General features: G+C 38.6%; 1 protein-coding gene across 2 annotated transcripts; it reads right to left on the bottom strand.

Moving 5' to 3' along the window:
- Positions 1 to 50,440: 50,440 nt before the first annotated feature.
- On the bottom strand, positions 50,441 to 119,729 carry LOC136882181 (phosphatidylglycerophosphatase and protein-tyrosine phosphatase 1). 2 transcript variants are annotated; one of them, XM_067154737.2, is made up of 4 exons: positions 119,554 to 119,729; positions 84,043 to 84,120; positions 72,738 to 72,929; positions 50,441 to 51,741 (listed from the first exon to the last, which is right to left on the bottom strand). In XM_067154737.2, the coding sequence occupies exons 1-4, from the start codon at positions 119,722 to 119,724 to the stop codon at positions 51,610 to 51,612; spliced, it is 573 nt and encodes a 190-aa protein (XP_067010838.1). In that variant the 5' UTR covers positions 119,725 to 119,729; the 3' UTR covers positions 50,441 to 51,609. The 2 variants fall into 2 exon arrangements, with proteins under 2 accessions (XP_067010838.1, XP_067010848.1); XM_067154747.2 differs by lacking the exon at positions 84,043 to 84,120.
- Positions 119,730 to 121,085: the final 1,356 nt, after the last annotated feature.

The raw sequence follows: 121,085 nt of genomic DNA, 5'->3' as shown, positions 1-121,085 counted from the left end.
TAATTATGTTATTAGTGCTCGTAACGATAAATACTACATAAGTAAAGTTATATAGTACTATATTTCCGAGCATTTATGTCTTATACATTGATACCTTACCGGCTATGATCAGAGATATTCATGAATTTGGATTTTTGTCACTAAGTCCCCATTAGTGCCGAGTCACAAGAAAATGGGTAGACAGGTTTTAATGAAAATCTGTATGAAAAGTCGGAGAATAAGGAATTATAGTCTACGCTATAAATAATTTTATAAGACACCCTAAGATCACAGAGTCGAAATAAAACTAGATGTGAAGGACTTCAATATAGAAAGCTCATAATATTGATCAACAATAACATTACATTGACCATTGTTTGTTGTGAAGTGCTTTGTCTTCTGTTGCCACTCACCTCCGATAGATAGGATTACTGCTGCGTACCGAGAATTTGTTTTTAATTTACCTTACGTCGCACCAACACAGTTAGGTCTTATTGCGATGATGGGATAGGAAAGGGCTATGAGTGTGAAGGAAGCGGCCTTGGCCTTAATTAAGGTATAGCCCCAGCATTTACCTGGTGTGAAAATGGGAATCCGCGGAATAACATCTTCAAGGCTGCCAACAATGGGGTTCAAATCCACTATCTCCCGGATGCAAGCTCATAGCTGTGCACCCCTAACGACGCGGCCAACTCGCCCTAGTCGTACGAGTGTAACAGTCTGCCTAAATATTGGCGGGAAGTAGCTGGGGAGTTAGCTAACTTTCTTCTTTAGCATGCCATTCTTCTCTTTCATAAATTTTCCGATACAACTGGTACGTAACACACTGGTTCATCATAGCATTCGAGCTATTCAATCCCTACTCTGAGGCACTGATTGGAATGAGAAGTGTGCATATTTAACGGAATAATGGCAGAGAAGTGTTCACGGCTGTCTGCGGCCTGGTCATTCCAGCTCTGGAACTTTGGACTGTTAGATCGGCACCATAGTACTGTCAAGGGTTATGAATTTCATGTTGTTGGTCCGTACTGAACTGAGAATAACATATGAATAGTAACACAGTAAAGGTTTCCACCTATTCAGTACTAATATGTATTTACAATGTTATAAATTACATGGAACTAGTTTCGACCCACCTAGGGGTCATCATCAGCCATATTAAAGCATACATAAGTTTTTGTCGAATCCTAAAACATGTTATTTTTAACTGTAATAATCGTATGGATTTTATAATTTATAAAGTGAAGTTTGGTAATGAGATGAGAAATGTTAGTATGGTACAGATGAGTAGTAAATAATAATATATATACAAACAAGTTTGGAACAAAGTACTAGTGAGGTGCTTAGAGTTGTAAAAATATAACCTCGTGGATGTCAGTAGTCCTCGTACTAAAGAAACAATGTAAAATAACACATATAAACATATATACAAGTATGTACAAAGTCTGGAGAGTAAAGAGTGATACTCTTTTAATGTCGAGTCGGCTTGACACTGATCACTTAAGCGGAGAAATTAGGTATTTGGTGTATTAAAGCTGTGTTGGTCGGTTGCGTTGTTGATTGTTGGACGTGAAGTTATTTTTGAATTTCTGGTTGAGAAGAAGGTGGAAACTGCGCGTGGATATATTGATTCTCAGTTCTTAGTGGAAACCAAATTGGACCTGTTTAAATGGAGAAAGTCGGTAAAAACAAAAAATGGAGATAGGAAAAGGTTAACATAAAGTGAAAGGACGCTTACCTCGCGCTGCGGTGTGTGTAGTTTTGTTTCTGATTTTCTCCTTGCTTTCTATGGTTTCTTTCATTGGACTTGTGCCTTTCTGTAGTTTCTGCTAAGAACTGAGAATCAATATATCCACGCGCAGTTTCCACCTTCTTCTCAACCAGAAATTCAAAAATAACTTCACGTCCAACAATCAACAACGCAACCGACCAACACAGCTTTAATACACCAAATACCTAATTTCTCCGCTTAAGTGATCAGTGTCAAGCCGACTCGACATTAAAAGAGCATCACTCTTTACTCTCCAGACTTTGTACATACTTGTATATATGTTTATATGTGTTATTTTACATTGTTTCTTTAGTACGAGGACTACTGACATCCACGAGGTTATATTTTTACAACTCTAAGCACCTCACTAGTACTTTGTTCCAAACTTGTTTGTATATATATTATTATTTACTACTCACCTGTACCATACTAACATTTCTCATCTCATTACCAAACTTCACTTTATAAATTATAAAATCCATACGATTATTACAGTTAAAAATAACATGTTTTAGGATTCGACAAAAACTTATGTATGCTTTAATATGGTTGATGATGACCCCTAGGTGGGTCGAAACTAGTTCCATGTAATTTATAACATTGTAAATACATATTAGTACTGAATAGGTGGAAACCTTTACTGTGTTACTATTCATATACCATAGTACTGTTCGTTAAAAGTGAGAAAATGTGCAGTTTTTCATTTGATCAAGTATTTTATAAATGATAAGATTGCTTTTAATTGCTACATTCTTATGGATGTTTTTTAATGACCTAAATTGACTTCAGTTAGGAAAACCACAAAGTCAGTCTTTCTGAGAATCCCGTTGCGAAGAACGGGTACATCAGCTAGTATCAAATATACCGAAGATTGTGGTGGTAATTTTGTTTCTGATTTTTTCCTTGCTTTCTATGGTTTCTTTCATTGGACTTGTGCCTTTCTGTCATCATGGACTGATCACATACTGCACGTTCCATGTCAATCTAACGATTCTTCATATTACATTTCAGAAGGTCCTATATGTTAGTTTTTCACTAAGAGCTCTCATACTACACAATCTTGCTCCCATTGCAACTCGCCAATTATCATAGGACTTCGTTGTGCTTAGAACCTGTTGTTACTGTCCTGCACGAGATCTTTAAATGTGGAAAGTTTGGTGCACTACAACAATCACTCTCTCCTTGGCAGACTTGAAGCCCAATCTATGATGACTGAAGACTCCGAGGAACATTACAGTAAGTTGGTTGCACCTGGGATGGATGAGCTTTCTCGGAGAACACTTTTAACTTTGCCAGTTTGTTTCATTTACTTTAATGTATAAGGACATAAAATACATTTGGCCGGTAACATTTAATAGTGTTCTAATTCCATACCAAAAATGAGGGTTATGAAATTTAAATAATTCCTGAAATTATGAGATATACAATTTTGGCAGTACACAACTACAGCTAGTACTGGACAAAACTAACAGGAAGTTGTAGAACAGATAAAAATTTGCAGTTGTCACTCTGTGACAAGTAATACTGTTTTTGAAATTTCTGCACATTGTCTGCCAGTCCTGATAAAATTCTGGAAAAGCAACAATTAAACTAAGTAGACAATTTTCCTTGAAATTCACAAGAATATTTGAGAGAAAGCATCCATTTGTACTGTATTATGTATGGTATCTGAAAAACATGACAATAATAAGATATTCCTGTGAAACTAAAGCCAAACAAACCCAATGGCACAACAACTACGATGAACCATGGACTGCCAAGCAACTACTGCTCAGCCCGAAGACCTGCGGATTAGGAGGCAACGTGTGGTGAGGGTGACAGTTCCTCTCTGCTGTTATTCTTGGTTTCCTAGACTGGACTCACTGACAGATAGCTCTTCAATTTTTCTTATGTAGGATGAATGAACCTTGAATCAGCCCTTAGATCCAGGTAAAAATCCCTGATCTGGCTGGAAATTGAACCTGGGGCCTCCATTTAAGGGGCAGGCTCGCTAGCCCTACACCCCAATTACTTTTAGAAAATGAAAGATATGTATGACGTACACAAAAACAGATCTTTACGTAACATAACATTCTTTAACATATAAAGAAAATACTAACCATAATACCATGCCAGCATGGCTAAGATATTCCTAAGGGCAGCTAAGTCTTCATATACATTTTTATAACTTCTTCATTACAGATATTTTTAAAAGTGGATAGTTATTTATTACTAGCAAATGTACCCGTGCTTCGCTACGGTATTCTACAATGTATACGGATATTGAAGTAAATTGCTGTACATGAGGTGAATAAAAAAGTTTTAATTGCATGTCTCTTGGCGTTATCCGAGAAAAAGCATAGGGAGGTCCGCAGACGTTGTTTCCAATGTGAAGTGCGAGTTGCAGAGTTGTAATTAAAATAAAAATCTTTAAGGTTCTACCTTGTTCAATACAAATACACTGTTGTTAGATGACTTTTTACAACATATATTTTATTGCAGTACTAGTTTCGGCACTCTATTAAGGCACCATCATCAGCTGCGCAATAAGTAGAGAAAACTGGAAGATACAACAATACAAAACAACATACTGATATACTTAACTCCTTAATTTCTATCTAATGGTAAGTTTAAAACTCTAAGTTACAAGCAAGATAACCCTTGTGAGTCGAAATTGTAAAATCTCATGAGTTGTCCTTAAAATTCTGTGATGGCTATAATTTTTTACATTCGTAAAATTCAAGTTCAACAACATTCCTAAAATCGTTAAATTAAAGCTGAATCAAGTCCTAAAATGCTAAAATGTTCATTTCACAGATGCATTAGTTGCCATGTGTTGGATAAAAACTCGTCGTATTCATTAAATTGCCAGACTGTGCCATCTTCCGATGTTTGTTGATATGTGGAAGCTTAGTTCTTATGTTGTGTTTCTGGTGGTTGGAACTGATTATTTTCCCTGATGTTATTAAGCGGGCAGCATGATGAGTGTGTTCAATATGGGCAAATAAAATGAAGTTCCTCACGTTTAATTGCAGAGTTGTGATGATAATGACAGGTCCCCTTGTCTGCCGCATTTCACTATGCGTAACGTCAGTCACATTTTGATGGGTAAATTTGTTTATGATCGGGGACACCTATACCTAATGATAAAGAGAATCAGGTAAAAGAGTTTTTTTAAAATGCACGCTCCCTTGCCTTCTGCTAGTTAAATCAAGAAGGGAAATTATGCATTACAATGGTACACAGGCATTGGAGAACTATCCCATTCCTATTACTAGTTAAAGTCGATGTGGGGAGTACTGGTTACAACAGCAGACGCCCTCCTGCTGACAGTCACTATTGATTTGTAAAGTATTAATTACAATGTGAGACACACCCCTTTCTAGATCACTACAAATTGACTTAAATTAATAAATGTAGATCGACATACGGAAGTATATGCATGTTCACCTTTTAGCAGTTATTCTGTAAAACTGATGCTAAACGGTGCATTCATATTGAAAAACGGATTGTATAAAAAGACGACTCTGGCCTCATTTAGCTATCTAAATGGCTGGCCCTATGACATTTCCTCGTATCTCATCTATTTAAAGGCAAGATTATTTTAGAAACGTTGAATAGGGTGAAATTTGTGTAAGGTTTTCACACAGTGAATTACTTTTCAGATACTTATGCGACAGCTTCCAACATAAAATTTGGCTGGGTGGGCCAATATTCGTGTAGAATTTGATGATCCCATCTTTCCTATAAGTGACTCAAACCATCATTATACGTGTACAAAGTGCAAAATTTAGGTAAATCCAGAAATAGAGCCAAATTTAACATAAGGGATAGAGATACGACAAAAAGTCATAGGACCAAAGTTGTAGATCACTCCAAATTGAACAGAAATTGTGCCATCTGTTTTGTGATACGACTTACCCGTTTAGCCACCAAGTACCTCGAAAGGAAGGTCTGCACCGTCATTAAAATTGCCTCCATATTTCGATATTTTTTGGGGGTAAAAAAATTTTTAAACAACTCGTAAATTTTCCATCGGTTACAGGCAAAAAGCTATAATTTTGCAAAATTTCTATTTTCTAACTCGTCTGGGAGATCGTGCTGCCATTTGATATGGGGGAGGGGGTTAAAAATTAGGACTTTCAGGAAACTTTTAAGCCCATGAAACCTATAGGTTATCTTTCAGGATAAATATCACAGACTGTGTTCTTATGCAGATTTGAAGCTCCCAACGTGTCCCTCTCAGAGAATTTTGAGAATTTTAGTGTTTTCTTGGGATCCTGAAGTCATCAGGTTGTCTGGTACCAAGTTTTAAGTTTCTAGGATGCCTAGAAAGGTCTCATTAATTCACGTCTGTTTTCATTTCTATGCCTTAATTTATATATGTATAGTACAGTATATATAGATCGCGCCAAACTGACTTCTATTTATTAATATGGATTATATATTTCACGTGCTTCCGAAGTGGTTCTAAGGGCGTCTTACTCCCACAGTATGTTTTCCAGGTAGTAAGTCATACTTGAAAGTCATACTGGAACATACACACGTCTATTACCTTCGGTATTCTTGACAATTTATTTTTTCACCCTTTCTCACCCTCTATGCCAAAGGGGGGCACTTTGGACAATTTATTTTTTCACCCTTTCTCACCCTCTATGCCAAAGGGGGGCACTTTTGACAATTTATTTTTTCACCCTTTCTCAACCTCTATGCTGAAGCTGGATTTTAAAAATCCGGAATGTTACTATTCATCTCAGCGACCCGGAAAACTATGAATTAGGCAGTATATTCGATTATTATTATATCTCACTCCCCCCCCCCCCCACTAAGGGGGTTAAACTTTGAGTTTTAAAAAATCAGGAGTGTTACTATTCATCTCAGCGACCCTGAAAACTATGACTTCAACACTATTTTCGATTATTTTTAAATCTGAATCCCCTCACACCCCACCAGAAAGGGGGATGAACTTGGACTTATAAAATATCCAAGGTCTCACCATTCATCTCAGCGACCCCGACAACTATGGATTCAACATTATTTTCGTTTATTTTTATATACCACTCTCCAATTGCCACCCACCACGAAGGGGGCTGAACTTTAAAAAATTCTGGAGTGCCATTATTCATCTCAGTGACCGCTAAAAGTATGGATTCGACACTACATTCGATGATTTTTATATCTCAGCAGCCTCGCACACCCCCGCCCCTAAGGGTTCCTGGGGTGTCCTACCCCCACGTGTTTTGTCTCCTGATACTAAAATTTCGAAGTGTACAATTCACTTCGGCGAAATCAAAAACTATGTATTCGACACTATTTTTGATTAATTTTATATATCATTCCCCCCTCGCCCCTGATCCCAAAGGGGGATGAACTTCGACTTATAAAATAACCGGAGTCTCACTATTCATCTCAGCGACCCCGACAACTATGGATTCGACACTATTTTTGACTGTTTTTAAATATCATTCTCCCATCTCCCCACTACGATGGGGGCTGAAATCGGACTTTAAAAAATTCGTGAGTGTCACTATTCATCTCAGCGATCCCAAAAAAATATGGATTCGACACTACATTCAATGATTTGTATATCTCAGCACCTCGCCCCTGCCCCTAATGTTTCCTGGGGTGTATTACCCCAACGTGGTTTGTCTCCTGATACTAAAATTCCAGAGTGTCACAATTCATCTCAGCGATCCCGAAAACTACGTATTCGAGAGTATTTTCTATTATTTCTATATATCACTCCCCGTCCCCCGCCCCAACAAAGAGGGCTGAACTTGGGCATTAAAAAATTCCGAAGTTTTGCTATTCATCTCAGTGACCACGAAAAGTATGGATTCAACACTACTTTTGATGATTTTTGTATCTGAGCCCCCTTGCCTCCCTGTCCCTAAGGTTTCTTGGAGTGTATTACCCCTACGTGGTTTGTCTCCTGATACTAAAAAGTGTCACTATTCATCACAGCGACCCCGAAAAGTATGGATTCGACACTATTTTTGTTAATTTGTATATCTGAACCCCTCACCCCCACCCCTAAGGTTTCCTGTGCTGTCTTACCCACACGTAGTTTATCTCCTGATACTAAAAATCCGAAGTGTACAATTCACCTCGGCGACCCCAAAAACTATGGATTCAACACTATTTTTTATTATTTCTTACCAGCCCCCAACCCCCCACTCCTAAGGGGGCTAGAGGTGGCTTACCCCCACAGTGCTCATCTCCGGATAGCAAATAATATGTGTTCAAAATTTGATTGAAATTGCTCCAGTGGTTTAGGAGGAAATGTGTCATTCACATATTTTTATATATCACTCACCCCTCCCAAAGGGAGCTGAACCTGGACTTAGAAAAACCCGGAGTGTCACTATTCATCTTAGCGACCCCAAAAAGTATGGATTTGACACTATTTTCATTAATTTGTATATCTGACCCCCAAAAACTATGGATTCGACACTATTTTCGATTATTTCTTACCAGCCCCCAACCCCCCACTCCTAAGGGGCTAGAGGTGGCCCCTCCCTAAGGTTTCCTGGGCTGTCTTACCCCCATGTGGTTTGTCTCCTGATACTAAAAATCCGGAGTGTACAATTCACCTCGACGACCCCGAAAACTATGTATTCGACACTATTTTCATTCAATTTTATATATATCAGTCCCCCCTTGCCCCCACCCAAATGGGAGCAGAAATTAGACTTTTAAAAAATCGGAAATGTCACTATTCACCTCAGCGACCCCAAAAACTATGCATTCAACACTATTTTCGATTACTTTTTTTTTTACCTGACCCCCCTAATCTCCCACTCCTAAGGGGGCTAGAGGTGGCTTACCCCCACAGTACTCATCTCCAGATAGCAAAGAATAAGTTTCAAAATTTGATTGAAATTGCTCCAGTGGTTTAGGAGAAGATGTGTCATTTACACACATACATCCATCATCAGTCCCCCCCTCGCCCCCCACCCAAATGAGAGCAGAAATTTAACTTTTTTAAAATCGGGAGTGTCACTATTCACCTCAGTGACCCCAAAAACTATGGATTCGACACTATTTTCGATTATTTTTTTACCTGACCCCCCCTAACCCCCTACTCCTAAGGGGGCTATAGGTGGCTTACCCCCACAGTACTCGTCCCCGGATAGCAAATAATAAGTGTTCAAAATTTGACTGAAATTGCTCCAGTGGTTTAGGAGGAGATGTGTCATTTACAAGATTTACATTTTTATAAAATAATAACTATTCAATTTAAAAAGATTCTTTTCGTTCTCTTTACCTCTAACAAACAATATGATTGACATCTCTGTTTCCTGACTTGCTGCACAGAGAAAAACATTATTTCTTCAGAAGAATGTTTTTTTTTTTTTTTTTTTTTTTTTTTTTTTTTTTTTTTTTTTTTCTAACAGGCTACTAAATATTACACTTGGAGTATACCAGTTTTCTGACAGCTGAATGAACCTCAAATTGCATGGTCTAATAGAGAATCGAGGCATTCTTTCTGAGGTTATGGTATGCAATAGTTATAAATACCTTTTATTTATTTTTGTTATTATATCATATTTATTGTTCAATTAGGACAGATGTGTCATTAACCTTAAAATAGTTTTTGTAAGGAAGGTTACCCACTTAATTGCCTAATGTGTAGTATATAAAAAACGGGACATAATAAAATATAAAAATCATTGTTCATTAATTTATAGTATTTTGGTGTTTGGTTCCTTGATCAGTAGAATGGTTCAATGCACCTTCCATGTCACACCATCACAGTCAACATCTACACACCTATCTGTTAGTCATATTCACGAATTGGCTTCTCCGTTCCTCCCCGTCTATCAAAAACTGACTGAATTAGCCCTGAATGTTTTTTTCAAAATGGCGCCCGGTAACGACGACGTAGTGTTTTATCCTCCGAGTAAATTAACCGTAAAATGTGATGAAAAGTGCGGAAAATGTCGAAGATTAGTGAAAAATGGAAGCTTGTGTGATTCATGTGATCGATGGTGGCATTATAAGTGCGGAAATTGACCTAGAGACATAAAAACTAATGAAAATGTTGACTGGATTTGTGAGCAGTGTGTTCGGAATGTAGTTGGCGACGGCGTTGACGATGAAGCACCAAAAACAATCCCTGAGGAATATAAAAGTGCATTAGAAATTATAAACATTCTACAAAAGGACAATGAGACTCTTAAAGTTGAAAATCAAGAATTAAAAGAAAGACTGCGATCGCTAGAATTTGGGACTGACCATTCTTCGAGTGATATACCGGTACCAGTAACAAACTCGAGCACGTCGTGTCAAGTAGTTCATGGATGGCCGGCTAAGAAGAAATCTACAACTGAATTTCCGGAAATAAACATCAGAAATAGGTTTTCTGCCCTAAATAATTTAATTCTGGAAGAAAGTGATCGCGCGCGATACCAAATCATCGCGATCCGCTGCCGTGCCGACGTTAAAATTTAGGCCTAGATTTCAGATTCAAGACCCAGTCAGGCCTAAATCAGCAAAGGTAGCTGTGTTTGGTGATAGCCAAGGAAGGGGAATTGCGGGAGTGATAAACGACGAGAATATAGCAGCAACCGGTGAAATATATCCAGGAACTTCTATCAGCAGTGTCCTGGAAAACGTAGAAGAAGCAACAAGGAACTTCGGGAGCGGCAATGCAGTGCTTATAATCGGTGGGACGAACGACGTAGCTCACGACGACGCCAAGAATGTAAGATCATAACTTAAACGTACACTAGGGAAGCTGACCCACACTAACGTCTTTGTAGTGAACGTGCCCCACAGGCATGATTTGATTAGAGACTCGTGTGTGGACATTGAAGTGGACAAGCTCAATACAGATATTGTTAAAATTTGTAAACATTTTCGGAAGGGAGTAATGTCGATACACTTTGGGCTAAATTTAAAGGAATCATCTGGGAAGGAGAGAAGAGATTTGTACCTGTTAAGAAGCAGAAAATGACCTCAGACCCTGTTTATTACACAAGGGAAATAAGAAAATTCAAAAGAAAGTGTAGAATAGTAAACAGGAAAATCAAAGAGGGTAGGGAGAGTAGAGAAACTAGAAAACAGCTAATGAGGGAACTGAATAGAGTGAAAAAGGAAGCAAAAGAGAATTATATGAATGGCATACTTCAAGAGGGTAATGATCACAAAGGGAAATGGAAAAAGCTGTATTCATATATCAGGAATCAAAAAGGAAAAGGAATCCAAATTCCTACAATGGTGGGAGAAAGGGGTGAACACTATTTAACAGATACTGAAAAAGCAAACCTATTTAGTAAGGAATTCAGAGATTCAGTACATGATTGTCAGGAGTTGGAAACCGAAACAGAAGATAGAGAGGGAGAGACACAGAGGGAAACAAGAAGCTTCTCATTCACAAATGAAGATATTTTCAGAGAAATCGAACTGCTTCAGCAAGGAAAAGCAGCAGGAAGTGATCAAATTACTGGGGAGGTGTTAAAGACAATGGGGTGGTACATAGTGCCTTATTTAAAATTTCTCTTTGACTATGTCATAAATAATAGTGTAATACCAAAGGAATGGAAGGAATCTATAATAATACCAATTTATAAAGGAAAGGGTGATAAAAGGAAACCAGAGAACTACAGATCAATCAGCCTGACCAGTATAGTTTGTAAAATACTGGAGAGTTTAATATCAAAGTATATCAGAGGGATATGTGATGATAAAAATTGGTTCATGAGGAGCCAGTATGGATTTAGAAAGAAATTTTCTTGTGAGGCACAACTGGTGGGATTTCAGCAGGACATATCAGATCAATTGGATTCAGGAGGCTAGTTAGATTGCATAGCCATAGATCTTTCCAAAGCCTTTGATAGAGTGGAACATGGAATATTATTAAAGAAATTGGCGGGAATAGGATTGGACATAAGGGTTACACGTTGGATAAAAACATTTCTAAATTCAAGGGTTCAGAAAGTCAAAGTAGGAAATAATGTATCGCAGGAAGAGAAAGTTTGGAAGGGAATTGCACAGGGTAGTATAATCGGTCCGTTACTTTTCTTAATATGCGCAAATGATTTAGGGAACAATATAACATCAAAAATAAGATTGTATGCAGGTGACATAATTGTTTATAGGGAAATAAATAACATTGAGGATTGTTCAGAATTACAAAGGACCTTGAAAGTATCCAACAATGGGTTGAAGAAAATAATATGAAGGTTAATGGAGGCAAATCAACTGTTACAACTTTTACAAACAGGAGCTTTAAAACTGAATTTGAATATACTTTGGATGAGGTAGTTATCCCAAAAGATGGCAAGTGCAAATACTTAGGTGTGAGATTTGAAAGTAATTTGCACCGGAAGGGTCATGTTGATGACATTGTTGGGAAAGCATACAGATCGTTACATGTCATAATGAGGCTAGTTAAAGGATGCAACAAAGAATTAAAAGAAAAAGTTACTTAAGTATGGTTCGTCCATTATTGGAATATGCAAACAGTGTTTGGGATCCTCACCAAGAATACCTAATAAAAGAAATAGATAGTGTGCAGAGGAAAGCAGCAAGATATGTAACAGGGGATTTCAGGAGAAAGAGTAGTGTATCAGAAATGTTAAAGGAAGTTGGGTGGGAAACTTTAAGTAAGAGAAGGGAGAAAACTAGACTTATAGAATTATATAGAGCCTATACAATATAAGAAGCATGGGGAGATATCCGTGAGAGGCTTCAGTTGGAAAATAATTATATTGGCAGGACAGACCACAAATATAAAATTAGAAGGAATTTTAGCAGAAGCGATTGGGGTAAATTTTCATTCATTGGGAAGGGTGTGAAGGAGTGGAACAGTTTACCAGGGGTAGTGTTTGATCCTTTTCCAAAATCTGTACAGATATTCAAAAAGAGAATAAACAGCAACAGAAAAAATAAATGAAGTGTTAGAGGGCATTCAACCAGTGCAGGTTATTGTAAATAAAAAAATGTGTGTGATTAAATTAATTCCATCCCCTGGTCTAAGGAGTTGGACAGCCAAAGTAGGGGACTGCCTGTAGGGGTGAAGTACAACGGGGACTTCGAGGGCCCTGGGACCGCTACGGTAGCTGTAAAGGCCCTTCAGGAACTCTGGAAATTGGTGGCAAAAGGGGCTCTGGTTAAGACGCAGCAGGTCGTTATTCTACTTAGGTTTCAGAATGGGTTACAAAAAAAAAGAAAAAAAATAAATAAATGCAATGTAAAGTTTAATCTTATACCAGTTGTATAGTATCATTTGAAGTAATTCCACATACTGTATATCAGTTGACTATATTTGTAAGTAGTACAGGAGATATTATAAGTAGAATTTTGTAAACAATATAAATTTATTAAGGATGAGCTGTGTGTTTAATAGAAAAAATTGTTAGCATAAATTTTATTGTATTATAGGAAAATTTTCTTCTCTTGTTAATTTAATATTTAGTGCTTGACAATAATGTATTTTAGTGTACCATTTGCCACCGAGGTAGACACCTCATTTGCAAATAAAGAGATTTTGATTTGATTTGATTTTGATGTCTCATCTAAATCTTTCTCCTGTAACTTGATTCAAATCTCTTCATCTGTGATTCAATCTTCTCTCTCTCTCTCTCTCTCTACCGTGACACCCACTCTCTTCCTTATAGCCTGCATCCAGGTTGAAACATTACAAGAAGTAGCTGAAGCTGTAGGTCTCCAGATATCTTTTGAAAATACTGAAATAATGATGTCTGAAAGCCACTGTGTTTCTCAATGTTTCCTGGCCGTACCCAACCACAGTGAGTACTGCATAAGAGTCATTTCTATTTCTGTCATGAACTTAAAACATGACTGCTAAACCTAATTTTTGTCTTGAATGGCACTGAAGAACATTGCTCACGCTGTAGGTGTATATAATCTGCCACTTCTGCCTATTCTTCATTTCATCCAGAATCTGCAGGCACTCCTCTTCATAAATTTCAGTTTGCTTTCTCATCATACAACGCCATTTGGAACAATCACAATCCAAATTCTCAAGGTCAACACCACATTGTTTGCAGTGACCTATATGCCATTTCAGGGCACCTTTGAAATAAAGTTTCTGTCCTCCGACCTTTCTTCTCCCATACTATATCTCACCATACAAGATCTTTTTAAACAGCATCTGGATCACATGTCCCGTACACCATAGTTGCTTTTGAGTGAGCAGTGTCCTAATACCTGATGAGTTTGCTTTTCTGATGTAATCATCCCACTTGATGCGTAGGACTGATCTGACATTTCAAGTAGTAAAAACCTAAGATCTTGATATGCCATCGATAGGGACACTAAGCCTGAGAAGTATACAGAAGAGATGGAAGTATAACAGCTTTGATGGGACAAGAAGACATGCTGGTTAAGCTTCCCAAAAGAAGCTGCTGCTGCTGCACTGCCTTGATAACTAATTTCCACATCCAACTGGTTTTTAGATGTTATACTGCTACCTAGGCGATTACAATATTTCCATCCGAGGCCTCGTTTAGTTTTGAAAGCAATTCCAAATTATTCAGAAGCCGGCTTGCTGGGCCTATCACTTCCGAAGATTTTTCTGTCGGGGTTATCTCCCTTAGCCTTTAATGGTCCCCTATCAACCTGCAAGGCAGAAGGCCCTGAGTCAGATCTCAGGGATCAGATATTGCCTCTTCCGCCAGATCCGCCGTACCAGAGATTTTCAATTCCTCCTTCACTGCCGTTGAGGTCTTCACCCGTATCCCTAGGCATGGGTTCTGTGTTATACCCCACAGGACTGGATCCCCGACTGAACTCAGCCATCCTATCACTCCGGCCTACTGAAGTGTAGGGTGCCCACCCCCGTGACGTGGACGCGCCAGACAGGAATTACTCAAGTGGAGGAATAGGGAAAGTGACCCTATCTCCCTTGAGCCGAGCTAATGGTTGTGTATGGTGCCACAACCAAAGGCCAACAGGCATAATAATTCCAATAATTCCAATCTTCAAGAAAGGAGACAGAAAGAAATGTTCCAACTATAGAGGCATCACTTTAACATCTCAAGTTGATAAACTTTATGAAAGAATTATAGAGCGTAAAATCAGACCCCTTATTGAAGAGAACCTCTTCGAAGAACAGTGTGGATTCAGGAAGGGGAGATCAACAACTGATTTAATCTTTACAGTCCGTCAGTTAATGGAAAAATACTATGAACACAACCGAGATTTGTGGTTAGCCTTTCTGGATATCAAGAAAGCATTTGATGCAGTGAATAGAGAGACGGTGTGGGAAGCACTGAAGAAAATTGGAATACAGGATGACATGATACACCGGATCAAGAATTTGTATGAAGATACCCGAAGTAAAGTCAAAACACCTGTAGGAATGACTGAAACCTTTGATATAAAATCTGGGTTAAGACAGGATGGTGTTCTGTCTCCTCTTCTTTTCATTACTGTGATGAACGAGATTCAGAGAAAAGTTCACCAAATCACTGGAGGTAAGAAAATGAAAGTTATATTGTTCGCGGATGATATATGCTTGTGGGGAGACTCTAAAGAAGATCTTCAAGGACAAATAAACTCCTGGGCAGAATCTGCTAAAGAATATGGACTCATCTTCAGCCAAGAGAAAAGTGAGGTTATGGTCATGAAGAGATACGGGCAACCAATGGGACACATTGAAATGGAGGGGAAGCAGCTACAGATGAACCATCAATTCAAATATCTTGGATGTGTTATCTCTGATACTGGTTCTATAGATAAGGAAATTTCCCACAGAATTCAGGCAGGTAGCAACTTTTACAAAATAGTTAAAGACATAATATGGAACAAGAAAATACCAACCAAATGTAAGAGAGTCATATATGAAACTTATTACGTACCAATCTCGACCTATGGTTGCGAAACATGGACCATGAGAAACAAAGATGTTAATAGAATCCAGGCAGCAGAAATGAAATTTGTCCGTAGCATGATTGGCAAAACACGGAGAGACAGAGTCCGTAATGAGGAAATCCGCAAGCAGGCTCAAGTTGTAAGACTGCAGGACAAAATAAAAGTGCAGCGACTGAGATGGTATGGACATATGCGACGCATGGATGACAACAGATTACCAAAAAAAATGTACGATCTAAAACTTGAAGACAAAAGACCAAGAGGGCGACCAATCAAATCAAAAAATCAAAATCTCTTTATTTGCAAATGAGGTGTCTACCTCGGTGGCAAATGGTACACTAAAATACATTATTGTCAAGCACTAAATATTAAATTAACAAGAGAAGAAAATTTTTCCTATAATACAATATTATACAATTTACGCTAACAATGTTTTCTATTAAACACACAGCTCATCCTTAATAAATTTATATTGTTTACAAAATTCTACTTATAATATCTCCTGTACTACTTACAAATATAGTCAACTGATATACAGTATGTGGAATTACTTCAAATGATACTATACAACTGGTATATGATTAAACTTTACATTGCATTTATTTACTTTCTTTTTTGTTTTAAACCCATTCTGGAACCTAAGTAGCATAACGACCTGCTGCGTCTTAACCAGAGCCCCTTTTGCCACCAATTTCCAGAGTTCCTGAAGGGCTTTCACAGCTACCGTAGCGGTCCCAGGGCCCTCGAAGTCCCCACTGTACTTCACCCCTACAGGCAGTCCCCTACTTTGGCTGTCCAAACTCCTTAGACCAGGGGATGGAATTAATTTATTCACACACATTTTTTTATTTACAATAACCTGCACTGGTCGAATGCCCTCTAACACTTCATTTATTTTCTCTGTTGCTGTTTATTCTCTTCTTGAATATCTGTACAGATTTTGGAAAAGGATCAAACACTACCCCTGGTAAACTGTTCCACTCCTTCACACCCTTCCCAATGAATGAAAATTTACCCCAATCGCTTCTGCTAAAATTCCTTCTAATTTTATATTTGCGGTCAGTCCTGCCGATATAATTATTTTCCAACTGAAGCCTCTCACGAATATCTCCCCATGCTTCTTCTCCTGTATAGGCTCTATATAATCCTATAAGTCTAGTTTTCTCCCTTCTCTTACTTAAAATTTCCCACCCAACTTCCTTTAACATTTCTGATACACTACTCTTTCTCCTGAAATCCCCTGTTACAAATCTTGCTGCTTTCCTCTGCACACTATCTATTTCTTTTATTAGGTATTCTTGGTGAGGATCCCAAACACTGTTTGCATATTCCAATAATGGACGAACCATACTTAAGTAACTTTTTTCTTTTAATTCTTTGTTGCATCCTTTAAGTAGCCTCATTATGACATGTAATGATCTGTATGCTTTCCCAACAATGTCATCAATATGACCCTTCCAGTGCAAATTACTTTCAAATCTCACACCTAAGTATTTGCACTTGCCATCTTTTGGGATAACTACCTCATCCAAAGTATATTCAAATTCAGTTTTAAAGCTCCTGTTTGTAAAAGTTGTAACAGTTGATTTGCCTCCAATTAACCTTCATATTATTTTCTTCAACCCATTGTTGGATACTTTCAAGGTCCCTTTGTAATTCTGAACAATCCTCAATGTTGTTTATTTCTCTATAAACAATTATGTCATCTGCATACAATCTTATTTTTGATGTTATATTGTTCCCTAAATCATTTGCGTATATTAAGAAAAGTAACGGACCGATTATACTACCCTGTGCAATTCCCTTCCAAACTTTCTCTTCCTGAGATACATTATTTCCTACTTTTACTTTCTGAACCCTTGAATTTAGAAATGCTTTTATCCAACGTGTAACCCTTACATCCAATCCTATTCCCTCCAATTTCTTTAATAATATTCCATGTTCCACTCTATCAAAGGCTTTGGAAAGATCTATGGCTATGCAATCTAACTGACCTCCTGAATCCAACTGATCTGATATGTCCTGCTGAAATCCCACCAGTTGTGCCTCACAAGAAAATTTCTTTCTAAATCCATACTGGCTCCTCATGAACCAATTTTTATCATCACATATCCCTCTGATGTACTTCGATATTAAACTCTCCAGAATTTTACAAACTATACTGGTCAGGCTGATTGGTCTGTAGTTCTCTGGTTTCCTCAGGTACAAGGACATGGTGAAGATTGACATTCAACAGAGAGGACATACTTTGGAAAGCACTGAAGAAGGAGAGAAGTTCAGGAACCGCAACTGGTGGAGAAGCCTCGTTTGCCGACCCATCGCTTAAGATGGAATGACGTGGGATATGTATGTATGTATGTATGTATGTATGTATGTATGTATGTATGTATGTATGTATGTATGTACTGCTACCTAGGAACCTGAATTTCTCCATAGATTTGAGAGTTATGCCATCTGCATTGATATCTAGTGGCATATGCACTGCAGGATCAATCTCGCATGCTATTACTTCAGTTTTTTCACACTGATTTGGAGTCCAAATATGGTAAACGATTCATGAAACTGTCCCTCTTATCTACAACAATGGCCACATCAGCAAATATCAACCCAGTTAAAGTTCTAAGCTGCACTTTCCTACTGGCTCAGAGTCTCTGCAGATTGAAAAGCTCTTCATCACATAGATACCGCAAGTGGACACTGTCAGCATTTTTCAGTGGATCACTTATCACAGCTGTGAAGTAAATGAAAAACAGTGTTGGAGCAAGAACACACCCTTCTTTCTATCCACAACTGACTTCGAACCCTTCTGAAAGCACACTACTGACATAGATCTTACGTTGCATCTTTTCATGGAGGCTCTTGACCAACGACAGTAATGTTGGGTGACAGCCGATCTTGTGAAGCACCATCCAAAGAGCAACACAAGGTTCACAATCTAAAGCTTTTTCAAGGTCCAATCTTTTCTCTTATAACTGACGCAGGAAAAACACTGCAACAATAGTACCATGGTTCTTAAGAAAGCCATACTGAGTATCAGGCAGCAGTGTTTCATCAGCAAGTACTTCCAGCTGGTCGAACAGTATTCTCACTAAAATTTTTCCAAGTATGCTGAGCAAAGATATTACACAGTAGAACCTTTCCCAGATTCACAGTTTCTTCCTGTAGCTTAACATCTATTCTGGTGAACCTTTGTAGCATTGGTCCCCATAATATGTCTTTTAAAGTGACTTCAAGTGACTGTAGTTTCTCCCTTAGTACGGAAGCTTCATTTCTAGTAACTTTTGCAACAACAAATTCAAGGTCTGAATTATACCAAGCCAGTCATCTAGCAGTGTTCAACATGCATCATAGCAAGCTGACCATCGTGTTTTGGACAGATCGTGCACTGCAAGACAACAGTTTTCGAGAAGATGGCCCCAGCAGTGTAGCGAAGAGGTGATAAAATTGTAAATCGCTCGAAGAGGCACAGAAAAAAATACTGCAGTTAAGCATCATTCTGCAGCACAGGAACCTACAAGGTTGAGGGAGTGGGCTGCACATACTGGTAACAATCAGTTTGTGGACATAGTTCCTTGATTTGTGTTTCCCAGACATATTAGAGGCACTGTCATGTGACTGGCCTTCCATTTCCTTTTCCAGGTTCTCTTTGGTTAGGATAGTGCACCAAAGCTCTCCACCTTGCTCGATCTTTCCACCACTCCTATTCTAGCACTACATTGCTATCAACCCTCTAGTTTCAACACAGTCCACTACAGAGCTCCTCTTCCTATAAATGAATATTTGCCCAAATTGTTCTCTTGAATTCCAAAAAGGGTTCATTAAAAAAGGGGATTTTGCCATCATGTTGGGCGCTTTTGTAGCAGATATGCATCATTTCATTTTTATTTTCTGGCCAACGGCTTCAGGCGGATGAGTTCTCTTAGGCATAGGAAATGATGCTCGAACCCATCAAGCAGCAGCTGAAGAAGGCTTCTTACTTCATTTTAGGAATGGCCTCATCACCTTCTGGCAGCAGCTATAAAATGCTGGGAGTGGCAAACCCAACGTCATAAAAGCTAAAATGAGTGCAAATATGGTGTGGTCTCGGAAAACACTGCAGGCAATGCACAGCTCTTCAGGTAATGTGAGAACTCTGAGAAGTGGGCCACCAGTATCATAATATATCCAAATCGGCACATTTTCTGAGCATGACTATGGCTGAAGATGCTCAGAAAATGAGCGAAACATGTACCACGTTTTTAATAATTTGGCAATAAAAAAAGAATGAAAGCCTAATTTTGTATGTCAGTTAAGTATTGAATAGGTGTAAAACAAAGTTTTATTATTCTACTTTCACATACCACTTAATCGAGCAGCTCATCTTCTTTCACCCAAGTCTTCCCAGCTCAAACTTTGCAACATTTTTGTAACGCTACTCTTTTGTCAGAAATCACCCAGAACAAATTGAGCTGGTTTTCTTTGGATTTTTTCCAGTTCTTGAATCAGCTGATGTAACTCAGCTAAGCGACAGTGATAACTACTGCAGTTCCACTGAAATAGTGCCATTGTTGGATAGGTAACGCTTCGAATTTAGAGCAATTTCTTGCCCTTCGTTCGGTCCATTACCTGCCATGTTCCGCCGTGTTTGCATCTATCTTTCTTGTCATCATCACCATCCATGGCAATGAGTGGTTCAGTCTCCATTGTCTCCTCAGAAGAAGGAGACACGGTGACTGGGCATTCCGCGGAGGGTGATCTCATTGATGGGGAACAGTGGGCCTTCTTCCTTATAGAACTAGGTTCTCCAAAACATGATCAAGCAAGAGGGTATCGGGGCCTCTCTCTCTTGCCCACCATTTCTGTATTTTTTGGAGAAGAAACAGCAGATGGTATTTTAACTACGTGCGGTAAGTGTGATTCCTCTATAGTTACCACAAATTTTCTTGTCCTCTTTCTTAAACGTTGGTATTATTATCCCTTTTTTTCCAGTCTTCTGGTACACATTAGTGTTTCCACATACACACTAGTAATCGGTACAACAATTCCATACCAACAGGTCGAGCAGCCTTTATCACTTCTACACTGATTTCATACATGCCTGTTGCTTTTCCCATCTTCATCTTTTGTACCGCCAACTCTAACTCCTGCATTGTTATATCATTCTCTGTTGTTGAGTCCCCACACTGTATTGCTCCTATCTCCCCTGTACAGTTGTTCACATTCAATAGCTTATCAAAATACTCCTTCCATCTTCTCTTTATCTCTTCTGGGTGTGTGAACAATTCTCCACCTTCCTTTTTCACTAGCTTTGTGGTAACTCTTTCTGTCCTCTTACTTCTTATAAGTCCATACAGCATCCTTTTACTGCCACTTACATCCGCTTCCATTTTTGTGTAAATTCTTCCCAACTCTTCTTCTTTTCTTCTCCTACCACCTTCTTAGACTATTTTAAGAGTGCATTTATAAGGTGTGCAGAGAAAACAAGTGGCAGAACATTGGGAAAGGTAAGAGAGAAAGAGACAACATGGTGGAATGATAGTTAAAGATAAAGTAAGGGCAAACAAGAAAACTTTGAAAGAATAGTAAACACAAAAGACTGAAGAGAGTAGAGTGAAATACATAGAAGTAAAAAGAGTTTACAAAAAAAAGCAGTAGCTGAAGAAAACTTGGGAAACATTTATTCAGGGAGTAAAGGAAGATTTAAACTATAGTAAAAATTTATTATTTGGAATTATCAGAAAATGTAGGAATGAAACAGTGAAGACAAGTAACACAGAAGGAATCAGACATTGCAATGACAGAGGTGAAATGGGCAGTTAAAAAGATGATGATGGGAAAAGCTGTGGGACTGGATGAATTAGCCAATGAAATGATCAAGGCTTCAGGACCAGCGAGACTCCAGTGGACTTATAGAATATTCAAGTGTGTATGGAGAGAGAAAAACATGCCTGAGGATTAGGAAAAGAGGGTTATAATACCAATATTCAAGAAAGGAGATAAGATGATGTGCAGTAACTACCGAGGAATCACCATCATCTCCCACGTTGCCAAGATATTGGAAAGGATATTGGAAAGAAGAATTAGAGAAAAGGTGGAAAGCCAGTTACAAGAGGAACAATTTGGATACAAAAGTGGAAGGTCAACAGTGGAATAGATTTTCATTCTGAGACAGATCATGGGAAAGACCTGCAAATATGGGAAGGATATAGTAATGACTTTTATACTTAGAAAAGGCACATAACAGCATCCTCAGAACAAAAGTTTGAGAAAGCTTGACACACAGGAATGTTGGAAAGGAACTAATAACAATAATAAAAGCAATATATGATAACTGCTATAGCTGTGTGCAGATAACAGTGCGCAGAACAGAATGGTCCGGAATTGACAATAGACTAAAACAAGGGAGTGTGTTGTCACCTTTACAGTTCATAATGTTGATAGATGATTATCATAAAGGCAGCAAAAGAAGATTATAGAGGGGAAAGAATGAATGTAATGATGTTTGCAGATAATGTGATGTGGGGAGAAGATGAGGAGGAGGTTCAACAGCTGAATGTACTGAATAGGAGGATTGAGCAATGGGGATAGAGGATTAATGTGGAGAAGAGCAAGACAATAGTGAGGAGTAGAGGAAATAAAAAAGGAACTGTCAAATATGGAGACAAGGAACTAGAAAGAATAGAACACTTCAGATATTTGGGAAGTGAAGTGACAGAAAATGGAAGAATGGATATGGAAATTAGAAGGATACAACTGGGGAGTGCCTTTTTACCTCCCGGTACAGAGATTAATATGGAATAAAGATGTACCAATGAAGGCTAAAGAAGTAATGTACAAGGGTATTACTTACCTATGTCCGGCTCTATGGCTAAATGGTTAGCGTACTGGCCTTTGGTCACAGGGGTCCCAGGTTCAAATCCTGGCAGGGTCGGGAATTTTAACCATCACTGGTTAATTTTGCTGGCTCAGGGGCTAGGTGTATGTGTCGTCTTCACCATCATTTCATTCTCATCATGACACGCAGGTCGCCTAGAGGCATCAAATCAAAAGACCTGCACCTGGTGAGCCGAACTTGTTCTCGGACACTCCTGGCACTAAAAGCCATATGCCATTTCATTTTTTTACTTACCTATAATAACATAATATATGCAGTAGAAACCTGGACAATGACTCAGAGAGATGAGATTAGAGTACAGACAGTCCTGAGGAATATGGCACAGAAGACAAGGAGGAATAGAATGAGAAATGAAGACATATGAAAAGAGCTAAATGTGATAAAACTAAATGACAAACTGGAACAGAACAGATTGAGATGATTGGAACATGTCAAGTGGATGAAAGAAGAAAGACAGCCAAGGCAAGCATCGGAAAGGCAAATGACAGGGAAGAGAGGATGAGGAAGACCAAGTTTACGATAGATGGTTTCTGTGAAGAACAGCATAGGACAATGGAACATGGATTGGAACACAGTGTTAGATGTGGAATGGTGGAGAGACAGGACAAAGTGGAGAGGAACTATATTTGGCCCCACCCAGTATCAGCTGGAAAAGGGGAATGATGATGCTTCATTCGATTAGATTAGAGAATTAAAAAAACTACTTGTGATTAATTGTTGCTTGGCTTGGTGTTATTTAGTAGAATATTTTTCTATGAGCTTAGCTGATCAAAGTTACTAAACAACTGGGCAACCATCCTTTATTAACACTACTCAAATGGAAATAATGAAAGAGATCTGACACTACAAAAAATGAAGGCATCAGCAAAAGAAAGGGAAGGGTCACAATGGGTGTGAAAATGAAAGACTACCTAGGCCTCGAGAACTTAATACCGTCGGGTTTCGGATATTCTAAAGATTTCTTTTCCAAAACATGTTAAAGTTATGTACTGATTACGAGTTTGAACTTTCTTATTTTCATTTTTATCCTTTCTGCATATAATTTTATAAATTATTTCTGGACCATATCCAGTCGCTTGTTACTTGTTTTGTAATTTCTGTTTCTTTTATTCTTTGTTCATTCAAATATTTAATATTCTACTAACAAAATTTTATGCTGCTTGTTTAGGAGTTATTGGATGATTGAAAAAATTACTGATTGTGGTAATGGATTGCGTAGGTTTTTTGAATACCTACGTCAGATGTTATCTGGTTCAAATCAATCAATACTGATCTGCATTTAGAGCAGATTCCCTATCTGTTGTTTTCCTAGCCTTTTCTTAAATGATTTCAAAGAAATTGGAAATTTATTGAACATCTCCTTTGGTAAGTTATTCCAACTGTTTGATTATTTATTTGACAATAATACCAATACAATCAATAAAATCAATAATATGACATTTAAGATGGAAAAAGAAAACAAAAATAAAATTAATACTTTAGACCTCACCTTGTCATTCTACGCACAGAAGAACTCTTTCACAATTAAGGAAGGGATCAATACTTTTACAAAATTGACTAGATGAGGAAACGAAAGAGTATGCAATACTAAATACACTCTTAGAACTGCTTCAGTTTCAATGTTTACCCTTTGGTGTAGCCTCATTCTCAGCCACCTTTCAGAGATATTTAGAGCAGATCACTGCACAAATCAGGTTGTGCAAACATCATTGTTACAGGAAAGGACAACAAGGAACACTTGAACAATTTTGAGCTCTTACTCACTAAGTTATGTGAAAAAAGTTTGAGAGCTAAACTATCCAAGTGTCAATTCTTTCAAACCAAGATACAGTACCTAGGACACATAGTTGACAAAAGTGGAATCAAGCCTACAGCTCAAAACATCACTGCAATAATAAACATACCAGTTCCCCAGGATCTTAAGTAGCTCCAATCATTTACAGGAAAAGCAAACTACTATAGCAAGTTTATTCCTGAGTTTGCTTCTGTAGCCACTCCACTTAACGCAATGCGTAGAAAAGGTATAAAGCTTACACAGTCTCAACAATGCCAAGAGACTTGGGAAAAAATAGTAAATAGGCATTAACCAAAACTACTAAGTTACCATACTTTCAAATTGAAAAGCTCATTATTCTAGCTAAGGATGCCTCCAACTATGGGCTCGGAGCCGTATTATCGCAGAACAATGATTTTGGAGTAAAAAGACCTATAGCTTTTGCTTCCAAAACATTGGGTACTTCCTGGAAGGGGTGAGTGAGCCAGGCTAGGGAACTACTGGCTGGCCTGTGGGTACGTGATGACCTCAGCTTCTATTGTCTGATGTCTCCGTGAATTGTCTGAAAGAGAAAACTAGAATACATGTATTCTGGCCGCACCCCAACGACACAAGAACTCCATCACCAGGTTCACCTCGGCCAGCAGTTGTTTGTATTAATTTGTTGCCTTCTTGTCTTGTGTGGAGTGTTGAGTAGTCAACTAATGAGTCATGAGTTGAGAACTCAATGTGTGGAACAATCATGAGTTATTGATCTTATCTGGAGTCGAGCCAAGTGTACAGTTGACCTGCATTGTGTGTTCAAACCTGACTACATGTAACTGCTGTGTAAAGTGACTGTGGTGCATGCAAGGCAAAGTGAAATCTATCAGTAAAGATTACAGAAGAACTGCCTGTTCCATGTAAAGACTGCCAACTAAAGACCTGCTGTGAGGTCAACAGCCAGTAATTAGTGAAGTGTGCATGTTTGTGCACGTGTGCTAACTGGGTAATTCTTAATTAGTTCAATAAAACAGTCAGCACTTTATTCGTAACAATATTTTAAATTCAGGAGGTCGAACATACTGTACTGCTGTTGACCTATCCAATGCTTTTGATAGGACAGATCAAGGGTGACTACTGACAAAAACGAGGACTATTGGACAAGGCAAAAGAGTGGTTCAATGGGTGACTATATTTCTAGAAAATACAACTCAGAGGATCAGACTAGGTGGAGCGTTATCTGATCCTGTAATGAATAAGAGTGGGGTCCGTCAGAGAGAGTATTACTCGACGTTTTATTAGATAAATATGTTATATGAGTAAAGAACTGTAACCAGATGAGGTTGTGCTGTAAAGAATAATAAATAAGTTACAGGATTGTATTGTAAAATAACCTCGATAAAGTTCTGATATGGACAGTAGACAATGGTAAAATGGTAAACAGGGTGAAAAGTCAGGTTGCATGTTTCACCAAGAGGAAAAGTCCTTTCAGTTCTGCTGATGGTGTGAAAGTGTCTCATAGGGATCACTGTAAGGAAAGATCTTCATTGGGGCAATAACATTAACAAGGTTGTAAATACAGTAAGTTACAGATCTCTTCATATGGTTATGAGGCTATTTAGGGGTTGTAATAACATGTTCCTGCGGCAGAAAATTTTGGTTACTTAATTTTATGTCTTAACGACCCACCGGTGACCCGTGGGTCACCGGCGACCTGACGAATTTGACTTTTGGTTAGTCCCTGCTATGAAATCCAAAATAATGCTGGAGCACTTGTGTGCATTACTGTTGAGGAGACATTCCAATGTATTTACCTCTGTGACAGTTTTCTGATTCAAGAAGTGCGTGACCCAGAAATGACCCCGGAAACAAATGTTACTTTTTCGTTCACTGATCTGTTTTTATGGGATTATGATAGGTGTATGTTAATTATTTTCATATTATACTTAGTAACAAAATAATATCACAAAAGACGAGGCTGTACATAGCGTCATCATCGGACCTGGAGAGAAATCACCGTCACTATCAACACTTTGTTTCAAATCATGAGCAATTCGTCCGGGATCAGTGATGCCCTAAACCTCTTTCTTTTTTCCATGACACCAGTGTGTCAAAATGTGACCTTGCTTGTAAATATTATCTATGGAAGATAATAAATATATCAATAACTACCCCAATAAATAAAAATCTGAAAACTTATATCCGCTCACTTGGGAGCAATGTAGAAAGGAATAGGTTACACGAGATGTCAGAAGGGTGGTACTCCTCGTAATAAACAACAATTGGTCATCTAGAAGGCAGCAACATTGTAGGCTTCGCTCACTGTATCCACGCAAGTGATTCCCGCATAAAAATATAGATCAGACAACAATCCAAACTCAGGGTGACCTGAAGTGATATGAATGGAAAATGCAAAAAAAAAAATTCCTTCGGGTCACCGATGGGCTGATTGAAACTAGCAGTATGCCTCGATCAGTTACTTCAATAGGAACACTATGTTGCCATTAGTTATCGGAAATTTGTAACTAGGACGTAGGTACTTACTCTACATTTTTGGGAAGTTTGCACCAACGGATAAGAGTAACATGCTTCGGGACACGTGGTGACCCAAACCGCAAGGAACATGATAAGGATGTAAAGGAGATGATGTGCAAGTCACTGCTAAGACCCCGATTAAAGTATGGATCCAATGCATGGTACACACACCAGGTTTACTTGATTCGAGAAGTGGAAAAGATCCAAAAGAAAGCAGCAAAATTTGTTCTGCACTATTTCCAACAAAAGAGTAGTGTTACAAAAAATTTGCTAACGTTGGGCTGGGAAGACTTGGGAGTAAGGAGATGAGAAGCTCAACTACGTGGTATGTTCCAAATTATCAGTGGAGATATGGCATGGAATAACAGCAGTAGACGAATAAGCTTGAATGGAGTATTCCAAAGTAGGACAGATCATAATATGAAGATATATTTGAAATTCAAAAGGATAAATTGAGGCAAATATGCATTTAAAGGAAGAGGAGTTAGGGATTGGTATAATATACCAAGGGAGATGTTCGGTAAATTTCCAACTTTGAAATCTAATAAGAAAAATATATGTAAATAATTGATAGGGAATCTGCCACATGGGCGACAGCCCTAAATGCAGATCAATAAGGATTGATGATTGATGAGGGACAAACCTTTTCCAGAACTGAAATATTATTGACACTCATCTAGGCAAGTACAAAGCACCATATTCGAATCACCAATGCCTATCACAAATTTGTTGCAGTGATGGATAATTGCTGGTTTTTATTATAACTATGAAAGGTCTATTCATACTTGGCTTAATGATATCTTACTTTCTGCAATGGCATGAGTAGAGAGGAACAAAACTGTATTTTTTAAATTATTTCTTTCCCTCCCTATATTCAAATTAGGAGGCCCTCATCTTGTAAAGTCCCCAGCCCCCACCAACAGTAAATTCTCACTTCAGTTCTACTGAGTTATCCTTCTTGATTTGCAAGAGTGTACCTGTGAAGTACATGCCCACAGAATATAAGCACTGGGCCAAACTGACCGCAGTAAAGAAACTGTTCCTCATGATATGAAGTTTCCTATCACCTGAAATTTAGTCAAACAATATTCTCCCAGTCCATGCTTCTACATATTTTTCTTATAAATATTGATCATTATCACTATCAGTGCTCCATTCATGCAAGCTGGGTGTGGGTGTTTATGAACCTCTTCAGTTCATCCTGCCCATTCACAGCTGATGTTCGACTTTTTGCTGCAATTTTACATCACGTTTTGCATGGTCTTTGAAAATTTGCTTTTTCCCAACCATTACATGGCCTCTCTGAGACTCTCACCTTTTCTTGGAGTCCTATTTGGAGCCATCCTTCTCATATGTCCATACCATCAAAATCTGCATAATTCTAAAGTTTCCAACAAACTGATGTACAATAAAAATTGTTGCTGGATAATCTCCTCATTCCTTATTTTGTCTCTTCTTGTCTTTTGAGGACAAGAATGGAGGAAGTTGATTTCAGTAGCCTGTAAGCTACTTTTCACAGGTCCTGCTGCTTTCAGTCTGCGGGTTAGAATTGATATAAGTTGTGTCTCAGAAGCTCAGGGAAATGTGTGCTTCCATAGTAGATGATGAACGGAGTGGTAGAAATTTTGATACAACTTGTAGCAGAAAAAACCCAAACACACAGAGTATCCAAAATTTTAGCCTCCATTTGCAATGCTTTAAGTTTGGAAGATACTGTAACAAAGAAAAATGACAAGTGGCTAGGGTGCTGGCATGATCCACAAAAGGACTGATGTGAGCACATGACTCCATAACACCAGACATAATCACAAGAAGTGATTTCCCTCCATTAAAAAACAGTTATCAGCAGAATGCACTCACATCACAGTTATGAGAGCTATTCAAATACCATACTTCTAAACGTGCATTATTATCAGATTATTATTATCTTCTAATAAATTGGTATACTGATATCTTGATTAAATATGCTGGTTATGATTAGGTGAATAATGAATTTACTCATGTAGACAAAATGAATAACAATGAATGAACTCACAAATATCGCAAGAGTTAAATAATATGATTGGTAAAATAATGTTAATTTGCATACCTTTGTATTTTTATTGAAGTTTTTTCACTCTTCTTGTAGAATTGATGCCTTTTTTTTTGTAGGATAAGTCATTTTTTCATCTCTTCTTGTAGTAGTTGAAAAGCAAAATATTACACAAAACACTAACAATTTTATGATTTTAGCAATGTCACTTCCACAAATACAGGTTCCCTCAAAAGTTTCAATGAGTTCAGAGCTTTATATTTTATGCACTATTATGCCTTAACTAGGGGCTGCCTGGCCGAGGCGGTAAAGGCGTGCTCGGTTCGCCCGGAAGGACGTGGGTTCGAATCCCTGTCAGGAAGTTGTAAATTTTACGAAATGAGATTTCCACTTCCGGAGGTGCATATGGCCCCGAGATTCACTCAGCCTACACCAAAAATGAGTACAAGGTTAATTCCTGGGGGGAAAGGCAGCCGAGCGTAGAGCTAACCACTCCACCCCATCACATGCCGAGGTTACGAATGGTGGAAACCTTTACCTTCCACCCCTCCAAGGACCTTCATGGCCTGTATGAAGATGACTTTGCTTGCCGGCCCCGTGGTGTAGGCAGAGCATGCCTGCCTCTCGCCTGGAGACCCAGGTTCGATTCCCGGCCAGGTCAGGGATTTTTCTCTCGACCTGAGGGCTGGTTCGAGGTCCACTAAGCCTACATGATTAGAATTGAGGAGCTATCTGGCAATGAGATGGTGGCTCCGGTCTTGATAGCCCAGAATAACGGCCGAGAGGATGCGTCGTGCTGACCACATGGCCCCTCGTGATCTGCAGGCCTTCGGGCTGAGCAGCGGTCGCTGGGCAGGCCAAAGCCCTTTCAAGGGCTTAAGTGCCATGGGGGGGAAGCCTTAACTGGTGAGACCTAGTGTTTACAGTTCACTATGTCTTTTAGTGTGGGCTAGAACAAATTTCTTACTTTCATTGACTAGCTTCAGTCTCATCTGTAACTTTGACAATATGAAAATGACTTTAAAGTTCTTCTCAAGGGTGGAACGTGATAATTTTGTAAAATATGTAAATAAACTGTAGAAAAAAATGTGAAGTTATCTGTTTCTATATGTATATTTGTACATATATTATTTAATTTTTTATTTTATTTAAATTTTTTTTTCTATTACATCATCTGTAATTTGGACATCCTGTAGGTGATAAATAAATATATTCTATATGCTAGAAATGCCATTCCTTATGCAGCCAGTCCTTGCTATGAATGGTATGAAAATGTTGCTCATAGGACCAGTTGGTGTGTGCATTTCAGTGGGCTTGGCAGAATGATATGTAATAGCAACTTACGACTCAGTGACAAAAGCAATGGGGAAACTACCTCACTCTTCATTTTCCTAGAATGCCTCATCACTAATGCCTGGCCATCTGTAACAGCTGATGGCAGAGCTGTTGAGGATCAAACCAGCCTTCAGACTGAACATCTGTCCGTCCACACTTTATTTAACACTTCATTCGGATTCAGACATGATTCATACAATCCATTAGAAACTATTTCCCACAGGACTCGGAAGCAGTTGTGTTCATGATACTGAATGCAATGTTGGCAATACTAATTACCAAGTCACTTGGAACCATTAACCTTCCTCTGTGTAAGAATCACTCATATTTTCCCCAGTCACTAGTTGTTCATGGTCCTCACATCCCAACTTAGTAGAAATTTTCAAAGCTGCATAGACGGAAATATAGAGAAGTACCGAGATCGATTGTTAAGAATGTCTTCAAAGCGTTCATCCATATTGCTGGTTGTATAGTGTAGACTTTCTTCCTTAGAATTCTCAGAATTGAAATGCAGGGATTCAAAATGTAATGTTATCATTCCATATCTTACATATTTTATTATAAGAATATCTTTTCCCCCTAATTTTATTTTCTGCATTAATTATCTGGGCAATATTAATGTTGTAATTTTTACCTCTAAATTGTATGTACATGCTAAATTGCGTTTCTGATTTGTCAGTCTGAAATTTCCCAGACGGTAGGTACATATTTTAAATTTTTGTACTCTTGATTAGGACGTTTCCTGGGTCAGAGGTTAAAGAGCCACATTTCAAAGTCATCCAATTTTGTACCCAGGAGATGGAATTTTCAAGGAACTGCAACCTGAAGTCAGAAATGGAACAAAAGTGATCACCAAATGTGTTCATTCTCCGAATTCCATTTTTGGTACATTTTGCATTGACAGTAGACCACTATTTCTATTTGATGTCAACGAATTGTGCAGCTGTCTTACATGTATTTACAGTCAAAAATGCCTTAGTGCTTTCATGAAAAATATTTAGGGCTAGTGACACTTGTTGACTCTCTATGCTGCTAGGATATAGAATATGATAATTTAATTTGTACCCATTTTTTTTTTTTTTTTTTTAATGTCACCCGCTGCATGAAAAGCGACCTAAAGTTGGATATTTTATTTTTTAGATTTGAGTGGTTCTAAAATTGGCATAAGATACTGAGCATTTAGAAAAAAAGTTCATGCTTCTGGGTGCAATACTTCAGAAGATATTAATTACTGAATGCTACTATTAAGAAAACTGTATTTTGAGAAACACGCAGTTACAGTTTTCACTAATTTTCTTACTAAAAGTAACATTGAGTGGCAAAGGCTCAAACTGCAGCTTAACTTAATGCAATTTTTACAACAGAGACGCTTTTGTTCAGCTCATCATCATCATCATCATCATCATCATCATCATCATCATCATCATCATTTCCCATTATCCAGCTGTAGCCGGGTAGGGGCAAATATGGTTCCACTTCATTTTCTTCGGTCTTTCCACCACTCCTCCTCCAACACTGTGTCCCAGTCTCTAATACTGCATTGGATTGTGTCTTTCCATCTCAATCGTGGTCGTCCATGGCCTCTACTTCCTTGCATTTTAATTTCCATCACCTTTTTTGGAATTCTTTCATCGCTCATTCGCTTTATGTGCCAAACCATCTTGATCGGCTCTTCTCTATTCTATCGTTCATTTTTTCCACTTCAATTTCTTCCTGGATTTTCTCATTCCTAATTTTGTCTCTTCTACTCTTCTGAATCATACTCCTCAAGAACTTCAGTTCGGCTGCCTGTATTCGACTCTCATCCTTCTTTGTCACTGTCCAAGTTTCTGCTCTGTAAGTTGTTATGGGTACATAATACATCTTGTACATAGTTTCCTTTGCTTCCATTGGCACATCTTTGTCCCATAACATGTTTCTTACACGATGATAGAAACAACTTCCAGCTTGAATCCTCTTACTAATTTCAGCATCCAGTCGAGCATTCTCCATTAATTCACTCCCCAGGTATTTGAACGTCTCCACTACTTCCAGGGGCTTGTTTGCAAGTCTAACCTGACCTTTCCATTCTTCTCCTCTCTAGTCACAACAAGAGTTTTACTCTTTTCTACACTTATTTTCAATCCACATTCTTCAATCTTTCCATTCAGCACATCCAATTGTTCTTGAACATTCATGTCATCTTCTCTCCAAATCACAATATCATCTGCAAATAACAACATGTTCATTTCTCTTCCTCCATATGCTGCTTTTGCTGTTTTCATGTCATCATCCATTACTATTGTAAACAGAATTGGTGATAGAACACTTCCCTGTCTCAGCCCACTAGTGATTTCGAACCAACTTGTCCTGCTAACTTGTGTTTGCACCCAACTACAACATTCCTTGTACATTGCCATGATCATTTTTATTAATCCCTGTCCAATTCCTTTTTACACCAGACTGTCCCAAACTTTAGTTCTGGGGACACTGCCATATGCCTTTTCAATGTCAATGAATGTCATCACCATATCATTCCCATACTCCCATTGCTTTTCCATTAGTTGTCTCATAATGAAAATGGGCTCTACTGTTGATCTTCCACTCCTGTAACCAAACTGATCTTCCTGTATCTGATTTTCAACCCTCAACCTTATCTTACTTTCCCGTATCCTCTCCATTATGTTAGAAACATGGAATATTAGAGTAATTCCCCTGTAGTTCTTCAATACTTTCTTACTGCCTTTCTTGAAAATTGGGATGATTATTCTTTTTTTGCCAATCCTCAGGGACCTCCTTATTCTCCCAGGCAATCCTGAGAACTCGATATGTTCACTGCAGGCCTACAGCTCCAGCTACCTTTATCATCTCCACTGAAATTTCATCTATTCCAGCAGTTTTTCCATTCTTCATCTTTCTTACTGCCATTTCAATTTCATTCATTGTAATTTCTTTATCCATTTCTTCACGAACTAATTGCCTTTCCTGGTCGTCCATTGAAAGACTCATTAGTTTTAATGTTCAGCAACTTCTGAAAATACTCTCTCCATCTACTTATTTCTTCTGGCTTTGTCAATATTATGCCACCTTCATCCTTCACATATCTGGTGTTTACTTGATCTCTCTTTTTGTTTCTTAAGATACCATACAATCATTTCTTGCTGTCCTGTATATCATCTCTCAATTTCTGTGTGAATAAGGCCCAGCTTTTCCTCTTTTCTTCCTGCACTACTTTCTTGGTCAAATTCTTTGCCTCCACATATCTTCTTCTACTTTTTTCAGTCTTAGATGTTTTCCATGCTTTCCATGCCATTTTCTTTTCCTTCACTTTACTCTTTACCCTATCATTCCAACAGTGTGTCTCTTTTTCTTTCACATTTCCTGATGTTCTACCACATAAGATTTCAGCACATCCAACCAGTACTTCCTTAAATCTTTCCTATTTGTCTTCAACATTCCCCATCTCCATCCTGGCTACCAAGGGTCTTCTGGTATGCTTTTCTCCTTCAACTTCCATACTTTAATTCTTTTCTCTCTTCTTAATGGGGGTTTTTCAATCTTTCCCACTTTCAGTTTTCCTATCACAACTCTATGATCTCCACCAAAGGTTTCTTCAGGGATTGCTGTAACATCTAAAAGATTCTTCCAGTGTTCTTTCTCGATGATTATATAATCAATCATGGTCTTTGTTCGTCTGTCTCCCCAACCATACCTTGTAATCTTCTGACTATTCTTCTTCCCAAACCAGGTGTTTCCAACAATCATTTGGTTCCTCATGCAAAAATCCACCAACAACTCGCCTTCTGGATTTACGTTTCCATATCCAAAGGGCCCTACATCATTTTCCTTTCCTTGTCTTTCCATTCCAACTTGTGCATTTAGATCTCCCATCAATAGCACTTCCTTATCTATCTGTCTCTCCATTTCCTCTAAAAAGTCCTCTAGATGTTCATCTATGCAACCCGTTTGTGGGGCATACAACTGGAATAGATCTTTCATGCCATTTTCTAACTGGAGTCTCATCACCATCATCCTATCACTGACGCATTTTGTGGATCCACATATTCTTGGATTTCTTTTCTAAGTATCTTTTGCCAGGTCCTCTGCTGTAATACAGCCTGTATCCATCTTTCAGAGGAATCTCAGAGGAATCTCTCCTGTACCCCTCTTCTTGATCTCACACAGTCCAAGTATGGCTATATCTTTTTCTTTCATGAAGTCAACCAGTTCACCTGTCTTTCCTGTCAGTGTCAGGACATTTACTGTCGCAATCTTGATGTAGTTTAGTGATGGTTGCCCACTTCTCACAGTTCTCCCAGCACCCAAAGAGCTGCGCGTCGCTTTTAGCAGGGGATGCCCTAACTTTTTTGAGGCGCCATATCTGCTTTATCCATATAGGCTATTGTTATGATGGGCTCGCCACACCCAAAACCATTTTATACCTACTGCCAGGTTCAGGCTTAGGCCGTCCCTAACATGGAAAGAGATACCTTTTGTAGCCGCGCCTCTGAAGTACAAACGCTATGGGTTTGCCCCTTCCACTATCTCAACCATACCAAAGTTCATCTTCTCCGCCGTAGATGCTGTTGAGGACTTCACCCATAACCCAAGGCAGGGGCCCTCCATATTTATGACCCCAGTATTTTAAAGCCCCCAGGAATTGGGCTACCTGTTGGTCCATGGTTGTATTGTGTATTTCAACCAGCCCTGCATACTGTAGAGGCCCACTATCTGCCCCTGGGGACACGCTCTGTAGGGGTCAGGTTCCCCTGGTTACTTTTGGAAGTAATCTCACCCTCAAAGGCTGAGGTTATTTGCAGAGCTCTGCTGTAAAATTTCCACTGCCAACGTTTGGACCCTTTCCATGCATCGGGTCAAAAATATTGTTACTCTTTTTCTAATATATTTCTCTAAGATGACTGAACTTAGCTTTCAGTAATGATTCCTCAGTGACGACTGCAGTTTCAGATTCCAATTCAGGAAACATAGAAGATTTAGATGGATCCTTTAGGTTAATCAAATTATTTCTTACATTTCTTTTGGATGACAACAGTATAGGCAAAAGTAGTACACAGTCATTGTCTGATAGTTCATTCAACAAATGGAACATATTTTGATATACTTTATTATTGTCAGAAAAACCTTGAAATTACAAGTCCTATAGAAGTTTTACAACTTTCTTGGTTATTTGTGACATTCATGATCATGAGTGCCTTTATGGCATGCAAAGAATGTTATAATGAAAAAAAATTATGACGATATTAGATAAGCAAGAACAGCTTGTGCCACAACAACTTGATTGCAACTTTCTGCAAAACCTGTAATTTTTCCACATTAGTAGTCTACTCCTTCGTTTAAATATGTTTCATCCAATTGCAAAATGACCTACTTTTCTATACCACTCCTTTTTCACCAACAACTTTCCAAAAATGGACATTTTCATTCTCCTGACTTGATGAAATATGTAAAGAATTAGTGAGTTTTTAAATATATTTGGGGTGGTGATAGAATGAGAAGTTTTGTTGGCCCAAATTGCCTCATAATACTTTTTAGACTAGGTAAATTTGGAATGGTGTCAAAACCAACCTTGGGGAATAACATTTTTTAGAAGTGAAAATTAAGGAAAATTGTTCTGATAAGAGTGGTGATGGTGATTATTGTTTTACGAGGAAGTACCATCCTCTAAATCAAAAGTGGGCATAATTCAGCTCAATGAGCAGCACTTCACTTCAGGCAGTATCTATAAGCCACCAATGGTCCGTATTGACTTAAATTACTATTATTAATTATTTCAACGTCTGCCTTGTCAATACCATTCAATCTAGTATATTTCCTAATACATCAAATACATACATATATAAGTACATCGAGAATTAATATTCCCTTCTTCAGCTTACAGATTAAAATCACATGCATGTAAAAGTCCCTATTTAAAATTTTTATGTATTAGTAAATATACTAGCAGCAGCTTGCACGGCCCACATTTACAACTAGGGAAGGAATGAGGATCAAAACAGATGTACACTTTTAACAGTTTAATTGTGCTAATGTCACATTCTACTCAATACATTAGATTATGGTGAGGGAACAAAATAACTTATTTTGTCTATACAAATACCATGTGGTAAGTAAAAGTTAAATTATATTAATGTCATTAGGTTCTTCCTCCTCTTCTTCTTCTTCTTCCTAGCATTTTCCCGCTGGTGCAGGGTCCACTATTTTTATCCTGGCTCACCATTTTGCACGATCTTAGGCATCTTCATACCAGCATTTACTGTCCCATGCCAGTGCTGCTTTGGATATCCATGTGGACGTTGCCCTTTAATTTCAAAGGAGTGGGTGAAATTGGCAGTTGTTCTAGGTGCAGCACACAGGAGTGACCATACCATTGGAGACTTTTTCTCGTGCCTTTTCAATGATGGTTGCAATGCCCATTTGTTGGCGAGCGGTGTCGTTTTTGACATGATGTAGGAGTGTGATCTATTGACCAATAGAGCATGTGCACTTCCATGGTGTGTAATTGGTGCTCCGTAGCTTTGTCAGCTGATTGATATTCAACACCATATACGAGGGAGTACCCAAAAATAACCGGAATAACATTGCTGTGGGCAAAGCTTGTGTAGTACTAATTTCTGCTGCTAGGCGTGTATAGCGCAACACATTGCCAGTTCAGTGTCGCTTGTGTTGTCGACCTGGCTTGTTCTATTCATCTGCAGTGGCTGTTTTTGCTAGAGCTGTTTTGCTCTTATTTCATTTTTTATGACGGCAAGTTTAAGTAAACAATGTGCAAACCTTTTATTGGGAAGTTTTAAGAAGATTGCGCAACAGTATTCGTTACAAGAGACCCAATTTGTGGCAGACAGAAGACCGGTTCGTCCACCATGACAACACACCTGCACACGCACAGCCATCTCTGTTAAGACAGTTTTTGGCTAAAAATGGAATGGTTCCGCTGCCCCACGCCTAACCTGGCTCTGTGTGACTTTTTCTTATTTCCATGCATGAAAAGGGGCATTAAAGGACACCGATTTTACAACATTGAAGAGGTTAAGAGAAAAACAAGGGAGGAGGTGTCAGCCATTTCTAAAGATAACTACAACAAATGTTTCGAACAGTGGAAGCACCAGTGAGACAAATGTATTAGTTGTAATGGAGAGTATTTTGAAGGGGATAAGGTTGTTTTGTCAAAAATATGTAAATATATAGCTTTTAAAAAATAATTCCATTTTTTTTGTACCCCCTCGTAAATCAACAGGTTGTACCATCATGTGGTATGGACTTCAGATGTAGTGGCATCCTTATGTTGCAGACTTTTGTCCATCTCATCCCTGCTGCCTTTATCCTACTTCGCACTTCATCACCTATCCCACCATCAGTCTGTAGACAAGATCCTAGATACCTGAAGCTTATGGTCTTCGTTAAGGTCTCTCCATCAACTTGGATGGAGCCATTGCTTGGGATGGTTTCCAGATATTTGGTCATCTTTTTGTTCAGTCTAAGACCATACTGTGAGAGATGGCTGTTCCAATCTTCAACTTGATGCTGCAATCCTCTTTTGATGATATCAGCAAGGGCAACATCATCTGCACATAAGAGTCCATGAGACACTCCTTGGCAGTCCTGTGTGCTTGTATTCATGAGGAGGACAAGGAGTAAAGTGGACAGTGTGCAGCCTTGGTGTACATCGACTTTCACTGTGAAGCTCTCCAAGGTGCCGATAGTGCAACGTACACAACTTGTTACATACAGAGACTAAATGGAATGTACCCACCAGATTTTGTACTCTTTGGTTTTGAGAACAGTTTGTTTTGAACAAAAAGGAACGATTAACAAAGTTTTAAGTTTGTGGAAAATAATAAAAGTCATCACCTGTGAAACTATCAGATGAATTCCATTTTATCGGGTAGATTTTCGGGTTTGACATAACATTAGTGGTGACAGTGACAGGAAGTGAACAAAGCAGTAATTTGAAATGGATAAGTTGACTAAATCGCGAAAACCAACACATGCGATGTTTACGAAAGCATACGATGCGGTGATGGCAGAAACAGACCCCAACAAGGTAAGATTGCATTTTACTAAACTAAAACGACTAGAAAATGAACTGAAGGATGCCAATGAGAAAATATTAGAAGTGCTTCTCGATGACAGTGACGAAGAACGATACACAAATGAATACGATAAAGTGAATGAATATCGTGATAAAGTAGATGAAGCTCGTCAGAGAATGGAGTGTGTTGTATTAACACAATGTACAAATGAAGTAAATCAAATATCAAGTGATGGTTTCATAGGTTTCTCACAGGAAAAACTTCAACTGCTGAAAATCAAACTTCGAAAATTTTCCGGAGAGGTTAGGGACTGGTTAGGGTTTTGGAGTCAGTTCCGTCAAATTCATGACAACTCAGACATAGAAAAAGAAGATAAATTTCAATATTCGATCCAATGTACAGTTGAAGAAAGTAGAGCTAGGAAGGTGGTAACTAGTTTCCCTAAAAATTATGATAGTGCAGTTCAGTGTTTTAAAAGTAGATTCGGAAAAGAAGAATTACTCGTAAAAGTTTATGTTAACAAACTACTTGGACTTGTGATTCAAAATGTTTCTTCAACACAAAGACTGACTCTCCTACAGCTCTACAATTGCTTAAAATCCTACCTTCAATCCCTTGAATCTCTGGGTATGACAGCTGACAAGTATGTAGCATTCATGTTTCCGTTAGTTGAGTCATCTCTACCAGAAGACTTGCTGAGAATATGGCTTAGAAATTCTGCCCATCACCCTGTTAGTGACTCTACCGAGGATTTATACTGTGACAATCTCTTGCGACTGACTTTATTCCTCAAGAATGAAGTGGAAGGTGAACAGACAGTAGCATTTGCCCAAGGAGGATTTAATAGAGCAAATCAGAAGCCTACAAAGCAGAAACGTAGGTTAAACGAAGTGGAAAACATGGCCACTGCTAGTAGTCTGTTCACAGGAGACATTAAAGATCTTGGAAATGTATGTGTATTCTGCAGAAAATCTCATGAGAGCAAAGAGTGCTTCAAGGTGCAGAAGATGACTAGTGGAAAGAAAGAATATTTTGATGAAAGCAGGGTATTGTTTTCAGTGCTTGAGACCTGGTCATGTTGCCAAGATCTGTAAGGGTAATGTACTGTGTCACTTCTGTGGAAAGAAACATGTTATTCCAATATGCCCAAAATTACCTTCAAATATTTCCAAGGAAAATGTGCAAGAAACACAAGACGAAAAGGAAGGTGCCAGTGCTACCTTGGGTAACCAAAACTGTAGTCAGGATGTTCTTCTGTAGACCTTGTTTGTGAAGATCACAGGAAGGAAAGGGGATTGGGTAGTAAGAGCACTCATAGATAGTGGATCACAACGATCATATACAGTATATTAAAGAATCTGGTAGATACCATCAGGCTGGAACTGTCAGGATCTGAAAACATGATTCATGCTCTGTTTGGAGGAACTGAATCAAAAGGGCATCTACATTTTAATTATCAAATACAGTTGAGCAGTTTAGATGGCAGGTACACATTTAAGATCCCTGTACTGGATCGACCGATTATTTATGGTACTGTCCCTAGAATCCAAAGTGGTCCTTGGATGAAAGAACTCGAAAAAAATAGAATCTTTCTCTTTGATTCTGGAGAAGGGACGCCTGAAATTGAACTTCTTTTAGGAGCGGACACCTACAGAACACTTCTCACTGGAAGAATAAAAAACATGGGATGTGGACCAGTGGCTGTTGAGACTCAACTTGGGTGGGTTGTTATGGGGAGGCTATCTCTGAACAGTCCCTCAGACTCGCCCAGTATGGTGGTATCGTCGATGTTGACTTTAAACACTGCAATCACTGATTTATGGAAGTTGGACACCCTGGGAATTAGGGATCCTGCTGAGAAGACATCGAAGAAAGAAGTAGAAATGGCTACCGTGGATCATTTTAAGAAGACCGTCTCAATCGACGAGATGGCCGTTACGAAGTCCGTCTACCATGGAATGAAGCATCTGAGGAGCTTCACGACAATTTGGAAATTGCTGAGAAGAGGTGCAGGACGACAACTAACAAACTGTTGAGTGGCAACAAGTATCAGGAATACAATGTTGTGTTTCAGGATTGGCTTCAAGAAGGGGTGATTGAAGAGGCACCCTTTCAAGACCTTGAAAATAAATGTCACTATTTACCTCACAGAGGTGTATTCAAAGAAAATTCAACCACACCATTAAGACCCATATTTGATGCTTCTTGCAGGGGGAAGGAAAGTCCATCTCTGAATGAGTGCCTGAAGAAAGGACCAAATCTGCTGGAACAAATTCCACCTATTCTGATCAGGTTTCGCCGTTGTGAAATTGGAGTAATTTCGGACATAAAAATGGCCTTTCTGCAAATTTCTATTGCTCCTTCAGAGACAGATTTCTTGAGATTCCTATAGTGGGAGGATTCCTCCATGAAGAAATTCAAGATATTCCGACATCGACGAGTTGTATTTGGGTTCAAGTGTAGTCCATTTTTGTTGGGTGCTGTTCTTGATCTCCATTTAGAAAACAGCCCTCCTGAACTGCAAGGAACACCACAAATATTAAAGAGCTCATTCTATGTCGACAACTGCATAACATCCCATGAGTCAGAGGAGGAAACGACCCAATTTGTTGAGAAATCTATGAAACTACTTTCAGGAGCCAGATTTGAACTACGTGGGTGGGAATGCACCTCAAGGGGAAAAGAGAATTCGTCTGAGAAGATTTCTCCTATTCTTGGATTATTATGGGGCAAGTAAGAAGATGTAATGTACTGTGATGTGACGCTTCAAAATGAGACTGGATGTGTTACATGAAGAAAAATCTTTGTCATCTGCTCAGAGGATTTTTGATCCTATTGGTTTTTCATGTCCTCTGACCCTATTCCGTAAACTTCTCATTCAGGATAGCTTGAATTTGAAGATGGGGTGGGATGAACCATTGCCAGAAGATAGAGTGAAAGATTCGTCAGTCTTCAAGGTCTCTGGAGTTGATCTTGCTGGGCCGTTGATTTTAAGGAGCAGAGAGAAAGCTTAGATTTTGTTGTTTACTTGTGCTGTGTATCGAGCTGTACATATTGATCTGGTGTTAAACCTTTCCACAGAAGCATTTCTTCAAGGTCTTAGGAGATTTATTGCAAGGCGGGGATTTACAGTGACAATGGGACCAACTTCACAGGAGCTGCGAATTCCTTTGACTCTTTGGACTGCCATAAGATAGAAAAGGAAACATCTTCAAGGAGGATCCAGTGGAAATTCATTCCACCCACGGCTGCTTGGTGGGGTGGATTGTGGGAGAGGATCATTCAAATGGTCAAGTTGTTGTTGAAGAGGACACTGGGAAGAGCCTCTCTCACCTACAAAGAGGCTTTGACTGTCCTATATGATGTGGAGTCTGTGGTAAATTCTAGGCCTTTGACGTACCTGTCTGAGGATCCAAGCGACTTAGTGCCACTGACTCTTGCAATGTTCCTGCAGGACAACTGGTCCATTGGATTCCCTATGTCGATTGCCTTGACAAGACTGATCTCAGAAGACGGGCCAAGTATGTGCAGCGTTTATGGGAGGAATTGAGGAAAAGATTCCGTGATGATTACCAGAGCCTCTTAGTACAGTTGCAAGTTAAAGAAAAGTGTCGAAGGATGCTAAAGATTGGTAACATTGTCTTAGTAGGCTCTGATCAGAGAAAAAGACTCGATTGGCCTTTGGGTAAAGTGACTGAGATGTTTCCTGGTAAAGATGGTAACATAAGAGTAGTTTGAGTGCAGACTGCTGGACGGGACATGATCAGGCCCATTCAACGTTGGTACCCACTGAAGATGACTTCATCGCAGGATACCTTACAAGTGGAAGATGGAGATAATGAGCATGAAAGTGTTGTTTCTGCTGTAAAAGATGAGGTGAAAACGAAAAGTGGACGTTTGGTGAAACTCCCTGCACGATATAGGACTTAAGTTTTGTGGCAAGTTCTTCGTCTTGTTAAACTGTGTAGGCAAAATGATTGTCAGATTATTTTTATTGGTTTCATTTTGGTTTTCTGTTAACAGGGGAATAAAGAAAACAAAAAGGTGGGAGGTATGTTACATCCAGAGACTAAATGGAATGCACCCACCAAATTTTGTACTCTTTGGTTTTGAGAACAGTTTGTTTTGAACAAAAAGGAACGATGTAAATAAAGTTTTAAGTTTGTGGAAAATAATAAAAGTCATCACCTGTGTAACTATCAGACGAGTTCTGTTTTATCAGGTAGATTTTCGGGTTCGACATAACACAACTTGATCCAATTGATAAGCATTTCTGGTACACCATGGTCACGAAGTGCATACCAGATCAAAGGATGTGAAACATAGTTGAAAGCCTTTCTGAGATCAAGGAAGGCAATATGCAATTGATGTTGTATACCAGATAACAGGATATGGAACACACTTGAAAGCCTTTTTGAGATCAAGGAAGGCAATATGCAGTGGCTGTTGTTTCTCTCGGAGCTTTTCAATAAGCATTGTGGTAGCAAAGATTGTATCAGATGTTCCAGCACCCATGGCAAAGCCTCAGTGGTTGGTACTAAATACTGTAGGCAAACATAGAAGGAATACAGCATAAACAATGAAAGAACTGTACAATAGTATTCATCATTATCATCCTCCCCCTTTCACCTTATCCAGCCAGCTCTTGCCGGGTCAGGATATTTATGGCACTTCTCCACCTTCTTCTCCCCTTCCATCGTTTTGTCCCAGTCCTGGTTTTTTTCTTCTTGGAATCTAATTAACCGATTCAATCCACCTTGTTCTAGGTCTCCCTCTTGCTCTTCCCCTCAAACTTCATCTCTATCATCTGTTTTGGTATTCTTTCTTCCTCTATCCTCTTTACATATCTAAACCGTCTTACCTTTTCTTCTATCAATTAGGTTTTCCATTCTCACCTCCTTTCTCATACCTTTGTTCCTCAATTTGTCTTTCCTATCACACTTCTTTTGGTATTTTATTACAATGGCCTGAATTCTACTCTCCTCCCTACTTGTCACTGTCCAGGTCTCAGCGCATACGTCAATATAGGTGCATAATACATTTTGTACATTATCTCTTTACACTTCCTTGGTAGTTCCTTATTCCTGACAAGGGTTCTTACACTCTGGTAGAATGCATTGCCCTGTTGCACCCTTTAGGTGATCTCTATGTCCAGCCTTGTATTCTGTATTAACTCACTCCCTAGGTATTTGAAACTGTCAGCAATTTCAAGGCTTTGACCACCAAAGCCTTTTCCTTGTCTTTCTCCTCTTGATATCACTAGGGTCTTACTTTTCTCCACACTGATTTTCATACCATTCTTCTAAATTTTCACGTTTAGTGCATCAAGTTGTTCTTGTACTTCTTTGTTCCTCAGAGTACAATATCATCTACAAATAGTAATGACTTCATCTCCCTATTCCCATATGCTTCCTTTGTCTCCTTTACAATTTCACCCATAACCATTAGAAACAAAAGAGGTGACAGCACACTCCACTGTCTTAGTCCAGTTTCATTTCTAAACCATGCTGTCTTTCCAAACAGGGTCTGGCAGCTGTTGACGCAGTTGTTGTACAACATTGCTTGCACCATTTCGACAATTTGTGTGCGTTAGTATTGCATAAACACAATATACTCAGCCAGGTGCAATGCTGTGGCTTTGCTTGCGCCTTGACTCCACATATCACCATCTAGCTTTTACAGCGCAAACTGTGAGAAGTCAGCTGTTCTCGGCTCTTCCTGCCCTCACGCCGTTAGCTCAAGGAGCAAGGCTCTCTCATTGTGTGCCTATGCTCTAAATTTAGGAAACATCGGATAAGAAGTCAACTTGGTCACTGATTATATAATAGTTTTTCTTTCAGAAAAAAGAAACACTGTATGTATTCAGTTTTAATATATTTTATGACTTTGTTTATAAGAGCTTCTTTTAGGTTCTGAAGGTTATCTTTCTTAGTTCTCACTAATGTCATAATTTAACTGCATTGCACACAGCTCCACTTCTGCAACAATAGCCGAGGCCCTAGAATTTCAGTTAGCTCACAGTTACCAACCTCATTTTTATTTAAATGTGCAGGAACTATCATATTACTATCTATATTTATATAAAAATAAACATTCATAGATTCAAACCTTACTGGGCAACTTTACTTTGTCAATTTTTTTTTTTTTTTTTTGCTTTACGTCGCACCGACACAGATAGGTCTTATGGAGACGATGGGACAGGAAAGGCCTAGGAATGTGAAGGAAGCAGCCGTGGCCTTAAGGTACAGCCCCAGCTACTGTCTGGTGTGAAAATAGGAAACCACAGAAAACCATCTTCAGGGCTGCCGACAGTGGGGTTCGAACCCACTATCTCCCGGATGTGAGCTCACAGCTGCGCGTTCCTAACTGCAAGGTCAACTCGTCCAGTCAATTTAAAATTAAGTGCTTGATTTTCACATTGAATATCCATCAACTTACCAGGAATTTCCCCACACAAACTGTTCAAAATGTCCAACACTGTGGTTTATAGAAGCCTCTTTCAACATCTCTACCTCACCAGTTTTTACCCTTTCGTCAATTTCCAGTACTCAATCACCTGGATTTTTTCTTTCTACTGGCACTTTCTTCGAAAAAGGAAGGCAATCAATCAAAAATTGTTGGAATAGGACCAGTTTTTATATGGGTCTGTCATAGACCAAACCATTTCTTCAACTGTGGCAGTCTTATATTGAAGTTGATGTTGTAAACAGTTTAACTCAAAATCATTACTGCATATGACAGTCAACTCCAAAGGAGCAGTGTCTTTTCTTGGAATATTTTTCACCCACTGATTATGTAACACTTTTTTTTTTTTTTTTTGGAAAAAATGAAACACCGTAGGTATGCGCTTTTAACAACTTTTACAGATAACTGGACTTTCAACCCGGGGCACAAATATATCCGAGGCATTTTCACAAAGAAAAATATAAAATTACTTAACAATTATTCAAGAGCATGTGGCCTCAGCCTCAGTTCCCTGAGTACTGTGAGATGCGTGTTAGATCAAAACGCATAGCCTCGTGATGTCATGCTCCCATCTGCCAGCATTCCCTCCTAAATAGAGTATGCTGGAACACATGGGTCATACTCCTTATGGCCTGGTGGAAACAACAAATCATCAATCAGGAGGTTAAAGAATTTCAAAATCAGTTGGAATGAACATCTTAAAGAACCATGGGATAACTCTAAAGTCAGTGTTCCATTATGAAAATATTGCTGTCTACATATCATTCCCACCTCTAACAAAACAGTGATGAAACCTTTCATTTCATTTACACTAACAAGCCTTCACTGCTTTACTCAGGAATTAGGCTTCAATTGATGTGCTAACCCCAAAAATTGAGCAGCATAGCTATTAGTTTTCATCGCCATTAGCTGCCACAAGGCTTGAGTAAATTACAGATGAAAACATTTAATAGATTTTGCACTGGACATGTTTTGCACAGTAGACTAGTGCAGGCTGTTAACAACTGTCACTGCCAACAAAACACAGAGGTTGGGGAGCTACCAGGAATTTCCCCACACAAACTGTTCAAAATTTCCAACACTGTGGTCTATAGCAGTCTTTTTCAATGTCTCTACCTCAGCAGGTTTTCATACCATACGTCTAAATTTTCTCGTTTAGTGCATCAAATTGTCTTGTATGTCTTTGCTGTTTGCTCCCCAGATCACAATATCGTCTGCAAATAGTAATGACTTCATCTCCCTATTCCCATATGCTTCCTTTGTCTTCTTTGAATTTCGACCAAGTCAGATACATTCTGCTACCGTATGCGATAGTAAACGGTACTACCTGCGACTGTCTGGGTGAGGGCTGGGCAGCCGTTACCAAACCTGACAAACTAAGGGAGAACCAATGCCTATGGGCAGAGGAGTTCACCCTTGGTGGCTTGGTGAAGCCTTTGTGTAGGAAATGACACATAAATTCAACAGGAAACTGCTGCCTTGCAGATGTGGCAGGAGACTGCTAAAGGCTAAGGGAGATAACCCTGACAGAAAATCTTCTCTAACGTTAGACCCAGCAAGTCAGTTGGAGAGTAATTGCAATCGCTTTCAAGACAAATATGAGCCTCGGATCGAAGAACTCAAGACAACGACAATAGCTAGGTGTACAATATTATAGGTTAGGATCCACCTTTCAATACTCAGTAATAAGATGGTAAAAAGTAGTTACAACCTGTTTAATGGGACCGGTTTCAACACATTTTAAGTGTCATCATCAGCCAATTTGCGAAGATCTTAAAACAACTAGCACATTGAATACAGGCAAAAAATTAACATTGTATCATAACGTAGCAATTCAGTAAATGTTCAAAACACAATAATCACAGTCAAGAGAGTAAACAGAACATCACTATCTTGCGCCGAAAACAAATATAGCTGAAGTTCATAAGCAGGTCAAATATTCGCTTATGTAAAGTCGTTGCTAGGCAGGTCTTGTAGGCATTTGTTTCTCCGGCCGAAGAGCAAAAGGTGACGTGAATGAAGACCTAGGAAAACAGTGTAGGATTTAATTTCGTCAAATTTCAAAGTGGATATATAGGTTTTATAAAATAATTTAAAACGTTAAAAAAGAATAAAGCCAAATAAAAAATATATTTAAAAAAATAGGAAGAAATAATGAAAGAAATACGAGGTTCAACTCGAAACAACTTGCCGTAGTAATTGATAAAGAAATGATAAATAGAGAAAGGGAGGACGTTAATTAGAGGGTGGTGATGGTGGTGGTGGTGGTGGTTATTGTTATTAGAGGAAATACAATTGGGCAACAATCCTTAATATAATACTAATTCGAAGAAAAAAGAAAAAAAAAGAAAAAGAACCGACACTTCGAAAAATGAAGATATCGGTTAAAGGAAGACAAGGGCCACGAAGGGCGTGAAAATGAAAGACTCCCTAGCCCTCGCAAACCTAATAGCATCGGGGTCGGAAAAGAACAAGAATTGACCAAGGGAGGTCGGACAGGATAGATGAAAGTGAGGAGCCTGGCACAAGTAAGTGGAAGCAATGCCAGGACTCAGCTAAGGGCCCCGTGGTCGCCAACCCACGCTCTCAGAGCACTTTTTTGGCACTTTTTTAAAAATTGGAAAGTATTTTATCCCACATATACATATGAAGACAAAATCTTTTACCCATGCAATTTTATAAACTCCAAGAATAGCAGCTGAAAAGTACAACTGTAAATAAGACTTTAATACGGAAGTTAGTCGATGTATTGACCAACAAGCAAGAACGAATGTTCATATGCATGAAGTGCTTTTATATATTGTATTTATCTTGTACATATATATATATATATATATAAGTTAGTTTAAGTAAAGATATGTTTTATACACTAATTTTAAGACCTTCAACATAATATTTTAGACATACAGTTGCAATATTGTACATAATGACATATACGCCAGTTCACGCTAAGACATGCCCCATTTGTATGTGACTAAATGTACATCATCATTATATAGCATTCCTTTAACAACACAATCTTAATCAAAGCTTCATTATATAAATATGTATGTATGGTTCAGCTGAAGATGACCTTGTATATGAGGTCGAAACCGGTCTGTAGCTTAATATATGCAATAAATAAGTATTGATTGGTGGAAATCCTCTCCTATTTTTAATTGTGCAATTCGTCAATACGGAAATGAAGATTATAGATTACGATATGTGGTCAAAACTCAACCGTTTCAGAACAAGCCACGGCAGGTGCCGATATATGATGAAAAAGTGGGGATGTTGTGAAAGTGATGCGTGTGAGCATGGTACTGAGAAGCAGACATTGCTTCATGTTGTTGTGAGCTGTCCACTGTCAGCATTTAAGGATGGTTTACGGGCTCTGCATGAATCGACACAAAGTGCAGTGGACTGGTTTTCAAAGCTGGACATTCTAGTTTAATTACTTCTATATTTTAATTTATATGTTTATTGTATATTTTTACACATTATGCTTGTAAATGCCATATGATGATGATAATAATAATAATAATAATAATAATAATAATAACAACAACAACAGCAGCAGCAGCAGCAGCAGCAACAGCAACAGCAGCAACAACAACAACAACAACAACAACAACAACAACTTGGAGTCAAAAAATGGAGTGGGCTTTATACTTCATAAAAGATATTAATGTTTCTAGCCAGATTGTATTTGTCAATGATAGAATAATTAAAGTGTCAGTAAATTGGAATGGAGACAAATATCATATAATCCAAGTTTATGCTCCACAACCAGAATGTTCAAATGAAGAAAAAGAAGCCTTCCTGTCCAACTTGGAAGACCATATGGGAGATTTTAATACTCAGGTTGGATCAGACAGACTGGGCTATGAATCTTCCCTGGGTCCTCATGGAATGGGGAATAGGACGACAGAGGGCGAACATCTTCTAGACCTTTGTATGGTTGTAAGTAACACCTGGTTCAAGAAAAGGGACACGCATAAGATCACAAGATATAGTTGGGATGATCAATATGGAACTGTGATTGATTATATACTCGCCGACCAAGAAGTTTGGAAGATTGATGTCAAAGTAATTCTTAGTGAAAATTTGGATGGAGACCAAGAGCAGACCTCCTAACGTCTACAACAAAAGAACACCAAAAACAAAAACCTGGACACTTTCTGAACCAAGGGTGAAGGAAATGTTCAGAAGATATTACCAAAAGAAGATCTGAGATCTGCAAATGAGGAATGGGAGAACCTGAGGAGAGTATTGGTGAAGACAGCTGAGTTATGTGGAAGCAGAGCCAAATAAGAAAATCCAAAGAAACAGCATGGTGGAATGAGGATGTAAAAGCTGCTGTCAGGGCTCGAAATGGTGCAAGAAGAGCTTTGTACCATGCCAGAGTGTGGGGAAATCCAAGTGAAATTGAGGATAAACTATCATTTTACAGAGAAAAAAGATTACAGGTCAAATGAATAGTTGATAATAAGAAAAGGAAATGCAATGAAGATCTTGTCAATAGAATAGGGCAAGACAAACACAAGAAGCTTCTGTACAGCATTGTTAAAAATAAAAGAAATGATAATAGTCCTATCAACACAATAGAGCTCCCAAACGGAGAGGTAACTAGAAATGAAAATGAAATATTACAGGAGTTAAGTAGATATTACAATCACTTACTGAACTGTAATACAACTGACGACACACAAGATGACCCTCTAAACCCCACAAATTATAATGTAGAAAGTTGGACCTGGCTGGAAGTAAAGCACTTGGAGAACCTGGAATACAATGGTTGTACAGAATACTAAATAAAATTTGGGAAGAAAATGAATTCCCCAGTGACTGGAGGCACTATTTAAGAAAGGTGACTGAAAGCAGTGTAACAACTATAGAGGCGTAACCCTTCTATCTCATGGGTTAAAAATATATGAGACCATCCTGGAGAGAAAAATCAGAAAATTTGTTGAACCTAAACTTGAAGAAAAACAACATGGATTTAGAGCGAACAGATCAATGCTAGACCTCATTTTTTCGACAAGAATGCTCTTTGAAAAATATTGGGATAAGAATAGAACAGTTATAGTTGTATTCTTGGATATTGAGAAGGCATATGATCATGTACCACGTAAGCACATATGGGACTGTCTGAGATATAAAGAAGTGCCAAATGAGATTATACCTCGAGTAAAACAACTATATTGAGAGATAAAGAGCTGTGTGCAAATTCAAGATGATGCTTGTTGTTTTAAGGCGCCTAACATCGAAGGTCATCGGCCCTGTGCAAATTCAAGGAGGCAGGTCAAACTGTTTTGAAACCAAGAGCGAAATCCAACAAGGAAGTTTTCTATCACTACTTCTCTTCGTTACTATAATGGATGAGGTATAAAAGCAGCGAAAATGAAGATCAGACAACAAACGCACTTGTATTTGCTAATGATGTTATGCTATGGGGTGAGACAAGCAGAAGTTCAAGCTACACTAAATCTTTGGCAAGAAGAATTTGAAAGAATGGGAATGATCATCAGCCGAACTACAACCATCGGTTTAGTGATGAGTCGAAATCCTGAAGTAGTTCACCTGCGAGTGCAAAATGAAGAAGTAGACATTATCAATAACTTCAAATACTTAGGGAGCTTCGTTTCTTCTGACAATACTATAAACTACGAAATAGGCAACAGAATACAGTTGCATCAAAATTCTACCACTCTGTTCGTCAATTACTTTGGGATAAGCTTGCAAGCTCACACTGTACGAAACATATCTTGTACCAATTCTAATATACGGACTGGAAGCAGTAACGTTGACTAGATCTGCATAAAGTCGCTTACAGGCAACTGAAATGAAGTTCCTTCGGTCGTGTCTCCAAAAGACAGAGAGAGACAAAATAAGGAATGAAAGTATTCAGCAACAACTTGGATTGGACAGGAACCTGTTGGAAACCTTAGAATTAAGCAGATTATGATGGTACAAATAAATGAAAAAGATGGTTCCAATTAGGACCCCCAAGAACATACTATGAAAGGAATGTTGTTGGTAAGAGGCCCAGAGGGAGGCCTCATGATAGTTAGGAAAAGCAAATGTTCAAAGACCTTGTAAAACGTGATGTAAATTGGCAGCAAAAGGTAGAACATAAGCTGTGGATGGACAAGACAAATTGGAAGAGGCTCGTAAACACCTGCACCCGGCTTGCTGGAGCGGAAAATTGATAATGTTGATGATGAACCATTACAAACAAAATAGGCGACAGCACACTCCAGTCTTAGTCCAGTTTCATTTCTAAACAATTCTGTCTTTCCAAATGGAGTCTGGATGCTGCTAACACAGTTGTTGTACATTGCTTGCACCATTTCTACAGATCTTTTCTGGATATTGTTATAGCAATAGAGATACAGTGCTTTCCAATAAAAGGAGCATAGCGACACTTGGTATCGCTTAGGCATTATGAAACTTCCTGCCTCTTATAAAGAAAAGGAATTTATTTATTCTGTTCAGCTAGGAAGTGTAAAACAATAGAGAAGACAATAGGACAATTTACCACCACCATCATCTTGTGTGAGTAGATTTATCAGCACATAAAATAATTCCTGCAGGACAAAATTCTGGCATCTTGGCATCTCCAAAAACATTAAAAGTACATAGAACAATAACATCATAATTTATGTTCAGTTCTATGATGTAATTTTTAAAGTAGCTATCATAATCGAATACAGTATAATACAAATTCTTAAGTAAGTACCTAAGTAAGTTATGCCAAATCAACATTCCTGCAGGTATTCTATTTTTGCAATTGGCATTTCAAATTTGAAAAAAAAAATCAGAAAGAATTGCAATGAAAGTATATGCAACTATTAAAGATTCAAATAATTTGGTAGATTTTAATTGATACTACTGTGATAAATATACATTATGATAATAGTAGTAATAATTGCTCCAACAATGTTGGAACTTAATCAGCAGTCACTTTACTCAACAGAATCCTCAGAGTACTCAATGATGACTGATATTTTCATTATTAGTAACTTTATGCTATTCAGAACTCTTCTGGATAATGTTAAAGTAATAGAGATAGAGTGCTTTCCAGTGAAAGGAGCGTAGGGACACTTGGTGTCGCTTAGCCATCATGAAACTTGCTGCTTCCTCAGGGTTCCAACCATATTTCTATAAAGAAAAGAAATTTATTTATTTAAAATTTATATTTTAATTTATTCTTTTGAGCTAGGAATGTAAAACAATACTTTATATGGTAGAATACTTCATAAAAAGGATTTTACAAGCAACTTGGCAACTGTGGTCAGATTTTAATTTGTTTCTCTGGTTTGCTGGAAGCATCTCATGTTGTGAGTGAAGAAGAGTTTGTTTGTAACTGCTGTTGTTCTGGAGTTATTACAATGCCTCAAGTATCCCCACAGAGAGGAGACTTGATACAGGGAGGATATACAATACAGCAATTAAAAGAGTCAGATTTTTCAAATTACAGATTTTACACAAAACTAACTTGCGTGTTGAAAGGAACAACAGTTTAATTTACAATCACTATGTCATTTTAATGACCAATTTATATTTCAACATAGTGATTGTAAATGAAACTGTCTTTCCTTTCAACATGCAAGTTCACTAGTACCAACCAAACACGAGCTTCACAACACAATCACAACCTTACTAGGACTCATAAACTCATAACATTTACTTTTAAACCTGCACTACTCAGGGTAACTCTCATAAATCCATCGTTGTTGTTGTTGTTGTTGTTGTTGTTGTTATAAATCCTAAACTGGTGTAGCACCTAATGACATCTACAGGTTTCTGGACTCTCCAATAAATTTACTTAATTAATACCATGTTATGGAACACAACAAGAAACTGATTGGGCGCCAGTGTACTTTATGATACACAATATGAACTTAGCATGAGACTAGTATATCTTCCACAGTAGGGTCATAGGTTGACGACATCCTGACTTGCTTATCTAACCTGACGACTCATTGAACTGAAAAGGTATGAGGATATACTGGCTAGGTTATACTCTTTTCTGAAATGACACACAACAAATTACAGTATATAAATATATTTTCAAATTTAACCACCTCAATATTCCTGTAGCATACCAATATACCTTCATAACACATAACAAAAATGACAACGTAAGAAGTATACACTAAAAATTAACCACCTTGATATACCTATAGCATACCACTACCATCCACCTTCATAACACATGACAACACAAATTACAACCTAAGAAATACACAGTTTTTCTTATCTCCACAATCAGCACTGAATTTACACAAGATAATTACTGAATTAAATTACCTGGTACAACAACCTTGCTATGAAATATTATATTAGGACTTTCTCCGCCCCCTGGCACACGCTAAACTCCACTGTACATATTTACATAAATAGTGTAATAGCCATGTTAAAATAGCTTCTTGTGACGAGTTAAAGAAAGGTGGACTTATGTTGAATGACACAAGTTGAACTTGGCTGTGTTGTTGACAATATGGGCCTAAAAAGGAAAGAAATGAAAGAACTAATGAAAAAATTCAATGTGAAATGTAAACTGTGTGCCCATCTGGTCACTCACCTCCTTGCCTGTCCTGTGCCGTCCACTTCACATAAAGTGTTGAAGCTAAACGAGTGCAGTCCTCGAAGGTCATTGAGAACTGACTTGGAGGGGAGGTTGTGGGGAGTTTAATGTGAGAGGAGGGGTGCGGGGTAATGCATTACTTACGTGCTTTCATGTAAAGAATTTAAAGATTATCTCCTCGAAAAGTATATTGATTTCTTCTAATATTTCATTCAGAATATAAGTCGGGTTGCATTTTTGATCAATGTTTATAAAAATGTTTTCAAAAATATTCAATAGATTCCCTTTCTTACTTAACTGGATAATTTGAAGGTCTTGTTTTATGTTCGTGAATGTATGATTGGTATCAACCATATGAGAACCCATTGCCAAGAATCTGCCGTATTTTGACGCATTAACATGTTCCTTATGCCTTATGGTAAAATAGCGGCCTGTCTGTCCGATGTAACTTGCGGAACATTGCTGGCATTTTAATTTGTAAACACCTGATTTCTGAAATTTATTATTGACGTTATTAATACTGTGCTGATCATAAATAAGATGAGCATTGTTGTTGGTTGTCTTCAAAGAAAAATTTCATATAAAGTTTCTTGAAAACATTTGTAATTTCATAGATTTTACTATGACTGTAGGTGAAAAGGGCACCCTCTTTCTTTTTAGTATCTTTATTTAATATATCAAAAATATTATAATAATATTTATGGATCCACCTGTTCAATACAATACAATCCACTATTTCATGTGGTTAAAATTTACACATAATACTTAAAAGTCATAGGTACATGTTTCACCCTTTTTTTTATGGGCATCATCAGCCTATCTCAATCTTAAAATTATTGGATATGGGATCTTTCTAATCTTAAAAACTATAGAGTAAAATGTTGAACAATGATCTCGTAAAATGTTATACTATGACATCTAAAATGAGGATAATGCACAGAAAGTATGTTAAAAAATATGCTGTGAATTAACAGTTTTGATGATTATGACATGGTTAATCTTGAATATTTGAGCGTTTAAAACTAAAATGGATCCTCTTCTTATACACCATTAGGACTACGACGGCCTTGAGTGTAAAAGCACAATCATCCAAGGGGAATATTTGTTCCACTCCCATAACTTGAGTTCAAGATAGGAAAATCAATGTCAGTTATTTAAAATAGAAGTGTGAACGTATCAATTGTGTTAAAATATATGCGGTTGATTTTTCAGAAAGTCGTAGAAAAGAAGATGGGACTTCTTGTAGGAGACGTTGCTACTGATAAAATGTTGAGGTGTCAAAGCTAGCTGATGTCAATGTTTAGCTATGTTGGTACGTTAATCAATTGGCTCCAAAAGACAGTCAAGTGGGAATTATTATCCCTGTTGAAATATTTGTTCGAAGAAATGATTGAATTTTACTCGTACGGTGCGTGTTAAGTCCATCGGATTGTTCCAGCAACGCTAGCTTGACTAGCCTTTTGGATCCAACAGATTACCGTACCAACATAGCTAAACATTGACATCAGCTAGCTTTGACACCTCAACATTTTATCAGTAGCAACATCTCCTACAAGAAGTCCCATCTTCTTTTCTACGACTTTCTGATAAATCAACCGCATATATTTTAACACAATTGATACGTTCACACTTCTATTTTAAATAACTGACATTGATTTTCCTATCTTGAACTCAAGTTATGGGAGTGGAACAAATATTCCCCTTGGATGATTGTGCATTTTACACTCAAAGCCATCGTAGTCCTAATGGCGTATAAGAAGAGGATCCATTTTAGTTTTAAACGCTCAAAAATTCGAGATTAACCATGTCATAATCATCAAAACTATTAATTCACAGTATATTTTTTAACATACTTTCTGTGCATTACCCTCATTTTAGATGTTATGGTATAACATTTTATGAGATCATTGTTCAACATTTTACTCTATAGTTTTTAAGATTAGAAAGATCCCATATCCAATAATTTTAAGATTGAGATAAGCTGATGATGCCCGTAAAAAAAAAGGGTGAAACATGTACCTATGACTTTTAAGTATTATGTATAAATTTTAACCACATGAAATAGTGGATTGTATTGTACTGTATTGAACAGGTGGATCCATAAATATTATTATAATATTTTTGATATACGTCATCTTCAATACGGAACCCAAATGAGAATAGTTACTTGTAACTCTTTATTTAATGTTGAAAACGATTTCTTCTTGACTTTGCTAATAATTTTGTCCACAAACTGCCTGTTGAACCCATTACTTTTAGCTATTAAATAAATAGTATCCAATTCATTTTTATGATATACTTCTGACATGGGTATACTATAAGCCCTGTGAATCATACTATAAAAGTAGGCCCACTTATATGCTGCCGGTTGCATGGAATCTTGTCCAATTCTGTTCAATGTTTGAAAGGGTTTTCTAAATATTTTATATCTAAGTTTATTGGAGTCGTTAATTATTGTAATATCAAGAAAATTTAATGGTTTATTATTCTCACTTTTGAAAGAAAATCTGTGAATCCATATTATTTAATCGTTCCAATACCTCCTCTCCATTAGTAATGCTGTGATCAATTATTGTAAACGTGTCATCCACGTATCTCAACCAAAACATTATTCCTTTAATGTTGTTGATTTTATTATTTTTGAGAAAATCCATGTAAATTTCTGCCATAATCCCCACCCATGGGAAGACCTTCCTGTTTATAAATTTGACCATTATAGGTGAAATAATTATTAACGGTGATGGAATCCAAGATATTAATAAAATCCGCTACCTCTTGCCTACTTAAATTATTATACTTGAGTAAATTGTTCTTTACAAGATTTATAGTTTTTGATACCAGAATATTTGGAACATGTTTTTGACATCAAATCAATACATCTTCTGGTCCGACTGCATGTTTAAATCTTTTGTACGATCACAAAATTCTTTGGAATTCTTAATAAACTTATTACCCTCAAATCTATTATTTTAAAAAAAATGTGTATAAATATAGACGTCTTGTATATAAAGCTATTTTTGAAATTGATGAGGTCTTATAGGACATATGATAACAATGACATTTACAATAAGGTAAAGTTGAAAACTAGAAAAGCAGCTGGAATTGATAAGATTTCTGGGGATATACTAAAGACAATGGGTTAGGATATAGTACCATATCTAAAATACTTATTTGATTATTGTTTGGTTGAAGGAGCTATACCAAATGCTATAGTAGCTCCTGTGTATAAAGGAAAGGGCAAAAGACATACAGCGGAAAATTACCGGCCAGTAAGTTTGACATGCATTGCATGTAAGCTTTGGGAAGGCATTCTTTCTGATAATATTAGACATGTTTGCTAATTAATAACTGGTTTGATAGAAGGCAGTTCGGTTTTAGCAGAGGTTATTCCACTGAAGCTCAATTTGTAGGATTCCAGCAAGATATAGCAGATATCTTGGATTCAGGAGGTCAAATGGACTATACTATGATTGACCGGTCTAAAGCATTTGATACTGTGGCAAAAATGAGTGCAATTGGACTAGACAAAAGAGTGACTGAATGGGTTGCTATATTTCTAGAAAATAGATCTCAGATAATTAGAGTAGGCGAAGCTTTATCTGACCCTGTAATAATCAAGAGGGGAATTCCTTTATGTTTTCTTATATATATATATATAAATGATATGAGAAAAGGAGTGGAATCAGAGGTAAGGCTTTTACAGATGATGTTATTCTGTATAGAGTAATAAATAAGTTACATGATTGTGAGCAACTGCAACATCACCTCGATAATGTTGTGAGATGGACAGCAGGCAATGGTATGATGATAAATGGGGTTAAAAGTCAGGTTATGAGTTTCACAAATAGGAAAAATCCTGTTTTAATTACTGCGTTGATGGGGTGAAAGTTCCTTTTGGGGATCATTGTAAGTAGTTTTTTTGTTCTTTTTTTTTTTTTTTTTTTTTTGCTATTTTGCTCTATGTCACACCGACACAGAAAGGTCTTATGATGGCAACGATGGGATAGGAAAGGCCTAGGAATGGGAAGGAAGTGGCCATGGCCTTAATTAAGGTACAGCCCCAGCATTTGCCTGGTGTAAAAATGGGAAACCACAGAAAACCATCTTCAGGGCTGCCGACAGTGGGATTGGAACCCACTATATCCCAGATGCAAGCTCACAGCTGCACGCTCCTAACCGCACGGTCAACTCGCCCGGTGTAAGTATCTAGGTGTTAATATATAAAGAAAGATCTTCATTGGGGTAATCACATAAATGGGATTGTAAATAAAGGGTTCAGATCTCTGCACATGGTTATGAGGGTGTTAGGGGTTGTAGTAAGGATGTAAAGGAGAGGGCATATAAATCTCTGGTAAGACCCCAACTAGAGTATGGTTCCAGTGTATGGGGCTCTCACCAGGATTACTTGATTCAAGAACTAGAAAAAATCAAAAGAAATGAAACTCTATTTGTTCTGGGTGATTTCCGACAAAAGAGTAGCGTTACAAAAATGTTACAAATTTTGGGCTGGGAAGAATTGGGAGAAAATAGACGCGTTGCTCGACTAAGTGGTATGTTACACGTTATTATTCTCATATTTTGGTCCGTATTGAATTGTACATTAAAGTCAAAGAAATATTAATGTTTATTAAATTCCACCTATTCAATACATAAAGAGTAATTTTAATTAAGAATTAAAACTTATAAAGTAAATTATAGGGACATGTTGCATCCTTTTTTTAAAGGGCATCTTCAGCCTTAATCTCAAACCTAAAAGATAATAAATCAGGATCCTGATTGCTCTTAACTGTAGTCTTTTTAAGAAAAATTACAAATTATAAATGTGAGGATGATGTTGGAGGTATATGCGTCAAAAAATGAGTGAGAGGGATGACAGTAGTTAAAATATTCTTATAATAAAGCCTTTATAAAACCTTACAAACAGTCCTAATTTATATACTTTTTATGAATGTCCTTGTCTAAAAATGTGGTAACAAATTGCATATTAGTAGTTCTATAAGAACACAATTATTGCTGCGCTGAATTGAACCTTGTTAAAAGGTTGAGGGTGTAAGAAATAAGCTTGGAACTTAAACAGTTTAATCATTAGAATAATAACGAAGAAAACCGAGCTCGATAGCTGCAGTCGCTTAAGTGCGGCCAGTATCCAGTATTCGGGAGATAGTAGGTTCGAACCCCACTGTCGGCAGCCCTGGAGATGGTTTTCTGTGGTTTCCCATTTTCACACAGGGCAAATGCTGGGGCTGTACCTTAATTAACGCCACGGCTGCTTCCTTCCCAGTCCTAGCCCTTTCCTGTCCCATTGTCGCCATAAGACCTATCTGTGTCGGTGCGACGTAAAGCCAATAGAAAAAAATAATAAAAACAAAGAAAAGTGTTATTGATTACTCCAAGTGGAGTTTAATTAAAATTTTAAAGTTGCTAGTTTGTTGTTAAGCCTTTGTGATGAGATAAGTCTGCTGCCTTCTTAAATTATGTTGTAGGAGCAAGGAAAAATGCTTGATAGTAAGTAGCTGTAATTATAAAGTTCTGTAAGAACACAGTTAATTCTGCGTTGAACTGAACTTTGTTAAAAGGCGCTCTGTAAAGGTTGAGGGCATAAGAAATAAATTTAGAGGTTAAACAGTTTAATCATTAGAATAATGATGAATAAAAGTATTGTTCATCACTCTGAGTGGGGATTTATAGTTGCTAGTTTGTTGTTAATCCCGTGTGATGATATAAGTCTGCAGTCTTCTTAAAGTACATTGTAGGAGCAAGGAAGAGTGCTTGAAGGTAAGTAGCTGTATTTATATTAGCTAGAAGGTGTAATTGAGGCTTCTTATATAGGAAGTCAAATGGGAAATATGGTTTAATGTCTGTAACAAGAGGAGAGTTAAGTATTAAGGAATAAAACTGAAGGAAAGGTGAGTTCAAAGAAAAAACGATGTGTGTAAATTCTCTTACCCATTTTGTCAATTATGATAACTGGTTAAAGTAAAGGTGAGTTAAAGAAAAACGTTGTGTGTAATTTATCTTTTCGACTGTTATAGTGTTAATCGGTTGCTATGGTGGCGTTGAAATGACCGACACTTGCGCTTCTGGTGTTATATCGATGTGAGATTAGGTGAGGTGGGTGTGGTGGAGGGGGGAGGTTAGGCGGGGTGTTAAGATTATGTGTTATTGGTTGTGGTGGGTTTGTGGGAGCGAACGGGATAGGAGTTGTGCTTTTTAAAATAATAGGGGTCCTGGAAGATGATAATTTAAGATTATTTAGAATTCTGTTTTGTTTTAAATTCAGTGATTGCAATAATTTTGGTAATATTTCATATAATGGGTTTTTCACTTCAATTGAGGTTTAGATTTTTGTTATAATATTGGTCTAAAAATATATAGATGTTTTCTAATTCATTCATCAATTTCCCTTTACCTCCTTTTTTAAATAATTGTGAGGTCTTGATCTATAGTAGTGAAATGATGTCCTGTTTCTTTCATATGGGAACTCATAGCTGTTTGTCCGATGTACGAGACGCCACATTGTGTGAAGCGTGCCTGTATATGCCTGAACCTGAATAAATGTTGCTGTTTAAATTGACTGTGTTGTGATTCAAGAATAATTTCTGGTTAGTGTTGGTTGTTCTAAAGGCTATGTATGTGTTTTGGTTTTTTATGGGGCTTGAAACCTGGTAAATGTCTGGATTGTTGTAAGTGAAGGTAATAAACTTGGTTTTTTTGGGTCTGACAGAGATACGCTTTGTTGTTAATTTGAGTTTGATGTTGATTAAATGGTTAATTGTTTCTGGTTTATACCCATTAATTTTTGCTAAATCTTGTATATAATTGAGTTCTGCTTTTAGGTTTTTAGGTGATAGAGGGATTTTTAAGTCTCTGTAAATTAAGCTGTGAGAGGTAGCCAGTTTATGGGAGTTGGGATGTTATGAAGTGTTTTTGATTGTTGTTCAGGTGTGAGTAGGTTTTCTATAAATTTGGAAGTCAAAGCTATGACTATTACGTGTTACTGTGATATCTACACAATTTAAGGATCCACTGATTTCTTCTTCCTTGGTAAATTTAATATTCTGGTCTAGGTTGTTTAAAGAATTTAAAATACCATTACTGTTATTGAGTTCTTTATTAATCATTATGAATGTGTCATCTATGTACCAAAGCCACAAGTTAGGGCCTTTTATATTTGTTGAAATTTTATGATGTTCTAAAGAACACAGGATCTCCCAGAGCTAGGCCATCTTGATGGTAGGCCGTAAATGTTACCATTAAAAGTAAAATAGTTGTTTTTAGAACAAAGTTTAGGATTCTTAAGTAGTCTTCTAATTCAAGCTTGCTAAGTTTACCGTGTTTAGCGAGGTTGTCTTTATAATATTTACAGTTTCTTTGACCGGCACATTAGAATACATGTTAGTGATATCAAAAGAGCACATAATGTGGTTGGGTAATAAGGTGAATTCTTTTAAAGTATCACAAACATTTTCAACCACTATTACGTGTGACTGTGATATCTACAAAATTTAAGGATCCATTCATTTCTTCTTTGATAGCTTTGACTTCCAAATTTTTTATTGGGCATTTATTGTTAAAAATGTAATGTTGTTTGAGAAAGTTGTGGATATATTTTGAGGTTTTATATGTCGGACTATTTCTGCATTTGATGATTGGGCGTATGGGCATATCTTTCTTATGTAATTTAGGTAAAGCTCTTTTGCAGGAGTATTAGGGTTCATTAGGATTAGTTTTTGCTGTTCTTATTCATTCAGTAAAAATGTTGAATTCTTTAATAATGTTTTCAAATGTCGTTGGATTCTTACTATGGGGTCTTTATTAACTATTATGTAAGTCTCATTTGTGAAAAAATCTCCAGTTTTTAAATGTAATCTCTTTTTATCTAATATAACTGTAGTTTCCTCCTTGTCAGCTTTAGTTATTAGTATACTGTTAACTTTTATTTTGTTTTCTATGTCTTTAATTAATTTAATGTGGTTGAGATTACCATTTTTATTTAATCCCTCAGTTAATGTTGGTAGTTTTTTCTTATTTTGTATCTAGTATCGTTTAGTAATTCCAAAGGAAGTTTAGAGATGTTCGTCTTGACATCTGCTATGGTGGTGATGATATTGTTTTCTTTTTGTATACTAGGTCAATTATGTTTTAACCCTTTACTTAATAATTCCATTTCTTTTTCTGAGAAGATTGTATTCATTAATTTAACTATGGTGGGTGTGTTGTTGAAAGAAAAAGCCTTTTTAGTTCTTTCTTCATGTCTTTTGGGTGAATGTAGTTGATTTTCTTTTAAATAGGCGAGTTTTTTATCTAATGTTAATAGTTTCTTATTTAGAATAATATTTAATTTGTAATCTACATGTAATTGAAATGAATTCCATTCTATAGGGATACACTGATAAGTGTAGTCTGTATAGTTGTAAGTTTAAGAGTGACTTCTTCCTGTAGAAAGTTTTAATTTCATCTTTAAGCCAGATTTCATTGGTTTTGTTTTGGCTTTTTACTAAATAGAGAGATTATGAGTTTTTTCTTTGGACATGTCTCAAGAATCTTGGTACCAATTTTATTCTAAAACATTCTTTTAAAAAGGCCACGTCTTTACTTAAACTGCTGATCTTAACTTTCGACTCTCTATACAAGAAGCTGCAGTCGCACCTTCTAACTAATATAAATACAGCCAAATAGCTTAATATGATAATAGTGGAAACTCCTGCGAGAAACTGGCGACATCGCTTCTGCGTGCCATCTAGCGGTTCGAGAGGCTAACTACTCTTGCTACTGCTGTTAGCTGTGTATGCCAGAAGTGTCTTATTTGTACTTCAGATAGTTTTGTGCTTGTTATGTATCACGATTTTGGAAATGGCAGGAAGAGGACTTATTTGTGCTATGTATGGGTGTTTTCATTACAGAAGACAAAGTGATCGTAAGCCATTTTACAGATTTCCTAACAACAAAGTGCTGTGAGTATAGGCCTACCTGTTAATGTTTACGTGCCGATATTTTTTCGATTTATGAGAACATACTTTCTTTAAAATATTGTTATGATTAAACCTATGCATTTAATCGATTTTTAAGTGTACTCAGTGGGTGAAGAGCAGAAGGGGAGATTTAGATGAAAGGTATGAGGGTATGTTCAGCCACTAGGGTCCTAATCCATTCTGTAGCTTCTGGAATGCTAGCTCATGTGTCATTCAATTCTTTGCAATCAAGTGCTGCAATCACTGCAGAGTTTACAGAAATGTGTGATAACTGTGTTTCGTTATTTGCTAACAAGGAGGCTCACACAGGACTGCATTGAAAACATTTTTTCCATCATCAGAGCAAGAGGAGGTAACAATGTAACCCCAGATGCAACAAAATTTCGCAGTGCCATAAGGAGTGTTATGGTAAATCAATTGTCCTGTGCTTCTGATGACAGCAGTTGTGAATTGAATTTGATGTTGCAGACTTTCTACTGACTCATAATGATGTGATGAAGTGCAATTTCAAACTCCGCCACTAGGAATGATTCGGATTTCCTAGTGCCGGTCCCAAGCCCGGTAGAGGAGGAGGGTCAATGGCTGGTTGTTGAGTCTTGGGGGTTGCACTGATGTCGAGTAAGTGCTGCCATTAAAACTCAAGAAATGCTTTAGTTGACAGTCCATCTGTCAATGTAACCAGCAAATCCTACCCCTCATGGGGATGGGTGAGGGCGAGTACCTGGCGCCTTAAAACTGGGTCCCTCGGCTAAGGTATGGTAACCCCTACAGAAGAGTCCCTAGTCCTCTAGATTGGGGGTTGTGCGAAGGGCTGGTAACTCTTCCACTTAAAAACTTACCTCACTCATAAATCTCAGATGAATAACCGGACGGATTCTATGATGACGACAAAGGCAAGATCAAAGGCCAAACGATTTGGAATTAGAGATACATTAAAGTTGGGAACTTGGAACGTGAGAGGCATAAAAGGAAAAGAAGAAGAACTGGATAGAGAGCTGGATAGGAAAGAAATCAATGTTGCTGTAATTACTGAGACAAAAAAGAAATTACAAGGAACAAAAGAAATTGATAAATACACTATGATTTATAGCGGAGTTACACAGGATAAAAGAGCTGCAGCAGGAGTCGCAATATTAATAGACAGGAAGTGGAAAAACAAAATAGAAAGCTACACCATTATAAATGAAAGGATTTTGGTGCTGAGGTTGAAGGTAGAGAGAGGGAAATTAACTTTGGTAGCCGTGTATGCTCCTGAAGAAAACAAACAGGAAGAATCTGAACAGTTTTATGAAGTTCTTCAATCAATGTTGGATAACATATGTAAAAGTGACTTTGTTGTTCTGGCTGGTGATCTCAATGCTCGAGTAGGAAACAAACCAATTGCAGAAATAGTGGGAAATAAAGGTGAACCAACTTTGAATGAAAATGGTAAATTATTGATAGAATTTTCATCCTATAATCAATTAAAAATTACTAACACCTTCTTTGAGAAGAAAGATATACATAAATTCACATGGACTGCAAGAGGACAGCGATCAATTATTGACTATATAATGGTCAATAAAAAGTTAGGCCCAGATGTAACAGATGTCCGAGTACATAGAGGCAGCGATTTATATACAGATCATTATCTGGTCATTGCAAAAATCAGAATTCTTGCTAAATGGAGGAAAAGGCTGAATAGAAATATACAAAGAAACCAAGAGATCTATAAGGTATTTTTACTACAGGATGATGGAATAAAATACTTATATCAATATCGGCTGCAACAGTATTTAGGTCAGATTCCGACAAGTACTGATATTAACAAAGAATGGGAAATCATAACCTCAGCAATTCAGAGGGCAGCAGATGAAGCCATTGGAGTGAAGAAGAAATTTAGGAGAAAAACTGGGCTTAAAATATGGAATAAAGAAATTTCAGAAGCTGTCAAGCAAAAACAAATATTATACCTGAAAATGATACAGCATCGCACCCAACAAAATGAGAAAGAATATAAAAACAGCAGGAACAAGGTCAAGTCACTAACGAGAAAACTCAAGCAAGAATCATGGGATAGGTTAATAAACTCAATAGAGGATGATATCCATGGTAGGCAAGAGATGGCGTATAAGTTAATGAAGCACCTCAACAGTGATGAAAGAGAAACTGCTAATATAAATGTAATCGAAGAAGAATCGCGGATACAACACTACAAAGAATTGTGGTATAACGGAGAGTATGGAGAGAGTCAGGAAGATCAAGATATAGATATCGACATTGAAGGAATTGACCTAATAGATACAGAAGAACTTAATACTGTTCTGAAATCTTTCAAAAATAGAAAAGCACCAGGGTTAGACAACATAAATATGGAGTTGTTCAAATATGGTGGGATCATTCTTAAATTTAGAATGTTACATTTAATTAATCTTTGTTGGAAAAGAAGAAATATACCCGAAGAATGGAGAAAAGCTAAAATAATATCACTTTTCAAGAAAGGAAATGGAAGTTTTTGCAGTAACTATCGAGGAATAAGTTTATTAAATGTTGGCTATAAAATATATGCTAAAATAATAAATAATAGACTTAAAATCATTGCACACAATCTCTTATTGGAAGAACAATGTGGATTTAGGAAAGGCAGATCCTGTACAGATAATATATTTAGCCTCAAACAGATACTGGAGAAGAGAAGAGAATTTAACTTGAATACTTATGTCGCTTTTGTCGACTATGAAAAGGCTTTTGATAGGGTAGATAGAGAACAGTGATGCAATATAATGGTAAAAAATGGATACCCTAAACATCTTATTCAAGTTATCCAAAGTCTGTACAAACGGACGAGAATTGTGTTAGATTAAGGATACAAACTAACGGAAGAAATATTAATTAATCAAGGTGTACGTCAGGGATGCAGCCTCTCTCCAACACCATTCAATATATATATAGATGAAGTAATCAGAAATTGGAAACGAATTGTGCACTCTGGAATAAAATTGAACACAAACACATACATAAATACTATGCTCTTTGCAGATGATCAATTTATCCTGCAGGATGATGAAGATAAACTCCAGAAATCAATACATCAGTTAAACACCATTTGTAAAAGTTATAATCTTCGGCTATCCCGAACAAAAACCAAAGTTATGGCGTGGCAAGGGAAATATCCTATCAGAGCGAAGATAGTAATCGACAATCAACCAGTAGAACAAGTCACAAATTTTAAATACCTTGGTTGTGAAATATCTTTTAATGATGATGACGAGGTGAAGAAGAAGCTTCATCGATTTCAATATATGTGTGGGACAATTCGCCGAACACTGAAAGGAAAAGTAACAGAAGATACTCAACTTAAATTCTATAAGACTATGGCTGTACCAACTTTGCTATATGGAAGTGAGACATGGGTAGATAAAATAAGCTATAGGAATAAAATACAATCATCTGAAATGAGATTCCTAAGATCAGTGAAAGGATATTCCCTAAAAGATAAAATACGAAATGAAGAGATAAGACAAAAATTAAATATATTCTCAATGAATGAAAGAATATTCCAAAACAGGATAAATTGGAAAAACCACGTTCTGAGGATGGATAATGACAGAATCCCAAAACTTGCCCTGGAATACCATCCTACAGGAAGAAGAGATATTGGTCGTCCTATGAAGAGATGGAAGTAAGTAAGTACAAGTATTTCAAAGTTCTTATAAAGGCATATGTGAATAGAACCAATGACTCGACAGTGAAAATATTGCCTGTAAAAATACCAAGTTTAAAAAGATATTGTATGTGTGATTTGCTCTTGAAGACTGTAGGCTCTAGTCATAACATGACGATCTAATGTTTAAATTTGATAATAACATTTGTCTTATTCTTATCACTGGTTCATTCAGATCCACATTCACATTTTACCTTTCCTATATTATGTTACAAGAACGACGCAAACGTCTTAACATCTGTATTTCGTTGGGTTGGAAGTCGAAATGCGTAGTGTTTGAATAGCGTGTTATGTTAGTATTCCCTGCGAGCCGCTAGATGGCAGCACTATGTGCTGTCGCCGCTGCTCTGCGTGCTAAGTGAGGAGAGTTTCCACTATTATCATATTAAGCTATTTGATACAGCTACTTACCTTCAAGCACTCTTTCTCGCTCCTACAGCGTGCTTTAAGAAAACTGCAGACTTATATCAAGTTTCTCTGGATAATGCTGGTCGAGTATTTTTTTTTTTTTTTTTTTTTTACAATTTTCAATGAATTCTCTGTAAAAAAAGTTTTGGTTTTCTGTATGTATGATTCTTTACTCATAATAACCGTAGCATTTCCCTTGTCCGCCTTAGTCAAAATCAAATCATTCTCCTTAATTTTTTGTTTCAATGAACCTATTATTTGGTTGTGATGTGAAGGAACTCCAACTTCGTTGTTACTTATTAAATCAAAAAGTTTTTTCTGAATATTAAATCTAGTCTAAGTTTGGTTCTCGATCAGTAACTTCTGTACTGCATTTTCAGCTTCTGCCATGATCGTAATTGCGTCCTTGAGTTTGAATTGAACGGGCCAATTGAATTTGGGCCCTTTCTCCATAACTCTTACTTCTGACTTATCAAAATGGATCTTGGAAAGATTGATAACAGGATTCTGAAATTCGGAGATGGTTGAATGGGCCCGATTCTTATAAACCGTAGACAAGGGGGATTGTTAAGAATTTTACAAGTTGAAGCATTCAATAGGACAAAATGTTGCACACTTCAAATGGGACAACCAGCCAATCACAACATTTAAAATAGTCAAGACTAATAAGACAACACTTCCAGCAAATCAGACATAAAATAAACTCTTTCAAGTCACATGGTTTTCTCTGTCCAAGCTAATCACCATTTTCCATTTCTATCACAATGTGGCATGCCGTTTTCAAAATTTTGATGCTCAACATTGTCGTACTGACATCTTGAAAACTGCTGGGAGATATACATCATATTGGGTAAACCAACATCTTACACAACTTTCTCTATACTTAGTTCTATTGCTTGACCAAGATTCCCAACGTTTGGTGTCACAGACTGCCATCAATTTAACACAGAGTTCTTACAATGAACTAAATAATGTTTATGATACATTAATAAATACCTGCAGTATTCCTACAATGAAATAAATGATGCTGACAATATATAAATAAATACATAACCTATAACTTTGTGTAAATATTGCCATAAATGCAAAAATTGACTTCACGTGGGGTTGGAATTCTGTACGATTACACAAGTTAGTTTTATGTAAAATAATAACAAAATACGTAATTTGAAAAATATGACTCTTTTAGTTACTGTATTGTATATTCTCCCTGTATCAAAGCTGTTGTATCAAGTCTCATCTCTCTGGGGATACTTGAAGCATTTTGCAATGCCATAATGTAATGACTTCAGAACAATGGCAGATACAAATAAACTCTTCTTCACTCACAACATAAGATGCTTTCAGCAAACCAGAGAAACAAGAGAAAATCTGACCACAGTTGCCAAGCTGTGCTTGTAGAATCCTTTGTATGAATTATTCAATGAGCAATAAATTACATCATCACTCAAACAATACTATTTACAGAAGCCACCGTGACACTGGGATGGATAAGAAACAATCCGAACAGATGGAAGACCTCGTTTGTAATCGAGTCACAGAGATTCAAGCCTACACAACTCCCACTCAATGGAGACACTGCGCTGGACAAGATAACCCTGTTGATCTCCTTACATGAGGACTTCTGGCAATCAGATACAATCCCTAGATGTTTGATGGTTTGGACCTCCACCCCTGCTACATATTAGCCATCTGATACTCTCACAGTGAACCGATAACTTCCTGAGGAGAAGAAGACAGCAGTCACATTCTGACCACAACAGTTCCTCCCAGCCTTACAGACACGTCCACATTCAATCCTTACATGGAAGATGGACTAATTCAACATTAGCGCGTCTCTACCTTAAAGGAGAGTATGAAGTTAGATGTAGTATTTACCTCTCATTCGCACTTGTGTGTCCTGAAATTAGTTTTGTCGTTTTCCACCCTGGTGATGTTGCCTATTACTCCATAATCCAAATGGATAAATCTAATAAAATATTGCACGGACTTATAGAGATTTTTCCTCTCCTTCTAATGATGTCAAATGTAAAATCATAGGTAATTAATACAGCGCCTATTTTTCACAACTAAGTTATTTTGGTGTAAATTTATACTTTTGCAGATAAATAACTTATCACACAATAGATAAAAAACAATAACCAAAACAGATAAAGATTGTTTTGTTGGATTGCCTGATGTTGATACAAAGTACACTCTTTCCCTCGACAACAAATTTGACATTAGAAGAAAGCTATACTTTCTTTAATTAAATACTACTTGAGAACTCTTGGATGGTGTCACATAGAAGTTAGGTAGCGACTAACCTATTTTATTATTGACTGTACGTTGGTGACTAAGCGAGAAGATATGTTTATAAATGTCTGGAATAGTTGTTAAAACAAACCAGAACTTGGTATCAGATAGCATTCTTAAATTATCGCACTTCTACCCAGCTCAACTGTATGTGTTGTTTACCTCACATGTTCCTGATCTTGTCTTCCGACTGGGAAGTGAAAGATGAAGTTCTTCATCACAGCTCTATGTGGAGAGGATGGACAAAATAAATCTGGCCTGGAAAATATTTGTAAGAATGATGCAGAAGTGACCTTTGTTAATGAAAAGGAGAACACCCCATCACAGGAAATGCTGGAAACCATTACTTCGATGCACCAATCTGTTGCTGTCACATGTCTGCTCGTGTGCATCTCTTGCATGTTCTGTCCCAAATACACTGCTGTGCCATTACAGCTGAGCGAATGAGTAAGAGAAGCAGACATGTTTAGTGACCAGTTGAATGCAACACAAAATGGTGCTCACAATAAAAAAGCGTGTTCATTTTTGAGTGTTATGCAAAGCATGAATCGTGGAAAACCTGTGAAAGAACTTTGCGCAGGAGTTTAAGACTGGAAGTGTTTTGGCAAAACCTCCGGCAAAGTCTCCAATGCAAATCTTAGTGAAGAAATGGTGTGAAATGGGCTCAGTAGCGAATAAAAACCATAACTATCCGAAAAGAGTTTGATCATCAGAAAATATTCCGTGAGTGAAGGAAAGCCTGGAACGAAGTCCAACATTATCATAACATCATAACAGGATATCCTAACCAAAGGTCCTAAATATAACTGGATGAACCCTTCAATGCATAATAATTTTGTTACCAATATAGCAGAAGCAGAATTAGTGCTTAACATCCCTTTGGAAAAAAAGGATGAGGCTGGGTATGAAATTACAAGAAAATTGAATAAAATATCATAATGCCGTTCATCTGTGAAAGTGGGAATTAAGAGATCATTGCGTCAAAACATAAAAAAGGACCTGCATCTGTATCCTTACAAATTTACTGTTGTGCATGAGTTAAATTTACATTGACTATTAAGAGCACACATCAATTAATAAAATAGACAATATCTTTTATTGGTGTAGATTTGTTGATGACATTTTCGTCATCATCAACAATAGATCCACAAATGAAACTGATATACTGTATTAGATAAACTCAACACAATAGACCCCATATAAAATTTACCATGAAAACCGAAAACAATCGCAATTTGAACTACTTGGACATAACGATAACTAGACATGAAGACCACCTTTCTTACAGAATATACAGAAAACCCACACATACCTCAAATACAATTAAAATAGATTCCGTTCACCCCAACATACACAAAAGAGCAGCTTATTACAGCATGATACACAGAGCATTCAATATACCATTAACAAAAGAAGATCTAAACAAAGAATTACAACTAATTCACGACGTAGCTAAAAACAATGGATACAAGAAAGAAATTATCAACAAAATCATTCACAAAATAAAATCCCAACCCAAAACCAAACTAAAAAAAGCAGACAAATTCAAGAAAGAGTATGCACTATTCACGTTCAATAATGAACACATATACCCCATAACTAACATTTTTAAAAAACATAACCTAAGAATAGCATTTAGAACTACACACAACAGTACCAACATCATACACAACATCAGGACAATCAACAGCAACAACAAATACAACTACTCAGGGGTATACCGCATCAAATGCAATAACTGTGAGACAAGCTATGTCGGACGCGCCGGTAGAAACTTCCTAACCCGATATAATGAACACATAAACGCGGTAAAACACAATTATTTTTCCTCAATAGGACAACATGTCGCAGACTATAAACACAGTTTCACAAACATCGATAACGACATGCAAATCCTGAACATAAACCCCAAAGGCCCCCTGCTCAACATAACAGAAGAATTTTACATCACTCTAGATCAGTATACCAATCCAAATTACAACATAAATGAAATCACAGAAAAAACTAACATCATCTTCAATACAGTTATCCCCGCCCTAAAAAACTCTTACCTTAAGATAATCGATAAACAGAACGCGACACGTGACAGGAAAACATCTTAACAACACACCCAGCTCCACCCCTACCCCCACAACAGCAACTCTCCCTACCCCTCCTTCCCTTCCCCTCACAGCAGTTAGTATGAGCCCAAGAAGAACACGAAGCAGTACACAACAAGCTCGCATATCAAACACATCTCAGCCACACCAACAACAGTAAGTACATATTCAAATTAGCACACACAACCCTTAGACATTCCTCCAACATAAATATCACTCATAGCTCAATCTTATCTTCCACAGATAAATATAACATCACTGTACAGCTACAAATGGGAAAGGAGCCACTACTTTGAACCCAATGTCACTCAAATTTTATGGACGTCACAGGACAACATGATTTAATTTTAACATAAGGCAACACACACAGCAGAGCTGAACATATTTTAGCGTAATTTTAACCATACGTCTGGCACCTTTTTAAAATTGGAAAGTGTTTTACTCTATGTACATACATGAAGATAAAATCGTTTACTTATACAATTTTACAGCAAACCATATCATTTAAACTCCAGGAACAACAGCTGAGTGTACAACTGTGTAAATAAGACTTGAACACGGGAGTCAGCCAACGAGCAAGACTCGAACGTTCATGTGCATGAAGTGCTCCCATATATTGTATTCATCTTGTACATCTCAGCCATAGACGCCCAAAAGAGTTTCGGTTTACTCGGTCTGCCATCTAGCGGGCCTAGAGTAAAACGGAACTTCGAAATTGACGAGCAGGCAGCCAGATGGCGTAAAATTGAAATGTCTGCACACAGTAGCTGAGGCCATACAATTATTATTATTATTATTATTATCTTGTACATATATATATAAGTTAGTTTTAAGTGAGATATGTTTTATCAACTAATTTTAAGATCTTAAACATACTATTTTAGACATACAATGCATTGTTGTACATAGTGACATATATGCCAGTTCACGTTACAACATGCCTCATTTGGATGTGACCTAATGTTTATTATCGTATGACATTCCTTTGACAATACTATCTTAATCATAGCTTCATCACATAAATATATATGCATGGTTCAGCTGAGGATGACTTTATGTAAAGGGTCGAAACCGGTCCTGTAACATAATAAGTGCAATAAACAAGTATTGATAGGTGGAAATCCTTTCCTATTTCTAATTGTGGAACCGGAATTCATCAGACCATACCACACACTGCCACTGTTTCATGGTCCATTGCTGATGCTTGCAGGCCCATGCATGTTGTTGAGCTCTGTGTTGAGTGTCAGCAAAGGGACACGAGTCGGTCATCGACTGGTGAAGCCTATGCGGTGCAGTTGCCTCCTTACAGTCCTGATAGAAATGGGTTCTTGACTTAACATTCGACTGGGCGGTGATCTGACTCACAGTAGCCCGTCGAATGCCCAGAGTGGTTTTGCGGAGGCAACGTGATGTCCGTTCTTTAAACATATGTGGTCTTCCTGTGCGCCGGTTTACACGGGTGGTAACATTCTCTCTGCGATAATGAAGATCCTCCCTCAACACTGCTGAACTCGAAACCCGAATTGACATGTAATCTCTGCAATGCCATGACCCATGCGCCTTTGATCATCCCATGTTCAAAGTCGGTTAACTCGTGATGTGTTGCCAACTTCACGACACTGATGACAGACTGCACAGCTACACCATAGCTAGCCGCGATGCTCAGGGGTCATACACGCCACATTTTCTAAAGGGACAACCCTTCCCATGACTTTTGGCCACTCAGTGTAAATTAGTAGTAGTTCCTGGCATGATCAAGAGCAATATACCGCTGTAGAGAGGCAGTGGTATAATAAACAAAATTATTATTATTGGTGAAACTCTACAGCTTAACAGTTATCACTTTTATCTAACATCCTTGGTGGTCTGGGTTCAATTCCCAGTACTGCCAGAAATTTAAGACTGGAGGAGTGCTTGTATGTGGTTAAAATGGTACATGCAGCTCAACTCCATTGGAGGTGTGCCTGAAAAAAGCTGCACCACCTTGGGATGAGGACACGAGTTTACTTACTTATTGGCAAAAGAACAAATGAACAAATAAATAACCATTATTACCCATAAGCTACAGATTGAGGTTGATTATTACTTGCCTGCATAAGGTAACATCCAACAAGCACAGCACTACGTGATCGACCAGCTTTGCAGTGCACGTAGACACTTCCACCACTGCCTTCAAACTTGTTAATAAACGCCACACCCTTCAGCAGTTTTTCCTGAGTAGGGGCTGCAAACATATCAACAGTGCTGAGCTGCAGAAACTCTATATTGTTTCTTTCCCAGTCCTAGAAATTAAATACCGTATTTTAACATTTTATCAAGTTTCAATATTAAACAATACTCTCTATCTCTTTTCTTTTTAAGTCACACTGACACAGATAGGTCTTATGGCGACAATGAATAGAAAAGGGATAGCAGTGCGAAGAAAGCAACCATGGCCTTATTTATTGGTGTGAAAATGAGAAACCACAGAAAACCATCTTCAGGGCTGACGACAGTGGGGTTCGAACCCACTATCTCTCGAATGCAAGATGACAGCTACGTGACTTAAACCACGTAGCCACTCATTTGATGGCCAGGGCTCATCACTGGATGGTTCTGAACTGAATATGGTATCGCCTCAACTTACAAGGGTCACTCTAAAACCAATTCTTTTACAAAGTCACTTCTTTTTCTATACCTTTGTTATTATTACGGTATATTGCTACATGCTTTAGGTACGCAATGCCATGTATCTACATAATCTCTGTGTCTTTCAACTGCCTCACTTCTGAGCTGTCATGAGGGAGCCATTTCCAACCATCTTTCTGCAAGGCAAGACCTTCAGTTTACCTATGAGGTGGTAATCAAGACGGAGCCAAACCAGTGCTGAAAGATTGGTATGGCAATATCCATCCCAGTTTTTGGATAGCGTCCTCCGTTTTCTGACTGATATGTTGCCAAGCATCATCGTGCAATAGCAAAAGATTCTACTGATGTAGAGGTATGTTGGGTATTCAGCCCGAAGGCTGGTTTGATCCTCTACAACTCCACCAACAGCTGTCATAGACAGCCTAGGTGTCACTGAAGAGGCATACTAGGGAAGTGAGGAGTGAGGTAGTTTCCCGTTGCTTTCCTCACTGAGCCAGAAGTTGCTATTGCATATCAGTCTGCCAAACCCACTGAAATGCATGCACCAAACGACCCTATGAGCGATATTTTCACACCATTCATAACAGGGACTGGCTGCATAAGTAATGGCATTACTGGCATCGCTCATACCTCGGTCACTTTCATAATGTCAAAGCCAAGCATGAGACTGAGACAGGTCAATGAAAATAACAAATTTATTCTAGCCCATCCCAGAAGACATAGTGCACTGTAAACACTACATCCTGCCAGCAAAGGCATGATGTAGAGGTAGTCAAACACAATTCACTCAAGTGTGAAGTTTCTTGAGGGTTGCTGCATACACCACATATGCATCAGCCATGATGCCCACAAGCAGGAGCCTCTCCAAATCTCAGAATATTTAGCCATTGTTTACCCTGCTGAATATGTCACTTTGATTTATTAATATTTTTTTTCAGAGCAGGGAGTGAATTCACATGATATCACTCCGTTTATTGTCTCTTCATCTTGGGTTCAAAATGATACAGCCATGTTTCATATCTCATAACAATTCTTGAAAGAAAGACACCCCCTACATTCTCGAGCAATGCCATGATTTTGCTGCACACAGTCTTTCTTGCTTCTTAATGGGCAGCTATCAACATCCTCAGAACCCACCCAGTACAAAACATTTTTCAACCCCAGCTGTTTCAGTATTTCCAAGTCCTAGCTGGGGCGACATTTCACTCACAGTAAAACATTTGTTGTCCATAACCACACTATTAATGTGCTGTATGCTGATGAGTATTCGTGAAGCGTGCGGCCTGCCACTGCAAGGAGAATCTTGATCTGCCTATTGTTGTTTGATAATCTCTGTCCTCAGCGATTGACTCTGCTGCAATCAACAGCGTCATCTCCATTCTCCTAGCAGTGCCCAACTTGAATAACTGCTATGAATGCGCCACGCCTGAGAACAGATTGGATTAAATTAGAATAAACACAGTGGTGCTTCTATGTTCTCTATAAATAGGCAGGGAGTAAAAAGGAAATGGCTTTGTAAAAAAATGTGATCCATCCATCCATCCACCCACCCATCACGCCAGTGGCGCGGAATTTCAAGCAAACACAGTCTGCTGGTAAAGTCATGACAACTGTGTTTCGGGATCGAAAATGGGTATTGTTGGTCGACTTTATGCCTGCTGGGACCACAATTAACGCTGACAGGTACTGTGAGACCCTGCAAGAACACAGACGGGCAATTCAGAATTGGAAAAGAGGAATGTTGAGCAAGGGTGTAAACATTCTCCATGAGAACGCTCGCCTGCACATCGCCCATCAAACCATTGCTCTCCTGCAACAGTTTCAGTGGAACATCATCATCCACCCACCCTATAGTCTCAACTTGGCGCCCAGTGACTATCACTTGTTCCCTAAGTTGAAAGAACATTTGGCTGGAAAGCAATTCAGCGATTCACCGACAACGAGGTGAAAGATGAGGTTCACTACTTCCGGAACAGCATGGCGGCGAGCTGGTATGACATGGGCATACAAAAAATGTCACAGCGTCTACAAAAATGCATCGACTGAAATGGTGATTATGTAGAAAATAGCTAAATGTTCAAGCTGTAAAATGATGTAAACCATTGTAGAAATAAACAGGTTTATGTATTTATAAAAAAAATAGGGGACCTTATTTTTGGGATTACCTTCATAGGAAGAGAGAGGGTGAAACCCATTTTCAGCACATAGCTTACTCCTGTCTAATAGCAATAATGGGTCTGCTCAAGGCTTAATGTCCCAATCCAATGGACAAATCACCATCAACAGCGTCATATGTCCTCACTCCATATGAACATAGTGGAGATGTTTGAAATTCAATCCAGGCTTTTGGTACACAATCTAGTGATTAGAAATTGCATACCACACCTTTCTGGCATGAACATGAAAAATGCATTGCCAAAATAATTTCTGCATAATTTAACAATTTAAAGACCATTCTGGTGGGGAAAAAAATATACAGGATGAGCAAAAAATGCAGCACATGGAGGTTGGCATGTGGTTCCTCGTCGAAATTCACAACCAAAATTTATCTTGAGTAACCTTGTCCCACCAATAGGTTTAATAGAAATGTGAATTAAGAAATGGGCTCTGGCAATGCTGTAACGGCATGCAGCATGGTCAATCACAGGTCGCATGAACTCGGCGCTCTGCCAGAGCTGTCTCATTAGCTCAGTGAGACGAGGTAATGCCATAAATGCTAGTTGTGCAGATGCGCCGATGTTCAAGTCGCATTCGCGCCAATATTTTTTTCAGTTAATGTATCAAATCGTATCCAATGTACACCTCCACTATGCAATACACTATGTTCTGACTTACCACTACAGTTACCTTTATTTGAACATTCAAACATAACATGAACTTCTTACGGACATAAACGTCCACTTTGTTTAGTCCATGGCATAAATAAAGCCAATACGTGGAACATAATAGTGGATACAGTAACATCGTCTCTATCCAATGCGAAGCCAATACGTGGAACATAATAGTGGATACAGTAACATAGTCTCTATCCAATGCAGTACAAGGAAACACAATACAGTACAATAAGTAGGCTACACTGGACTGCCCATTATGCTACGCACAATAATTCCATAGTGTACATGTGACGTCCAGTCTTAACTTCACAGAGCCGGTACGTACACACAACGTTCACTTCACAGCAGATATTCAAAGCGACCACTTTGCATTTGCAAACAGTTCACCACTCGCTGGAGCATACTTTGCTAGACCCTACGCAACACACCTGCATACACCATTGCCGATGCAGCAAGCACGCGAGCTATTAGGTCTTGTACATCCATGGGTGGAGTACTATAAACATGTTGCTTTATGTGTCTCCACAAATAAAAATCTAGTGGATTAAGGTTCGGAGAACGTGGAGGCTAGAACATTGGACCTCCACGACCAATCCATTTCCCTGAAAAGGCTTCATTTAACCAGTTATGCACAGTCATTCCAAAGTGTGGTGGTGCAGCATCATGCTGAAACCATAGCTATCGCCAAACACCAAGTGGAACGTTTTCTAAAGCGTCAGGCAAAGTATTGCCCAAAAACGTATGATAGCGGGGTGCATTCAACTTGTCCGGCAATAGGTAAGGGACTAAAAGCACTCCTCCAACTATTCCAGCCCATAGGTTTATGCCAAAGCGTGCCTGAAAGCCACGTACATGGGTGACATAGAGGTTGTGGTCAGACTAATAATGGCTGTTGTGATGGTTGAAAGTACCTTCCCGAGTGAAGCTACATTCGCCACTCCATATCACATTCTTTATAAAATGTTCTTTATCTTCAACTTGTCGCAAAAGCCATTCACAGAACTGTACTCGTTGAATGCAGTCTTCAGGCCGCTGGTGTTGAGTTAACGTGTAATGATATGGAGGCAGTTTTTTGTCGTGCAACGCATCAACAACCAGTGTTTGAGATACCTAGAACTGCCTTGCAATATCACGGGTCCTTCATTGAATGGCTTCAAGAATGTCGTCCTCTGTTTATGGAGTACGTCTAGTCCTTATACGACCTCTGTCCACTACTTGTAGATGAAGATTACCGGTTTCCCACAGGCGTTGCTCAAGGCAACGAAAAACATTCTTCTCGGGATGGCGTCTTTGAGGGTACCGTGCTGCATACTCACGAGCAGCAGCAGAAGCTTGGTTATAGAATGCACCCAACACAAAAAGTATATCGACATATTCGCTGTTTGTGTACTTCATCAGAAAGCCGCCCTACATGCACTTGACAGGACCCGTTATGGTTGTGCACTGTGTGGTTAGTCAACTCATGCATTCAGTTGAATGGATCACACTGTCATGTGTTTGACTATTGTCATGTGACAACCAAATGTCATGCTTACAAACGCAATTACACGACCGGAACTAGGGACCTGATGTCACACACACGAAAGAATAAAAACCTGACGTAGATTTGAGCCGTACCTCCATGGTACGGTGGAGGTGGTGGTGGTGGTGATTTTTATTTTAAGAGAAAGTACAATGTGGTAATCATCCTCTCTGAACAAATTAGTGGAAAAGAAATTTAAAATATAAAACAAAATTATTTATTGAACAAAGGAATTTGGAAACACAGTACAAAATAAAACAAAAAAACTATTATAGAATTAGGCCAAAAATATTACTAATGAATCAAAAGGGAACGTACGTCCCCTGAGCAACAGTACACTTGTAATTTATATACCCTTGATAAGTCCACTGTTGCACATAAAGCAGATGACGAGATCAGCAGTAGTCACGTCATCGGCTAGTACGCGTTCGAGTGTTTCCTGCAGGCTGAGGCTCCGTCTTAGGCCAGAGAGATCGGTGCACTCTGCGAGGATGTGGGCCACGGTGAAGTCGGCACCACAAGAACACACTGGGAGGGTCTTCCCTCTTTAGGAGATAAGAGTGCGTGGATCGTAAATGACCTATCCTCACCTGCACAATACTATGGCCTCTCTCCGTGAAGGTCGGAAAGAGGACCACCACACAGTAGTTGTCTTCTTAATTGCTCTTAGCTTGTTGGGAGTTCGGATATCTAGCCACTCCGATTCCCAGGGCGCCAAGATGGTTTGACGTAGGTGAGAACAAATATCCTTAGCAAGTACAATGACTGGTCTTGGAGGTACAAGTACAGCTTCCTATGCAGCTTCATCCGCAAGTTCGTTTCCCGCAATCCCAACGTGGCTTGGAAGCCACGCAAAAGTGATTCTGGAGCCAGCATCCCTTAACCTGGCTAGAAGGTCATGTATCTGCTGTACCAGTGGGTGTTGCGAGAAACAGGTTTCAATAGACTGCAAAGAGCTTAACGAATCGGTACACATAAGAAAGTGGCTTCTTTCATCACGCAGTGCAAACTGAGAGCCTCTAAGATGGCGTAAAGCTCTGCAGTATACACGCTACATACTTTAGGAAGCGAGATCTTCGTGCTTATATCATCAATGACGAAAGAGCAACCAACATTATCTCCGATTTTAGAACCATCCATGAAGATTTGTCTCGCAGCCGGATATTGGTGAACAAAGTCCTGGAAATACCTCCGATAAACAGAGGAATCCGGGTTCACCTTGGGTCCACAGAGCAGATATAGACGTCTATCCAGTCGCGGAACCAACCATGGAGGTACCTCACTAAGAGTTCGTTCAAGACAACCACCGATATCAATGTTCAAATCCTGACACAAGCTCTCCATACGAAACCCAACCGGCCGTGTGGCATTCGGCCGGTCTTGGCACCGCTGGTACGATAGATGCATTGATAGCTTGGATGTAGCGGCATTTCACGAATTTTTGCAGCCTACGTGAGGAGTAACTGCTGCCTCCTTATCCGTAAAGGTGGAACTCCCACTTCAGCAAGTAGGCTGGGAATGGGGCTAGTACGGAAAGCACCCGTTGCCAGAATACTGTCTAAAAGGCTCAGCGTAGATTTTGATGCTGAGCCATAAGCCGCACTTCCATAGTCAATTCGGGAGAGGACTGTCGCCGTGTAAAATCGTAGCAGTACCACACGGTCAGCCCCCCACGAAGTGCTGCTGAGAAACTTAAGCATGTCAAGTCTCTTCATGCAGGCAACCTTCAACTGACGGATGTGGGGCTGCCACGTAAGTCTCTTATCAAAATGGAGACCCAGGAATCTGCAGGTGTCAACCACTGGTAAAACACTGTTTCGCAGGCGGAGCTCTGGTTCGGGATGCACTGGCCGACGTCGACAGAAGTGTACAACTGAGGTTTTCACTGCTGAAAATCGAAAACCATGTTGCAGGGCCATCTGTCGACTCAGTTCATAGCTTGCTGTAGCTGTCTCTCAGCAAATGCCACCCTTCCGCAGCTGTAATGTAGAGCTAAATCGTCTACATACAGCGATGGAACGACTGCGGGCCCAGCAGCGGCAACTATGCCGTTGATGGTGATTGCGAACAGCGTGACGCTCAGTACAGATCCGAGGTACTCCATTTTCCTGAACGTAATATTGAGAAAATGCATTCCCTACTCGGACTCGAAAGAGACGGAGGGACATGAAGTTCTCAATAAACGTTGCCAAATTTCCCCGAAATCCCCAGTGGTGTAGAGTGGAGAGAATCCCATATCGCCAGGTAGTGCCGTAAGCTTTCTCCAGGTCAAAAAACATGGCGACCAGGTGTTCCTTCCGGAGAAAGGCCTCCTGAATGGTGCTCTCCAGTCTGACCAGATGATCAGTGGCAGACCGATGAGAGCGAAAACTACACTGGTAGTTAGACAAGAGACCCTCCTTTTCCATGGCCCACACAAGACGCCGGTTAACCATCCTTTCAAATAGCTTACAGAGGCCATTTGTAAGGGATATTGGCCTACAACTATACAGAAGTTTTGGATCTTTACCTGGCTTGGGAATTGGTATAATAATTCCCTCATGCCACTGAGATGGAAACACACCCTCACTCCATATTCTGTTGAATAGGGCGAGGATATCCTTGAGACATCTGTCACTCAAATGCTTAAGCATTTAATTATGGATTTTGTCCGGTGTAGGAGACGTATCTCTGCATAGCGCGAGTGCACTCCGCAACTTCCACTCCGTGAAGGGCACATTGTAGGGATGTGAAGCACTAGAGGCAAAAGAAATATGCGTGCTTCTGCTTCGCGCTTAATTGGAAGGAATGCAGGGTCGTGTCTCCTAGAGCTGGACGTATCTGCGAAATGTGACATGATGTGGTCTGCAATGACTGAAGGAATCGTAACTATATCTCCATTAATGGAGATTCCGGGTACTGAGAGCACATTCAGTACTCCAATAATACGGCGGAGTTTTGTCCACACCTATGATGACGGAGTATGTGCCGTGATGGATGACACATACTTTTTCCACAAAGATTTCTTACTTTCTCCAATCAAAAAACGGGCCTTCACGCGCAGACGCTTAAATGTGATATGATTGGCCATCATAGGATTCCGACGATAATGCTCAAAAGCCCGTCAGCGATCACGTATGGCTGCTGCAATTTCATCCATCCACCATGGAACCTGTTTCCGGCGACAAATACTGGAGGAGGAAACAGCAGCAGCAGCAGAAGCAGCCAAAATTTCAGTAGTAATGGAAGAAACGTGGTCGTCAACAGACTCCAGCATATCATGAGCCATCACTGCACGTTTTGTAAATTCTGGCCAATTTGCCCGCCGAAGTAACCAGAGCTTGGGTACTTCGGACTGTCTTTGATTCAAGAGAGGCAGAATTATCAGGAAACGGTCACTATCACAGAGGTCGTCGTGTACTTGCCACCGTAGCAGGGGAACTAGCGCACAGCTGCACAGAGTGACATCCAGGTGTGAGAATGTGCCATGTGCGCTGCTGAAATGTGTCGGTTCCCCTGTATTAAGAACAGGTTGATCATTTGCTCGAGCATCCTCCCCCTAGAACAGGAAGATGGAGACCACATAGTATGTTACGGGCATTCCCGTCTCCCAGCATGAGGAAAGGAGGACTCAACTGAGGGATCAAATCTTCTAGTGCACAAATTTCAAGGTCGTAATCCGGTAGAATGTACACGTTGCACACCGTTGTCATTACTGGCAACGGAGTGCGAACTGCAACTGCATCTAGCTGAGTACAGGGTGGTACTTCTTCGCTATAGATGTCTGAGCGAACTAGGGTACAAACGCCCCCAGTTGCTGCGCCATCCATAGCTACTCTGTCTTTGGAATAAAGACGATATCTTCTCATAGTTGTGTCGTTTCCAGGTCTCAAACGAGATTCCTGTAGACAGACTATGGAGGCCGCATAGACGGATATCAATTGACGTAACTCAGCTAGGCGACAGTGGTAACTACTGCAGTTCCATTGCAATAGTGCCATTGTGTGAATCGGTAAGGCTTCAAATTTAGAGCATTTTCTTGCCCTTTGTTCGGTCCATTACCTGCCAGGTTCCGCCGTCTTTGTCGGTGTCATTTTTGTCACAATCATTATCCACGACAATTAATGGCTCAGTCTCCATTATCTCCTCAGAAGAAGGAGGCGCAGTGACTGGACCCTCCGTGGACAGTGATCTCATTGATCGGTTACAGTGGGCCTTCTTCCTGGGAGAACAAGGTTCTCCAGAAAGTGATCGAACAAGAGGGCGTCGGGGCCTCTCGTTCTTGCCCACTCTTTCTCTCTTTTTTGGAGGAGAGCCGGCAGATGGCTTACCGGATATCTTCGGGGATCCTGTGACCCCCGATTGAGTTGGAGAAGGCTTCTCCAATTTCTTAGGGGAGCTCTGTGGCTTCCCTTTCTGCTCCTTTGTAACCTGGGAATTGGAAGGAGGGCTGGAAAGTCCAGCCCTATTTGGGGAAGTCTTTCCCCTCGCCCTGTTGGGGGAGGACTTCCCAGCTGAGCGTTCCTGGGAAACAGCCTTCCCAGGCAACGTCGGCAATAACGCACTTTTCGATTCTTGAGCTGTTAAAACTCCAGTTTCCTTAGCGATTATCTTTTGTTGCTGGCTTTGACTTATCGGTGCGTTTTCAATACTGCTGTTCTGTACAAAACTCTGTAAAGTGATCCGCACATTTGCGACCTTTTCAACAAAGGAGATGGAGAACTCCGGAGCAGCCATGGATTTTAACTTCCTCCAAGCGTCTGGATAAGATAGCTTATCCAGCGATTTTATCTCCTGGATCTTCTTCTCTTGCTTGAATGTGGGGCATTCCTTGGAGATAGGAGCATGCACACCCAGGCAGTTTACGCACACAGGTGGTAGTGTGCAGTGAACACCAGGATGCTTGCACTTTCCACACATTTTGCAGGTCGTCGTACCTGTACATCGCAGTGAGGTATGGCCAAACTTTTGACAGTTATAACACCTCATTGGTGCTGGAATATAAGGACGAACAGTCAGACGATACATTGCCACTTTTATCAGTTCAGGTACGGTCTCGGCGTCGAAGGTAAGGACGAAAGAACCCATATCGAGTAGCTTATCACCTACACACCCCTTCAACCTCTTCACGTCGATTACACCCCGACGTACTAGGTACCGGATCATAGTATCATCGGAAGACTTAACCAAATCCCTGCGGAATATAACTCCCTTGCAGGAGTTAAGGGTTTGGTGCTTCTCGATTTTCACCTCTACCTTTCTGAATAGCTTGGCTTTAAGTAGCCATCTGAACTGCTCAGCCGTAGATGTCTTGATAAGTACGGATCCATCTCGGAGCTTGCGCATCTCGTCCACTTCATCAGCAACAATTTCTTCAATTGAATTACTTATCGTAAAAGGACATTCGTCAAGGAAACTTTTACCATCGACCCTGGAAACAACCAGGAATCGAGGAAGACGTTTGTCACTTATATAGAGTACAGGAACTGGAGTATACAGCTTATGTTTCTTACCAATTTTAGACGCTGTTTTTCGAAGGGTGCCACCCTTTGAAAAAGAAGGAAGAGAAAGAGGTTCCATCTTTGGTCCCACAAGTACTCCGGAAATATGAAGTCGACCTCCAGCAGAGCCAAGGAGATGTACCGAAGGCAAGGGTATTTACTCCAGAGGGCGCCCGGTATCTGGAGGGAGTTGCTTGAAACTACTCTCCCAGTAGCCATGCATCACCTCGCCACGACCCGAAACTTGTGATTGGGAGAGGATAAAACCTCCGTACTAACCTAATCTACCCAAGGCAGAGAGGGTGGCCAGACAGCAAGAGGAATGAAATTTAAGAAGTAAGAATAGAAGGGTAGAAATAGAATTGAAGAATAAAGAGCACAGACACCTCTCAAGGAACTCGGGGGACACCTTGTTAGTCTGGCCCTACACCGAGGCCAATTCAGCATGGGTAACCCTAAGCTGGCACAGCCCTTGGGATCAACAAGCACACAAGCCCCCACACCGACGTCAAGGTCATGGTGTCCCTAGAGGGGCCTCCATGGTGCATGTGGGTTTGATAACCCAGCTGTCTACTCAGTGAGCTGCGACGGCGGGTACGGTAGAGCGGGATGATGCACGTTCCTCTATTACATTCCAATGAGCTGAAGGATGTGACAGTGTTGCCAGCTTCTCATTTTTGACTTGTTTTCCAACAGCACCAGATCCGATTTGTCTATAGAAACCTGCCGACCTCCAAGTGCGGCATTTTTTGTTCACCCTGTATATACAGTATATATATATAACCGGACAGAATGAACAGGAGAGTCTGAGTAGAAACAATCCTTGCTCGAAACTCCAAAGTCTTCCAGACATAAAAGGATGGAAATTTACCACTAATAGGATAGTAAAAAAAAAAAAAAGACAAAGAAGCGCACAGTGAGCCATACTTACCTCCTTTCTATTCATACAGATCATTAATTCATACGACTGGTTCATCGAGACCACTGCTTTCACATTTTCCTTCAACAACTGCAAAGCAAAGAGGAAACTCAGTGAACTGTTAACAGTTAATGGGACAGCTGTAAAAAGAGAAGACGGCAGCACAAAAGGAATGTTTATTCACTAACTTAAAATATAATGACTAGTTAAGGAAATTAATTGGACATAAAAAACCTATCTCCAGGGTTGTATGTCTCTTCAGTCATCAGATCAAAGGCTGGCGGGTTATATATTCGTAGGAAAATCGCAAAAACCAATAGTGGTGCCTGATGAGAAAATAACTAATGATGGTAGAAGTAAGGAGAACATAAAATGCAGGCTAGCACAAGTAAAGAAGGCATTTCTTAAGGCAACGCTCTGAGATAAAAATATATTTTTACATAATGCATGGATTTTCATGAAACTTTGTGGGAGTGTCATCTACATAGAGATATCATGAACATTTCTTTCATATACAATTAATAGTTTTTTCCAAAATAAACTTATTTGAAATTTTCAATTCCATTTTTCATGAAATTTAATTAACATATTAATGTAAATTCATAATTAGGTAGATAATACTTTTTTCTAAAGCACTACGTATCATTTTCTCTGTACTTAATTTACTGTATATAAGGAGACATATCGTACTAAAGTTTGTGTGGGATTTAAATGTAAAACTACAGTTGGCAAACAAAGCTTTATTACAGTGATAAATTGTTTGAATTCAGCAGAATAACTTCGTGATAAGAAAAAAGAGTCTCAATCCTTTAAATTTCAGTCATTAAAAAAAATTTCACCTAAATGACCAAAATATCTATTTTTATCTCCGGAGTGTCGCCTTAAGAAAAGAAATTTGTTCACTTCGAACATTGATATAGGAATTAGAAAGGAGTTTTTGAAGACTTTAGCTTGGAGCATGGCATTGTATGGAAGTGAAACATGGGCGTTAACTAGCTCAGAAAGAAAGAGAATAGAAGCTTTTGAAATGTGATATTACAGAATAATGCTGAAGGTGAGATGGATAAATTGAATCACGAATGAAGAGATACTGAATTGAATTGTTGAGAGAAGATCGTTGTGGCTAAATTTGAGGAGAAGGGATAGAATGATAGGACACATCTTAATAATGTTATTGGCTTTAAGTCCCACTAACTACTTTTACTTCACACCAGGCAAATGCTGGCACGGCCGATTCCTTCCGACTCCTAGCCCTTTCCTGTCCCATCATCGCCGTAAGACCTATCTGTGTCGGTGCGACGTAAAAAACTAGCAAAAAAACTACTTTTACAGTTTTCAGAGATGCCAGGGTGCCAGAATTTAGTCCTGCAGGAGTTCTTTCACATGCCAGTAAATCTACTGATGAAAGGCTGACGTATTTGAGCACCTTCAAATACCACTGGACTGAGCCAGGATTGAACCTGCTAGGTTGGGGTCAGAAGACAAGCGCCTCAACCATTTGAGCCACTCAGCCCAGCAAGATACATCTTAAGACACCCAGAACTTTTGCAGTTGGTTTTTTAGTGAAGTGGGGGGGGGGGGGGGTAAGAATGGTAAGGGTAGTCTGAGGTATGAATATGACAAGCAGATTAGAGCAGATGTTGGATGCAGCAGTTACGAAGAAATGAAAAGGTTAGCACAAGATAATCCTAGGATGATATGGAGAGCTGTATCAAACCAGTCTATAGACTGATGACTCAAACACACAGAGGAGTGTTGCCCAGTAGTACGTCCTCTTAAAACAATAACAACCACCCCCACCACCACCATCCAAACCCATTGCCTTTAGTATATCCTCAGAAAGCTTATCAATTCCAGCTGCTTTTCTGGTTTTGAACTTTTGTATCTGACTGTAAATATCTTTGTTCATAATCCTCCTTTCCCCTTATCCAACTCCTGCCAGGTAAGGGCATTTATGGCACTTCTCCACCTTCTTCTCTCCTTCCACCATTCCTCTTCCATCCTTTTGTCCCAGTGTAGGCTTCTTCTTGCACTCCTCTTTATTGAATCGATCCACCTAGTTCTGGGTCTCCCTCTTGCTCTCTTTTCCTCAAACTTCATCTCCATAATCTGTTTTTATATTCTTTCCTTCTCCATCCTCTTTAAATGTCCAAACAATCTTAGTTTACTCATATCAGTTCTCTTATTTAGGCTTTCCATTCCAACCTTCTTTCTCAAATCTTCATTTCTCAATCTGTCTTTCCATAATATTCTGCCAAATGTAACAAAATTTGTATGATATACGTATCACAGCTATATTAAGAAACCTGCATATGGAATTTCTGATTGCAGAATTTTTTCAAGTAGTAGAGATTTTTTTAAAGTCCAAAATGTTAGAACATAAAACTTACACAAACTTTAGTACGATATGTCTCCTTATATACAGTAAATTAAGTACAGAGAAAATGATATGTAGTGCTTTAAAAAAAAAAAAAGTATTATCTACCTAATTATGAATTTACATTAATATGTTAATTACATTTCATGAAAAATGGAATTAAAAATTTCAAATAAGTTTATTTTGGAAAAAACTATTAATTGTATATGAAAGAAATGTTCATGGTATCTCTACTTTTATGTAGATGACACTCCCACAAAGTTTCATGAAAATCCATGCATTATGTAAAAATATATTTTTATCTCAGAGTGTCGCCTTAAGAAATGCCTTCTTTGCTTGTGCTTCATTTTTTAATATAATATTACCTGCATCACCTGAATCCGTACAACTGCACTTTTTTTTTTTTTTTAATCTTGTACTCATTCTCTAAGATCCTGTCCATACCATTCAGCAATTTCTCCAGATCTTCTGCAGTCTGAGATAAAATAATAATATCATTGACAAATTTGAGGGTTTTGGACATGATATTGTATAGGCTTTTGGGCTAGTGCCGTGTCAAGAAAATAAGGGTTTTGATTTCCTCTCCTTGGATTGTGATTCCCTTTCCAAATTCCTCTTTGATTTCCTTTACCGCCTGTTCTATATAAACAGTGAAATGGACGGGGAACAAACTGCAGCCTTGCCTCACTCCTTTCTGAATTGGTGCTTCTTTTTAAAAGCCCTGCAGACTGATTTTTGTACAGATTATAAATAATTTTTCTTTCCAGGTATCTGATCCCGATTACCTTCATAATCTCAAATAACTTGCTCCAATCAACATTATCAAAAGCCTTTTCTAGATTTACGAACGCCATGTACGTCGGCTTGTCCTTCTTAATTCGATCCTCTAAGATCAGATGTAAAGTCAGCATTGCTTCACATGTTCCTACACTTCTTCTGTAGCCAAACTGATCCTCTCGCAACTCAGTTTCAACTTGTCTTTCCATTCTTCTGTAAATAATACATGTTAAAATTTTGCAGGCATGAGATACTAAACTAATGATGCGGTAGTTTTCACACTTGTCAGCACAGGCTTTCTTGGGAATGTGTATAACATTCTGCCAAAAATCGGATAGCATTTCCCCTGTTTCATACATCTTGCACACTAAATGGAATAACTCGCCACGGTGTTTCTCCTAAAGCAGTCAATAATTCGGAGGGAACGTCATCAATTCCAGGTTGATAAACTTAACCATGATAGGTTAATATGGTTGTTTGATCCGTATTGACTAGTCTGAATCTATAACAGAACTATTTAAAATAGTGTTACTTGAATCTGCCTTGTCAATACACCTTATAATGAAAGAAAAGTATTTATTTAACCATACATGTTTTGGGAAGGCTCCCCATTTCGCCCCAGTGTGCTAAGTTGGGCTCCACGGTATGCACTAGCCATGTGTCTTGGTAGGTGTGCTATTTACCAACCGATGAGCCCAACTTAGCACACTGAGGCGAAATGCTGGCAACCAGGAATGAGTTAGCTGGAAGGCTTCCCGAAACATGCATGGTTAAATAAATAGTTTTCTTTCGTTATAAGGTGTATTGACAAGGCGGATTCAAGTAAAACTATTTTAAATAGTACTGTAATAGATCAATTCCAGGTGCATTGTTCCTATTTAGGTCTCTGAAAGTTCTGTTGAATTCTGACCTCAAAACTGGGTCTCCCATTTCATCAGCATGAACAGCCTCTCCTTGATCCAGAGCCATATTACTTACATCTTGACCTTGATATAAGTGTTGAATATGTTCCTGCCATCTTTCTGCCTTGTCTTCTTTCCCTAGATGTGGTTTTCCATTTGAGCACTTATAATCATATAACTAGTTTTCATTTCTCCAAAGGTTTCCTTGATTTTCCTGTATGCAGCATCTACTTTTCCTACGACCGTACAACCTTCAACATCCTTGCACTTCAGCTATTCCTCCTTAGCTGTCCTGCACTTTCTATCCACTTCATTCTTTAATTGCCTGTATCTTTCCTGCCCTCTTCATGTTTTTGCAATCTTGTATTTTCATCGTTCATCGAGTTATCCATTGATTCTTAGTTGATCTTTGCTTTCTAACTAACATTTCTCCAACAGCCCTACTGACCTCATTCTTCATGACTGTCCATTTTTCCTCTATTGTGTTTCCTTCACTCTTTTCTTTCAATTTGTCTAGATAGATCCCATCTCCTTGCATTCCTTCCCTTCTTCAATTTCTTCAGCTTCAGATGGCATTTCATGACCAACAAATTGTGATCAGAATCCAATCTGATCCTGGGAAAGTTTTGCAATCCAGCACCTGGTTTCTGGCTCTCTGCCTAATCATAATGAAGTCTATTTGATACCTTGCAGTGTCTTCAGGTCTCATCCACGTATACAGCCATCATTTGTGGTGTTTGAACCAAGTATTAGCAAGGACTAAATTGTGATTGGTGCAGAATTCAACCAGTCGACTTCCTCTTTCATTCCTTTGTCCAAATCTGAATTCTCCTACTGTCTTACCTTCTCTTCCTTGGCCTACCACTACATTCCAGTCTCCCATCACAATTAGGTTCTCGTCTCCTTTTACATATTATATTAAAGCTTCTATCTCTTCATATATTCTTTTGATTTTCTCATCATCCGCTGAACTAGTAGGCACTATTGTCATAGGCAAAGGAGTTGGTGTCTATCTTGACAACAATAATCCTTTCATTATGCTGGTCGTAGTAGCTTACCCAATGCCCTATTTTCTTATTCATTATTAAACCAACTCCTACATTTCCCATTTGATTTTGTGTTTATAATTCTTTAGTCGCCTGACCATAAAAACCTGCTCTTCCTGCCAACGTACTTCACTTATACTAACTGCATCTAACTCTAGTCTGTCCTTAACCCTTTTCAAATCCTCTAACCTAACACAACGATTCCAACTTCTAACATTCCATGCTCCGACTCACCAAATGTCCATGAATATGTTTATTCCCATCGGTAACCTGAAATATTTGTTCCACATGAGTAAATTTATAATACCAGTATAGTTGGTCCGTTATTGGACATTAGAAATTTTCCAGCTAACTCATTCCAGGTTGCCAGCGTTTTGCCCCAGTGTGCCAAGTTGGGCTCCATAGTATGCACTAGCCATGTGTCTTGGTAGGTGTACTATTTACCAACTGATGAGCCCAACTTAGCACACACTGAGGCGAAACGCTGGCAACCAGGAATGAGCTGGAAAATTTATAATGTCCAATAACGGACCAACTATATTGGTATCACCAAATGTCAGTATCCATCTCCTGATGACTGCCCCCCCACCCTTGTTTAGTCCCCATCCAGAGATCCGAATTGGGGGCTATATTACCTCCAGAATATTTTACCCGGGAGGAAGCCATCATCAGTACATCATTCATACAGAGAGAGAGCTGCATGTCCTCAGAAGTTTATTACGGCTGTAATTTTCCGTTGCTTTCAACCATGTAGCAATGTCAACACAGCTAAGCCATGTTGAGTATTATTATAAGGCCATATCAGTCAATCACGCAGATTCCTGCCCCTGCAACATCTGAAAGGCTCCTACCCCACTTTCGATGAACCATTCATTAGTATGATCTCTCAATAGATACCCATCCGATATGGTTGCTCATGTGGCTCGGCTATCTGGGACACGCAAGCCTCCCCGCCGTAGCAAGGTCACATGGTTCGCAGCGGAGGAAAAACACTCCTTTATACAACATTAATAAAAGGGAAAAATGGAACGGGTCTGACACTTCAAAAATGAAGGTATTGACCAAAGGAAGACAAGTGTCACAAAGGGCGTGAAAATTAAAGGCTCCCCAGGCCTCATAATTCTAATACCATCGGGGTCAGAAAAGAACAACAGTTGGCCAAGGGAGGTTGGATAGGATAGATGAAAGTAAGCAGAGTGGCACAAGTTAGTGAAAACAATGCCAGGACCAAAGAGGACATAATAGGATACAGATGAAACTCATTAATAAAGTTTGGTGCCAAGCCAGATAATTCATACAAAGCTAGGTCAAGCAGCAGGGAAACCTTTCTGGACAGTAATAAAGAATCTTAGGAAGGGAGCAGAAAAGGAAATGAACAGTGTTTTGAGTAATTCAGGTGAATTCATAAAAGATCCCAGGGAATCACTGCAGAGGTGGAGGGAATATTTTGAACATGTTCTCAATGTAAAAGGAAATCATCCTGGTGGTGTTGCGAACAGCCAAGCTCATGGGGAGGAGGAAAATGATGTTGGTGAAATTATGCTTGAGGAAGTGGAAAGGATGGTAAATAAACTCCATTGTCATAAAGCAGCAGGAATAGATGAAATTAGACCTGAAATGGTGAAGTATAGTGGGAAGCCAGGGATGAAATGGCTTCATAGAGTAGTAAAATTAGCATGGAGTGTTGGTAAGGTACCTTCAGATTGGACAAAAGCAGTAATTGAACCTATCTATAAGCAAGGGAACAGGAAGGATTGCAACAACTATCGAGGTATCTCATTGATTAGTACACCAGGCAAAGTATTCACTGGCATCTTGGAAGGGAGGGTGCGACCAGTGGTTGAGAGGAAATTGGATGAAAACCAGTGTGGTTTCAGACCACAGAGAGGCTGCCAGGATCAGATTTTCAGTATCTGCCAGGTAATTGGAAAATGCTAAGAGGGGAATATACAGTTGTGTTTATGTTTCGCAGATCTAGAGAAAGCATATGACAGGGTACCAAGGGAAAAGATGTTCGCCATACTGGGGGACTATGGAATTAAGGGTACATTATTAAAATCAATCAAAGGCATTTATATTGACAACTGGGCTTCAGTAAGAATTGACGGCTGAATGAGCTCTTGGTTCAGGGTACTTACAGGGGTTAAACAAGGCTGTAATCTTCCACCTTTGCTGTTCATAGTTTACATGGATAATATGCTGAAAGGTATAAAATGGCAGGGAGGGATTCAGTTAGGTGGAAATGTAGTAAGCAGTCTGGTCTATGCTGACGACTTGGTCTTAATGGCAGATTGTGCCGAAAGCCTGCTGGAACTTGAAAATAGGAGCAACGAGCCTTTCGAAGACTAAATTGATGTCAGTAGGTAAGAAATTCAACAGAATTGAATGTCAGAATGGTGTTACAAAGCTAGAACAGGTCGATAATTTCAATTATTTAGGGTGTGCATTCTCCCAGGATGGTAATATAGTAAGTGAGATTGAATCAAGGTGCAGTAAAGCTAATGCAGTGAGCTCGCAGTTGCGATCAGCGGTATTCTGTAAGAAGGAAGTCAGCTCCCAGATAAAACTATCTTTACATCGATCTGTTTTCAGACCAACTTTGCTTTACAGGAGCGAAAGCTGGGTGGACTCAGGATATCTTATTTATAAGTTAGAAGGAACAGGTATAAAAGTAGCGAGAATCATTGCTGGTACAAACATGTGGGAACAATGGCAGGAGGGTACTCAGAATGAGGAGATGAAGGCTAATTTAGGAATGAACTCAATGGATAAAGCTGTATGTATAAACCGGCTTCAGTGGTGGGGTTATGTGAGGTGAATGGAGGAGGATAGGTTACCTAGGAGAATAATGGACTCTGTTATGGAGGGTAATAGAAGTAGAGGGAGACCAATACGACAATTGTTAGGCTCAGTTTCTAATGATTTAAAGATAAGAGGTATAGAACTAAATTAGGCCACAGCTCTAGTTGCAAACAGAGGATTGTGGTGACGTTTAGTAAATTCACAGAGGCTTGCAGACTAAACGCTGAAAGGCATAACAGTCTATAATGATAATGTATGCATGTATGTATGTATGTATGTATGTATGTATGTATGTATGTATGTATGTTTTATTTTCAAGTACTTACTATTTTGTGAATAATGATCTGATACCCCTAGTTCATATGGCATACTAGATCATTGAGAGCATAATTTCAACCATAACATCACACCACACAGTAACTTTACCTTAAAATGAATGACTGACACATTAATACAAAGCTGATATTATGACAAATAATAAATCCCTTCGAAAGCAAGACAGCAGAGCATAGCATACATAAGATAATGGGTATACATCAGTATCCAAGTACCACATAAAAATAAAAATAACAGAATTAAATGCACTGAAACAAGGAAATATATAGAAATATATGAATAGAATCATTCAGTTTCCAGCCCCTGATATATGCTCAAACAGGAAATACAGGATATCAGGAGGACTGGCAAAGATATATTTCTCATAAACAAGCACTCAAGGAACAAAGATTTACATATTTTACAATTTCAAATAGCACAGGCATGTGGGCACATGGTATTCAAACAACACAAATAGCATCAAGGGAACTACTGCTTAAAATCGATGAGTGAATTCGAACAAGGTTAATCAATTGGGTAAAGTCGGATTCATGCAATCCAGCAATATTATCTCCACAAACTTGATGCCATATGACCAATTCTTTGTCAGAAGGGCACACTGATTGAGGTTATTCTTAGAATTACTTCACCTCGAGTCAAACAACTTCTAATTATTAAAAATCTCTCATTTCATGCCTACTTGTCTGCCATCTACAGAAGCTGCCTACAACTATTTACATGCTGTGAATGACCACCTGCGTGATCTAAAAAAGTGACAATCTACCTGAAGCTAGCTACAGATCGGAACCAAAAGCCCCATTAGAATTTCACCGGGGTGCCAAGACTCACCTAAGGGCCCTGTGGTCACCAACCCATGCTCCGAAGTTGAGTGCCCCTGAGGTCCCTTCTAGTCACCTGTTACAACAGGCAGGAGGTACCATGGGTGTTATTCTACCTCTCCCACCCACAGGGAGATGGGTTGGGATATAGTTTTCAGGGGTTGTAGTAAAGATGTAAAGAAGAGGGAATAAATCTCTGGTAAGACCACAATTATCAATCAATCAATCAATCAATACTGATCTGCATTTAGGGCAGTCGCCCAGGTGGCAGATTCCCTATTTGTTGTTTTCCTAGCCTTTTCCTAAATGATTTCAAAGAAATTGGAAATTTATTGAACATCTCTCTTGGTAAGTTATTCCAATCCCTAACTCCCCTTCCTATAAATGAATATTTGCCCCAGTTTGTCCTCTTGAATTCCAACTTTATCTTCATATTGTGATCTTTCCTACTTTTATAAACGCCATTCAAACTTATTCGTCTACTAATGTCATTCCACGCCATCTCTCCGCTGACAGCCCGGAACATACCACTTAGTCGAGCAGCTCTTCTTCTTTCTCTCAATTCTTCCCAACCCAAACATTGCAACATTTTTGTAACACTACTCTTTTGTCGGAAATCGCCCAGAACAAATCGAGCTGCTTTTCTTTGGATTTTTTCCAGTTCTTGAATCAGGTAATCCTGGTGAGGGTCCCATACACTGGAACCATACTCTAGTAGGGGTCTTACCAGAGACTTATATGCCCTCTCCTTTACATCCTTACTACAACCCCTAAACACCCTCATAACCATGTGCAGAGATCTGTACCCTTTATTTACAATCCCATTTATGTGATTATCCCAACGAAGATCTTTCCTTATATTAACACCTAGATACTTACAATGATCCCCAAAAGGAACTTTCACCCCATCAACGCAGTAATTAAAACTGAGAGGACTTTTCCTACTTGTAAAACTCACAACCTGACTTTTAACCCCGTTTATCAACATACCATTGCCTGCTGTCCATCTCACAACATTTTCGAGGTCACGTTGCAGTTGCTCACAATCTTGTAACTTATTTATCACTCTATAGAGAATAACATCATCCGCAAAAAGCCCTACCTCCGATTCCACTCCTTTACTCATATCATTTATATATATAAGAAAACATAAAGGTCCGATAATACTGCCTTGGGGAATTCCCCTCTTAATTATTACAGGGTCAGATAAAGCTTCACCTACTCTAATTCTCTGAGATCTATTTTCTAGAAATATAGCAACCCATTCAGTCACTCTTTTGTCTAGTCCAATTGCACTCATTTTTGCCAGTAGTCTCCCATGATCCACCCTATCAAATGCTTTAGACAGGTCAATCGCGATACAGTCCATTTGACCTCCTGAATCCAAGATATCTGCTATATCTTGCTGGAATCCTACAAGTTGAGCTTCAGTGGAATAACCTTTCCTAAAACCGAATTGCCTTCTATCGAACCAGTTATTAATTTCACAAACATGTCTAATATAATCAGAAAGAATGCCTTCCCAAAGCTTACATACAATGCATGTCAAACTTACTGGCCTGTAATTTTCAGCTTTATGTCTATCACCCTTTCCTTTATACACAGGGGCAACTATAGCAACTCTCCATTCATCTGGTATAGCTCCTCCGACCAAACAATAATCAAATAAGTACTTCAGATATGGTACTATATCCCAACCCATTGTCTTTAGTATATCCCCAGAAATCTGATCAATTCCAGTCGCTTTTCTAGTTTTTAACTTTTGTATCTTATTGTAAATGTCATTATTATCATATGTAAATTTTATTACTTCTTTGGCCTTAGACTCCTCCTCTATCTCGACATTATCCTTGTAACCAACAATCTTTACATACTGCTGACTGAATACTTCTGCCTTTTGAAGATCCTCACATACACATACATAGAGTATGGTTCTGGTGTATCGGACCCTCACCAGGATTACTTGATGCAAGAACTGGAAAATTGCAAAGGAAACCAGCTTGATTTGTTCTGGGTGTTTTCCAACAAATACTTACTTGATAATTGTTTGCATGATGCAGCTATACCAAATGAATGGAGAGTTGCTGTAATAACCCCTGTGTATAAATAAAACTATGATAAACATAAAGCGCATAATAATTACAGGCCAGTCACTTGACCTGAGTTGCATGAAAGCTTTGGGAAAGCATACTTTCTGATTATATTAAACATGTTTGCGAAATTACTACCTGGTTTGTTAGAAGGCAGTTCAGCTTTCAGAAAGTTTATTCCAGTGAAGCTCAATTTGTAGGATTCCAGCAAGATATAGCAGATATTTTAGATTCAGGGGGTTAAATGGATTGTATCATGATTGACCTATCTAAGGCTTTTGATAGGGTAGATCATAGGAGACTTCTGGCAAAAATGAGTGCAACTGGACTAGACAAAAGAGTGACCGAATGGGTGGCTATATTTCCAGAAAATAGAACTCAGAGAATTGAGTAGGTGAAGCATTCACTATCTGATCCAGTAATCAATAAGAGGGGATTTTCTCATATTATTGAACCTTTACATATATATTTATTTATTTATTTATAATATGGTTAAAGAACTGGAATCAGAGATAACGCTTTTTGTGGATCATGTTATACTGTATCGAGTAACAAATAAGTTACAAGATTGTGAGCGATTGCAAAAAGATCTTGACAATGTTGTGAGATGGACAGCAGGCAATGGTATGGTGATAAACGGGATGAAAAGACAGGTTGTTTCACAAAGATGAAAGGTCCTCTCACTTTTAATTACTGTGATGATGGAGTGAAAGTTCCTCGTGGGAATCACTGTAAGTACCCATGTGTTTAATATAAGGAAAGATCTTCATTTGGGTAATCACATAAGCAGAATTGTAAGTAAAGGTTACAGATCTCTCCACATGGTTATGAGGATTTTTAGGGGTTGTAGTACAGATGTAAAGGAGAGGGCATACAAGTCTTTGGTAAGACCACAAAGTATCGGACCCCTCACCAGGATTACTTGATGCAAGAACTGGAAAAATTACAAAGGAAACCAGCTCGACTTGTTCTGGGTGATTTCCGACAAATGTCACAAAAAGGTTGCAAAGTTTGGACTGGGTGGATTTGGTGAAAGGAGATGAGCTGCTTGAGTAAGCAGCATGTTCCAAGCTGTCAGTGGAGAGATGGCATGGAATGACATTGCTAGATGAATAAGTTTGAGTGGTGTTTTTATAAGTAGGAATGATCATAATATGACGATAAAATTTGGAATTCAAGAGGACAAATTGGGGCAAATATTCATTATAAGGAAGAGGAGTTAGGGATTGGAATAACTTACCAAAGGAGATGTTCAATAATTTTCCAAATTCTTTGAAATTATTTAAGAAGAGACAAGAGAAAGAACTGACAGGGAATCTGCCACATGGGTGACTGTCCTAAATGCAGATCAGTGGTGATTGAGTGATTGTTTGACTGATTGATGGAAATTACTTTCCGAGTTCGTAGGCCGTGTTCAAATTGGGTTAGTAGCTCCCATTGCTTCACCAGAGCCCAGCATACTCAATGGGTGATATGAATAAACTGGAGTTGTATCTTTTCTCTCATAAATATTAGGACATGTCTCAAATGTATATGAATCAAAAATCTACGTTTCAGCAGTGATCTTTGCTCATTGAGACAGATCGTTGGAAGACAGGAAAACTTAAAAGGGTCCACCCTTTTAAGTTTTCCTATCTTCCATTCTCAGTTCAATACGGACAAAAATGAAACTCTTAGATTTAAACACAGATCGTTAGCGGATTCTCTCTGAGACACATCTCTAAATGAATATGAATAAACTGGAGCTTAATCTCTCTGAATGGAGACTGATCTCAGAATTTCTTGAGACTGCCCAGCAGGTGACTTAAAATGATAAGAGTTTAGACTGAAAACGTGATGGCGGAATTCATGATGGTTTTACAACGGAGAAGAAAAATTTTACTAAGAAACAATGTTAGGTTTTGGTCCACCCAATTAATATACATCGTTTGCAAGTGAAAAACTATTTAATTAAAAAATATTAAATATTAGGGAATGTTTCATCTCTATTTGAAACTTCATCAGCCATAAAATCACATGAGTGTTGTAATCTACCATTGTTCAGAAATTGAAACAAATGGGAGAACCCAATGCCTTTTTAAGGATTATTTGACAAACGCAAAAAAAATATATTATATATACATTATTTACACAAGATGACCTCACCTGTTGCAAAAACTTTTGTTGTCTTCAATGTTAAAATTGAAATATACTTGAAATGTGACATGCCTACCATAATGTCTCATATGGAATGCAATGTCCATTGTTGCTGTCCGTATTTAAAATGGAATTTAATAAGTTTTTTAATTAAATAGTTTTTCACTTGTAAAGTGATGTGTATTGATTGGGTGGACCAAAACCTAACACTGTTTCTTAGCTTTAACTGTATCAATACGAATCTATACGATGAAGTTCGTAAAATGTACTGAAGAAAATTTTATAAAGCATGAGGAGGTTCTCTCGAACATGACTGTAAAGATCTCTACCGTTTCCGGAAAGAAAATGTGGAATGGTTAGCACAACATTTTCTGGAGGCAATACACGAGACAAGAGGTAGCTCTTACAAATGAGGAGAAAATTCCTAATGCTATAGGAGCAGATGACTGCACCCTTGTGTTAATCAGGAAACCACACATACATGAAGATGAATATATTAACAGAAAGGGGCGTGCCAGTATAAATGTGCAAGCTACGTGCAATGCCAGAAAATAACTCACAAGTATAGACACTGCTGGGCCAGGATCTGTCCACAATGCAAGAATTTGTATGTGCAATAATGATTGGCAATCGAGAAAATGCAGTTACTCTGGGTGATGAAGGATATGGGATAGCACCATGGCTCATGACACCTTTGCAGAATGCTAACAGTCAGGAACAGAGAGCATATAATAAATGCATTACAAAGGAACGTTATAATAGAAAAGTACTTTGGGCAGCTGAAACAACGTTTCTGAATCCTTCAAAATAAAATAAAGACTACCCGTAGCAAAAGTGCCTTCAGTTGTCATCTGTTGTATAATACTACATAACGTGGCTAAACATCTTCAAAATGAGGATTTTCAAGTACCTGCTGACAAAGTGAAGAACGAGGAGGAGGGAGAAGCAGCCGCACCCGGGGTGGTGGAGAGAGGACAGGAAAGAAGCACGAGTAATTCACGGTTCGTAGGTGAGTAAAAATTTTATTTTTATTTATATAACAATAACAATAAAGATGATGACGCAATGATAGCAATTAGCAACAGGATTTATATGTATCATAAGGTCTAAAATGTTCAAAATCAAACCAGAAATATGTAAAACTGTGCAATATAAAGTTCTGAAAATTTTCTTAGTAATTATTAAATTAATTTCACTATTCTTAATCTATCCTGCATTTGTGATTTTTTCTGTATGTTGACATTTTTTCTGTTCACAAAGTACAACTAACACTTTGTAAATAATTAATTCACAATCACGGAAAACATGGTTATGTTTAAGATACGACTAACAACTCTTCAAGGCTTTCATTATTCAATTTGTCTGCCTCCTAGGCTGAATGGTCACCGCAGTGCTTTTCAGTTCAGGGGGCCCCGGATTCGATTCCCAGTTGGGTCAAAAATTTTAACCTTAAATGCCCAACATTCCTGCAACTCACATACAACACTATCTTCCACTACAATAACACACAGTTTCCTATACAAGTGAGGTTTTCAAGTCTGAAAATTATCACACTCTATCACATGTTGGCCAAATGCTATTGTATGACTTTGTGAGTATCTGTGGACCTGGAGTAAGCTATCCCATTTATGTTTACTTTCAGTTCCATAAAATACCCTGCTCATGCCTTTTTCAATTGCACTGTTTCTAATTTTATTTTAAAAGTATTAATCGGTGGCTCGTGCCCTTGAGAAATATTGTAAAAGATTCCACAACATTTAACAAATTTGCATAATGACATCATTCAGCCAATGATTTGCTGCTCTCTATAAGTGCGGCTCTTTCTCAACCATCGCACCAAAATGTCACTTGCGCCGAATACTACAAGGGAACCATTTGGTTTGGATCAGACAGATTTTTATGAAACTTCAGTGAATAGTCAATCCACCTGTCTTAAACTGATCTGTGATATTCACTTTGTCATAAATTCAATGACAGTGGTATAATTAATTGCTGAAGATTAAATGTTTCTGTAGTACGAACTATTCCGGGCAGAACTCAGGATGGAAACCTCTGTCGCAGATACATCAGAGAGAAAGAAACACTGGCTCACGTTCTGGGTTCTTGCCCCTACGGCTAAGTACTGAGAAACTCACGTCACCACAAGATAAGATTACCGATTGCAGAAGAACTCCGTAGCAAAATCTTCCATGTACATGAAGAAGTCCACAGTTTGCCTACGACAGGGAGTACAAGACGAATTGACATAATTGCCTTTAAAGATAATGACAAGAAAGGCTTCATTATCGATCCGACCATCCGAGTTGAGCACCATCTCAGCCAGTCTACTGAAGTTCATCTTGAAAAGCAGAATATTTACGCACCCACCATCTCATTCTACAAAAATAAATAACAGCTGAATGAAGTAAAGATTATCAGCCTAATGGTTGGTGCTCGTGGTACAATACCTGCCTTGTTCATAGAATTCTGAAAGAAGTTTGACCTGCCTATGAACAGCAATTACAGAATAGTTACCACCACCATACGTGGATCTATACACATCCTGAAATCTCATCTGTTCGGACCTCCATAATTTTAAAAATCCGTATTACCACTATATTTCTATATGATAAAACATTCCGTATCCTTATATATACTTTACTTTGTCCATTGTGGCAACCCGCAATTGCAGGAAGTTGTTGATTTGTTCAATTAATATACATGTCGTCAACATCATCATCAATGTCCCACTCCAGTCACTCGGGTGTGGTTAACAAGTCTCCTCCACTCCTTTCTGTCGTTCCACTTTTCCTGCTCCATTACTTCCGCCACATCCAATCCAGCTTCTGTAATGTCCTTCCAAATCTGATCCACTCACCTTCTTGGTCTTCCAACTGGTCTCTTTCCCTTAACTTCTCTTTCCAATTCCCTTCTTGCTACCCGTTCCTTTCCCATTCTTTTTACACGTCCGAACCATCTCAGTCTTGCTTTCTGTATGTTCTGTACTAACGGTTCTATATTTAGCTATTCTCTGATTTTAATATTTTGAATTCTATCTCTTCTTGTCTTTTTAACTGATGTTCTTAAAAATTTAATTTATACTGCCAGGATCTTACTATCTTGTCTCTTATTAGTTACAAGCGTTTCTAGTCCGTATGTTACAAATTGGTATGAAATACTGTTTTTATAATGTTAATTTCATTCTCTTGGGAACTTTGTCATCCCATAAAAGCTCTCTGACTTGATAAAATGTTGTATCTTTACTTAGTCTGTTGTTAATTTCAGGATTGATTTCATTACTTCCATTAATAATGCTACCCAGATATGTAAATTGTTCTACATTCTCTAATCCTTCTCTGTCTATGTTCCCTTGGCTTTTTTTTTTCTCTTTTCCACAGTGCATGACTACAGTTTTCTTTTTACTAATTACCATTCCAAACTCCTTCAGATTTTCATTCCAAATGTCCAGTCTCCTTCGTACTTCTTTTTCTCCCTTTCCCCAAATCACCACATCATCTGCAATTCACTTCATCACTAGTGATACTCTATTTTGCACATTTTATGATTTCATCCTTCAATATAATAAACAATAATGGTGACAGTGCACTTCCTTGCTAAAGACCTTCTTTTGTATAAAATGTTTCAGTCACCACTCCCCACTTGTACACTGCTTTTACTCTCATGATACAACATTTTTATCTTGTTAATTAATGATTTTGGCACATTCCTTTTCAGTAGGCATTCCCATACATGTTTTCTCTTAACTGTATCATAAGCTTTTTCCAAATCGAAAAATACGAAGATGATTTCCTTGTTCCTTTCCGGATGTTTATCCATTATTGTTCGCACTGTAAATATCAAGTCTATTGTTAATCCATTCGTTCTAAAGCCATATTGTTCTTCCTCTAACTATGCTTCTATTATATCCGTCAGTCTTTTGTCTATGACTTTCCCCATTATTTTTAACCCATGTGATAATAGAGTTTTACCTCTATAGTTTTCACATTTCTTCCTATTTCCTTTTTTGAAAAATGGTACAATGCTTCTTTGTTGCCAAACTTCAGGTATCCTTTCATCCTTCCATATGGCATTGAGGGCTCTGTATAGCCACTGCAGTCCAATGCTTCCTGCTGCCTTAATCATATCAGCATTGAATTCGTCTTTTCCACTTGCTTTACCTTTGGTCATAGCTTTCACTGCCCTTTGAAGTTCCAACCATGTTATTGGGATCTCTTTTTTTTTATCCTTTTATTATTTCCATTTTCTTATCTCCTTCTTCCTCCAAGCAGTCATCCTCATTATATATAAAGTTTTTCAAAATACTTTGCCATCACCTTCTGAAGACCCTCTTTGTCATGTACTATGGATCCATCTTCCCTCTCTAATGCCTTGATTTATTCTTTTTGATTTTATTACCCTGTATAATAGTTTCTGCTTTCCTTGACTATCTTGCTCAATTTTGTTGGTAAACTCTCCCCAACATTTAACCTTTTCTTCCTTGTCAATCAATAAATCAATCAATCAATCAATCAATCAATCAATCAATCAATCAATCAATCAATCAATTGATCAATCAATCAATCAATCAATCAATCAATCAACCACTACTGCTCTGCATTTTGGGCAGTTGCCCAGGTGGCAGATTCCCTATCTGTTGTTTTCCAAGCCTTTTCTTAAATGATTGCAAAGAAATTGGAAATTTATTGAACATCTCCCTTGGTAAGTTATTCCAATCCCTAACTCCCCTTTCTATAAACGAATATTTGCCCCAATTTGTCCTCTTGAATTCCAACTTTATCTTCATATTGTGATCTTTCCTACTTTTAAAGACACCACTCAAACTTATTCGTCTACTGATGTCCTCCAATGCCATCTCTCCACTGACAGCTCGGAACATACCACTCAAAAAATAAAGGTGTTCTTTAATCCACCTATTCAATACTTTAATTTCCATTTATAGTGGTTACATAAACAGACTATCAATTAAATGGGACATGTTTTGCCCTCAATTTACGGCATCTTCAGCTTAAAACAATCTTCAAGAGTACACCTTATATTAATATGGAAGCTAAAAGTTTAGCGAGTTACTAAAATTCAGTACATAAAAATGTGAAAAATGTTACATTATACAAACATGTTAATGGAAACACTGTCAATGATTAAACCATAAACTGTTTTGCCAGAGACTAAATCTTATTCCGTTAAAAATGTCGAATTAAAATGGTTCATTTAAAATTGTTAGTGGAATACCAAAGTGACAATGACATAATGCCAACGACATGAGGGCATGAAACACAAGCACAAAAGTGAATGTCATAAATACAACATCTTCAAGGCCACTGATGAAATCGTGAGCATAAGGTGAAACTGAAGCATCAGAAATCGTTATTTGGGATCAGGAGTATACAGACTCAAATGTATACAGTGTAATTTTTCATATGTTGGACAGACTGGGAGAAGCTTTATGACAAGATACATAGAACATGTTAACGCAGAAAAACATAGGAAATACTCTGCAATGAGCTTGCATATGAGGGAAATTGGTCACCGATTTGAATCCATAGAGAAAGACCTAACGATAATTAGAAACATAGAAAAAGGGAGAATGTTGAACAAACTAGAAAGTTTGTATATCTATTTAGACCAGACGTATAACAAAGAACAGAATCTTAATGACATCACAGACAGTAAAAGCATTTTACATGAATTAACGCCAAAATTATTAAAGACAGTTCAAATAAATGGTTCATGTTTGTGGGTTACTGTAGTCACGTCCTAGTTCATGAACCATGGGCAACGGATGAGTGGCCTAGTAAGTGGTCCTGAGAGTCGGGATACCAGTTGCTATGGAATGGGAGTGGGCATCTCAGACATATTCTGAGTCATGGCCCTCCTCGTGCTCAGGCGGCTAGGACTATATAATTCACCGGTGGTCCATAACCCATTAGAGAGATTCTCACTTGGACTATGTGTAAGTAGGGTAACATCCTGCTTCATGAATTTACCAAGCTCAGAACATTTTAAGCAAGCCTCGGACCTATGGGAGTAACGGAGTCCCACTCCCATTTGATAGGCGAGGGTCTCCTTGGAAACAATTTGGCGAACGAAATGGAATTTGATGGGAAGCTATCAATATTAATTGGGCTTATGGAAGAAAGAAAGTAGAACTGGCTGAGTCAGCAAAGAGGATGCATCTGGATGTGCTAGGAGTAAGTGATATTCGGGTAAGGGTAGATAACGAGGAAGAGATAGGAGATTATAAAGTGTACTTGACGGGTGTTAGAAAGGGAAGGGCAGAGTCTGGGGTAGGGCTCTTTATCAGGAATACTATTGCACGCAACATAGTTTCTGTTAGGCATGTAAATGAGCGAATGATGTAGGTAGATTTGTCAGTTGGAGGAATTAGGACCAGAATTGTGTCCATGTACTCACCTTGTGAGGGTGCAGGTGAGGATGAAGTTGACAAGTTTTATTAAGCATTGAGTGACATCATGGTCAGGGTCAACAGCAAGGATAGAATAGTGCTAATGGGTGATTTCAATGCCAAGGTTGGGAATAGAACTGAAGGATACGAAAGGGTGATTGGTAAATGTGGGGAAGATATGGAAGCTAATGGGAATGGGAAGCGTTTGCTGGACTTCTGTGCTAGTACAGGTTTAGCTGTTACGAATATATTCTTCAAGCATAAGGCTATTCACCGCTACACATGGGACGCTAGGGGTACCAGATCCATAACAGAATATATCTTAACAGACTTCGAATTCAGGAAATCTGTTAGGAATGTACGAGTTTTCCATGGATTTTTCGATTATACAGACCACTATCTGATCTGTAGTGAACTAAGTATCTCTAGGCCTAGGGTAGAGAAAGTGAAATCTGTCTGCAAACGAATAAGGGTAGAATATCTCCAGGATGAGGAAATTAGACAGAAGTACATGGATATGATTAGTGAGAAGTTTCGAACAGTAGACAGTAAGCAGGTTCAGGATATAGAAAGTGAATGGGTGGCATACAGGGATGCTGTAGTAGAAACAGCAAGGGAATGCCTAGGAACAACTGTGTGTAAAGATGGGAAAAGGCGAACATCTTGGCAGAATGAAGTGAGAGCAGCTTGTAAACGTAAAAAGAAGGCTTATCAGAAATGGCTCCAAACAAGGGCCGAGGCAGACAGGGATTTGTACGTAGATGAAAGAAACAGAGCGAAACAAATAGTTGTTGAATCCAAAAAGAAGTCATGGGAAGAGTTTGGTAACAACCTCGATAGGCTAGTCAAGCAGCAGGGTAACCTTTCTGGACAGTAATAAAGAATCTTAGGAAGGGAGCAGAAAAGGAAATGAACAGTGTTTTGAGTAATTCAGGTGAATTCATAAAAGATCCCAGGGAATCACTGCAGAGGTGGAGGGAATATTTTGAACATGTTCTCAATGTAAAAGGAAATCATCCTGGTGGTGTTGCAAACAGCCAAGCTCATGGCGAGGAGGAAAATGATGTTGGTGAAATTATGCTTGAGGAAGTGGAAAGGATGGTAAATAAACTCCATTATCATAAGGCAGCAGGAATAGATGAAATTAGACCTGAAATGGTGAAGTATAGTGGGAAGGCAGGGATGAAATAGCTTCATAGAGTAGTAAAATTAGCATGGAGTATTGGTAAGGTACCTTCAGATTGGACAAAAGCAGTAATTGCACCTATCTATAAGCAAGAGAACAGGAAGGATTGCAACAACTATCGAGGTATCTCGCTGATTAGTATACCAAACAAAGTATTCACTGGCATCTTGGAAGGGAGGGTGCGATCAGTCGTTGAGAGGAAGTTGGATGAAAACCAGTGTGGTTTCAGACCACAGAGAGGCTGTCAGGATCAGATTTTCAGTATGCGCCAGGTAATTGAAAAATGCTACGAGAGGAATAGGCAGTGGTGTTTTTATGTTTCGTAGATCTAGAGAAAGCATATGACAGGGTACCAAGGGAAAAGATGTTCGCCATACTGGGGGACTATGGAATTAAAGGTAGATTATTAAAATCAATCAAAGGCATTTATGTTGACAATTGGGCTTCAGTGAGAATTGATGGTAGAATGGGTTCTTGGTTCAGGGTACTTACAGGGGTTAGACAAGGCTGTAATCTTTCACCTTTGCTGTTCATAGTTTACATGGATCATCTGCTGAAAGGTATAAAATGCCAGAGAGGGATTCAGTTAGGTGGAACTGTAGTAAGCAGCCTGGCCTATGCTGACGACTTAGTCTTAACGGCACATTGTGCCGAAAGCCCGCAGTGTAATATCTTGGAACTTGAAAATAGGTGCAATGAGTATGGTATGAAAATTAGCCTCTCGAAGACTAAATTGATATCAGTAGGGAAGAAATTCAACAGAATTGAATGTCAGATTGGTGATACAAAGCTAGAACAGGTCGATAATTTCAAGTATTTAGGTTGTGTGTTCTCCCAGGATGGTAATATAGGGAGACTGAATCAAGGTGTCGTAAAGCTAATGCAGTGAGCTTGCAGTTGCGATCAACAGTATTCTGTAAGAAGGAAGTCAGCTCCCAGACGAAACTATCTTTACATCGGTCTGTTTTCAGACCAACTTTGCTTTATGGGAGCGAAAGCTGGGTGGACTCAGGATATCTTATTCATAAGTTAGAAGTAACAGACATGAAAGTAGCAAGAATGATTGTTGGTACAAACAGGTGGGAACAATGGCAGGAGGGTACTCGGAATGAGGAGTAAAGGCTAATTTGGGAATGAACTCGATGGATGAAGCTGTACGCATAAACCGGCTTCGGTGGTGGGGTCATGTGAGGCAAATGGAGGAGGATAGGTTACCTAGGAGAATAATGGACTCTGCGATGGAGGGTAAGAGAAGTAGAGGTAGACCAAGACGACGATGGTTAGACTCGGTTTCTAATGATTTAAAGATAAGAGGTACGGAACAAATGAGGCTACAACACTAGTTGCAAATCGAGGATTGTGGCGACGTTTAGTAAATTCACAGAGGCTTGCAGACTGAACGCTGAAAGGCATAACATAACAGTCTATAATGATAATGTATGTATGTAGTTCAAATAAATTTAGGATACCTAATATATTTAATTCTTCATTCTCTAGTGCTCCACCTATACCTACGGATATTAGGCCTACTTCCAGCAAAACAGATCACTCCGCCCCTTTGTCAGCCTCGTCACAGTTATCTCCACCCACCCTCTCCTCCCTTCCACGCTCCCCCATTCCTTCCCCTCCGAGTTCACTACCGCCCTGCAGCAGTTATAATACGAGACTCACAGCCAACAGAAGGGCGGCTACCAACGCAACAGTAGATAACAAATGACAGCTTTCAACAAACATGTAAGTTCTCATCTGTTCCTTACAACGTAAACCAGAATTCTCTCTTTGCGTTCAACTTCTTAATCCTTCCTTTCCTTCTCTTACAGGGAACATTTTGCAGTACCTACTGACATTTCCTGACAAGGTCTCAGATAATAATATTGCCTACCAGTGCTAAGGGCCCCTTCTGCAATAATTCAACTGATGCTTCAGTTTCACCTTATGCTCACGATTTCATCAGCTGCCTTGAACATGTTGTATTTATGAGATTCATTTTTGTGCTTGTGTTTCACGCCCTCATGTTGTTGGCATTATGTCATTGTCACTTTGGTATTCTACTAACAATTTTAAATGAACCATTTTAATTAGAAATTTTTAACGGAGTAAGATTTAGTCTCTGACAAAATAGTTTTTGGTTTAATCATTGACAGTGTTTCCATTAACATTGTATAATGCATCATTTTTCACATTTTTATGTACTGAATTTTAGTAACTCGCTAAACTTTTAGCTGAATGTAGGATGCTAAATGGTTTATTTTGTCACCTATTCAATACATATAAACTTTTACAATTATGAATTTATTATTAATTCCACTTGAGACATGTTTCGCCCTTCATTGAGGGCATCATCAGTCAAATCACCTCCCCAAGGCAAAAATCAGGTACCTGATTAGTATTTAACATGCACACATTAATATACATTACAATGGGAAAATTAAGTACGAGAAACACTTGTACAATGGTGATAGTTGACAATATAAGTTTATAGACTAAGTAGTCTGCACCAATGCGTAAAAAAACTGGGTAATTTTAGCAGAGCTAGCAGTGGTGCTCCGAAGAATAATTGACACACTCATAGGAAATTATAACGTTTTTACAAATTATTTACATTATAACAGTCAGGGGAGAAAGGGTATAGTGCTCGGCGTCTATGTTTGTAACAAAAATTACTGTCAATGGTTGGTAACTATACAGTAAATTTACATTATCCAATTATCCAATTGTCAGTGTTTCCATTAACATTGTATAATATATCATTTTTCACATTTTTATGTACTGAATTTTAGTAACTCGCTAAACTTTTAGCTGAATGTAGGATGCTAAATGCACACATGCACACATTAATGACCATGTGCAGAGAACTGTACCCTTTATTTACAATCATATTTATGTGATTACCCCAATGAAGATCACTCCTTATGTTAATACCTAGGTATTTACGATGATCCCCAAATGGAACTTTCACCCCATCAACGCAGTAATTAAAACTGAGATTCCTATAATACTCTTTACTTGTAGTTTCAATCTTTTGTATTCCACATATAACCTTTCTATCTTATTCTTATCCTTCTGATACGGTTTTTGCTTTCCCTTATCCATTTCTTTCTTCACCTAGTTCCTTTCCCTTATTTCTGTTTTTATTTTGTTTGTCCACAACCGTGTCTTCTTTCCCTTAAGCTTTGCTTTTGTTTTCCCCCATACCTCCATTGCTGCTTCCACAAATGTCTGTCTTAAATTGTTCCACTCATCTTCTCCACATCGTATTTCCGTGTTAGGCAACCTCACAATCTTGGAATGCCATTCTTTTATCCTCCTCCTCCAATTCCCAAATCCTGATCTTTGGTTTCTTCTTCAACACAATTTTAGGGAATTTTACTTGTTTTAATTCCACATTCAATAATCTATGATCACTTCCACACTTTCACTAGGGATTATCTTCGTATTCATGATGTATCTTCCCCATTCTCGGTCTGTTGTTATAAAATCGATGAGTGTTCTAATACTGACCATCCCACTATATCGGCTGATCTTATGGCTATTCCTCTTCATAAACCATGCATTCATTATTATCAGGTTATTTCTGGCACAAAAGTCCAACAGTTTCTCTCCATCTTCATTTCTATCACCATATCCATGTGGGCCCAGAACATTCTCATATATCCCATTCCATCAGTTCCCACATGAGCATTCAGATCTCCCATTATCATGATCCCATCTCCAACAATATGTGTTTCCAGTTCCTTGAGGAAGTCTTCTTTTTCTTCCATGCTGTGCTATTTGCTTTACGTCGCACCGACACTCTTATGGCGACGATGGGGTAGGGAAGGCCTAGGAATTGGAAGGAAGCGGCCGTGGCCTTAATTAAGGTACAGCCCCGGCATTTGCCTGGTGTGAAAATGGGAAACCACGGAAAACCATCTTCAGGGCTGCCGACAGTGGGGCTCGAACCCACTATCTTCCGATTACTGGATACTGGCCGCACTTAAGCGACTGCAGCTATCGAGCTCGGTTTTCTTCCATGCTAGCCTACATCCTATCTGTGGAGCATACACCTATATTATCTTCAGTAGTTCCTTGTTTACATGTGCATTATTATAATTCTTTTTTACATACTCAACTTCAGCTATTGGTTTGACATTCTGATTCACTACAAATCCCACTCCATTTCTTTTCTCTTTACTGTTACCCATCCAGTGCAAGGTGTACCCCTTTCTTAGTTTCTTCATTTTTTTCCCCTTTCCATTTTACTTCACTTAATCCCAGGATGTCGAGTTTTCATCTCTCCATTAGGTCAATCAATTCATTTTCCTTCTCATTCATTGCTAAAATATTTATTGTTCCAAATCGGGTTTTATTCTCTGATTTAACACTTGCACGAACATCAGGGTTACCATCATCCTGTGCAACTGTAGTCAGAGTCTTGTTAATTCCATTTCCATTTTTAAACTTCTATCCAAGGCTTGTATTGTAGTTGAAAGCAAGTACAAATTTACTCATCTGCTGACCTGCTAAGCTTAACAAATCTGAGGATTTTCTTTCGACGTTTACTCCCTTAGCCTTTGAAGATCCCTCTTCTCCACAAGGCAGTGGTTTCCTCTTCTAATTTTCCCCAGAGGGGATGAGTTGCCTCATCCACCATCGCCATTCTGAAGGTCTCCTCTGCCAAAGATGCTGTTAAGGTCTTCACCTGTAACCCTGGGCATGGGTTCCATGTTATACCCCGTGAGACTGGGTCCCTGCCTCTCCTTCACACCGGCCTACTGATGTGGAGGATACCCACCCCCGCAACGTGGATGCGCCAGACAAGAATTACTCAAGTGAAGGATAGGGAAGATGACCCTATCTCCCTTGAGCCGGGTTAATGGTTGTGTATGGTGCCACAACCAATGGCTAAATATGTAAGTACTGGTACGAAAAAATTATTTCACAGTAAAATGACTACCACCATCAAGTTTCGGATGTCTTAGCTGTTCATGTTACTTTCATTACAATTGGTCTGGTCCAACTCACACAACTCCCTTGTTAGTTCATATTCTTTTATGGATATGGATAGTGTTTTGTATTATTTCTAAGTTTTGAAGGTGTGAAAGTTAAGACAGTTTATGCAGCAGAATCTAGAAAATATGCATCAGTATATAGGTATCAGCCACTGATCTCTATACATGGATCGCTGATGGCAGCTCTCCGCTGCAGGAGAAAGTACGCCAAGTTGAGCGCGCGGTTCGCCATGTTGGCTCTCCTTATGGGGAAGCAATGATAATATAGTCAATTTTAAATCGCAATTAATGGCGCATTGGAATAATTAAAAATATAGAGACATGTTCACTCAAAGCATAAGGACATTGGGATCACTGACATGTCATTCCGAGGTCAGAAAATCTCCGGAACAGCAATAAAAATGAGTGTATAATAACGGCCGAAAAAAATTACTACTGCCTGAAAATCACGTGAAACTAGGGGTGTAACAATGAAAGGGTGGGGAAATGTGATCAAAACACCCTCGCCACTTGCAAGCCTATGACACTGAATAGAGTAAATTAAGGTTATGGTTTTATGACTTCGTTCCAGCTCATAAATTGTTACCCTAAATAACTATTATAGACCTCTTGAATTAAATTCAGCTAGCAAAGCAACATTGATGGTCATCATAAAAATGTAACACCCCTTAAAAGAGCCTCAAATACCACAAACATTATAATGGGATAGCCTAAAACACCCACCACACTTTCCCTTCTCCCACTACTCCAGTGTCTGAAACCCATAATTATTACCGATGTAATTAGGCCTAGAACTCCTCCATATTTCATTCTCTAAGATTGTTATCCTCCATATTTCATTCTCTAAGATTGTTATAAGATCATGTCAATTATTTCAGCTAAACCGTCAGATTAATGACGACAAATAAATAAAAATATGAGTAAATCCTTACTTGCAGTAAATGTTCAGGAAAATTGAAAACAGTTGGCTGTGCAACACTTCTAAGGCGTACAGTTTGTCCAGTTCTATCAAAAACAGTCTTCCTCAGAATGATCCGACCAGAGAACAGCTGTTTTAGAAGGCTCCCAATTCTCCCGCCTGATACTCCTAATCCATGATCTTAGAAGTTCGGGTCTTGAGAAAGGAAACCTACAAAAATTAATTGCCATTTTGCTCCCAGAATATGCGATATGAGATACAATAAACCTAAAAATCAAAACACTACCCTAGGAAGATTATTATGTACAGTATAAAAGTCACCATCCGTGGTGTAGTGGTTAGTGTGATTAGTTGCTACTCCCGGAGGCCCGGGTTCGATTCCCGGCTCTGCCACGAAATTTGAAAAGTGGTACAAGGGCTGGAATGGGGTCCACTCGGCCTCAGGTCAACTGAATAGAGATGGGTTCGATTCCCACCTCAGCCATCCTGGAAGGGGTTTTCCGTGGTTTCGCACTTTTCCAGGCAAATATCAGGATGGTACCTAACTTAAGGCCACGGCAGCTTCCTTACCTCTTCCTTGTCTATCCCTTCCAATGTTCCCATTCCCCCGCAAGGCCCCTATTCAGCATAGCAGGTGAGGCCACCTGGCCGAGATACTGGTCATCCTCCCCGGTTGTATCCCCCGTCCCAGAATGTGAGGCCCCAGGACACTGCCCTTGAGGCGGTAGAGGTGGGATCCCTCGCGGAGTTCAAGGAAAAACCGACCCCGGAGGGTAAATAGATAAAGAAGAAGAAGATAAAACACACCGGTGGAATGATTTCTCCTTCTGCTGATCGGTTCTGTTTGTACATCCATAACCTGAATACTGCGGCATGTTAATAACCCGTACTCTTCATTCAGATTTCACATAAACACATACAAATTGAAATTGAATCTTGTAATTTACAGGCATACTACAAGACAACGAACCTAAATTCGTAAAGTACGCCACTATTTCCTTTGCAATAACATAGCACAAAACACCCGTGGAACTACAATCAAGAGGCCTGGCGTCCCTGAACTAAGCATAAACAAAGCAAGCGCACTCCTCGTGGTCTACTGCACCGTGCGCTCGCTGCCATCTTATTACGCCAGTCATTTTCTATTCGGCTTACTGCTACCCAAGCTACCAGCCATCCATGTATAGAGATCAGTGGTATCAGCAGTATATCACATGCAGAATCACCCCTACCTATGCACAGACATTAATTAAACTCTTCATATTCGTGAAGAATGCAGTACGAAAAGTGTATTAACCCTCCGCCGGGCGCGCTGGCACACAGTGTGCCAATGCGACTTTTTCAGGGGGTGTACGGAGGGGATGAGCCCCATTTTCTTGTTAGCTTGCCTATTCCTCCAATGAAATGTCTGCTGTCATGTGTTGAAGGCGTGTTTGTTGCGGCTCCATTTGGCATCACACTAGAAACACATTTCCTTTCCAATACACCACCGGTGCACTGAGTGCACCGTGCGCCTGATCATGTAAGTAAAACTATCCTAGTACCTTTGTTACCTTTTTTGTTTTTATCTTTATTTCTATCACAGGTAAATTTTGTGGCAATACTCTTTGATTCATATCTAATATATCTATTTAGCACAGCCTATTTGTCATACATTAAGCACTAAATCTTGTTAATCAAACATCAGAAATTCTTGTCGTTTCTATGGACTTATTATAAATCTGTTCTGCTTTTCATATGTAGATGAAAACACGTTTGAGCTATCTCTTTGTAACCTTCAACTCAGTGGTGAATTAAGAAAATCATGCTTATAGCAGTAATTTTTTCAGATTGGTGCTGATTGATGACGAGGCTATCCGCGAAATTATAAACAACTTGCAAGATGATCAGCTAGTTGATTCAAGCAAAGAAGACAGTGACTGAATATTCTGATGCAGAGAATGAAGTAGTTCAGTTTAGTGAGCACCAAACTGACTCAGAACAGAGTTGTGACGATAACGATGATGATGATGGTGAGGCTGTATCGAGTTTATATTCTGTAGGAAAAGACAAGGAAACGAAATGGAGGGAAACTGATTTCTCTACTGCATGCAAGACTAAAAGCAAAAACATTTTGAAGAAGAAACTGCCCATGCCAGTTCAAAGGTACAGAGATATAAAAAAGGAAATTGAAGTGTTTTTACTCTTCATAGATTCTGATATGATAGATGAAATTGTTAGGTGCTCTAACTTATTCGTAACTGGTCATCGAGATGAAATTCAGTATTCACGAGAAAGAGACGCAAAGGACACAACAAGATGTGAAATGATGGCTGTCTTTGGTGTCTTGTACTTACTAAGCATGAAGAAACTTAGGCACACTAATGTCGAGGAACTTTAGACTGCAGTTGGGACTGGAATTGAAATTCTCCATGCTTGCTTGAGTGCAAAGAAATTTCTCTTTATTCTTCGCTGTATTCGGTTTGATGACAAGGAGACCGCAGCTGAGAGATTGAAAACCGACAAGCTTGACCTATCAAGTATGTGCTTGACATGTTTTCTAATAACTGTAAAACAAGCTCCTGATTGAGTGAGTACATAACTGTAGATGAGAAACTGGAACCGTTTAGAGGACGATGTGGATTCATACAGTACATTCCGAATAAACCGGCAAAATACGTTTTGAAAATCTTTGCACTCTGTGATGCTAAAACCTTTTACACCAGCAACATAGAAGTATGCTGTGGCAAGCAGCCAGATGGCCCTTTCTCTGGAATTGTCCACAGATTAGTGTACCCAATCAAAGGTACTAAACGAAACTTGACTATGGACAACTGGTATAGAAGTGTGCCTTTAGCAAAGCAGTTACTTAAAAAGGGCATAACATGTATTGGAACTCTCAGAAAAAAACACGAATGAATTACGAGCTGAATTCCTGCCCCAAAAATGTAGAGAGGTAGGATCATCAGTATTCGGCTACCAAAACGATTCAACTCTAATATCTCAAGTTACTAAAAAGAACACAGTTGTAATATTACTCTCTACCATGCATGACACAGGCACAAGTAAGTCGTATATCATTCTGAACTACAATGCCACTAAAGGGGGAGTGGATACCGTGGATCAGATGTGTGCATCATACACAGTGGCAAGGATCACAAAAAGATGGCCTTTGGTGATCTTTTATGCTTTGATGAATGTGGTTGGTATAAATCCTCAAATTGTTTTTCAGTTCAATGAGAGCAACCCTAAAGACAGGAGGAGGATTTTCCTCAGGAATCTAGCTCTTCAACTGATGAAAGAGCAACTGAGTGTCCGTGCAATGATGCCAAGCATACCTCTAGATATAAAAACACTTCTCATCAGGTACCGTACATAATTTGTGGAGGAACCTGTGCAATATACCCACAAAAACGAGGCTGATGTCAAGCTGGTGGATGAGCATAGAATGTCAACATGACCATAGTGTGTGATCAGTGCAGGAAGTTTGTTTGCAAGAAGCCTGCTAAGATTAACTATCTCTGTGAAAGATGTGTTGTCATGAGTAATAATATATAAAGACTAAAATGTTGTCTCTGTAACTGATATTATTAACTCTGTAAATAATACGATGGCCAAGTTACCATAACATTGTATCAGCAAATAAATAACAAATAGAGATTTTTAATTAAAATATATGAATAAACTATTTAAGAACGTCTCTAAATAAAAATATTCGGGTATAAGTAAACAAGAAAGCAATTTTTAAATGAAAACCTCATGGCGCATGAAGTGTGCCATGCGCCCTCTCATGTTACAAGAGTAACCCGGCGGAGGGTTAAAAAGCGTTTGAGTGATGTTCAATGACCACACAAACTATGCATTTGAATGTGGATCCTAGCACTAAATATTATAATAAATAGGCCTACAATGTAACTTCTTACACAATATCTTGAAGAAAAACTTACAAGAAAAGAAACCTTAAATCAGTCATTCCCAAGCTGGGGTGCAAGTATGCCAAGGGTACGAGCCACTATGTTTATGTAAGCCTAGAAAGAATTGAAATAATAACTGTAGAGATTATTGAATATTGATTAGTATGAAAAGTATAGTTTAGAGAATAGGCTCCCAAGTGAAACAGAGTTGAAGAAGAAGGAAAGACTGTCAACCACTATTCTAAATGAAAAAAAATATCCGTGGATGTTCCATTTCGCTTGTACTTGTTTATTCTGCTCTTTTCTCTCTCTCGTGTAAAAGATTTTCCATTTGCAATTGTAAAACCTGTTTTTGCCCTGAAATTAGCTCTTCTGTTATATTTGAGAACACAGTATTGCTTTTCAATCTTTTTCCCTTGTAGATCTAGCACTTTCATCCGTTTCAACAAAACCACTCTTTTCAGCTCTCCGATTGTTAAGTCACTCATCAGATCTGTTTTGAATCCATCTAGTTTCCTTTTTTTTTAGGTCTAGATGGTTGTCGCAAGAGACAATTCTTCTCATGGTTGATCTGTATTGAAGCTGGTTGTCCACGTGCGACATCAGTTGAATTATTCGACGATGAAAGATCCTCAGGAGGAACGTGTTCCAGAGGAAGATCGGGAGGCATTACTTGTTGATGCGCCATATCCCGCAGCATCCACTCCTGAAATATAACAAGACAGATATAATTTTGAAATAAATGTAATTTAACTATTAATAAATGTGCATTTATGACTTATAATTCTAAAGTTGTTCATTCTTACCTGGTATTTTTGCAATAGTAGGGTTTGTATCCAACTGCAACATCTTTAGGAGCTCTTTTTCCCAATTCTTGAGCAAAATAGGCTTACTACCTGTTCTTTTCAGATCCGTTTTTGTTTTCAATGTATTTTTTCATGTTCTTTACTTTTTTTTTTTAATTTAAGGCTCTGTCAATTCAATATTTAAGAGATCACGGCAACAGTCACGTATGCAACCCATTAAAGTGGATTTCCTTCTGCACATTTCGAGAAGTTGTGATTTTGCGATGATCACTTAGCCATACTCTTGTACAATCTCGATAAAACAAACCTGAAACTCCGCCCTTTCTTCCTCCATTGCCATTGTATTGAAGTAAACTAAGTCAGAAGAAATTTAAAGGTCGTAGACAGAGCATAGGACACTTACAATTCTTCTCTTATTATGTTATGTTTATTTATACAGCTACGGTGCAGCTGACAGATACCAGAGCCAGTGTGCAAGACTCATCTCAAGTGGAAGAAGACGAGTCTCATTAGCGGGAAACAAACTTTATTCATATACGTGACGAGATCTGTTACACAAGTGACTTCCGTCTCAATCCTCCTTTGAGACTTGTCTCACGAGCTAGATCTCATTTTTATTCATTTCACCCAATGGGTCCACTCTCTCTGACGATCAAAATGAGAATGCCAGGTACCGTCTCTGGTATTGGGTGCTACTATGGTTTTTTCACATGCAGCTACCTAGAAGAAACCGTAGATACCTGGATATGAGGAAACTGGATGACTAGTCTACTCCAAATGCCTGTTCTCCACAAACGGTCTACACAGTTTCAAACCGCAGCCACATGTTAGGGTAGAAAAAAATATTTGGTTATAGTCATAAAGAAAGGAAGTTATCCTCAACCATTATTACCACTACAGAATGAGATATAGAAGATGATTTTAGGTCCATACATCGATAGAAACATCAACTGTAGATTATAAGTCGCTGCAAAAGAACTGAAAGAATTAGACTCCAAATTTTGTACATTCTATAAAATGAGCAAGAAGACACCTAGAACTAGAGAGGATGATTACTGCTGTCATAAATTACAGGGACGCCAACATGAGGGGATGTGTAAACCCTGAAGCAAGACCACTCATCACGACAATACTGATGATGAAGATAAGAATTAAGTAAAAAAATTTTTTTTTCACCTGATTGATACTTTTATTATTTAACCTTAGGTTAAATTTTATGTCATTAAAAATTGCAGTACATGTTTCCATTGCTTGGCAATCATCATCAGCTGCTTATCTTAAAGCTTAGGCGATAAAGCATAAAACATTTCATAATTAAAATTTGTTGGTACAGGACACTTAATGGTGAGGGAGGGTGGGGGTGGGGGTATTAAAATTAGATATACAGATTAAAAAGCTATTTCTAAACTAAAACTTCCTAAAATTTCTTCTATGGCATTACACTAGTTCTTCATTAGGTTCAACTGTGTTTCACTCAATGCTCAGTTCACTTGTCTTGATTATATGTTGTCCTTCATTTTTCTACATCATTCTTATTGTCCGCTAGAAGAATTTATGCTGACTATGGTCAAATTTGTTCAGTTTTCATTTAGATGGATAGTTTGAAGTACGACCCCTATTCAATTGTTCGTTGTGTAAATTTATTCTAAATCTTTAAAAGATTGGCACATTTGGTGTGACCCCTGTCCAATTTGTTCTGGTTACGAAGTTTACTTGTTTGTTTCTGTCTATGCCGTCTTCGACCTAGTGTAATGACATAAAATTTAGCCTAAGGTTAAATAATAAAAGTATCGATCAGGTGGAAAATGTTTTACTTAATTCTTATCTTGATTGCAATATTGATACGGAATGAAGTGGATAGTATGTAATACTGATGATGATGATGATGCTGTTTTACATGCTGTTATCATGCGATATAGAGCACCGAATGGAAGTTTTCTTATAATCTATCAGCTTCAAGGTTCGTATTGATGGTCTGAGCACACAAAGTATTGATTAGGTGGAAAACTCTCAACGTTCATACTTGTGTGGACTTTTTCTTGTCCTTCAAAAATCTGAATACCTCTGCCAAGGTTATTCTGCCGAGTAATACGGAACATCAAAACTGACATGCAGGCAGCTTAAGTTACGTCAAATCAGAATGCTTGCACATGGTATGTGAGGCAGTGGTGGCGATATTGCTTTAAGAGAAAGTACAACTGGGCAACCTTCCTCTATTAACACTAATCAGAGAGAAAATAAAAGAGAGCCAACGCTTTGAAGAAGAAGCTATCAGCAAAACAAAGTGAAGAGCCACAAAGGGTACGAAAATGAAAGACTCACTAGGCCTCGCAAACTGAACACCGTGTGGGTTGAAAAGAACAAGAGTAGACCAAGAAAGGCAGATACGAAAGATGAATGTGAGAAGCCTGGCACAAGTGAGTGAAAGCAATACCAGACTCAGTTAGGGTAACTTTAGTCCCCAACCCATGTTCCCACATTGAGAGCCCCAGATCCCCCTTCTAGTTTCCTCTTATGACAGACAGGGGATACTGTGGATGTATTCTACCGCCCCCACATACAGGAAGAAAGTACCGGAGCCCATGTTATTATTATTATTATTATTATTATTATTATTATTATTATTATTATTATTATTATTATTATTATTATTATTATTATCGGTACAACTAGGAAGCTCTCTCTTTATTTCTTGACATTATTCCCACATAACTGTTGCGTCTGGACACATGCAATGTTGGTGTCATTTGTTGTAGTTCAAGATATCTTTGGGGGGATGACATTGAACATCTCATATCTACATGCCGGGCTGAGTAGCTCAGATGGTAAAGGCGCTGGACTTCTGACCTCAACTTGGCAGGTTCGATCCTGGCTCAGTCTGGTGGTTTTTGAAGGTGCTGAAATACGTCAGCCTCATGTCGGTAGATTTACTGGCACATAAAATAACTCCTGCGGGACTAAATTCCGGCACTTCGGCGTCTCCGAAAACCGTAAAAGTAATTAATGGGACGTAAAGCAGATAACATTATTATTACCATATCTACATCTGTTCGATGCAACATTGTTTCTTTGGCATTCCACACAATCATAATCTGTTACAACTGAGTCCTAGAGTAAGAGGAAGTTGCCGACAGCTCAAGTTCATGAATACTGTGATGTGTAGTCTAGTGCCATTTGTGATGCAGATGATAAAGACCTGGTCATTCATTGCTGGAGGCAGACAGCAATTGAAGCACAATGTCAACAGTAAACTGTATTAACATCTCTATCAAATGGTAGTTTTTAAACTATGCATGGACTCAAGCATATCAAATACTTTGCTTGGCCTATGTGCTGTGAGCAGATTGATAATCATTCACATGAACCTAACCATACCACGATAATGACAGTGATAGTGATGATTATTTTAAGGAGAAGTATAACACTGGTCAGAAGACAAAAAGAAAGACTTCTGACCCTTCAAAGAACAAAAGGTTTCAAGAAAAGTTAGGGAAGGGTCACAAGCACTAATCCCCATGTAGGTGGGGAGCAGTAGAATAACACCCACGGTATCCCCTGCCGTCGTAAAAGGCCACAGGGGCTCTTAACTTGGGAGCGTGGCTTGGCGACGAAAAAAGCGACTAAAGGAAAAGGAAATTAAGTGGTAGATTTCTGACAGTGTTGATATTCATTAATACGCGACACTAAAGAAAAAAATCTCTATATGCTTGTAGGTAAGTTAAAACTTCTAGGTAATTACTTCATTTTCTTTGAAGTTCTTAAAATAAAATTACAGTGATGAAATGAAAAAGAGACGTAGGCCTATGCCCGAGTTTTAATCAAGGCAGGTACCGTATTGAGTCTCGGAGCGATGTTCACTATTATCTCATGTAATCTATTACAAAACGGTCAATTGTGAACGTATTCCGACACAAAAGTGAACATATTCGCAAAATCATATTTCTTATCAGGACTTAACATCAAATTGGGAAACTACTAGAAAGCTTTACGGTATGCTATAACATAAACGTAAAACTCGCCGAATGAGCTCTACTAACCTACCTGAGGTACCATTCTTTTTGGAGGTAACGCCCCTAGCAGAACTAAATCATCAATCCGATCATACCAACGTCGTACGGATAGCTTTTCCAGTACAATATTGTATAACAGAGTTGGAAAAAAAGTAAAACGGGCAATAATATTGAATAAGCAACTAGAATTTCCCGGTGACATTTATGATCCATGTCAAAACATAACAAGATTCACATATACTGACATAAAAATATAAATACTCTTTGGTCAATGTACGATGCTTTAAATTAGGGCTCATTCACAATGCAAACTTAACCGTAAACTTTACGACGTAACGTAACCGTAAAATTAACGTACATTTGAAGTAGACGTTCTTGTTTTTATTCTTGAAGTGGATTTGAGCTCGTTATTTTACCCAGACACAATACTTGATTGTAATTGTACTAGTTCTACACTCGCACACAATGGGCGTGTGTCTGTCAAAAGTTGTCACCAGAGTGCAGCATAACCACAACTAGTGATCAAGACAGACCTTGCTATAAGGTGGGCCGGCACAAGGTTGCACTTGACAGTTGTAAGTCATGTTGGCACCACTACAAAAATGAAATGAAGAACGTCACTCGTCAGTCAGAATCACCAATCCACTACTTTTTATGTCAGACACAGTTACGCATTTTATTCACGTTAATTCGTATTTAATTCCGTATAGTGCTCATAATCTTTTATTTGCTTACACAAATACGAGCATTTAAAAGATATTATAAGGTTTAAGCGAGCTACAAAATAAATACGAACTATTTTCAGTTGATTGTTGTTGGCAATATAGGTAGTATAGTGGTGCCATCTATAAGTAGCTTGACTACTGTATTGAAGTGTTGCCGTTTTGTCTGTCGCCGCTAGCACGTGGTCAGGTGTGATTCGCGCGTTTATGAAAGTTTTGTTTTCATTTTGGGATAATTGTGAAATTTTATTTTAACGAATGCAGTGCGATGTCTTGGGAATCATAGTCGTGAAGCGCGAAGTGATAATCCTTTGAGCCACAGAGTGTCCCTTAATAGTCAGGCATTAGAATTAGTGCGGAGAACTCGTGAGTTTTACGAGAGGGAGACAAAATTCGTACGCTTGTATAGTCGTCTCTCCGTTCCTGTAGATCATGTTGTGGATCGTATATCTCAAACATTAGGGCTTTCAAAGCGTACTGTCATTCAAACAGGTGTTCGCCTCCAAGAACAGAAGAAAAAAGTGACTGGGGTACATAGCAGTATCAAAAACGGGGCTGATAGTAGGGACTTGTTTCACAGCACTCCGGGAAAGAAACGAATTAAGCTATCTCCTGTAACAGGAATTAATTCTTTCCAGGCTGATGCAATACGAAGACACGAGTAGGCCTACGATTTTTACAGCTCAAAGTCCCTTCTGTCATTGTTATGGACAATGCACGTTACCACTCCGTAATAATGGACAAGACCCCTTCTTCGAGCGCCCGTAAAGAACTGTAAGTGGAATCACTGCAGTAAAGAAATATCCCAGCGCATATGTGTATGACTAAATTAGTCAACACC

Source organism: Anabrus simplex, chromosome 1 (assembly GCF_040414725.1).
Source record: "Anabrus simplex isolate iqAnaSimp1 chromosome 1, ASM4041472v1, whole genome shotgun sequence".
Lineage (NCBI taxonomy): Eukaryota > Metazoa > Arthropoda > Insecta > Orthoptera > Tettigoniidae > Anabrus > Anabrus simplex.
This window is presented reverse-complemented; position numbering and strand designations above follow the sequence as displayed.

Bases quoted from the DNA above. Each gene is read 5' to 3' on its own strand.
- LOC136882181 (XM_067154737.2), bottom strand. From the start codon at position 119,724: ATGTCACCGGGAAATTCTAGTTGCTTATTCAATATTATTGCCCGTTTT. The intron at 72,930-84,042 runs GTAAGTATGGCT...TTTAATTTCTAG, and splicing joins TCTGTATGAATAGAAAGGAG to GACTGGGAAAGAAACAATAT. The intron at 51,742-72,737 runs GCAAGTAATAAT...TTTTCTTTATAG, and splicing joins TTGGATGTTACCTTATGCAG to AAATATGGTTGGAACCCTGA.